The 132715-nt window shown below is 37.9% G+C and overlaps 1 protein-coding gene, 2 long non-coding RNA genes and 1 gene segment (V, D, J or C); 3 read left to right on the top strand and 1 right to left on the bottom strand.

The window, feature by feature from the left end:
• Positions 1–18019: 18019 nt before the first annotated feature.
• Positions 18020–91326, top strand: LOC135767050 (uncharacterized). 2 transcript variants are annotated; one of them, XM_065276638.1, is made up of 13 exons: positions 18020–18132; positions 18418–18508; positions 18842–18949; positions 19502–19609; positions 28575–28706; positions 28899–29072; positions 35310–35483; positions 35698–35871; positions 36975–37148; positions 37529–37702; positions 39910–40083; positions 41515–41688; positions 90372–91326. In XM_065276638.1, exons 2-13 carry the CDS (start codon positions 18501–18503, stop codon positions 90442–90444), a joined length of 1647 nt encoding a protein of 548 aa, XP_065132710.1. In that variant the 5' UTR covers positions 18020–18132; positions 18418–18500; the 3' UTR covers positions 90445–91326. The 2 variants fall into 2 exon arrangements, with proteins under 2 accessions (XP_065132710.1, XP_065132711.1); XM_065276639.1 differs by lacking the exon at positions 41515–41688 and having other exon boundaries at positions 18021–18132; positions 90372–91325.
• LOC135767053 (uncharacterized) lies at positions 55999–57865 on the bottom strand. The gene is made up of 3 exons (XR_010541878.2): positions 56863–57865; positions 56607–56764; positions 55999–56309 (listed from the first exon to the last, which is right to left on the bottom strand). It is a non-coding gene; the product is annotated as an uncharacterized lncRNA (long non-coding RNA).
• Positions 59242–61929, top strand: LOC135767051 (uncharacterized). The gene is made up of 6 exons (XR_010541877.2): positions 59242–59272; positions 59926–60071; positions 60389–60486; positions 60627–60747; positions 60828–60942; positions 61081–61929. It is a non-coding gene; the product is annotated as an uncharacterized lncRNA (long non-coding RNA).
• Positions 91327–131140: 39814 nt separating the features above from the next.
• On the top strand, positions 131141–131628 carry LOC141282361 (T cell receptor alpha variable 18-like). The segment is given in 2 exon segments: positions 131141–131180; positions 131312–131628. Coding segments are annotated over 2 exon segments (357 nt in total).
• The last annotated feature ends 1087 nt before the right edge of the window (positions 131629–132715 follow it).

Genomic DNA, 132715 nt, shown 5'->3' with positions numbered 1-132715 from the left:
AGGTGACTCTTTAGATCTAGTTGTTCAAGTGTTCTTGTTTAGAGCTGGAGCTAAACTCTGCAGGACATGGGCACTCCAGGACCGACGTTTCCTACCCCTGGTGTAGGTGGTGGGAGCATCATATAGAGCATGGGCGACAGCACTTGTGATAATCCTGTAACAAATGATAAAAACAAATTAATAATAGGTCAAAAAATTAACTAATCATCTAAAATGCTTGTTTTTTTTTTAGCAATATTGTACTTTGAGCTCACCAGTTATGATCTAGAGCAGGGATGGGCAACTTCGGTCCTGGAGGGCCGGTGTCCTGCAGAGTTTAGGTCCAACTTGCCTCAGCACGCCTGCCTAAAAGTTTCTAGCAGAGGTGTCAAATCCATGTGCCAGGAGTAAAAGTCCTCCCCAGTATTTTGTTCCAATCACCTGGATTTGCTAATTTGCACAGTTTTTCAGCAGGAGGTGACCTCCTGGCTCGTTGGTGTTTTAAGCCCTCAACCAAGCCTTCAAGGCAGCGCTGTCTGGAAGGCACTCCCCATGCCCCGAGCGTTTCAGCCAATCACAGCACTGGTGCTAGATATTGAGCCTTCCACCAGCTTCTGGCAGTTTGAGCTCACCGTTGGTCAGGTGAGTAGTGCAGATATGGTAAGATAGGAATGTGACTGTATTTGAATTCAGCTCGAAATGTTTCGAGCGTTTAAAGGAAGTGTTAACATGTTTTCACGTGTCTGTGGCGCTTTTTGTTCAAGCCAGTTTCACGTATTGGTTGCACAATTGATTTTCCTAATTTCTTACCATTGTTGCTTGTGATTGGGGTTAGAACAACATTCTGTTACATAAAATGACATCCTCACCTTAACCCGCCGGAACTGTTTAAAATTCAACCAAAGCGGTTTAAAATTCGGACAAATAAACCAATGCTTAAAATGACATCCGCATTTATGCCAAACGCAACTTTATCCTTGCTTGAAAACAGTTTAAAAATCAGACGAGAACCCCAAATCTAAGCATCTAAAAACAATTGAGCAACCAATACGTGAATCTGGCACGTAGAAAAGTTCTGCCACAGACACATGAAAACGCGGTAACACGTCCCTTAAATGCTCGAAACATTTCGAGCTGAATTCAAATACAGTCACATTCCTATCTTACCATATCTGCACTACTCACCTGACCAACGGTGAGCTCAAACTGCCAGAAGCTGGCGGAAGGCTTGATATCTAGCACCAGTGCTGTGATTGGCTGAAACGCTCGGGGCATGGGGAGTGCCTTCCAGACAGCGCTGCCTTGAAGGCTTGGTTGAGGTCTTAAAACACCAACGAACCAGGAGGTCACCTCCTGCTGAAAAACTGTACTAATTAGCAAATCCAGGTGATTGGAACAAAATACTGGAAAGGACTTTTACTCCTGGCACATGGATTTGACACCTCTGGTTTCTAGTATGCCTAGTAAGACCTTAATTGGCTTCAGGTGTGTTTAATTATGGTTGGAGCTAAACTATGCAGGACATCGGCCCTCCAGGACCGAAGTTGCCCATCCCTGATCTAGAGCATGGCAAAGTCTTGAGATCCACCTTGAGAGAACAGAGAAAATATTATGGATAATGTTAATAACATTTCATATTACTGAAAGCTTAAATAACCCAGTAGCAGCGCCGGCCGTGACTTCTTTTTTGAGGGCACATGATGCAAAGCTCGTCACAACATGTATTTAGCCTGTCATCATGTGTGGCTCATGATGTCAAAGTATGTGTTCTGCGTGTCATGTAAACTTATGTGCATCACGTGTTATGTCAAAATACGTGTCTTCTGATGCTTCAAAGGGGATTATGATAAAAGAAGAGCTCACATTTGCAAGATCTCACTAAATCTAATGTGTAATCAGAGTATAGTGTTAAGTTAGTGGGCTTGTTCGACTTCATGCGGCGCCGCAAGAATCGACAGCCAGATGACGTCAAAGATGTGGGCCAGAAAAAGGTTTTGGATCTGAGCCGAATCTGTGCCAAAATTTGGGCAAATTTGGGCAGATTTGGCCAGCTCTGCATTATTTGCTTTGTGCTTGGCTGACATGTGGCATTTCTATGTCTTGCTTGTGGTAAAGATCTGGAAAAAAAGGGTGGACCTCTTATGTGCCATTATTACATGCCAAATGTGTGCCAGATGAAAGTGTCACATGTGAGCCAGATCTGGACAACATCAATTTTGCTATTTGGGATGTGTGACCCTAAAGTACACCTTTTTAGTACAGTTTAGAATTGAGCTACAGTAAAGACAGAGACACATTTAAAGGAGCACTACATTAGCAGGTATATTTGTATGGTTTCAGTTTCTTAACCAAGGTTAAAGGGCTGGTTACTCTGCTCTTTACTACTTATGAATTTGTTAAGAATGTTCATTGTTGACATCATCTAGTATTTGTTTCAGTTACTTAATAAATATTAATGATTAATATTTGAATATATATTTTACAGTGTGTTGGGCTGAATACAATGTTGAACAGCTTAAAAAACAAATTACTGCAAATGAAAGAGATCACTTTGATTTTACCACTGCTACAAATGTATATATATATATCTACGTGCAGAGGCGGACAATCCATGTGCCATGAGTAAAAGTCCTCTCCAGTATTTTGTTCCAATCACCTTTATTTGCTAATTAGCACAGTTTTTCAGCAGGAGGTGAGCTCCTGGCTCGTTGATGCTTTAAAGGGGTCATACGATGAAAAGTTAGCATTGCCACTTTGTAGGTTTGAGCAAAAATGTGTCTTTTTGGGTGTGTTTTTTAAAATGCAAATGAGCGGATGAAGTGCAAACACTGATCACAATGATGGTGGTTTGTTGTAATTGAAACTCTATTGTGCTGTCAAGTCCAAAAATGTGTCGTTTTGGGCGTGTTTTTAAAATGCATATGAGCGGATGAAGTGCAACCACTGATCACAATGATGGTGGTTTGTTGTAATTCAAACTCAATTGTGCTGTCAAGTCCTTCCTTTCTCTCTGCACTAAACGGCAGTGCAGTGGTTGGAGAGTTCAGATTAAGGAGGCGGTATTATTCTAATAAGATATCCTTATGACATCATAATGAAAGCCAAATTTCAATGACCTATTTTTGCTCACACCTACAAAGTGGCAATGCTAACATTTTCATCATATGACCCCTTTAAGCCTTTAACAAAACCTTCAAGGCAGCGCTGCTTGGAAGGCACTCCAAGTGCCCTGAGCGTTTCAGCCAATCACAGCACTGGTGCAAGATATCGAGCCTTCCACCAGCTTCTGGCAGTTCGAGCTCACCATTGGTCAGGTGAGTAGCGCAGATATGGTAAGATAGGAATGTGACTGTTTTTCAGAAGTTTTTCGAGCGTTTAAGTGACGTGTTGTCACGTCTTCACGTGTCTGTGGCACAATTGTCTTTTAGTGCCAGTTTCACGTATTGGTTACGCAATCGTTTTTCATTTTATCAAGCCATTGTCGCTAAGGATTGGGGTTAGATTTGTGGTTTTTCTCTCATTTTTTTTTGGCTGTTTTCACGTGAGGATAAAGTTGGGATTGGCATAAATGTGGATGTCATTTTATGCATTGGTTTATATGTCAGAAGTTTAAACTGTTTTCAGTTGGGTTTAGAATGGGGTAAGGGTGAGGATGTAACGTTCTGTAACAGAAAGTTGTTCTAACCCCAATCCCAAGCGACAAAAAAAAGGAAAATCAGTTGAGTAACCAATACATGAAACTGGCACGAAAAAGAAAATCGTGCCACAGACACGTGGAAGCACGTCACTTAAACACTCGAAACATTTTGAGCTAAATTCAAATTCAGTCACATTCCTATCTTACCATATCTGCGCTACTCACCTGACCAACGGTGAGCTCAAACTGCCAGAAGCTGGTGGAAGGCTCAATATCCAGCACCAGTGCTGTGATTGGCTGAAACGCTCAGGGCACGTGGAGTGCCTTCCAGGCAGCGCTGCCTTGAAGGCTTCGTTGAGGGCTTAAAACACCAACGAGCCAGGAGGTCATCTCCTGCTGAAAAACTGTGCTAATTAGCAAATCCAGGTGATTGGAACAAAATACTGGAGAGGACTTTTACTCATGGCACATGGATTGTCCGCCTCTGTCTACGTGTACAAACTGCTACCAAACACATCACATTCATGTTGAGCAAATATTCATTTGATGGGGGATCAGCTGATAATGGTTTTAAGGAGAGATTGACTCTGTGGACCCCTCAACGAAGCCTTCAAGGCAGCGCTGCCTGGCACTCCCCGTTCCCCGAGCGTTTCAGCCAATCACAGCTCTGGTGCTAGATATCGAGCCTTCCGCCAGCTTCTGGCAGTTTGAGCTCACCGTTGGTCAGGTGAGTAGATAGATGGTAAGATAGGAATGTGACTGCATTTGAGTTCACCTTGAAATGTTTAGAGGGTTTAAGTGACGTGTTTCTGTGTTTTCACATGTCTGTGGCACGACTTTCTTTTTCGTGCCAGTTTCATGTATTGGTTGCTCAACTGGTTTTCCTATTTTCTTAACAACATGATCTCACAAAGTTCCGTGGGATAGTCACGGAATTTTGTGCTGATTTTTCCGTGGCATTCTCACGGCTCTCCGCATTTTTCCGTGGCCCTGCTACGGACTGTCTTTTTCCGTGGCATTCTCACGGATTGGTTACTCAACTGCTTTTTCCTATTTTCAAACCATTTTCGCTTTGGTTTAGGGTTAGATTTGGTGTTTGCTTTAGTATGTCACTTTAACTATTGGTTTATACTATTTTTTCAGATGTATATTTTCTAAACTTTAAACAATTGTCGCCTGGCGTTGGGGTTAGAGTTGGGTTTGGGTAGGGATGTCATTTCATGTAAATCTAACCCTAAACCGAAGCGAAAATGGTAAGAAAATAGGACAAAACAGTTGAGTAACCAATCCGTGAGAATGCCACGGAAAAATACAGTCCGTAGCAGGGCCACGGAAAAATGCGGAGATCCGTGAGAATGCCACGGAAAAATGAGCACAAAATTCCGTGACTATGCCACGGAAATTCGTGAGATCAGGTTGTTTCTTAACGTTGTCGCTTGAGATTGGGGTTAGAACAACTTTCTGTTACATAAAATGACATCCTCACCCTAACCCAACTACCAGCAAAAAGAGTTTAAAATTCTGACAAATAAACATAAGACCATTACTAAAAATGACGCTGCATTTATGCCAAACCCAACTTTATCCTCGCACAAAAACAGTTTAAAAATCAGATGAAAACCACAAATCTAACCTCAATCCCAAGCAAGAATAATTTGAAAAAAGCAAATAACCAATATGTGAAACTGGCATGATTAAGAAAGTCGTGCCACAGATGTGTGAAAACGTCACATTCCTATGTTACCATATCTGCGCTACTCACCTGACCAACGGTGAGCTCAAACTGCCAGAAGCTGGTGGAAGGCTCAATATCAAGCACCAGTGCTGTGATTGGCTGAAACACTCGGGGCACAGGGAGTGCCTTCCAGGCAGCACTGCCTTGAAGGCTTCATTGAGGGCTTAAAACACCAACGAGCCAGGAGGTCACCTCCTGCTGAAAAACTGTGCTAATTAGCAAATACAGGTGATTGAAACAAAATACTGGAGAGGACTTGTACTCATGGCACATGGAGTTTACACCTCTGCTTAACTCTTTCCCCGCCATTGACGCGATATCTCGTCAATTAAGAGAAAACGCTTCCCCGCCAATGAAGAGATGTTCCGTCTTTCCGCAATACCGCTATTATCCACCAGGTGGCGCCCTTCCGCAACTTTTTAAAACTGGAAGTATTGCCCTATGGCAAGCGGCTGCATGTCCGTGTCTGTTTTAAAGATCGCTCTGTTTATTTATTTAAAGAAGAATATTTTCTGGAAGGCATTAAACTTTGGTGAAAATCATTAAAAACACTGGAGCTGGCTGGCAACTTTTTTTTTAAACGCTGGCGGTGAAAGAGTTAATTTACACTATCACCCCCCCACAATTTTTTATATGATTTAATATTCACATATTTCATATTTTTCAAGTATGACAAACATGGGCAAGTCTTTTATCAAATGAAAGCTCTCACTACAACATTATTTTTGTTCTATTGTCATCACATATTCAATAATCGTTGAATGAATAATGAGGTAAAAAATCGTCTTTTGTAAACATATGAGAAACTTGAGTGTAAACTGCCTTAGATAGCACATATAGCCACAAATGATACACCATATTTTCTCTTAGGTCCTACTCTAAAAAATTAGTCCATTCACAGCATTTTATTTGGTTGTGTGCATAATTAATCCCTTGCTATTTATTATATGTGCAAAACAAAAAATTTATATTTATATGAAAAATATATTTTCACACCCTTCAGTAAAATAAGAATAACTTTTGAATGGACATGCTAAAGAGATCATTATTTTTTGGGGTGTTTACTGTCTGCTGCTGGTAACAACCAGAACTGTCTGCAGTCTGCTAGAGCACCCAGAACCAGAGTTATACACTATCAAAGACAGTATTTACAACATAAAAAAAGAAAATTTGGTGTTTTATCATATGAAAAACAACATAAATAACACTATCTGTCACAAACAGCAGCTGGATTGCTGGAATCAAACAAAACTGTCTGCAGGTTTCGTTACCATTCAGGACCAGAGTTATGCACTTTTAAATACAGACTTTAGAAAAAAAATTTCAAAAAGCGCCTTTATTTTTGTGTTTATTAGAGGACTGACAACACATACAACCATGTTTAGCACTTTTAACAGTGTTTTATGTAATTTCAAAGGTTTTCCTGTAAAATTATACCAAACTTTTGTATGTGCACCTCTGCATGTGGGTACCCACCAAACATGAGACGTCCGCACGACGTGCAGATCATGTCTATATTAGGTCGGTTGGTCCAGGCCCTTATCTGTATGTCTATACAACGTGCAGATCTGGTACAGTATCTGGACGTCTGACTATGACCCCTCTTGGACGTCATGTAGACGTCCAAAAGGGGTTCGGGAAATCAAAACAAAAATATTTTATACAAATGTGGTCTATGAGTTCTGAGTCAAAAAAACATAAACATCACGTGTATTTTTGTAGAATATTTTGTTAAGCTGTTAAAATCATGTTATCTTTATATATGAATGTGTGTTCAAAAACATAGCACTGCTCATAGATAAAGTTCCACCTTAAATGCTGTCTCTCTCTCTCTCTCTCTCTCTCTCTCTCTCTCTCTCTCTCTCTCTCTCTCTCTCTCTCTCTCTCTCTCTCTTTAATTAACAGAGATGTATATGCTGACGTTTTATTGAAAATCTTTTGTCACCATAATGACGATCAGTGATTCCTTTAGTTGGGTAGTTTGACTCTTTGACTTTTTATAATAGTGTTTGGTCTTTCTAAGAGTGTTTGCTAAAGCATGTTATTTGCTGCAAAGAAAATTTGTTATAAACAAAACTCACATGTGGATCTTTCAACTTCACTGAACGTTTATCAACAGTAATTCCACATATGTAAAGTCTGTGAATTAATTTTGTAGAGCATGTGGTATTGTCTCAATTTCTCAGTTGATTTGAGGTGTCACATCCAACTTATTATTTAGGTTCATACTACCACTGTGAAGCGCTTATATAAAATTAAAAGTCCAGATATCACTGTCACATAGGCAGACATCAAGAATCACCCCATGAATCACAACAGTGGTGACACTCTCTGGACTCATGAGTTTTAGAATACGCTGGTGCAATGCACTGCAACATTTAGAAAACTCACCATCGTTGTGATACATGGGCTGATTCTTGATGTCTGTATCTGTGTCAAAAAATTCTGGACTTTAGATTTTTGATTACAGCCACAAGGTTTCAATTTCCATTACAGTAGGCAGCAGTATGCACCAAAGTATGTTTATTGTAGCTCCAAACAAAATGTATAATGTTTTATCTGTGTTGTTAGTTCAGTTATATTATACCACCACTTCTGACCATCAATGTAATTAATGGGAAGCCACAAGCATTGGTAACTAACACTTGGTGCAATAATAATGTGGTTTAAAAACACCATCATCAAGCACACACATTATTATATAAAAACAAAGAGTCAAACTACCCAACTAAAGGAAACACTGATCACCATGATGGTGACAAAACATGTTCAATAAAACATTAGAATCTTGTAAATTCTCAAAAATGAGCCGTAGAATTACAAAAAATAAAGTAAATTTTGTTTGTTTAGTATGGTCCTACTTCAAAACAATGCTTTGTTAAAACAACTGTTTGTAATGGTGATGACGTTGTTTTAGAGAATGTACATGTAACAATTATCCAGCGAGAGCAAGCGTGGGAGGAAGAGTGAAGTTCACGTCACTTCACTTCAATTATTGAACGATAGAGAGAGAGAGAGAGTGAGAGAGAGAGAGAGAGAGAGAGAGAGAGAGAGAGAAAGAGAGAGAGAGAGAGAGAGAGAGAGAGAGAGAGAGAGAGCAAGATTGCAGACGCAGATAGTTAAGGTGGAACTTGTATATTTGGGAATTATCTATAAGCAATATTTTTTTTTACATTTATTCATATATAAAGATTATATAAACAAATATAATGTCTAAAATGGCCACATTTTAAATAGTTTTACTTTGTGTCGAGGTCCCCTTGACATCAATATTGGATGTTCAGAACAGGTCAAAAAAAGACGTCATAAAAACTTTCATTCTGGCTCCTCATGGGACGTCGAAATGACGTCTTTTTAAGACGCTTTGCTCAGTGGGTATGGGAAGCTTTTGAAATTGGGTAGGCCAAATCCAGGCGGAAATCCCCAAAATAGCCTCAGACTGGATTCTACATTGAATTCAGTTCCTCTGATAATTCAGGATCTTCATGGGGAAAACAGACAAAGTATATATAGGCGAGCTGATGAGCTTAGCTGACAGGTGAGGAGGAATGCAGACAAGGGACAGGTACCCACTGAGCAATGCGTCTTAAAAAGACGTCATTTCGACGTCCCATGAGGAGCCAGAATGAAAGTTTTTATGACGTCTTTTTATGACCTGTTCTGAACATCCAATATTGATGTCAAGGGGACCTCCACACAAAGTAAAACTATTTAAAATGTGGCCATTTTATACATTATATTTGTATATATAATCTTTATATATGAATAAATGTTAAAAAAATATTATTTATAGATAATTCCCAAATTTACAAGTTCCACCTTAACTATCTGTGTCTGCAATCTTGCTCTCCCTCTGTCTTGCGTTCTCTCTTTCTCTTTCTCTCTCTCTCTCTCTCTCTCTCTCTCTCTCTCTCTCTCTCTCTCTCTATCGTTCAATAATTGAAGTGAAGTGACGTGAACTTCACTCTCCCTCCCTCGCTTGCTCTCGCTGGATAATTGTTACATGTACATTCTCTAAAGCAATGGCATAACCATACTGGATAAACAAACCAAATTCACTTTACAAGATTCTGATGTTTTATTGAACATGTTTTGTCACCATCATGGTGATCAGTGTTTCCTTTAGTTGGGTAGTTTGACTCTTTGTTTTTATATTGTAGTGTGTGTGCATGTTGATGTTGTGTTTATACACATTATTATTGCACCAAGTGTTTGTTAGCAATGCAACTTACTTGTGGCTTCACATTAATTACATTGATGGTCATAAGTGGTGGTATAATATAACTGAAATAACAACAAAATACAAAAAACGATATATTATAAATTTCGTTTAAAAGTAAATTTCTGACTAGGTTTCGTTTGGAGCTGCTATAAATACACTCTCGGCATACTGCTGCCTACTGTAACAAAAAATGTAACCTTGTGACTGTACTAAAAAATCTAAAGTCTAGAATTTTTCAACACAAATGCAGACATCAAGAATCAGCCCATGAATCACAACAATGGTGAGTTTTCTAAGTGTTGCAATACATTGCACCAGCGTATTATAAAAACTCATGAGTCCAGAGAGTGTCACCACTGTTGTGATTCATGGGGTGATTCTTGATGTCTGCATATGTGACAATAACATCTGGACTTTTAATTTTATACAAGCGCTTCCCAGTGGTGGAATGTACCTAAATAATAAGTTTGATGTGACACCTCAAATCAACTGAGAAATTGAGACAATACTACATGGTTTACAAAATTAATTTACAGACTTTACATATGTGGTATTACTGTAGGTAAACTTTCAGTGAAGTTGTAAGATCCATGTGAGTTTTATTTTTAACAAATTTTCTTTGCAACAAATAACATGCTTTTATAAACACTCTTACAAAGACCAAACACTCCTATGAAAAGTCAAAGAGTCAAACTGCCCAACTAAAGGAATCTCTGATCGTCATTAGGGTGACAAAAGATTTTCAATAAAACGTCAGCATTTACATCTCTGTTAATTAAAGAGAGAGAGAGAAAGAGAGAGAGACAGCATTTAAGGTGGAACTTTATCTATGAGCAGTGCTATGTTTTTGAACACTAATCTTTGAATAAAGATTACATTATTTTTGCAGCTTAACAAAATATTCTACAAAAATACACGTGATGTTTATGTTTTTTGACTCAGAACTCATAGACCACATTTGTATAAAATGTTTTTGTATTGATTTCCCGAACCCCTTTTGGACGTCTACCTGACGTCCAATAGGGGTCATAGTCAGACGTCCAGATACTGTACCAGATCTGCACGTTGTATGGACGTACAGATAAGGGCCTGGACCAACCGACCTAATATAGACATGATCTGCACGTCGAGCGGACGTCTCATGTTTGGTGGGTAAGGAAGCATAAAGGATGATGGGAAAGGAAATCCAAATGGATAATAAACAGCAAACATGGAGAAACAGGAAGGCAGACAGACTGGGACTGGGACAATAATACTGAGTGTGTGCAGTATTGCACTTACATACTCAATGTGAAATATATCATGTTCTCTGTATGCTCTGTAACATATTTAGATGGTAAAGCTGTGTTGCACCTCAGCAAAAGTTCATGTAGTATTTCTTGTTTGGATAATTGCACTATACCATGTACTAAGAGCATGTGCAGACAAGTTGGGGTTTTCACAGAAATTTTAACCACACCTGCTTAATTTGTACTGACTTTCTCACATGACACTCTGTTTGCATAACAACTGCACCACTCATAATGTCATTGATTTCACATTACACACTGCTCTCTTTCTCTCTCTCTCTCTCTCTCTCTCTCTCTCTCTCTCTCTCTCTCTCTCTCTCTCTCTCTCTCTCTCTCTCTCTCTCTCTCTCTCTCTCTCTCTCTCTCTCTCTCTCTCTCTCTCTCTCTCTCTCTCTCTCTCTCTCTCGCATTTAGACAACAACAACACTTATGTGAGATTAGTATTTGTGGACTACAGCTTGGTGCTGGGTAAGCTTGATGTGAAGCTTTAGGGCAGGGGTTCCCAAACTTTTTTTCCTGCGCACCCCCTTAAATGTCCCAACCGGGTTGGCGCACCCCCAATCCCCACTTCAAAAAAACAAAACAAAAAACGTTAAAAAGATTTGTTTTTAAAGACTCATGTTTAATCATGCCAAATAACCAGGGGCCGGTTGCAACAGCCGGACGTTAAGAAGTTGGGTGTAAGTCCTACCTCGAGCTTAGCTACGTCTGACATTGTGAAAATATTTACGCGTGTTGCACCATCTGAAACTACGACCAGACGCAGCTACAGTCAGCATAGATTAATGCGTGCACCCGTGTATGCGTTTAACCACTGTGATATTTAGATGCCATTCGAGTTTACTATGGTAAAAAACGTACACTTACTGCCGTCAGCTAATAGATGATATATGAATTTCCTCATGTTTACCAGTGTGCTCTCCTTCTAGATGCGTGCGTAACGTGCAGACCCATCATTCACGAAAGCCTTTACTGTTCGCACAAAAGGTGTATAGTAGTTTGCATATTCATTATACCAGCTTAAGTTTCAAACAAAATTAAATGAAAGCCTTCCCAGCCAGCAGTGCTTGGTGGGGCAAATGTAGGCCCCATATGGGCTTGCAATATGGGCCCCAAGCTGGGCTTGCACCCGGGTTTCATGCTGGCCCCATCTGACTTAGCCCACATGAACCTTCTGTAGAAACTAAAGCCAATGTGGACTAAACCAAAGTCAAGTATGGGTGTGGTTGGGTTGAAGAAGTGATGAAGTTAATTAGATAATGAAGAGATGGATATAGTGTTGATTTTCATGTAAAAAAACTGATATGCTATTTTAGTTTGCTAACCAAAAATATTTTTTCTGTCAGTAATGTGATACTGAAGTATAACATCTGGCACTCTCATATCAGTTTATCATTTTAAAGAAAGTTGAAATACTATATAATTCAAAATTAACTGATGTCCAATTTAGACACCCAAATATAAAGAATCTGAGTATGGATCTCAATAATGGTGACCATAAAATGAAAAGCTTCATGCTGCAATTCTGGGTATCAATAAATCTTATCCAGAACTCCCAGAATGCACTGCGGCATGAAAAAAAATCATGAACATTTTGGCATTTTTCTTTGTCACTATTGTTGAGTTTCATACTGTGAGACTTGATGTTCGCGTGTTTAAGTTACACCATGGTTAATCTAAGTACACATTGTTTCAAAATCTTCAGAATGACAAACCGCTTTGAGAGTGCCAGATATCATACTGTAGCATCACATTACTGAGAGAGACCAATACATCTGCTAAATGAGCAAACACTAAATGAATAAATTCATTTTCTAGATGTTCAACATTACATATCAAACACCATAACAGAATTGCAATATGGTCTCTACTTTACCATAACAAATAGTGATGAGCGAGTCACTCGAAACTCGGATCATTTAACCCGATCCCTAAAATGACTCGAGAACCATGAGTCCTTAGTGACCATTAACCCGAGTCAGTTGAGTCCTCTCAGATTTTGCTTTGAAAATGAGAAATTGTATCAAACACAAAGCTCTTCATATGTTTACAACACAATTGCAACACATAACTCTGCATAAGCTGCCATATGTTCTATAACTTGAAACAATGAGTTAATTTACATCACCAAATGTCGACTGGGGGTACCGAGTGAGCCAAAAGCTCACTCGTAATTTTCTGCAGCTCTGAGTCCGAGTCCAAAAGGATGCGTTCGCGCGACAATGAGTTGGTCGGCGGCTCGAGGATTCACACAGAGAGTGACTCAACTCATAGAGCTTGAATCCTGGACTAGGAGAAACGAGCCTTGCTCGTGTTATTAACCCACTGACTCATGTAGGCTAATCTGTTGCAATATTTGACTGGCACAATGTTTTGGGTAGAAGCTGCAAATGTTTAAAAATTTTAAATACGATGACTGTTGCAGCAGTGCTGCTGTAAAGATCCGCCACCGACGGACGTACACGGCTCCTCTTGTTGACTGAGTGACGTGAGTGGTTCACTCACAGGACCCGTGCAGCGGGCGAGCGTCTTTGTCTGGGACTCACTCACAATATCATGTTCTTGCGCGGATAAGTGACTGTGTAGCTGCATTAACCGAAGCCTATCGGGGATCTTGTAAGTCAATCTGAAACAGGACACGTTCCTCTCACATCTTTTAAACGTGGTGTTGATATATTTGTCGTTATGAAATGAAACTAAACACACACACACCGAACTTTTACAATTATGTTATTGATAATGTTACCACGGACATGCATGTTTTTTTACAAGTTCCTCAGGTCACATGAGCCCTTTTTTGCGAGCAGAGGAGTCGTAGACTCGTAGCTGCATGCGTGATCTGAGTTGCTTGGTTGCATTAGTATTAGCGATTGGAACTGGGAGATTTTGATCAAGTGACTCAAGTGACTCGCACAACCCGGATCATATTAGTGAGTGACTCAGAATAACCCGAATCCTTAAAAAGATCCGGGTTGATCATCACTAATAACAAATATAACACACAAAGTTATAGCAGGCAAAAAAATAAACAAAGAGTCAAGAGTCCAACTAAAACAACCAATGATCACAATAATGGTGACTTTAAATGAAACATCTAAACCTAAGTTAATAAATAACTCTACAAGTAAGATGTAAGATGTAAAATGCTTCAAGTGTTACTTTTTTAACACGCTGTAGTGTGGATCTATATAAACATTAAGCAGTGTTAATGATAATTTAACACTGGGGATTTTGCAGTCTACATTAGCTCCACCAAGAAATGTTTATTTATTTTTTGTAGTTGTTGTGGTTCTGCTGGTATTTTGTCTTTATTCTCTTCTTGTTCATCTTTCTTTAGTGATTCTGTTTATTAACAGCAGGTGTTTATCATTAATGGTCAATCATCACTTCGTTCATCTCTTCATTATCTAATTAACTTCATCACTTCTTCAACCCAACCACACCCATACTTGAATTTGGTTTAGTCCACATTGGCTTTAGTTTCTACAGAAGGTTCATGTGGGCTAAGTCAGATGGGGCCAGCATGAAACCCGGGTGCAAGCCCAGCTTGGGGCCCATATTGCAAGCCCATATGGGGCCTACATTTGCCCCACCAAGCACTGCTGGCTGGGTTTAATTAGTTCCCTACAGTGTCTTTTTAAGCATGTATGTATTTTATTATATAATTCATTGGCGGTCTTTTTACCATGCACGAAAACACAATGCTCGCGTATCCTGTGCATTAGACGTGCCCATGTCTCGTCACATTTCATTGTTTCTATTTGTGCCAAAAGTCTCTCTCTCTTGATCCCTCTCCTCCTTTGTGACTAACAACTTTATCATAAGACGTCCCACACTTGACAGTTTCCCTGATTTCAGCCAGTTGAGCATATTTATAATATATATGGAATGAATTAAACGAGTTGGCACGCATATAGCGGCTGCAGTGCATAACAGAAGAGCAGTGCGTAGAAAAAGACAGCAGCTGTCTTCTACGTTTCTATCAAAAACTAATTAACCCTTGTGTGGTGTTCGGGTCTGTGGGACCCGTTTTGAATGTTTACTGAAAGAAAAATTATGCAATTAATTGTTGTTTCAACCTCAGATTCATTGGCCTTGGCTCATTTTCTATGAAGAACATAAAAATAAACAACTTTATAATTAATGTACACTGTACACCCCCCCTACACATTTATATTACATATGTGGTGTTCGGGTCCACTGGACCCGGGGTTAATAAAAGTGTAAAAATTGAATGTGCTATGTAACTTCACTCTGTTTTTCTCCTACCTGGGCCTCATGTGAGTGCATGAGTGTGTTTGTATATATGTCTGTACATAGATGATGGATGCATGTCAGAGTTTTCTCCTTCTGCTTTTGCTGTAATGCCGCAAGTATACAACATGTTATATGCCGTGCATGAACATTTGTCTGTACCTACTGTCCCAAACACTTTACCTTCTGTCTAACAGGAACCATTCTACATTTTACCATTATAAAAAATCCATAGTTTTATTGTAGTAAAAGAGTAGTAATCATGGTTATTTGGTATATTGATTACCATTTGTAAAACCATGGGTTTACCACAAAACCTATGGTGTGTGTACCTGCTATTTATCACGTTGTGGGGACCAAATGTCCCACAAAGATGTGTGTGTGAGAGAGAGAGAGAGAGAGAGAGAGAGAGAGAGAATCATAGAGAAAGTAAAATATTATCCATGTATTTTCATCATTCTAAGTTGTGGCCAATAGCAACACATTGTACTTCAATGTGTGTGGACCAGATGGACACAGTATATGTGTATAAAATGCAAGAAATGCATACACAACACAGCTACACATAAAAAATTTGCTTCTTATGTGTTGTGTTGGCTGGCATGAACAGGTTATGTGTTTAGTGTGGATGATGTCTTATGATACGGCATCTGTTCAGTTTGGGGCTTGTGCTGTGTAGACTGACACAAATGTGTACAATTTCAAAAAGTTCAAATAATTAAACATCAACAGTGATGAAAAACTTTGTTTCATTTATACTTATTTAAGATAAATACGATTTTTCCCCCAATATCTGGATCAGAATAGAATTTTCTTCTTTTATTCCATATTACCACAAAAACGAATGGCACTTTAGTTTATAAATAGTCCTCTACCAGTGGTAAATGACCAATATTGACCATAAATTCAGTCTATATTACTTGCAATAAGGCTAAAGTAAACATCTGTAAACAATATTACATAAATTTGTATGAATGCATTGGTTTAAGATACTAATAATGCTCTGGGTCCACCAGACCCACAAACATCGTCTAAGTAACAAAAATACGAACACCACACAAGGGTTAAGTATAGTTTTTTATTTAAAATAAAAGCGATTAAAAAGGAAATGTTTACTGTTCATTTTTTTATTTATTTTTTGTATGGAAAAATCCCACTTAAAGAAACAGACCGCCATTACATTTTTCCTCTCGCGCACCCCCTGGTGGCAGCTCGCGTACCCCTGGGGGTGCGCGTACCACACTTTGGGAATCCCTGCTTTAGGGTGTCAGGTGGTCAAAATAGACACAATATCTCGTCTTTACTGACCCCCAAAACTGGAGCTCCTGATGCCTGCGTTCTTAGCTCACTCCTGGATTCCTGTACTTACTCCAGTATTATTGTTAAATGCACTGATTACACAATGGTGCTAGAGCTGAAAACTGACAAGTTGAGGCAGCTTACAAAGAGGGGGTGTGCACTGCGACACACTGGTGTCAGGAGAAACACCCACTCAATATTAGTAAGACAAAGAAGCAGTTGGTGGATTTTAGAAAACAGAAGAGGGACTACACCCACATTAACCCTATCATCACTCACAGTATCGACCCACAGCACCCCTGCAACTGCATTATGTGTACATTTAGTGTGCATATCTTCTGGGCATATTGTGGATTTATTTTGTGTACATTGTGTGTTTATTGTGTATTGTTATTTACATTATTGTATTCTTCACTGAGCACTCAAAACTTTTACTCACCACCGTGCTGTTAGTGATGTGACAATAAAAGTGATTTGATTTGATTATAAATAAAAGATAACATTTATGCCAAAAGATTAAAAAAAACTTGATTTTGTAACCCCTTTAAGAAGCAGCCAATGGGTTTCATATGCATGTGTTATGTTACCTGTAGTTTATTTGACTGTTTTAAACCAATAAAACACATTTGAACTAAATGAAGAGTTTGGTTCCAAAACGCAATAAACACCATTTTTGAAAAAATAAAATGAGTTACTGCCAAAATCAGTATTACATCAGGTCAGTGTTTTAAAGTAAATTCTTAATTTTACGCAAAATCCAATAGCCGTTATTCTGTCATCTTTTGACCTTTTTTCCCAAAACGCAATAAACGCCACTCCTCCTTTTCTACAGAATGCAATAAGTCCGCTCCACAAATCACAGCGCACCATTCCACGCAATGTAAACAAACAATGGTGGCGCGTTAAGTATACAGAGTCCTAGTTTTCCTCATCTACTTTGTACTGTAAGCCATCAACATCTAATAATTTACGTGAGAGGCACTCGGGAGACGATCGCTTGTTCTCCAGACATCAACGAGAATCACAGCTGATCACTGTGAAAAATGTTAAGTGACGACGTCAAGTATAACCGCGCAGCAATGACAGTGTTCCTAATATGACAAAGTAAGTGTTTTGATTAATGCCATTAATGTTTATTTTTTTTAATCAGTGTGTACAACTGTTCAACTAAATGAAAATACAATGGCAAAATGAATGCACATTTATACATTGATTGAACAGATTTATAGAATTTTGAAAAAAAAACTTTACATTTATTGTATTTTAGGGAAAAAATAATTCACTTTTATAATAAATCTTTGAAAATCAAGTTATGGATTTGAATTTTTTTATGTTTTTATAACCTAAAGATGCTATGTGAAAGTTTGTAACAGAAAATAGTGGTTTTCATCTTGTCACTTTCTTGGTATAGAAAACACGTTTTTACAGAAAATTGTCAAAATGGTTTATTGCGTTTTGGAACTAAACTCTTCAAATTTTTCTAAAGGGATAAAGCACACTTCATTGTATTTTTTGACAGGAGTATAAAATGTGTACTGTGACTTTAAATGTTGCTCGTCTCTTTTTGACTCCCACTCAGGTAACAGGTAAAAGTGAAACTGTTAAATCGGGATAATCTTTGCGATTACAGCAAAAAAAGTAGATTACGGAAGCAGAAAAATAAATAATACTATGCGAGGTACATAAAACAGAGAAAGTGAAGATCATCTTAACACAGGTGAGTAATGAACTGTCGTAAAACAATGAGATCAATTTTAACTAAAAAAAAACAAAACTCAAAAGACAAATTAAGACTTCAAATATCAGTTAGTATGAAATAGTTTACACAGATGGATTTAAAAAATAGCATTTCTTTGTGGTGTGTTGATGAGCACATTAACACCAAAACCACAGCAGAACAAATACTGCGACATTTGCTGCTTTTATCTCTCTCTCTGTGTGTGTGTGTGTGTGTGTGTGTGTGCGTGCGTGCGTGCGTGCGTGCGTGTGTGTGTGTGTTCAGTGATTTCTAGGTATAAAATTAACATTTAAGCTGCTGTCACGTCCTTTAAAAAGAGTCTCTCTGGAGAAAGTGAAACAAACACAATGAACAGGTGAGAGAGTTTTAAGAGTTTGTTTAATATTACGCAAAAGTAAATGAACTTCAATGAGTTGTGTAATCTGATGTGCAGTACAGATTTTATTCTTGGTTTATGTTCATTTTTACACATGTCTATACTTTGTATGTTTCAGTTATATTACATTATTCATAACATTTATTTATTTATTTATAAATGACAGTTTTCCAATATTAATAAAGCTTTAAATTGTTCATATAGACCAACGTTTTATTTTATTTGTTTTCCTCAATTGCTGTAAGAAAAGATTTAGCATTGGCGTTGAGAACATCGAGATATATTGTAGTTTTAATTGTTGCTGTGTTTTAGTGTAACCCATGGAAAATTTCCAGAACCCAGCTGTGTGTCTATGAATAGTTATCAGTCATTGGATCCTTCAATTAACTTCAGTCTAGGAGGCTCTGTTGCAGATATGAGGTAAGGATCAGTGATGGTTTAGAGGAGTAAATCCCTTCATCAGTCTTTATTCACCTGCACACTCAGTGTGCTTTACTTTACACTACTGACACATACACACATTTATACATGTTCACTTTTGTTTATTAAATGCTTGAATTTCCATAAACTATATGTAAACAAACAATTAATGTTTTGTTAAAGGACTTTAAAATAACTTTTACATTTTGAGCTAAACAGGTGAGAGAGTTTTAAGAGTTTGTTTAATATTACACAAAAGTAAATGAACTTTAATGAGTTGTGTAATCTGATGTGCAGTACAGATTTTATTCTTTGTTTATGTTCATTTTTACATATGTCTATACTTTTTATGTTTCAGTTATATTAAATTATTCATAACATTTATTTATTTATTTATAAATGACAATTTTCCAAGATTAATAAAGCTTTAAATTGTTCATAGAGACCAATGTTTTGTTTTATTTGTTTTTCTCAATTGCTGTAAGAAAAGATTTAGCATTGGCGTTGAGAACATCAAGATATATTGCAGTTTTAATTGTTGCTGTGTTTTAGTGTAACCCATGGAAAATTTCCTGAACCCAGCTGTGTGTCTATGAATAGTTATCAGTCATTGGATCCTTCAATTAACTTCAGTCTAGGAGGCTCTGTTGCAGATATGAGGTAAGGATCAGTGATGGTTTAGAGGAGGAAATCCCTTCATCAGTCTTTATTCACCTGCACACTCAGTGTGCTTTACACTACTGACACATACACACATTTATACATGTTCACTTTTGTTTATTAAATGCTTGAATTTTCTTAAACTGTATGTAAACAAACAATTAATGTTTTGTTAAAGGACTTTAAAATAACTTTTACATTTTGAGCTAAAACATTACATGTGTACTTTGGGGAACATTATTGTGACATTGCCACTTTAACATTGTTTCAATGGTTGCATGCTATCTGGGAAGGCTCTTTACAACCCATTTTTAGGTTGAAGTTGCAGGTGATGTTTATAGCACATGTTGAACAAGTACATGAACTTAAAGTCCTGATGTAAATGAGGAGCCCTTCAAGATTCATTATGAACTTACACTGTAAAAAATGTCTGTAAATTTATAAATTGATACAGAATTCATATAAATGCTACAGAATCAAACTGTATTTTACAAAACATGTGATAATCGTAGGATTCACTGTGAAATACTGTAATTCGTTTTACCCAGATAGCAAGCACATGTGGCCCACTTCAGGCGAAGATGTGGCACTGCTGGCCTTCTTATGGCCCGAATAAAAGGGATGTGAACCTAAAGTGGCTCACATGTAAAATAGCAAAAATGGGCCAAATATATCAAATCACATGTGGGCCACCTTTGGCAAAAATGCTGCACAACAGAAACGGCCTAACCTTGGAATAAACCAAATGTGGCCCTCACATTTTGCAGCAAATGTGGCCCAGTTCTTTACAAATAGGTCTAAGCAAGTTTTGGCAAAGATATGGCAAAGTAAGCACCGGCTCATGTGGGTGTGTGTCTAAAGTGGCCCACATATGATGTAGCAAATGTGGCCCAGTTCTTTTAAAACATATACGGGCCGGTTTTGGCAAACATGTAGCACAGTAAGCACCGGCTCATGTGGGTGTGAGTCTGAAGTGGCCCACATATGATGTTGCAAATGTGGCCCAGCTGTATAAAGAAGCATCAGGGCCAGTTTTGGCAAAGATATTGCACATTAAGCACTGGCTAATGTGGGTGTGAGTCTGAAGTGATTCATATACCCAGCTAACAGAAAAAAGTTCTAAGAACGTTCCCTGAAAGTTCCCAAAAATGTTTTAAATATCAACTGTTTTTATATTGACTTGTTTGCTTGTTATGTAAATGATAGAGAAACATTGCATTTTATTATTTTATAAAACATTATTTCTGAAAACAGTAAAAATATTGCTGTAGAAAGCAAAATTCACTTATTAGGTTTAGATGTTGATGCTTCGTTTAATTTTAAGTCACCATCATTGTGATTAGTGTTTGTTTTAGTTGGACCCTTGACTTATAAGAAGTTCTGTGGTTGCCTTACTTTGTGTGTATAAAACACATTTGTTATGATAGTGTAAAATTATTTACAATAAAGTTGCAATTCTGTGGTGGTTGGTATATAATGGTAACAATCATAATCTAATTAATTGGTTTACTTTTAAGAGTTTTTATCTGACAATAACATGTATGAAGTCCAGCACTTTCACAGCAGTTTGATATTAAGGAGTTATAGAAACTTTGGCAAAAATTAACCGTTGTATATTTGGGACGTACAAACATCAAGAATCAGACTATGAATCTCAACCATGGTGACAGAAAATTGTAAAAAGTTAATTATTTATCCATGTTGCAATGCATGCTGGGAGTCCCGGATGAGATTTGAAATTTGTTAATACCCAGCATGCATTGCAGCATGAAGATTTTCATTTAATAGTCACCATGGATGAGATTTATACTCTGATTGTGGCATCACACTGGCTTGCTTGTGGTTGAGATGTGTTAAACAGGAGTGGACCACACAAGTGCCATGAATCATGCCAGGTGTGGGCCGAATCTGAGCAAGAATTTATATCAACTACTACCCGGATTTGGGTCAGATCTGCATTATTTGCTTTGTGCTTGGCTGACATGTGGCATTTCTATGGCTTGCTTGTGGCAAAGTTCTGGAAAAAAGAATTGGACCGCTCAAGTGCCATCATTCCATGCCAAAAGTGGCCCAGATGAAAGTGTCAGATGTGAGCCAGAACTGGGCCACAGCAATTTTGCTATCTGGGTACAGACTAAGACCTTAAATTTAACAGTTAAAAACATATAAAAATACAGTTTATTGCAATAAAATTAACAATATACTGTATTACCATAAAAATGAAAAAAAAAAAAATTCTTGAGCAATTTCAGCGTAATAGATATGACATTATGCGTTATTGATGTAACATAAAAACTCTTAGAGAATATATTTGTTACCAATATTCTGAACCATCTGTTTATATTTTACTAAATCCTTGTTGATAGAGTTTAAAATTAGAATAATTTCAGTCTACACTTTAGTGGTCATCATGCAGGCATTTGCCATCAATTTCTTACTTTTATCACCATAAAATTTCTCTTTAGCCTAAAATTACAGTTATTTTCTAAACATGGATGATACGTTTAACTCCTAAACAACTGCTGTCAAGATACAAGTGCTCAACTATTCCAGCATCCACAAGTGATGCACTGCAACGGCACTTAGTAGACAAATCTTCTTTCTGACATGATGTAATCACAAGTCAAATGGATATTTTCCACCAAATTTATCCCATTAAATCTCCGGTTTGTGTTTGTGTAAGATTCATTTGAAGTCACCATTATTGTGATTAGTGTGTTTGTCCTTGTGACCTTCACTGACCTAACGCTCCTCTTTTAGCAATTGCAACAGAGCTGTATTAAGACCACTTGTTCATTTTTTTGAGGGTGGAGGAAAAACTATCACGTAACCTATTGATTGCTTGTATGTTATGTGTATACTTTTACATAAGATTTTATAAACATAAAATGACAAAAGAAAATTAAAGGTATTAAAGGGGTCATATTATGAGAGATTTTTAAGATGTAAAATAAATCTTTGGTGTCCCCAGAGTGTATATGTGAAGTTTTAGCTCACAGATATTCCACAGATAATTTATTATAGCATGTTAAAATCTCAAATTTGTAGGCCTGAGCAAAAGTGTGCCGTTTTTGGGTGTGTCCTTTAAAATGCAAATGAGCCGATGAAATGCAAACACTGATCACAATGATGGTGGTTTGTTGTAATTAAAACTCAATTGTGCTGTCATGTCCTTCATTTCTCCTTTTTTTCTCTGCACTAAACTGCAGTGCTGTGGTTGGATAGTGCAGATTAAGGGGGTGGTATTATTGTAATTCGCCTTGCTACCTACCTCACAAAACAGGCAAAATCTGAACAACCTAATTTTTCACATGCTTACAGAAAATGGCATACTCAAATTAAGGTACTGGGTTGATCTTTATCACATTTTCTAGGTTGATAGAAGCACTGGGGACACAATTATAACACTTAAACATGAAAAAAGCCAAATTTTTACGCTATGACCCCTTTAAGCATAAAAAACTGATGCTTTATGCAAAGACACTGTTTTGTACAAGACTGCTGTTTTTTCAACACTTTGGATACAAATCTCAACAATGGTGACAGTAAATGGTAGGAAAGTTGCACAATTTTGTCATGTCACAATGCATGATGGGAGTTATGAATAAGTTTTATACTATCCTAGTCCCAGCATGCATTGCAGCATGAAGCTTTGTTGTTGATTGTCACCATTGTTGCATTTCATAGGGGGATTAAAGTGTCCGTAAAGACTACGGAGAATGTACTGTAACTCTACAGAATTTTAAAAGAATTAAAGGACATGTTCGTAAACATAACAGAAAAAGTACTGCTAATCAATATTACGGAATCTTTTTACAGAGTAGCGTCTAAATTAGACAGTTCTGAGCTGTAAAATAAATGGTAATGAGCCGTAATTATTACAACATAAAACTTTACACAGTGTAAACTCAGAAATTTGACAGATTTATACTGTGTTTTTAACAACATAAACATGTTAAATAGACAGTAATAAACTGTAAAAAAAATGCAATCCCGTAACACCAATAATGTTGCCACCATATTTTTGACGGTGAGGTTTTGGCAACCACATCTGCCAGGTTTTTACCATAAAATTTTAGTTTTATTTTTTACAGTGTAATAAGATAATGAAGGACAGACATTTTTTTCTCTCTCTGCAGTATTGGAGATAAAGTTTGTGTTGCTTTGGCTTCAGCTCTGAGATCAAACCTATCTAGGGTTGCCAACTGTCCCGGATTACCTGGGACGTCCCGTATTTTAAGCCTAATTTATTTGTCCCGTACGGGACGTCCCGCGTCCCGTTTTTTGACTGCTACGCTTGATCTAACCAGTGACTGATACAACAGGCTTCGACTTCATGTGGCGCCACAACGACAGATACAGTACGGCAGATAACATCAAAATCCCGCAAGAGGGATTCAAGAAATCATACAGAAGCAACTATTGAAATGCTCTAACGGTACTTTGATGTCATCCACTGTCAGTCCTTGCGGTACCACAAGCCGCAGCAGTGCTGATCAAGACACCTTTTATCTGATCACAATCTGTTAGCTTAGTTTGTCACAAGATCACAGGAAAATCCCCAGTGTTAAATTAACACTGCTCGGTGTTTATATAATCCACACCAAGATTGGTGTTAAAAAAACACTAAATCAGTGTTAAAGTTAATAAGATAATGAAGTGATTGAGTCATTAATAGTAAACACCTGCTGGTCATTCCGTGTCAAATCAACTCAATTTTGGAATTGTTCCTGTCTTAAAAATTTTATTTTGTTGACTCTTTTTCTGGAGAAAGTAATACTAAAATGAGGAAGAAAGCCAAATTATTAAATTCAATAGATAAAATCACCACATATAGATAAATGAACACTATCATCATCTCTGTTTGAAACCTAAAATTAAAGTTACATGGATGATAGGTTTAACTTCTAAAGAACTGCTGTAAATCTGGTTAAAGTAAGTCACCATTGCTCCGATTAGTGTTTCCTTTAGTTGGTTACTTGGGTCTTGAAGTTTAGTGTTAGTTTTCTTCTGCTCATTGTGGCAGTGTGTTTATCAAACACATCTGTTACAGCAGAGGAAGATGAGAGAAATGAAGTCTATGACTGTTACTATGTTAATTATTATGAAAGTATAAGTCTTGGGATTCAATGATATCATAAAAAAGTAATCACTGAATATAAGTGTTTAATTTATGTTCTGCCAACCCTGTGAGGCTCCCATGAAATCCAACAGCGCGGTTAAAGTCCACATACCCTGAAGAGTTAAATATTGTTTACCCAAATCTAATCTGTGGTTCCAGTCAGACACACTGAGACGTCAACAATCAGCCTATAAAACACAATCATGGTGACAATCAACAACAAAGCTTGATGCCGCAATGCATGCTGGGTACCAGGATTGTAGAAAACTCAATCATACATCCCATCATGCATTGCAACATGACAAAAAATTAGCAACATTCTTACCATTAACTGTCACCATTGTTGAGATTTGTATCAGAAATCATGAAGTTTCTCTTAAGCAAACAACAACAACAACACACTAAAGCATTACAGCAGTCATACTCAATACAAATTGTTTGCGTAGAGCTTTTTTATATGCCTGTTTCTTCGTAATTCATTTGTGATCAAATGTTTCAATGTTTTGTACAGTAAAATATAATAAAAGTAAACTGAGAAGGTCTGGAAGGTTTTCCCTCTACATATAGCAATGAACAAGTGGTCTTACTAAAACATTGTTGCTATTGCTAAAAGAGGAGAGTTAGATCAGTGAAGGTCAAGGGACAAATGCCTAACTAAATGAAACACGTATCACAGTAATGGTGACTTCAAATGAACTCATAACAAACACAAACTTAAGATTTAATGTGATACATTTTGTGATAAATGTCTATTTGACTTGTGAGACATCACATCAGAAAGAAGATTTGTCTACTAAATCACGCGTGTGGATGCTGGAATAGTTGAGCACTTGTATTTTGTTCTGACAGCTGTTTAAAAGTCAAACTTATCCATTTAGAAAATAACTCTGCAAGTTTTCATTTTATTTTTCAAACAGAGATGCTGATAGAGAGGCAAACGTGAAAGATTGCAGCTTTTGGAGGCATACACCCAACAGTATTCATCTATTGCATTTAATAATTTGTCTTTCTTATTATTTTAGTATTTTCTCCAGAAAACGAGTCATCAAAATAAAAATTTAGAGACAGGAAAATGTCCAAAATGTAATTGATTTGAATGACCAGCAGGTGTTCACCATTAATGTCTTAATCATCACTTCATTATCTCATTAACTTTAACACTGATTCAGAGTTATATTTTTAACACCAGTCTTTTTTAACACCGATCTTGGTGTGGATTATATAAACACCAAATAGTGTTGATTTAACCAGAGGCGGACAATCCATGTGCCATGAGTAAAAGTCCTCTCCAGTATTTTGTTCCAATCACCTGGATTTGCTAATTAGCACAGTTTTTCAGCAGGAGGTGACCTCCTGGCTCGTTGGTAATTTAAGCCCTCAACGAAGCCTTCAAGGCAGCGCTGCCTGGAAGGCACTCCACGTGCCCTGAGCGTTTCAGCCAAGCACAGCACTGGTGCTAGATATTGAGCCTTCCACCAGCTTCTGGCTATATGGGGAGGCTGCAGACCTGGAGCCGGTAGATCTACGCCCCTGGCAGTTTTAAGCCCCTGGCAGTTTTGCGCCCCTGTTGCTTCTCATGCGTTCAGTAGGGGGAGAGTGAAATACAACTAAGATACTAGCCTATTTAAACAACCGTTTATGAGAACTATTGATTAATTTTACACATTTAAACGAAAATTGTATAAACTTACAGTGTACACTGCAGTCTGCACACTACGCAAAAATCCATATAGTCCAGGTCTGGTCATCTTGGTTTTTATTATTGGAGATAAAAATAAGGATCATGGTTTAAATAATTTTGCATCATGATACGAGTGTATATTAGCGTGTTTTCCTGTGGCATTTGAAATCGATTGAACCCGGAAGCGGCGCATGATGACGTCACACTTAACTATTTATATTTATTTATAAACTGTTTTTATATACAAGAGACTGGCTGATATGATGTTGTGATTTTATATTAAGTTACATTTAGATATTAACCATATTTAGGCCATTAGACATAAAGTACTGTAATCATATGGATCCTAAATGCTGTACAATTCACAATAGGTCGTCATACAGCTACAAAACATGTCCTACATAGCATTTTATGAAGACAAACACAATAACTTTTCTAAAATTCCAAGGGTCATTTAAAAGAAAGAGACAATATTGTGGTTCACAAATTTTTTTATTAACACCATGACTTTGTTATTTCTTAATGACTCCTGTAGATGACTCTCCTATGGTTTGCCACTCTTTGAATGTTTTTTTTATCCTGCTATCAAAGTGCTCTCGCTCACTAATAAAAATAAATAAAGCAAAGGTTGATTAGTGTTAGAAACAAGTTACTTATAATTAATGGCAGTATATCGCATCAATCGTTTATAAATAATAAATGTATCATTATAATACAATCAACAACAATAAATTTAGCAGATTATTTAACATACCTCAATTCGTATCGCTTCAAGAAGGTCTGCTGCTATCATACGGTCTGCTGTTTTGATATATGACTAGGCTCATATACTAATATACAGCCTCCCCCTACTGGACGCACGAGGAACAACAGGGGCGTAAAACTGTCAGGGGCGTAAAACTGTCAGGGGCGTAGATCTACCGGCTCCAGGTCTGCAGCCTCCCCCTACTCGCTTCTGGCAGTTTGAGCTCACCGTTGGTCAGGTGAGTAGCGCAGATATGGTAATATAGGAATGTGACTGAATTTGAATTTAGCTCGAAAAGTTTCGATTGTTTAAGTGACGTGCCTTCACGTGTCTGTGGCACGATTTTCTTTTTCGTGCCAGTTTCATGTATTGGTTACTCAACTGATTTTCCTTTTTTTGTCGATTGGGATTGGGGTTAGAACAACTTTCTGTTACAGAACGTTACATCCTCACCCTTACCCCATTCTAAACCCAACTGAAAACAGTTTAAACTTCTGACATATAAACCAATGCATAAAATGACATCCACATTTATGCCAAACCCAACTTTATCCTCACGTGAAAACAGCCAAAAAAAATGAGAGAAAAACCACAAATCTAACCCCAATCCTTAGCGACAATGGCTTGATAAAATGAAAAACGATTGCGTAAACGATACGTGAAACTGGCACAAAAAGACAATTGTGCCACAGACACGTGAAGACGTGACAACACATCACTTAAACGCTCGAAAAACTTCTGAAAAACAGTCACATTCCTATCTTACCATATCTGCGCTACTCACCTGACCAATGGTGAGCTCGAACTGCCAGAAGCTGGTGGAAGGCTCGATATCTTGCACCAGTGCTGTGATTTGCTGAAACGCTCAGGGCACTTGGAGTGCCTTGCAAGCAGCGCTGCCTTGAAGGTTTCGTTAAGGGTTTAAAACACCAACGAGCCAGGAGCTCACCTCCTGCTGAAAAACTGTGCTAATTAGCAAATAAAGGTGATTGGAACAAAATACTGGAGAGGACTTTTACTCATGGCACATGGATTGTCCGCCTCTGGATTTAACACGGGTAGAGTTAATTTAACACTGGGGATTTTCCTGTGAATAAAATTAAGGGAATAAGGGGATTTTACTTAACCCCCAGTGCGGGAGTCACAAGTGTTGTGTTTTAGACAGGTAAAGTTAACTTAATGGTTCAAAAGTAGCCTTACTGTGTTAAAAGTAGGCTACCTGCTGTAAATTAACAAACTGTTAATAAACCTATCATGCACAGCAAAATCCCCGGTGTTAAATTAACACCGGCTCGGTGTTTATATGGGTACCACCAGCAGGGTGGTTAGCTATCATTTTGACAAATGGCTTAAATACACTGTATTCAAAACCATATACGAACTGCTGCGACAGGTCACATTTTGTCCCGTATTTCAGAGTGAGAAAGTTGGCAACCCTAAACCTATCACATCTGAGGAAACTGATAAACTATAAAAACCCAGGAGATTCAGGAGTGACGCTGCTTTCTGATCTACTGAAGGATCCAGACTGTAAACTAGAGACACTAGAGTGAGTCATATCTTCATAATATTGATGGCTACTGAGATGATGTAAATAAATTAATATTAAAGTCTATCTTGTAATAAATATTAACGTTAATACATTTTTTGCAGAATTTTAAAACACACACACACGCACGGGCACACACACACACAAACACACGCACAATTTTATTTTAAAGTAGTTTTTTTCTCTTTTCAGTCTGTCTGACTGCAGCATTGGAGCTGAAAGTTGTGCTGCTTTGGCTTCAGTTCTGAGATCAAACCTATCACATCTGAGAGAATTGAATCTGAACAATAATAATCCAGGAGATTCAGGAGTGAAGCTGCTCTCTGATCTACTGAAGGATCCAGACTGTAAACTAAAGAAACTAGAGTGAGTAATATATTCATTATCAGTGGCGGTTCTAGACTAATTTCACTAGTTGGGCCAATGAGTGGCCAGTGTTTTACCAGAGGGGCACATAAAAAATGTCAAGAAATTATATTTAAAGATTATCAGAGGTGTCAAATCCATGTGCCAGGAGTAAAAGTCCTTCCCAGTATTTTGTTCCAATCACCTGGAATTGCTAATTAGCACAGTTTTTCAGCAGGAGGTGACCTCCTGGCTCGTTGGTGTTTTAAGCCCTCAACCAAGCCTTCAAGGCAGTGCTGTCTGGAAGGCACTCCCCATGCCCCGATCGTTTCAGCCAATCACAGCACTGGTGCTAGATATCGAGCCTTCCGCCAGCTTCTGGCAGTTTGAGCTCACCGTTGGTCAGGTGAGTAGTGCAGATATGGTAAGATAGGAATGTGACTGTATTTGAATTCAGCTCGAAATGTTTCAAGCATTTAAGGGACGTGTTTCCGCGTTTTCATGTGTCTGTGGCACGCATTGGTTGCTCAATTGTTTTTAGATGCTTAGATTTGGGGTTTTTGTCTGATTTTTAAACTGTTTTCAAGCAAGGATAAAGTTGCGTTTGGCATAAATGCGGATGTCTTTTTAACCATTGGTTTATGTGTCAGAATTTTAAATTTTCGCTTGGAGTTGGGTTAACACTCTGGGGTCGACGGTGGCGCGGGCGCCGCAAACTCTTTATTTTTCAATCACTCCGCAAAGAGACTTAAATTACTCTGCTGATTTTTGACATACAGATATGATTTATACATCATTTCAAACGTTAAAGTGTCTAGTTTTTTTTCTGTCCACTCCCAATAAAAACAGAATGTTGTGCTTTTCGCAAAATTAAGAAAATAAACATGATGCACGTTCTGTTCTCTCTCCCTCAGTGAAGTCCTTTCAGAAACGCGTCAGAAAAATAAACTGTAACTTAACGAATACTTGGTGTAGAAACAAAAGATAAATGTCTACATAATGCTTGGAATGTCTCCTTTTAAATGATATAAGTGAAATTGAAAACAGATATTGTCATTCGGTGTAAACTGTATGAGAAGGAGGAGAAGTACCGTATTTCGCCAGTTACCTCATTATCTGTAATGAGATCGGATCGCCACACCCCCGCGCCATTGAAGTGAATGAGCAGAAACATCCATATGCATGACTCGTGCCTCCTGCAGTCAATGGATATGCAATCCACAATCCAGTCTCTCCATTCCTTGTTGTTCCATCCGATTGCACCAAACATGACATAAATCCTTATTTCCTTGCGTATGTGTGTCAGTATCTCCAGACGCGAGTGTTTTCTTTGTTCTTCCGTCAAACAGTTCACGCGATTGGAACACACACACACAAACACGCGAGTCAGGAAACTCGACGCGCTTTTTGGTATTCTTATATAATGTGCGATTCCAAACAGTACAATCCTTATTTAGTTGCGTCTAAGCGCATATCTCCGCACAGCAAGTTTATTAAACACAGGATCACTCGCGTGTGCACACATTCACTGCTTTCATGATCAACACGTGAGGTAATGGCGGCGGTTGTAAACAAACATTGATACGTTTATCACGCGTGTCCCTTGTTGTGTTTCTACTATAATGATTACAAATACACAAATAAGAGTCCAGACAATGATAGGCAGTTGTTCTTTTGAGCTTTTTACTGCACAGAAGTAAACCTCTCGCTGGCCAACCAAACACTAACCCTGGGTTGAAGTGTGTTCATTTTACGATGGCCAAACAGTATCTTTACCATGATTAAGCTACTATGGTTTTTAAAAGGTAACTTATACTTGTGAAATTAATAGAAAATATTTCAATAGAAATATATATAAATATATATAATGTGTGTGTGTGTGTGTGTGTATTTACATAATATTGAAAAGTAAACCTTATCATGGTTTTACTACAGAGAAAGTTATTCCTGTTGAACATCCACACAAGGCTCATTAGTGGCTCATTATTCAACTCTTTTGTCTCTCAGCTGTCAATCACTGATTATTCAGGAGCTTTCCCGCCTCCATGCATACAGCCTTTCCCAAGCAAAAGTGTCTTAGAAATTGTAAATCAATATCTTGCTTTATGTGATTGAGTAGGCCATATGATTTTCACATCATTTTGAAGAAAAAACTCTAGACTACTAGATCCAGTTTGGAAAGTCTTGGGAAAACATGTTTAGAATGAGTTTTGTGGAGTTATATCAGTGACTTAAAAAATTTGCTTTTTCAAAAACCACGCATAAACATTTTTCTCTCAAAAATACAAACATGTACATACATGTTGATTATATGATATTGTAGCCCAGTTTGTGATGAACACAGTGTTATGAGACTTTTGCCATTAATACACAAATGTCAGTGCATGTCAAAACTTCCCAAGGACCCTAAAAACCCCTTAGACCCCAGAGGGTTAAGGTGAGGATGTCATTTTATGTAACAGAAAGTTGTTCTAACCCCAATCACAACCAACAACGGTAAGAAATTAGGAAAATCAATTGAGCAACCAATACGTGCAACTGGCATGAAAAAAATGCACCACAGACACATGAAAACATGGTAACAGATCCCTTAAATGTTCAAAACATTTTGAGCTGAATTCAAATACAGTCACATTCCTATCTTACCATATCTGCACTACTCACCTGACCAACGGTGAGCTCAAACTGCCAGAAGCTGGTGGAAGGCTTGATATCTAGCACCAGTGCTGTGATTGGCTGAAACGCTCGGGGCATGGGGAGTGCCTTCCAGACAGCGCTGCCTTGAAGGCTTGGTTGAGGGCTTAAGACACCAACGAGCCAGGAGGTCACCTCCTGCTGAAAAACTGTGCTAATTACTACGAGCATATATTTTAAAGAAAAGAGTTGTTTTTGTAAATTGTAAATGCGTACATTTATTTTTTTATCACAGTTAAAATATCCGAAGTAAATAAACTGAGGACTGTACGTTATTATATTCATTTACATGCAGATGCAATCCCCTGGACAAAAAGATGACAGCGGCTCAGCTAAAAATGAAATCAAGCATAATACTTTGTAATATAAGGCTACGAACTTTACAAATGTTTGTCATGAATAAAAAAAATTCACCGAGCCGGGATTCAAACTCCGATCACCGACAGTACGTCTGCCCTAACTACTGCATACAGCGCTACCCACTAGACCAGCGATAATGACATGTGGATATGTAAGAAATGTCAAGACAACTGTATAGATGTAAGAGCACCACAAAGACTGATATTAATATAAGGATATTTATATATCTAAAATGACTGCAAAAAAATAATAATTTCGCTCACATAAATGTAAGTGGATATGACAAAAAAACACTCAGGGTCTCAAAATCCTCTCGCGACATAAATCTAACTTTCTACAAATGAATGCAACATCATCCTCTACAGGATTCTCTATAAAAGTACTTGACATTTTAGTCACTAAGACGGTCTATGCACCTAACTAGTATATCATATTAGCTTTACAAGTCATTTCAATTTACTGTTTTAATTTTTTAGTTGAAAGTTTAGTGTAATATATAAAAATATAAAGTAGTAAGTTAAAATGGTTTGCACTGGCAATTTAATTATAACTTAAAGACAGCTAAAAACATTTTACAGTGTACATAATAAAAATGTGCGGAATGAATGAATGTACTAAAGCAACTAACAAGATTAAACACCGCTACTCCTTTAAAAAAGGGGAGGAGACCACAAGAAACTCAGAGTTTACAGGATAAAACCTGCTCCCGACCAGGTTAGGTTCACAGAGTAAGTTACCCCGGAAACAGACTCGGAGTATAAGTTACCTCTCCTTCTGAAACAGGCTTGACTTACCCCGCTGTCTCGGGTTCAACCTACCTCCCTTTTTGAAACAGAAAACTCCAGAGTTTCCTTCATTTCAGGGTTAACAAACTCAGAGTTTTCACTTAACCACCTTTCTGAAACGGGCCCCTGAAGGCTTCGTTGAGGGCTTAAAAACCAACAAGTCAGGAGGTCACCTCCTGTTGAAAAATTTTGCTAATTAGCAGATCCAGGTGATTGGAACACAATACTGGAGAGGACTTTTACTCATGGCACATGGATTTTACACCTCTGGTTGCGAATATGTGCCAGCACCGATCCAGCACCGCCTGACCATCAGTATCAGCTCAGATTCGTATTGCAGATCTGGACCAAATCAGTGTCAGACACAGCTTACGTATTTCGGTTACCTATGGCAGTGGTTTTCAACTCCAGTCCTCGGGCCCCCCTCCCAGAAAATTTTAGATGTCTCCTTATATGAAACACCTGAATCCACTCACCCAGCTAACAGAAAAAAGTTCTAAGAACGTTCCCTGAAAGTTCCCAAAGTTCCCAAAAACTTTCTGCCAACGTAAAAAGTGTCCAGTTTTCTTGACGTTCTAAGAACTATTTATTATATTGACTTGTTTGATGGTTATGTAAATGATAGAGAAACATTGCATTTTATTATTTTAAAACTGTTATAAAACATTTTTTCTGAATTTTCAGTAAATAAATTGCTGTATTTCACTTATTAGGTTTAGATGTTGATGTTTTGTTTCATTTTAAGTCACCATTATTGTGATTAGTGTTTGTTTTAGTTGGACTATTGACTCTTGACTTTTTATTTGGTAGTTTTTTCTCTGATTGTGTTAACACACCACACTTGTTATGAACGTGTAAAGTTAATAGTGTAGTCCAGTGGTGGTTGGTACATATTGGTAAAGAACATCACCTGGTTAATTTACTGATCAAAAGTTTATTTTCTGTCTATAATGTAAATGAGATCCAGCACTTTCACAGCAGTTTGTCATTAAGGAGTTTTAGAAACTTTGGACAAAAAACTCAGCTGAACAATAGGGACGCACAAACATCAAGAATCAGACTATGAATCTCAACCATGGTGACAAAGAAAATAAAATTAAAGAAATCATTCTTTATCCGTGCTGCAGTGCATGCTGGGAGTCCTGAATGGAATTTGTAATTCGTTGATACCCAGCATGCATTGCAGCATGAAGTTTTTCACTTCATTGTCACCATGGTTGAGATTGATACTGTGATTCTTGATGTTTGTGCATCCCAATTATAAAACGGATATTTTTTGTCCAAAGTTTCTAAAACTCCTTAATGACAAACTGCTGTGAAAGTGCTGGATCTCAAACTTTATTGACAGAAAACACACTTTTGATAAGTAAACTAATAATGTGATGATCTTTACTATTATGTATCAAGAACCACAGAATTACACTATTAACTTTACACGCTCATAACAAATATGGTGTATTAACACAGTTAACTCAACCAGGAAAAAAGTAGCAAGCAAAATGTAAAGAGTCAAGAGTCCAACTATAACAAACACTAATCACAATAATGGTGACTTAAAATGAAACAAAACATCAACATCTAAACCTAATAAGTGAATTGTGTTTCTACAGCAATTTATTTACTGAACATTCAGAAATAATGTTTTCTAACAGTTTTAAAATAATAAAATGCAATGTTTCTCTATCATTTACATAACCATCAAACAAGTCAATATAATTAACAGTTGTTGTTTTAAACATTGTGTAAACATTAAAACATGACATTGTCATAACGTTTAAAAATGGAAAAATGTAACATTCCTCTAATGTTGTGACAACACAAAAACGTTCTTAGAACGTCAAGAAAACTGGACACTTTTTAAGTTGGCAGAAAGTTTTTGGGAACTTTGGGAACTTTTTTCTGTTAGCTGGGTGAGTGGATTCAGGTGTTTCATATAAGGAGACATCTAAAATTTTCTGGGAGGGGGGGCCCGAGGACTGGAGTTGAAAACCACTGACCTATGGGAAAAGTGATCTGAGCCAGGTCTGTAAAATGATATAAATACTGAACTGATGGCAGTTAGATGTTTAAGCTGAAACCTCTATCTGGCACGGATCTTGTTCACAATCAGAAAACGTCTCTAAGATTGAAACAGAGGCATTGGGCTTAAAACAGATCCGGGCCAAATGTAATTGCTTTCTGGGTAGCGCCAGTGAAACGCTTGAGAGCGGGGAGTGCCTTCCATGCAGTGCTGCATTGAAGGGCCCCGTTAGGGGCTTAAACACCAGGGATTTTGCTGTGCAGTTTTAATTTAAAATAATTTATTTTATCTGTAAATTTATATTTATTTGTATATGCTGCTTAAAATAGTCACACTCATATAAGTATAATTCATGACTTTATTTGCTGTAAGTCTGAGGAGTTTTTCTTCCCTTTTCAGGCTGTTTAAATGCAGTATTGGAGAGGAAGGTTGTGCTGCTTTGGCTTCAGCTCTGAGATCAAACCCATCACATCTGAGAGAACTGAATTTGAACTATAATAATCCAGGAGACTCAGGAGTGAAGCTGCTCTCTGATTTACTAAAGGATCCACTCTGTGAACTAAAGAAACTACTGTGAGTATTATCTTCATATTATTGATGAATAATGACATTATGTAAATTAATTATTATAAAGTTTAATCTTAAAGTCTATCTTGTAATAAATACCAAGGTGTTACGGTCTCTGCGGAATTTTAAAACACACACACGCACACACACACGCCCACACAATTTTATTTTAAAATAATTTATTTACTGTAAGTGTGATGAATATTTCTTCCCTCTTCAGTCTGTCTAACTGCAGTATTGGAGCTGAAGGTTGTGCTGCTTTGACTTCAGCTCTGAGATCAAACCCATCACATCTGAGAGAACTGAATTTGAACAATAATAAACCAGGAGATTCAGGAGTAAAGCTGCTCTCTGATCTACTGAAGGATCCTTACTGTAAACTAGAGAAACTACTGTGAGTAATATATTCATGGCTAATGAGATTATGTAAATAAATGATAATCTTATAATTTATTTAGTAATAAATATAAGTGTGTTAGAGCAGGGCTGTAGACTAATGAGATTACGTAAATAAATGATTGTATAGTACAATCGTATAGTCAGAGCCGGCGCCAGACCATAACTAACAGGGGGGCACTTAACTTCCAACGGAGGGGGGCACGCAATAGCAGACCACAAACTATGCGCAAAACTATTGAACTTCGACCGCGGCATGAGCTCAAGCTGAGCTCCGCTGCACACCGCGTCCTAGCTTTAAAAAAGCCGCTTTACCATAATCACGTCATAATGCTGTTAACGGTCTATAGCCACACTTCACATTTAAGCTTACGTAATTTAAAACAACGCTAACTTACCTTTAAAATAGCTGAAGACGGCGTGTACGAACATTAAACTTCCTTAAAACAGTGTCCTGTAGATTTGTAAATTCAACCTCGACCTCTAATCTCTGAGTTTGAGCCAGTCTGTGTTTTCATGAAGTCAGATGAAGCAGGCGGTGCTGGTTCATTCTAAATGTTCTAATATCCATATTTTACACGATCCATAAAATGCCGCGATAAAACAAGTTGCTAGTATCAAGTCACAAATATGCTAAAGCCTAATGACGCATAAGAGCTGGCAATACAACCAATCAGAGAAACTGGTCTATTTTAATAAAAGAAAACATATATCAACAATTTTTTCCTCACATTTGATTACATTAAAAAGTCATAAAACATTCAATGTTTAATTTATATAACTTATTCTTGAAATATATTAAATTAATAAAAACTTTGTAGGGGGGCACAACAACCTGTTTGGGGGGCACTGCCCGCGAATGCCCCCCCCCCTTGACGCCGGCCCTGCGTATAGTTTATCTTGTAATAATTATCAATGTGTTACAGTTTATACATTCTGCTAAATGTTTAAACACACACACGCACACACACACACACACACACACACACACACACCCTTGCCACACGCACACAGTTTAATATTAAAATCATTTATTTTTATCTTTATATTTACTTTTAAATGCTGCTAAAAATAGTCACTCAGTTTTTCTTCTCTCTTCAGGCTATATAACTGCAATATTGGAGCTGAAGGTTTTGCTGCTTTGGCTTCAGCTCTGAGATCAAACCCATCACATCTGAGAGAACTGAATCTGAACTATAATAAACCAGGAGATTCAGGAGTGAAGCTGCTGTCTCATCTATTGAAGGATCCACACTGTACACTAGAGACACTAGAGTGAGTAATATCTTCATAAAATTGATTACTAATGAGATTATGTAAATAAATTAAAATTGTATAGTATAATCTTAAAGTCTATCTTGTAATAAATTTAAATGTGTTACAGTTTATACATTTTCTGCAGAATTTTTAAACACACACACACGCATGTACACACACGCACACACACACACACACACACACACACACGCACGCACGCACGCACGCGCACACACACACACACACACACACACACACACAGTTTAATTTTTAAATCGTTTATTTTTATGTGTAAATGAATATTAACTTTTATATGCTGCTAATAATAGTCACACTCTTATAATTATAATTCTTCAGTTTATTTGCTGTAAGTATAAGGAGTTTTCTTCTCTCTTCAGTCTGTCTAACTGCAGTATTGGAGCTAAAGGTTGTACTGCTTTGACTTCAGCTCTGAGATCAAACCCATCACATCTGAGAGAATTGAATCTGAACAATAATAATCCAGGAGATTCAGGAGTGAAGCTGCTCTCTGATCTACTGAAGGATTCACACTGTAAACTACAGAAACTATTGTGAGTAATATCTTCTATATTTTGATGACTAATGAGATTATGTAAATAAATTGTAGTATAATATAATCTTAAAGTCTTGTAATAAATATCAATTTGTTACTTTTTTTGCAGAATTGACGCAAAAAGCGCATGCGCACGCACACACGCACGCACACACACACACACACACACACACACACACACACACACACACACACACACACACACAACGCACGCACGCACGCACTCTCTCACACACACACACACACACACACACACACACACACACACACACACACACACACACACCACAGCAAAATCCCCGGTGTTAAATTAACACCAGCTCGGTGTTTATATGGGTACCACCAGCAGGGTGTTAAAAGTAACACCGAAGCAGTGTTAGAGTTAATTAGATACTTTAGCAATCATTTGAGTGATTATTTGATTATTGAAGACACCTGGTGATAATGAGCCGAACTACAACTTCCAGACACTGCCTTATGCTGCATTTACACCGACCGCGGTAAGGGCGTGAAGCGCGAGTGATTTCAATGTTAAGTCAATGTGAAGACGCGTTGACGCGCGTCAGGAGGTCCCGCGGCGCGGAAGAGGCGTTCGGCGCGGCGCGGAAGACGCGTTTCCGCCTCTTTCGCGCGTGAAGCTCGGGCGAAAGGCGCGAATTGAGCGTTGTGCGCGGTACGCGCGGTAAGCGCGAATGGTGCTTTTTGTGCATCTTGCGGTTCACGCGAATTTGCGGCTGACGCCCGAGTTGAAAAATTTGAACTTTGGCGGAATTTCGCGCCGCGTTAACCAATCAGGAGCCTGCTTGCTGCTGTGGTGGCAGCCCCGCCCGGAGTCACTCACTGAAGCAGTCACTCGAAGCTATATGACACAAGTTGTTATTTCTATAGTGGAGACAGGAATAAAAAGGACCTCGCTTGGAAGAGTGTCAGTAAGGACTTTGGGCAACTTGGTAAGTTGTAATACACGCTTCACTTTTGAGTCACGTGACGTTTATCTACCCGCGCCGTTTATTTTTCCCCATAGTAAGGTTACCCAATACAAAACTGGTAACTCTCTTGATAAATGCACAAGTAACATCAGTCATCTTGCAAACAGACACTCGCACAGCAGTTGCCCCTCCCACAAGAAGCGGATTTTGCTTCGGACGCGCGTCAAATGCTTGCTTTTTCCGCGCGTCTACTCCGCTCTACACGCGCGAATGCATCCAAATTGTTCAAGCGGCAAACCACGCGCGGTAGACGCGATTTTGACGCCCAAACCGCGTTTGGTGTAAACTCAGCATTAGGGGCTGTCCACATGGAGACGCGTATCACTGTATACATATAAATTTGTTATCGTATTGGCGTTTCATCCACACGGATCCGGCATTTTGGGAGACTGAATCCGCTATTTTTTGAAACCGGGTCCTAAAGTGGATAAATCTGAAACCGACACCCTTGCAGTTTCGTCTGTACAGCCAATCCGTATATTTTGTGAAGCGAAAACGTCATCACATCACGTGTCGGAAGCGTCACACGTAACAGCAACAACAATAACGGCGGACTACGTGATTGTGTTTGTGCTACAGAAGCTACTAAAGCCTACTAGCTTTATTACAGCAAAATCTATAGACAAGTTTCCTGGGTGAAATAGGCGGGCCGCCATTAGCCTTTCACTCTGCCAACGACTTCCTGTTGTATCTGCCAAGCACTTCCGGTTAGCGAGTTAGCATCTTTTACTGTCTTTGGTTAGCGTGCAGAAAAAGTAAACCATGAATGGTGTTACACGCCCACATGGCTCCGGGACATATTGTGCTGTTCGTGGTTGCAACAACTCGTGGGGATTGCTGAATGTTTGGTCGAAAGGAGCAACAACAATGTTCACACAATGTTTAAAACAATAACTGTTTATTATATTGACTTGATTGATTGATTGTTATGTAAATGATAAAGAAACATTGCATTTTATTATTTTAAAACTGTTATAAAACATTATCTTAATGTTCAGTAAATATATTGCTGTACACACACACACACACACACACACACACACACACACACACACACACACACACACACACACACACACACACACACACACACACACACACACATTTTATAATTATTTATTTGTATTTGTAAATTAATCTTTATTTGTATATGCTGCTCAAAATATTCATGACTTTATTTGCTGTAAGTGTGAGGAGTTTTTTTTTCTGTCTTCAGTCTGTCTAACTGCAGTATTGGATCTGAAGGTTGTGCTGCTTTGGCTTCATCTCTGATATCAAACCCATCACATCTGAGAGAACTGAATCTGAACAATAATAAACCAGGTGATTCAGGAGTGAAGCTGCTCTCTGATCTACTGAAGGATCCTTACTGTAAACTAGAGAAACTACTGTGAGTAATATCTTCATTAATAGTGATGGCTAATGAGATTATGTAAATAAATGATAATCTTATAATTTATTTAGTAATAAATATAAGTGTGTTAGAGCAGGGCTGTAGTTGAGTCCACTCTTGGCGCTTTTCCATTGCATAGTACCCCACGGTTTAGTTTAGTTTGGGTCGGGTCAGCTTACTTTTGGGAGATTTTCCATTGGGTGCAGTACGTAGTACCCAATACTTTTTTTCGTACCACCTCGGTTGGGGTTCCAAGCGACCCGAGCTGATACCAAACGTGACGCGAAAACACTGTAGATCACTGATTGGTCTGAGATAATCGTCACGTCATCGCTATAATGTAAATATTAGCTTTAGCTTACTGCTAGCTTGCGCCGTCTCAAGCAAACATGTTGTTATCTGTGTTCTGCTATAAGTTTCCAAACACCCTTTTAGCGATGAAAAACATCCGCAGGTCGAGAATCCGGGACACCATAACAGTTTTTTTTCCAGACTTGCAGTTTGTGGCGGCACATTCGCGACGTGCACGTCTGCATTATATATGCTTAAATGCAACTGAATGAGGCTCAGCGGAGCGCCGTCGACTGACGCCACGGGTCGGGTGTTTGAACAGAAACTGTCATGTGAGACAGAGGTAGTTATAAACGCGATGTGCAAACATCTATTTGTGGTGGCCAATTTTAATTTTGTGGCAGACTGAGAAATAAATGAATGTATGGGAATGTATAACAACGCTCTCACGTGTATGATGTCACAGCAGTAGGCAGCGTAAATATAACGACACGCCTATAATCCCTCCCACTCCGAAGTGATACTAAACTCGATGGAAAAGCTAACCACGCCAAAGTGAGGTGAGCTGACCCGACCCAAACTAAACTAAACCGTGGGGTACTATGCAATGGAAAAGCGCCATCTGAGTCCGCGTCAATCACGCTGTGTTTATTGAATTAATTGATTTCACCTGCAGTGTGTTAAAGTAACATTGATGCAGCATTAGAGTAAATTGGATACTTAAATGATCACTTGAGTGATATTTTTTTTTATATCATTGAAGACACCTAATAATGAGCAGAATCAATGAAGGAAAGAGAAACACAAAACTACAATTGACTTCCAGCCACTGCCTTAGATAAAATAAACTCAAAAGACATTAAATCTCTCTTATTAACAAACAGGCTGTTCTAATTTCAGTCAGGTGTCTACATTTGTCAGATTGTTTTAAAGAGGACATATAAGGACATATAAATTATGAGGTCACAATATTTTTTTAAAATGAAAAATAAATCTCTCTCTCACACACACACACAAACACACACACACACACGCACGCATGCACACACGCACGCACGCACGCACGCACACACACACACACACACACACATTTTTTTAATTTGCTGTAAGTGTGAGGAGTTTTTCTTCTCTCTTCAGGCTGTATAACTGCAGTATTGGAGCTGAAGGTTGTGCTGCCTTGGCTTCAGGTCTGAGATCAAACCCATCACATCTGAGAGAACTGGATCTGAACTATAATAATCCAGGAGATTCAGGAGTGAAGCTGCTCTCTGAAATACTGAAGGATACAACCTGTAAACTAGAGAAACTACTGTGAGTAATATTATAATTGTATTATTTATATTTTATTCAAATAAATTATATATACAGTTTAATGAAGTCTCTCAAAATAATTGAATAGATGAAATGATGTTTCTTAGTACTTTATATATATAGACGGTTTCATCCGAACTTTACTTCCGGTTTCGTTTTTTTATTGTCTGACTAGTTGCTAAACTGACCTCTTGAACAAATGCCTCGTCGAAATAACTAATGTTTTGGTTTCCTATGTAATCAATGTGTTGTGGTTTTGCTTGTTATATAAATAAACTACGTTTAAAGTACTTTGTTGTTATTTAGCGGAGTTTACTGGAAGTTACGAGCAAAAAATATATATATGAATAACATATAAATTATAAAATTATATATATATATATACACAGGAAAATCCCCAGTGTTAAATTAACTCTACCAGTGTTAAATCAACACTATTTGGTGTTTATATAATCCACACCAAGATCAGTGTTAAAAAAGACTGGTGTTAAAAATATAACTCTGAATCAGTGTTAAAGTTAATGAGATAATGAAGTGATGATTAAGACATTAATGGTGAACACCTGCTGGTCATTCAGATCAATTACATTTTGGACATTTTCCTGTCTCTAAATTTTTATTTTGATGACTCGTTTTTTGGAGAAAATACTAAAATAATAAAGAAAGACAAATTATTAAATACAATAGATGAATACTGTTGGGTGTATGCCTCCAAAAGCTGCAATCTTTCACGTTTGCCTCTCTATCAGCATCTCTAAGTTTAACTTCTAAACAGCCGTCAGAACAAAATACAAGTGCTCAACTATTCCAGCATCCACATGCGTGATTTAGTAGACAAATCTTCTTTCTGACGTGATGTCTCACAAGTCAAATAGACATTTATCACAAAATGTAGCACATTAAATCTTAAGTTTGTGTTTGTTATGAGTTCATTTGAAGTCACCATTACTGTGATTAGTGTTTCCTTTAGTTAGGCTTTTGTCCCTTGACCTTCACTGATCTAACTCTCCTTTTTTAGCAATAACAACAATGTTGTAGTAAGACCACTTGTTCATTGCTTTATGTAGAGGCAAAACCTTCCAGACATTCTTAATTTATTCTACTCAACAAATCATTGAAACATTTGATCACAAAAATTATGAAGAAACAAGCATATAAAAAGCTCTATGCAAATGACATTGAATGAGACTGCCGTAACGCTTTAGTGTGTTTTTGTTGTTGTTGTTTTTTGCTTAAGAGAGACTTCATGATTTCTGATACAAATCTCAACAATGGTGACAGTTAATGGTAAGAAAGTTGCTAAATTTTTGTCATGTTGCAATGCATGATGGGATTTATGAATGAGTTTTCTACAATCCTGGTACCCAGCATGCATTGCGGCATGAAGCTTTGTTGTTGTTTGTCACCATGATTGTGTTTTATAGGCTGATTGTTGATGCAGAATGCAAATTTGGGTAGAAGTTACTAGTAGGGCTGGGTATCAATTCAGATGTTCCAGATCGATTCAATTTCGATTCAAAAGCTATCAAATCGATTCGATTCAATTTTTGATTCCGGTTTAAGGGGGCATCACGTCGATGAAGCACCTAAAACTGCCATTTTAAGCACTGAATGAAAGAATGACAGGCTCCTTGGTAACATTGTGCAAGGCAAAAAAGAGGGTGACATCTAGTGAAGAAGACTAGTAATTTGATTAACGTTAATCTTACGTTCATTGTTTGCAGGAAAAAATATGGGGAAAAAATCGATTCTGAATCGACCACGTATAATAAAACGATTAATCGAAATCGCCCAGCCCTAGTTACTAGGTTTTAATAGAGGTCTGACCAAAAGTGTGCCGTTTTGGGTGTGTCATTTAAAATGCAAATGAGCGGATGAAGTGCAAACACTGATCACAATGATGGTGGTTTGTTGTAATTGAAACTCAATTGTGCTGTCAAGTCCTTCTTTTCACTCTCTTTCTCTCTGAACTAAATTGCAGTGCTGTGTTTGGATAGTGCACATAAAGGGGGCGGTATTACCATATTCTGACATCACAATAGGAGCCAAATTACAATGACCTATTTTTTCACATGCTTGCAGAGAATGGTTTACCAAAACTAAGTTACTGGGTTGATCTTTTTCACATTTTCTAGGTTGATAGAAGCACTGGGGACACAATTATAGCAGTTAAACATGGAAAAAGTCAGATTTTCATAAAATGTCCCCTTTAAATTCTGGCCCTAGCACTGTTGCCTCCAGAGGTGTAAAATTCATGTGCCAGGAGTAAAAGTCCTCCCCAGTATTTTGTTCCAATCACCTGGATTTGCTAATTAGCACAGTTTTTCAGCAGGAGGTGACCTCCTGACTCGTTGGCGTTTTAAGCCCTCAACAAAGTCTTCAAGGCAGCGCTGCCTGGAAGGCACTCCCCATGCCCCGAGCGTTTAAGCCAATCACAGCACTGGTGCTAGATATTGAGCCTTCCGCCAGCTTCTGGCAGTTTGAGCTCACCGTTGGTCAGGTGAGTAGCGCAGATATGCTAAGATAGGAATGTGACAGTATTTGAATTCAGCTTGAAATGTTTTGAGCATATAAGGGACATGTTACCATGTTTTCACATGTCCGGAGATGGTCCTCACTGCGGAACACAACATCCAGGGGGCGGGGTTGGATATAGATCCAACTCCTCCCACTTTATATACTTTGTTCCGCCAAATGAACCAGTATATTTGCGTTGTTGCAGCCCGCAATTAGTTGCAACTTGTGGTCGCCAACGTTTGCTCTTATCAATTTAAGTGTACGTTTGATTAATAATATAGTTGAGAAAGATTCATAATTTAGAAAGTATCGCAGTTAGGTGTAAGGAGAGGTACGGACATGTTCCCGACAGTTTGATATCACTGAAGAGATTTATTTGTACATTATCCCACTTATAACACAGCTATTCCTACGAGTAAATATAAAAACAAATTTATTTGATATCTTTTATTAGCAAATTTAAAAAAAGTAAACCATCTACGAGGGAAACCTGTTTCCTAATGGCTGTGAGCAAAGACGCGTTAAAACAAGTTCAAAGTCCATATATATTTTAATAATTATGCATATTTATACTGTATCCATTAATAGGTCTTAAACTGCATGTGGTAAGATTACTCATAGTAGGCTTACCCGAAATGTTTTACTCCAAAACATTATAGCAAAAAACTTACATTTCACCCTAAAGGCACTTTGTCAATTTAAGCATTGGTTTATATGTTTATTTGTCAGAGTTTTAAACTGCGTTCACTTGGACTTGGGTTAAGGTGAGGATGTCATTTTATGTAACAGAAAGTTGTTCCAATCCCAAGCAACAATGGAAAAAAAAACAGGAAAAACAATTAAGCAACCAATACATGAAACTGGCACAAAAAATTGTGCCACGGACACGAGAAAACGCAGTAACATGTCCCTTAACCTCTTGAAAAGCACCCCCATTCTGGCCCGAAACCATGAAAATACCTACTTTCACTAAAAGGGCTGTTTTTACTAAACCATTTATAGTATAAGCATAACTGTGGTATCATTAGATAGAAGACACTTTGAGCTTCGTTTTCCATGTTTCAAAATTATTTTAAGATTAAAAAAAAGTTAGAGAGGCTGAAGTACATTGTAATATTTTTTTTTTTGCATAACATCTTTTTTAACACTAAAAATCTTAATGATAAATATATGTGTGAAACCTATAAATGCAATGAGGCCAAAGCCACAAGTCTAAAGAAGTTATATTTCACGTTTGAAGTCAATAGACCCAAAAATGAGGTTCTTGCAAGAGTTTTTGTAAGACTAGTGCCTTTTCTAAGTGCCAGTCAGCCACAAAATAAAAGTCTTTTGTTTACATGCATACACGTTCGTTCTTTTTATTGTTTATCCTTATATAAGCGTATAAAATGCCGTATCCACACCAGGAAATAAAGCTTCACACAAAGATCGTTGAATTCGTGTTCTAATTGGCTACACGTTCTGTCTATCAATATTTTCCATGAAGTCATTGGAGGAACGCGCGAGTCAGATGACGTCACGATATTAGACAGCGCTGTTTGGATATTATGTATTATACTCCCGCCTACTTGTACAATCATGTTTGAGCGCTGGTTTTGAACGCGAGTGTGCTCTCATATACAAGTGTTACGATGTAAATAGTCCTCAGATTGTATATTATAATCTATTACAAGACGTGCATCTGAAATCTGATGTAAACAATGGAAAATATATCCATATTTCACGGATTATACGCATTTATGGACAAAACTGGTCATTGGATGTACTTTGTTGGAGAGTTTTTATGGGTTATTCACACATCTGAAACAGACTGGATTCGATTCGCGTTCCTTATACCAGCACAAAGGTAAGGAGTCAGTTTATATTATGCATGTTGTTATCTGGACTTCTGTAATAAAATACTATATTTATGATACTAGAGCAATTTAATCTCAAAACGGACACCATACACTGACGCTAAACCCTTGGACCTTTTAAACGATGTATAGTAGTGTTATTATTATTGTTGTTGTTGTTTGTACACAGTAGGCTATATATATATTGTTAGCAGCATTAAAAAAACTGACGTCCTTCCGTCCGCGAGCTAGTGCGCATCGAGAGGTTAAAAGCTCGAAACATTTCGAGCTAAATTCAAATACAGTCACATTCCTATCTTACCATATCTGCACTACTCACCTGACCAACGGTGAGCTCAAACTGCCAGAAGCTGGTGGAAGGCTCAATATCTAGCACCAGTGCTGTGATTGGCTAAAACGCTCGGGGCATGGGGAGTGCCTTCCAGACAGCGCTGCCTTGAAGGCTTGGTTGAGGGATTCAAACACCAACGAGCCAGGAGGTCACCTCTTGCTGAAAAACATGTGCTAATTAGCAAATCCAGGTGATTGGAACAAAATACTGGGGAGGACTTTTACTCCTGGCACATGGATTTTACACCTCTTTTAGGGACACAAGTCAGATCTGGGGCATTTTGAGTTATTCATAGATTCTGAAAGTGCTTTCTAACGATGTGTAACACATGGAAATCTGATAAGATTTTGAGAAGTTGTGGCCATTTAAATGTAACACATTCAAGAAAGAGAAAGCTGAGAAATTTGAGAAAGAAAAAAGTTAACACTTTCCCTTTTCCCTGGCTGGAGAGACAATGGGGCTCATTTAAATCTCATTTAGCTAAGCCATACCCCCTGTTAAGCCGTTTTGAGATACAGATGTTCTAGCATCATATGTAGTATTTTATTACAGAAGTCCCAATGAACAACATGCAAAAATAAACAGGACTTTTACCTTTGTGGGGATCACAAGTCGAATCCAGTCTGTTTCAGATGTGTGAATCATCCAATGATTTTTGTCCACAAATGCGTATATTCCGTGAAATATAGATATATAGTCTATTGTTTACATCAGATTTAGCATGAACTTCTGGTAATACAATATAATATACAATCTGAGGACTATTTACATCGTAACATGTAAGGGTATATCAGATTACACTCCGGTATTTACGTTCCGTTAAACACATGAACCCGCCTTCAAATTTTGTATTTAAAATAGGGAGGTAGTATAATAGATAATCCAAAAACAGCACCGTTGAAAACGTGAAGTCCTTAAGGGATGTTACCGATCGCTCGCTCGTTGCTCTATCAGCCAATGACTTCATGGAAAATATTGATAGACAAAACATGTAGCCAATTATATAAAGAATTCTACGAACTCTGTGTAACTTATGAGTTTGACTTCATGCTGCGCTGCAAGACGTCAAAGTACCGCAAGAGCGAGTCGAAATTAAACTACTCCGTAAGATTTCTTGAAGAGCTCTCGCGGTACTTTGACGTCATCCGACTGCGGTGCCCCATAGTCAGTGACGCGGCTGACGTACAATGCGGCTGACTGTTATTTGTTCCGCCCCAGCTTCTTTTATTTTTATTTTGTTTTGTGCGCCCGAGCTGCATTTACAGTCTGGGGAGAGACACGCTATGAGTAAAAAAAAAAAAAAAAAAACTAAGCAAACATGTCTGAGGGACAGGGCAGCCGCGTCACTGCAGTCATGTGACTTCACGCCGGAAGAGAAGATAATGCTGAATAAAGTCGTATTTCTTGCTATTTTTGGACCAAACTGTATTTTCGATGCTCCAACACAATCTTACACCATACACAGAGGCGGACAATCCATGTGCCATGAGTAAAAGTCCTCTCCAGTATTTTGTTCCAATCACCTTTATTTGCTAATTAGCACAGTTTTTCAGCAGGAGGTGAGCTCCTGGCTCGTTGGTGTTTTAAGCCCTTAACGAAACCTTCAAGGCAGCGCTGCTTGGAAGGCACTCCAAGTGCCCTGAGCGTTTCAGCCAATCACAGCACTGGTGCAAGATATCGAGCCTTCCACCAGCTTCTGGCAGTTCGAGCTCACCATTGGTCAGGTGAGTAGCGCAGATATGGTAAGATAGGAATGTGACTGTTTTCAGAAGTTTTTCGAGCGTTTAAGTGACGTGTTGTCACGTCTTCACGTGCCTGTGGCACAATTGTCTTTTTGTGCCAGTTTCACGTATTGCTTTTTCACGCCATCGTTTTTCATTTTATCAAGCCATTGTCGCTAAGGATTGGGGTTAGATTTGTGGTTTTTCTCTCATTTTTTTTTTGGCTGTTTTCACGTGAGGATAAAGTTGGGTTTGGCATAAATGTGGATGTCATTTTATGCATTGGTTTATATGTCAGAAGTTTAAACTGTTTTCAGTTGGGTTTAGAATGGGGTAAGGGTGAGGATGTAACGTTCTGTAACAGAAAGTTGTTCTAACCCCAATCCCAAGCGACAAAAAAAAAGGAAAATCAGTTGAGTAACCAATACATGAAACTGGCACGAAAAAGAAAATCGTGCCACAGACACGTGGAAGCACTAGGGATGGCTCCCGCGAAACTGACGTTTCGACACTGTGTCGAGATCCCGAAGCGTAAATGTTTCGAAACACTGCTCCGAAATGTGATTCGAAACACCCATGTCACGTGATGAAGTGATTCGAAACACCAAGCGGTGCATTTCACAAGTATTTCGAAAGGTGGCGTACCTGTCGAATCTGCTTCGAATCTTAAACTGACAGGGTAGGAAACAAAACTGACAATACCTCATAGATGCGTTTTTGGCAAGATCAAATACTATAAATTACTGAAAAGAAGTGATTTTTCCTCATAGGTTTATAACACTTAGGCTACTTACAAAAAATGCATGCCAGCAACAAGTGTCCCTTGTGTGAGAATGTTTTCAAAGGCTGGAGAAATTATATGTAAAAAAGTAGCTGGTTGAGTTTATCAACACAGAACAATTTATATATTTGAATAAAGATCTTTATATGTAAACAATGTTGCATATTATGGCTTGATATATTTTATGAATCTCTTATTATTTATTTGGTATATCTCTATTCTATTTTTTTTTTCATTAAATAGACCCGAATAGCCTATAGTTATCGACAATTGTGAGCCTAAAAGCTCATGTAGTTGTCAAACAGATGTTAAAACAACAACAAAAACCATTTAATTATGATGCGTAGCACATGCATTTCCCAGGTCCGATCCTAAGATCTACGCATGAGAGTCGAGAGCACTATCCACTCTCCCATTCTATCACTTGTGTGTCAATCAAACAACATGTGGGATACAATTTGTTAGCGCTCGTCTAAAATCTTGTCAAGGCTGCTTCATGTAAAGACATGCAAACGACCGCTAGGTGTCACTGTGGAGGCGGTTTCGGATTGATGTTTCGAAGCCTCAAAAAATACGGCACAATTGATTCAACTGTTTCAGTGTTTCACGAAGCCTCGCTCTGCCCACCACTAGGAAGCACGTCACTTAAACATTCGAAACATTTCGAGCTAAATTCAAATTCAGTCACATTCCTATCTTACCATATCTGCGCTACTCACCTGACCAATGGTGAGCTCAAACTGCCAGAAGCTGGTGGAAGGCTCAATATCTAGCACCAGTGCTGTGATTGGCTGAAACACTCAGGGCACGTGGAGTGCCTTCCAGGCAGCGCTGCCTTGAAGGCTTCGTTGAGGGCTTAAAACACCAACGAGCCAGGAGGTCACCTCCTGCTGAAAAACTGTGCTAATTAGCAAATAAAGGTGATTGGAACAAAATACTGGAGAGGACTTTTACTCATGACACATGGATTGTCCGCCTCTGACCATACATAGATTTTCAATGGAGTAGACAGAAAGCACTCGGACTGAATCTAAAATTAAAACATCTTAAACTGTGTTTCTGAAGATGAACGGAGGTCTTCCGAGTTTAGAACGACATAAGGGTAAGTCATTAATGACATTATTTTCAGTTTTGGGGGAACTATCCTTATTCAGTAGTCACGCTGTTCCCTTTGGGGGCGGAAGCGAAAACACAAGCTTATCCAGTATGTAAATATACACACATGCGGCTTTTACATAGGATGCGGTGTGCGCTGCGCTCGCCGCTGGGTTCGGCGCAGCCAAGCGATTTGTGCTCTGATGGCCAGACCAAAGTAGGCGGGGTGTTCAATAAATTACTACAGTGTTTATATTTGCGTTAAATAGTCGACGAAGAATACAGAGACTGATGTTGCTCGTCTCCATTTCACGTAACTTTAAGCATTCCTACAACAAGCTGCTTGACTTAAAACACACCTGACATGCCAACTTGAATTTCTACGTGTTTCCATGACACGGCTTTCCTTCCGATGTCTCTGTAGGAACATAAACTTGTATTATAAAGCTCTGAGAATCCCGAGTATAAGCTTTCGTCCATTTTGCTAGTTTGGATGCCCCGTTTCTATTGGCCGCGCGGGTAATCGTCACAGAGCGCAGCGCAAAAGTTAAACTATTTTGAACTTTGACCGCGGCGTGAGCGAAAGCTGCGCTCCGCTGCGCTCGCGCTTTGCTTGGCGCAACAAAAACCCGCCCTCGCGCTGCGCAAGCCATTGAAATGAATGGTTTTCATAGCGCAGCGCACACCGCATCCTATGTGAAAGCCGCAACAGACAATGACGCCCCCCGCTGCACGCTAGAATCTCCGGAAAAACAAGCCTATTTCAACTCCAAAAGGTACGCTTTTAAATATACATAAACTGCTATCTCAAACATGGAGAGGCGTCTTTGTGATCTCAACTAACAGATTCTGCAATAAAACAAAAATCGCAAATTTTGAAAAAGAAACCTTTGATTCTCATTTTTTCGAAACTTGTGCTGCCGACTTGTGTCCCTGGTTTCCGTGACGGGTCAAATATTTAAATTTTGTTTAATTTAAAGTCACAATTGTTGTGATCAGTGTTTGTTTTAGTTGAACTTGACTCTTGACTCCTACCTTGTTCAGTTTTTTGATTGCCATAACTTTGTGGGTTAACGACATGTTTCTTATGACAGGGGAAAGGCTATAAAGCAATTCTTTGATGGTGGTTAATACTGTACATAAAGTCTAAACATCATCTATAAAGCTTATGTATTAATTTAATGTTTATACACTTATCAGAAGCATCTTTCTCTGACAATAATGTGATAATCTCATAGCGTTTGTCTTTCCGAAGAACTTTAAAACACTAACACTTAAATTAACCACTGTTTAATGTAGACACACAAATATCAAGAATCCAAGTATGAATCACAACAATGGTGACAATAAAATGAAAAGTGTTAAGCTGCATCTCATCCAGGACTCCCAGAATGCACTGCAGCATAAATAAATAATAGACATTTTTACTATTTTCCTTGTCACAATTGTTGAGATTCATACCCTGAATCTTGATGTTTGTGTGTCTAATTTACACCACAGAGTTTTTTAAGTGCAGTATTTTTTCAAAATCCTTCAGATGGACAAGAGTTCTGGGTCTTCCACTGTAGTATTTCAGCATTAACAGAAAATTACACCTCAGTTGCAATATTATATTTACTCTGTCATAACCAACATGTCTAAATCACACAAAGTCATAGCAATCAAAAAGACTGAACAAGATCAGAGTCAAGTCCCAGATAGCAAGCATATGTGGGTCACATGTGGATTTCAGCTGTCACATTTGGTCGAGATATGGCATGGCTGAATATATATGGGCCAAATGGTAACCATATCTGTTTTGCCATAGCTTCAGAAATGGCGGGAATGTTCTTTTGGTTCACATGTCATTTTGAGGTATGTGGCCCACATAACAAAAAATACATGAGAACCACATTTGTTTTAGATATGGCACGCCGTAGAAAACAACGAGTTCTGGTTGACATTTGGGTTGCACTCAGAGGTGTAAAATCCATGTGCCAGGAGTAAAAGTCCTCCCCAGTATTTTGTTCCAATCACCTGGATTTGCTAATTAGCACAGTTTTTCAGCAGGAGGTGACCTCCTGGCTCGTTGGTGTTTTAAAGGGGTCATATGATGAAAATGTTAGCATTGCCACTTAGTAGGTTTGAGCAAAAATGTGTCGTTTTGGATGTGTTTTTTAAAATGCAAATGAGCTGATGAAGTGCAAACACTGATCACAATGATGGTGGTTTGTTGTAATTGAAACTCTATTGTGCTGTCAAGTCCAAAAATGTGTCGTTTTGGGCGTGTTTTTTAAAATGCAAATGAGCGGATGAAGTGCAACCACTGATCACAATGATGGTGGTTTGTTGTAATTCAAACTCAATTGTGCTGTCAAGTCCTTCCTTTCTCTTTCTTTCTCTCTGCACTAAACGGCAGTGCAGTGGTTGGAGAGTTCAGATTAAGGAGGCGGTATTATTCTAATAAGATATCCTTATGACATCATAATGAAAGCCACATTTCAATGACCTATTTTTGCTCACACCTACAAAGTGGCAATGCTAACATTTTCATCATATGACCCCTTTAAGCCCTCAACCAAGCCTTCAAGGCAGGGCTGCCTGGAAGGCGCTCCCAATCCCCCGAGTGTTTCAGCCAATCACAGCACTGGTGCTAGATATCGATCCTTCCACCAGCTTCTGGCAGTTTGAGCTCACCGTTGGTCAGGTGAGTAGCGCAGATATGGTAAGATAGGAATGTGACTGTGTTTGAATTCAGCTCGAAATGTTTCGAGCATTTAAGGGACGTGTTACTGCATTTTCACGTGTCCTTGGCACATTTTTTTTTGTGGCAGTTTCACGTATTGGTTGCTCAATTCTTTTTCGTATCTTCTTACCATTGTTGCTTGTGACAGGGGTTAGAACAACTTTGTTACATAAAATGACATTCTCACCTTAACCCCAACTTCTGGCTTATTCTGATAAATAAACATATATACCAATGCTTAAAACGACATCGGCATTTATGCCAAATGCAACTTTATCCTCGCACGAAAACATTTTAAAAAACAGACAAAAGCCACAAATCTAAGACCCAAGAAACAATGTTAAGAAAATAGGAAAAACAATTGCGCATCCATTACGTGAAACTGGCACGAAAAAATTTGTGCTACGGACACGTGAAAACACGGTAACACGTCCCTTAAAGGCTCGAAACATTTCGAGCTGAGTTCAAAAACAGTCACATTCCTATCTTACCATATCTGCGCTACTCACCTGACCAACGGTGAGCTCAAACTGCCAGAAGCTGGCGGAAGGCTCAATATCTAGCACCAGTGCTGTGATTGGCTGAAACATTCGGGGGCTGGGGAGTGCCTTCCAGGCAGCGCTGCCTTGAAGGCTTCGTTGAGGGCTTTAAACACCAACGAGTCAGGAGGTCACCTCCCGCTGAAAAACTGTGCTAATTAGCAAATCCAGGTGATTGGAACAAAATACTGGAGAGGACTTTTACTCCTGAAACTTGGATTTTACACCTCTGGTTTAGATTTGGTTCTGATGTGAATAAAAAGAAGTGGGCCAGGGAACACTTTCTTAAGTGGGCCACAAGCCAGCTGTTTATTTGGGCCAGGTCTTTGCCAAAGGAAATTTGCTGACTGGGGTTCAACTAAAACAAACACTGATCACATTAGTGGTGACTTTAAATGAAAAAAAAATAAACCTTGAGTAAGAAAATGACTCTACAAGTAAGATGTAAAATGCAATTTTATGTTTCAGACAGAGATAGTGAGAGAGAAGATAACAGAGCTTTTACTTCTGCTTCAGTGTTACTTTTTAACATTGGGACAATATATACATCCATCAGTGTTTATTTAACTCTGAGGATTTTGCTGTATGAGGACTTCCTTGACTTCCTTCCTATCCGTAGCCTCTGCGTAGCTCTGCGTAGTCTGACGCGCACCTCACAAAAAATTTAACAGCGCGTCAGATCTACGCGGACCGCAAGCGCTGTGATTGGTCCACCAGAACCCCTCCCGGTATTTCCGTTTGTGACGGTGAAAACAAAGATGAGCTAAGTTGAGGACTGATTTAACTCAAACTGCATCAAAAGTCGCTGTTTATTTACTTCCATCAGTGCTGGGGCCCGTTTCAGAAAGGTGGTTAAGTGAAAACTCTGAGTATGTTAACCCTGAAATAAGGGAAACTCTGAGGTTTCCGTTTCAAAATGAGAGGTAGGTTAAACCTGAGACAGCGGGGTAAGTCAAGCCTGTTTCAGAAGGAGAGGTAACTTATACTCAGTCTGTTTCCGGAGTAACATACTCTCTGAACCTAACCTGGTCGGGAACAGGTTTTATCCTGTAAACTCTGAGTTTATGGCAGTCTCCTCCCCATTTTTAATCTTGTTAGTTGCTTTAGTTCATTCAAATAAAATTTAACATATTTTTTTAGTTGTATGTAATTTAGAATCAAATTGCCAGTGCAAATCATTTTACCTTAGTGCTTTTTATATTTTATAAATTACACTTAAATTTCAACAAAAAAATAAACACTATATTGAAATGACTACACAGGAAATCCCCAGTGTTAAATTAACTCTACCAGTGTTAAATCAACACTATTTGGTGTGTATATAATCCACACCAAGATCGGTGTTAAAAAAGACTGGTGTTAAAAATATAACTCTGAATCAGTGTTAAAGTTAATGAGATAATGAAGTGATGATTAAGACATTAATGGTAAACACCTGCTGGTCATTCAAATCAATTACATTTTGGACATTTTCCTGTCTCTACATTTTTATTTTGGTGACTTGACGTTTGCCTCTCTATCAGCATCTCTGTTTGAAAAATAAAATGATAACTTGCAGAGTTATTTTCTAAATAGATAAGTTTAACTTCTAAACAGCTGTCAGAACAAAGTACAAGTGCTCAACTATTCCAGTATCCACATGCGTGATTTAGTAGACAAATCTTCTTTCTAACGTGATGTCTCACAAGTCAAATAGACATTTATCACAAAATGTATCACATTAAATTGTTTTTGTTATGAGTTCATTTGAAGTCACCATTACTGTGATTAGTGTTTCCTTTAGTTAGGCATTTGTCCCTTGACCATCACTGATCTAACTCTCCTCTTTTAGCAATAGCAACAATGTTTTAGTAAGACCACTTGTTCATTGCTTCATGTAGAGGGAAAACCTTCCAGACCTTCTCAGTTTAATTTTATTATATTCTACTCTACAAATTATTGAAACATTTGATCACAAATTAATTATGAAGAAACAGGCATATAAAAAGCTCCATGCAAATGACATTGAATGAGACTGCCGTAATGCTTTAGTGTGTTTTTTGTTGTTGTTGTTGTTTGCTTAAGAGAGACTTCATGATTTCTGATACAAATCTCAACAATGGTGACAGTTAATGGTAAGAAAGTTGCTAAATTTTTGTAATGTTGCAATGCATGATGGGATTTATGAGTGAGTTTTCCAAGTACACCTGACTGCAGTTTGCAGATCGGGGCGTGGATGACTCTAGGGAGGACCTGAACAGGCAGCCCCTCCCATAACGCGTATCATTGGTTAGTAGCACAGTAATGACGTCGACGCCACGGTAAACAGGAAATGCGGTTGAAAACTGTGCGATCTTTAAAATGTGCGCTACATCGCGCTGACGTTATGAAATAATACTTTAATAAAACGATTTATTATTAAAGAAAAGTATAAAGTAATAATGGAGTAGAGCATATAGTTTCAATTATGCCTGATCTAATGTGAACTTTTAAGGAATTTCAGAGTATTGTGTAATATCTGTGAAGATTTTAAAAGTTTTTCAGATTATGTTGCACTTCATTGTGTAATTACAAAATTACCGTAAACATTAATGGCACCTTATATATTTCGTATTTTAATCACTCCTCTAATAGTTCTTGTTTATTTTTGTGCTTATTATAGGCTATTACTAAACATTTATGCCTATAAAGAAGTTAAACTACATACAGTACATTGTCAATCTCTGTATCCCATAGTATGCATGCCACTCAAAAACACCAAACCCATACCAGTGATAACTTTTATTTCAAAACAAAAATAATTGTTTAAAAGACATAATATACACATACAGATAATCACGTACATTAACCGTACACACACAATCTACACAGCCTGAAGTTCCCCTCCATCATTGAAAAAACAATCAAATGAGCAATAGCCCTGAACCTCCTTGTCGGAATAAAACCCATTCAGGACTCCCCTTCTGCCATCACCTACATATTCAGGTGGTCAGTCCTTGTATATTTCAAAGTCAACGAGTAGGGCACCCGGAGCTCTTGCCCATATTGTCTGGAAAATGCACTCCAGTTCACAACACCTAATTTAGATAAAATACAGAACAAACAATATTGAATCATTTTGAAGAAATTGGCAAATTGGTAATAGGCATAAACATAGTAAAGAGTCATGCAAGGAATTTTTTTTTTATGTATATGTTACACATAATACAGGAAAATGTTAGACAAAATATACTTGAGTGTTATTGGCTTTGTCTGTAAAGTACCTAAGAGACTCACTTTTTGTTTATGAACAACATAAACCAGTTAAAAAAGTTTGTTAACACAAGCAATACAAGCTTAAATTTGACTTGAGAATTTAGATTTAAAAAACTTACTGTTTGGACATACAAAGGGGACCTTTTCTCTGAACTTGGGCTTGCTGAAAACGTCTCTGAAAACCTTGCATGTCAGTGAAAGTCACCATAAAGCCATATCGTCCTCTTTGTAACGACTCCCATCAGGATCTGCCAGAGGATGTAAGGTCAGGTGGCATCTGTTTAAAGTAGCAAACAGTCAGTCCAAAATGTAACTTTACATACAACTTATTAAAAGTGTAACTGAAAAATTGACAGGAGTTTATAATGCACTTACCTTGGTCAAATAATCCACAGGCCGGGGGATTTCATCACCTCTAAATTGGAGAGTAAGAACAAGAGTAGCATCATTTTCAAACCCCTGTTATTTAGGTTCAAGATTTGAAATGGGAACCAACACCTGCTTCTTTATGCTCCTCTTTTACTGGAGTTGCTCTTTCAGCATCTCTGACCTTCAAAAGTTTAAAATATAAAGTCTCATAAAAACAGTTTGTTCTTAATGACATCCCTTTTAGGACCATAATTGAAATCCACTTGTTTAGATCGATACATGTAATGAATTTATCTATAGTTAAAAACATTTATTTTAAAATGCTAAATTTAAGCATTTGGTAATTGAAGCTTCAATGAAAAGTATGTATTAAAAAAAAGAAAACAAACAAACAAACATCAAAGGGGGAATTCTCCAAAAGCAGCAGACACTGATGTATGACAGGCTAAGTTAAAAATTAATACTGAGTTAGTTTACTTTTAATTATATGGGGGGTTTCTATTGTATAGGCTATTTCACTAACCTCTGTAAAATCAAAGGTCCCTACTGTCAGAAAGCTCAGTGAATACTGAAATGGTTTCCTGATCAATAAATAAATGTATAGTTATCAATAACATATCAAAATAGTTTACATTTAAAAATGTATTCATAGAAAAAAGTCCTAGAATATAACTTTGTTGTTGTTACTATTAACTCTTAAATCCTATATTTCTTCTTTTGGTTCAGTTTTGCTTTGTTTTAATCATAATCCCACCAAACCGCACGCGCGGTCCTAGTTATTTTAACATCACACTAAACGCCACTTCAAAATTAAAAATTGTAAATAAAATAGAACAAAAACAGGAGCTTGTACTCACCATGCAGCGATAAACATCGGAAATGAAAACTTGCTATAATCGACGTCATGACTTCACGCCACTAACCAATGAGAAGCAGTGTGGGCGGGCCTGCAGGTGCAGCACCGTCCCAGGTGCATACCCGCCCAAATCTGCAGGCTGCAGACAGGGGCTTCTCGAGTTTTCTACAATCCTGGTACCCAGCATGCATTGCGGCATGAAGCTTTGTTGTTGATTGTCACCATGATTGTGTTTTATAGGCTGATTGTTGATGTCTCAGTGTGTCTTTCTTACACCACAGATTAGATTTGGGTAAACAAAATTTAACTCTTCAGGGTATGTGGACTTCTAAAGCACTATTTCATGGAAGCCTCACAGGGTTGGCAGAACATAAAATAAACATTTATATTGAGTGATTACTTTTTTATGATATCATTGATTCCCAACCTGGTAAGTGTCAGTAATGTCTATTTGAACACTATTATGTGACACACTGTCCGAGTTTTTTTTTTGCCATATGCACTCTTGTGCAAGCGATTACAAAACCTAGTGTAAGTTAAACCATACAAACAGCACGTTCACATCTGCACATTTCCATATCATTTCCCCACAACTAAACAAACTGAAAAGCATAATGTAATGACGTCTTGCATTTATACACAAATCCGGACACCTCACTAATGTGTAGAAAATACATTCAAATAAAAACGGGATTGTATTTTATTTAAATCCTTCCTTTATGTTCAGTAATTTCACTTTAATGGCAATTAAAAAAACCCATTCATATAAAAACATGATAACAAACCCAGATAGCATGCAAACCATTGAAACAATGTTAAAACAGTTGATTTGTCAATTTTAACTTCATTGAATCAATATCAGGTTTGCACCCTCCATTAATATTGAAAAAATATTGAGATTTCAACAAATCACCATTATTGTGATCAGTGTTTGCTTTGGTTGGGTCCTTGACTCTTGTTATTCACTAAGTTAAAAATGTTTTAGCATTTGTATGTATTTATGTAGAAACACATGTGCATTGGAAGAGAAAGATGTGTTTCAAAGTTAAGTTGAAACTGGTTGCTTCTTGTGAAGAAGTCAAGATTATATAAAATTAATCTGCTTTACATGATTATGTTGATCCATTTTTGACATTTATAATTGTTTTAGTTTGTAAATACACTGTGACAAGACAAACAGAAAAAAATGCTGACACATTCAGACATTATTACTCATCCTACAAATCTCAACAATGGTGACAATCATCAAACAAATTCATATTAAACGATCAACTGCAATGCATGCTGGGAGTTATAAATTAGTTTAGTACTACACAGCAAAATCACCAGTGTTAAATTTTCAGGGATGGTGTTAAATACACAGTGTTGATGCTGTTTTAACACTATCTGGTAATAAAATAACACTGCCATTGCTAGGCCAGTGTTATATTCACGACAGAGTCAGTGTAAAACAAGGGTGTTATCAGATTTCACTCTGAGCGGTGTAAATCAAGCCACGCCTCCACTTCCTGTCAGGGATTTTACCACCATTTTCTTTCAGAGGAGAACTGAAGAGAGCAGGTAAATCAGTATCATAATATTCACATGGTTTGGCTAAATTAAACTGTTATTTCTCTGTCTGACTCTACGCAGCCATATGCCAAAAAACCTAAATAAGATATTTTTCCCATTTTATTTCCCCTTTATTCGTTATTTGGTTCAGTTTAATCAGAGCTACCTTGTGTTACATTGTTCCCTTGTTAGTTTAGTATAAAGTTAAACTGCTAGCTAAAAGTTTTAACCAATAAGGATAATATTAACAGAAAGAATTGAACCATGATAAAACGCGACATGCACTACAAATTGAAGGTATGAAATTAAGTTAAATGAAAGCTCGTTTATTCACCATATGATGCTCGTTATACCATGAGTTAACGAGGTCGTTTACATGCACGTGAGTGCACGGATATCGGTTAATTATTCAAATTACTGAAAAACACGGAGAAAACCGCAACCGCATCGTCATGTGTTTTTCTAAGATGTATGCAAACAGGGGAAATATCGCCAAACCAACAATTAATTTGACCAAAACCTCACAATATATCAATGCACAGATTGGATGCATTGTGTGTTGTAAGCTATTTGTGGCGCTAGATGTCAGACAGATGCAAATGGCAAATACATACGAAAGTGTAAAACGTGTATTGCAAACTTTTGTTTTTCTGTCATTATAGGTGCTAGTTTGGTGAAAGTACACACTGAGTGCTTCAAATCATTCAGAAGAGATGCTGTTTTTAGGGCAGTTTATTAAAGAAGACCTGACATGGATGACTTCCAATGAGAAACGACTGCTAATACTTATATAAATTCATTACAGAAGGTAAGTTTATATATTTATACATATAAATCATTTTATTTGACATAACTGAACAGTTAACCAATCTTTTTAGTATATGTAGTTTTATACATATTATGATTATTAATCTGGCAAGAAACTCACATGACCTGCTGCCAACTTTAATAAAGATATTATCTTCTCATACATCGTTTTGCTATTGATATCATATTAAATAGCAATCAAATTGATTACTATTTTGAAAATGTATAAATTAAGATTCATATTTTGTCTTGAGTGCGGTTTAATATAAAAAGAATGTTGAGTTTTCAGAATCTTTATTGTCATTTTTTTTGTGATAGGACCCTACCAGACTATATTTGAATACGGCATACCCATGAATTCTGGAACTGTTATTCCTTAACCCAGTTTGGAGGATAAGAGCTTACCAACTAGTTATGTGAGTACACACAGTACATTAGTACTGTACACTGTCTCTAACATGATTTATTATACTGAGATGATTTTGATTCAAATAATGGTTAAAACTGCACCCTTTTTGGTATTTTCTTGACTCTTTTTGTCTTTGAAAATCTGCAGAAATATGCTGAGGTGATGTATTGCAAAATAGCCAACATACAACAATTAAAGGATAATTGCAGACTACATCCTTATGAAGATATGGATGACCCTCTGTCTGGTCAACAGGAGTTTAAATATGGTAAGTGTACATGGGTTTGCTACTTTTACAGTTTTAAAGTTTATCTGTATACTCATGGTGTTTAAATTCTGTTTTGCTAGGATGGGACAGTTATGTGGCAGCTCTTCCCTGGCTCATTCACCTCTTGCCTTCATTTGTGAAAGGAAGAAAGACTGGAGAGGGTCAATGTGCAACTGAAGCTACTGATTGTGCTATGTAAGTTTTTTTAGTATTTTGTTCTAGTTATTTATTCAGCAGTTAGTTTGCTTGCATTGTTCACCCCATGTAAATGCATACAAGTTCATAAATACACATCAAATACATTCATCAAATACACTCTTTTAAAACACTAAGGTGATGAGAATCAATCCATGCTTTGAGGTGGATGAATCAGCACAGCCCTGCCTGCTCTGTGTTGGGAACAGAAGTTGCATCCAGAATTTTTGCATCATTCTGGACCAAAAAGCCATTCCCTGCATGATGAAGACCACTGATGCAGCCTTCCACTACATCATGAGTAAAACAACTACAGAACTAAATACCAGGTTGGAACGTATTTAAGACAAATGAAACGTCTTTTGAATTGAAATGTCTGTTTTGTTATGGAAAAATCTTTAGTATTGTGAAGGATAGGCATTTCTGCCTGCCAGTAAGGTAATTGCAGTGTATTTTAATGTTCAAGTTTTGAGTAGGGTGGCTAATTTTCTCATTTGATTTATTAAAGACCTTATAATAAGTGGTTTTCATGTCACTGCGCTGTGGTATAAGATAACTTTCATTATTCCATACTGAATTCTGCTTCTAATTGTAGCTGAGGTATTTAAATAAGCAGTGTTAAATGCAAAGTGTTGTGTGTATCAATGTAAATATTAAATGTGATGTACTTTAATAAAAAGAGGTTTTGCAATATTTCTTGTCATTTGTCTTTTATAGAAACAACCCATTAGCAACAAAAGTGGCTATTAATCAGTATTTTAACACTTAACATTGTTGAATTCACATTACACTGGTGTTGACTTTAAATTAGGAGTGTTAATTTTTAACACTGTATTTGTGTGCCAACACCAGTGTAGTGTGGAAACAACAATGAATAGTGTTGAACAAAGGGTCAAATGTAACAATATTGAGTGTTAAATTAACATTTAATGGGTGTTGTTAAATTAACACTACACTTTTGACTAAATTAACACAGTGTAGTGTGGACACATATACACACTTTGCCGGTGTTATATTTGACACCGTGGGTGTTATTTTAACACCAGTGATTTTGCTGTGTACGATGATACCCAGCATGCATTGCAGCATGAAGCTTTCTTTTGTTGATCGTCACCATTGATGAGATTCATAGACCGATTCATGATGTCAAAGATAGATTCAGTAATTTGACTTTTTAAATCTGTTTTGTAATCATCAAAATAACAGACCAGACACTGCTTCCAACTAGTACTGTAAAATCAATTTTTGCATAACTTCAACAGTATTTCATTAATATCATTTAGGGATATCTACAAGAATTAAACTACTTCATTACATTATATCTTTGTTTTCTTTGCAAAAGCAGATGTATTTTAAAACACTGCTTCAGCAGCCAAATAAAACTTACCATTAAAACACAAGAGTAAAGGGCCCAACTAAAGCAAACACTGATCACGATAATGGTGATTTGTTGAAAATTCAATATTTTTTCAATATTAATGGAGGGTGCAAACGTGATATTGATTCAATGGTATTAACATTGACAAATCAACGATTTTTAACATTGTTTCAATTGTTGCATGCTATCTGGGAAACAGTTTTATGAAAGTTTTATGAAACAGCCCCCAGTTCAGATAGGAGTTTATGATCTCAGGAGCAGTAAGAAATATGATTGGTTCATGCTTAACACACAAATGCATATCATTTCAAAGCTGCATTACAGAAAATGCATCTTTATATTAAAAAATACAGACAGTTAGCAAATCCAGAGATGTAAACTACTTAACTTTAAAGATAAAATTTTTTAAAAATTAAAAATTTTATTAATTTTTTTTTCAATTGCTAACATCCCTTTGTCCAATGTGTAGTCACATTTTCAAAACTCTAAACACAATTAGCACAACATCCATTTGTTGTTTCCATACCATTACCATCTAAATGCTATTTTTTTTCTCACACAAGCTTACGCCGTACCAAAATCATGGATTATTCTTATCTTTTTTACAAATACTTAAGCACAGAATGACAGAAATGAATAGCTAATCTACCAAACTTTAAAGGGGACATATTATGAAAATCTGACTTTTTCCATGTTTAACTGCTATAATTGTGTCCCCAGTGCTTCTATCAACCTAGAAAATGCGAAAAAGATCAACCCAGTAACTTAGTTTTGGTAAACCATTCTTTCCAAGCATGTGAAAAAATAGGTCATTGTAATTTGGCTCCTATTGTGATGTCAGAATAAGGTAATACCGCCCCCTTTATCTGCACTATCCAACTACAGCACTGCCATTTAGTTCAAAGAGAAAGAGAGAGAAGAGAAGGACTTGACAGCACAATTGAGTTTGAATTACAACAAACCACCATCATTGTGATCAGTGTTTGCACTTTATCCGCTCATTTGCATTTTAAAAAACACACCCAAAACCACACATTTTTGGACTTGACAGCACAATAGAGTTTCAATTACAACAAACCACCATCATTGTGATCAGTGTTTGCACTTCATCCGCTCATTTGCATTTTAAAAAACACACCCAAAACGACACATTTTTGCTCAAACCTACAAAGTGGCAATGCTAACATTTTCATCATATGACCCCTTTAAATGACACACCCAAAACGGCACACTTTTGCTCAGACTATGCTACTATACTATAGTGCTACTATACAGTGCTACTCGCAGCTTGTAGCTGGATCAAAAGGCAGAAATAGTGACTTTAATTTCGTGAGCATTGAACACAGAAACAATTCAATTGTGAAAATGCAAAACCGGTTTATTAACTACAAAACGAAGTACACACAACGACTAACTAAACATACACATATACAATAACATAAAACATAGATGAGAAAGAAAGAACTGAAAAGCTAGAGAGAGAGTAAAAGATTGGCAATAGCACTATTGCTTAACATCTGCACAAACCATCGGAAAATCTCTAAGGATCGCCTTAATTCTCATAAGGGGTAAAGCTTAAACATCAGCGAGTAAACAAGGTTAATACTTGCATTTGGCTCTTTGTGATGCTGTGCGTAGTTTCTGATGCGCGCGGGTGCGAGCAGGGAGAGAGAGAGAATCCAGATGTGTTCGTAAGTCCGTTAGGTTGTTCCGTATGGTGGATTGTTCCGCGGAAATTGTCCGAACTCGAAGTGCAAAGTGCAAGCCAGGAAATTACTGTCCCGAAGAGTAGGACAGGGCTCAGAGAAAAGATGATGAATCCGAGGGACTCTGGGTGAGTCTCAGCGAGTTTCCAAACTGCGCTGACGGGTTACCTGAGTAACCGAGCGACTGGGCGCTCCTGAGTGATTGAGCGATTGAGCTACTGAGCAATGATGGCTTGGACGATAAGCTGTTTTGACCTTTCACGCGCCCAGCCCATTTTAGGTGAATGACCAATGTGCGAAGTGTTCGATCGCGCGGGAAACAAGCCTTTGTTCTTTCAGACATCACATTTGCGTAAATGCCAAATGATAAAAGTTTGTTTCCATAACTCTTCAAATCGATATTAATTGACATTGATGCGGCTTATGGTAATATGATACATAGAAATGATTAGGAAATAAAGAGTGGATTAATTTGATACTAGACAAGACATGGGTTTAAGATCACGTTGAATAATAATTTCATACCTAAGATATGAACCATGCTACAGTAAACAAAATCTAACTAAAGTGTTAACACACAGTTACATCACACATACACGATCATGCAGTAAAGGGATATAAAATATATATACATTTAAACAGCTCATTGTGATCTTTAAATGTGGTTTCATCCGAGACATATAGTCTGTGCCCCCTGCTGTGTCTCTGGCAAGTGTCGTTCGATCGGTTCTCAGGTTTCTCTGGTGGGATTCCTTTGAACCTCCTTTGAAGGCTGCATTTGTTTTAATTGTTGCCCATTTTACACCCCTGATAGGTGGTAGATATCTGGGTGATTGTGTTATCAGGACACAGGGTTATCTAAAATCACAATTTTAGGGCTGTTTACGATCCAGACGCCAAATGGCCTCAATCTGACTCCGAGCCAATTGCTACATATTCCCCCCTTTCACGGCCACCAAGGTGTTGAGCAGAGGTGTCAAATCCATGTGCCAGGAGTAAAAGTCCTCACCAGGATTTTTTTTTTAATCACCTGGATTTGCTAATTAGCACAGTTTTTCAGCAGGAGGTGACCTCCTGGCTCGTTGGTGTTTTAAAGGGGTCATATGATGAAAATGTTAGCATTGCCACTTTGTAGGTTTGAGCAAAAATGTGTTGTTTTGGGTGTGTTTTTTAAAATGCAAATGAGCGGATGAAGTGCAAACACTGATCACAATGATGGTGGTTTGTTGTAATTGAAACTCTATTGTGCTGTCAAGTCCAAAAATGTGTCGTTTTGGGTGTGTTTTTTAAAATGCAAATGAGCGGATAAAGTGCAAACACTGATCACAATGATGGTGGTTTGTTGTAATTCAAACTCAATTGTGCTGTCAAGTCCTTCTTTTCTCTCCCTTTCTCTCTGCACTAAATAGCAGTGCAGTGGTTGGATAGTGCAGATTAAGGGGGCGGTATTATTCTAATAAGATATCCTTATGACATCATAATGAAAGCCAAATTTCAATGACCTATTTTTGCTCACACCTACAAAGTGGCAATGCTAACATTTTCATCATATGACCCCTTTAAGCCCTCAACCAAGCCTTCAAGGCAGCGCTGTCTGGAAGGCACTCCCCACACTGGTGCTAGATATCAAGCCTTCCGCCAGCTTCTGGCAGTTTGAGCTCACCGTTGGTCAGGTGAGTAGTGCAGATATGGTAAGATAGGAATGTGACTGTTTTTTAGTGATGGGATTTATGGCTCTTTCAGGGGATCCGGATCTTGGCGATCCGTTCCTCTCAAAGAGCCGTTCAAAAGAACGGCTCATTTGGCTCTTTTTAAATATATAGTCAGTTTTAAGAAGCCAGCTTGGGGGCATCTCAGTTTATCCTGTAAAACTGTAAATAATCACTGGGAGGAATGATGAGGTTAGATTTGTAGTCAAATCATTAAAACTCAGATATCACACACCAATATCTGAGTTTGAATTATTCTGAAATATTGATCATTACCTCATTTGTCATGTGTAGACTATATTCCATAGGGTTGCACAACATTAGACAGTGACATCACTATTTTGGATTTATCTTTAGTACAAAGTGTGTGTATGTGTATGTGTAAAGCTACGTTGTCTTATGTTATTCATACAATACCTACTCACAAATAAATATCAAAAACAAAGCCTGCTGCAATGAATTTCTGTGCAAAATAGCTTTTACTACAAACACTTCCACAATTTAGAATAAATAAAAAGGAATGTCTACATACAGTCCAATATTACTACTATTACTAATGTAAACTTTGCAAATAGGACATCAGCCCTTTCAAGTCTTAAATGAACAACCCCTCCGCTGGGTGCGCCCCTCCCCCTATAACTGTTCTGTCTCGCGGAGGAGCTAATTTGTGTGCATCTGTGTGAAACACGCATAGGAAAAAAGAACGACAGAAAGAACGGCTCCCCTCCAGCCGCGACTCGGCTCCCATCGTTCATGTTTGTGAGCCGTTCAAAAGAATCGGTTCGTTCGCGAACGTCACAACTCTACTGTTTTTGAATTCAGCTCGAAATGTTTCGAGCATTTAAGGGACGTGTTACCGTGTTTTCATGTGCCTGTGGCACAACTTTTTTTCATGCTAGTTTCACGTATTGGTTGCTCAATTGTTTTTAGATGCGTAGATTTGTTGTCTGATTTTTAAACTGTTTTCAAGCAAGGATAAAGTTGCGTTTGGCATAAATGCGGATGTCATTTTAAGCATTAGTTTATTTGTCAGAATTTTAAACGGTTCCCGCGGGTTAAGGTGAGGATGTCATTTTATGTAACAGAAAGTTGTTCTAACCCCAATCACAAGCAACAATGGTAAGAAATTAGGAAAATCAATTGAGCAACCAATACGTGAAACTAGCATGAAAAAATGTGCCACAGACACGTGAAAACATTGCAACACGTCCCTTAAAAGCTCAAAACATTTCAAGCTGAATTTTAAATACAGTCACATTCCTATCTTACCATATCTACGCTACTCACCTGACCAACGGTGAGCTCAAACTGCCAGAAGCTGGCGGAAGGCTAAATATCTAGCACGAGTGCTGTGATTGGCTGAAACGCTCGGGGCATGGGGAGTGCCTTCCAGACAGCGCTGCCTTGAAGGCTTGGTTGAGGGCTTAAAACACCAACGAGCCAGGAGGTCACCTCCTGCTGAAAAACTGTGCTAATTAGCAAATCCAGGTGATTAGATCAAAATCCTGGGGAGGACTTTTACTCCTGGCACATGACACCTCTGGTGTTGAGAGACTTTGGTGGGCGATGGTTCAATAGGCGATGGTTGGACAGGTCATTTTGTCTGGATGGCAGGTGTATCTTAATTTTCTGCAGCGCTGCGGCGTGCCTGCAGAGGGGTGATTTCAATGAGGTTGGGCTCTTGCTCGGCTTGTGTGTCTTGCTTCCCACGGTTCCGCTTGAAGGCTCGAGGGAGGGCAGCTGTGCACTTGTTCACTGTCTCCTGCATCCCGCTGACTCTTCGGTACAGGATGAAAGGGAGGCCAAGGGTAAGGGCGTATCCTACTCCTGTGGAGAGGCACAGTACCGTGTCAACGGCGGTCCAGGCTCGGTCAACAGGGAGGCTGTGCATAGCTGGCATCCGAGCAAGTGCCTGGAGGGCAGTGTCGATGGGCGTGACATCAATTAGTTGGGTCCCCCCTTCTGCAATCTTCATCTCCAGTTCAGGGTCTAAAGTGAAGTTGTGGTCCCTGAAAAAGGTTGAAATTTCCAGTTCGGTGTGGTACTCCTCACTGGGAATATGATAGAGTGCGAGTTCATCGATGTGAAGAATCGCATCTTTTGGAACTTGAATCCACATCATCTCGTTTGGTAGACTGATGCGGGTGGCTGTGTCATGTTGGTCGTAGGTCAAAGTGGCCGTGCTGCCTGGGGTGTTGACCAGCCATCGGTCACCTACGATTTCTGCTTGGGTGTTAGTGACCTCGGCTCATGGTTTAGCTGAGGCAGGACAACGAGAGTCAATCTTCATGGGTCGCAGCCCACAGATGCCGTCAGTGTTGTCCCGAAGGAAAGGTTTGCTGGGGCAGAGATAATGAATGTCTTTAGTGAGGCTGCACATGCGCAGGTTTGGTGCAAGGTACAGCTGTTCATTGCTGTCATGGTAAGCCACAACGTCGGGGGGGGGGAATTCTGATGTGGGTGTTTCCCTGCCAGAAGCCAACATTGACAATGTCTTTGAGTCTGTAGATGTTGTGTGACTCGATGATTGGCAGGTTTATCAGAAAAGCAAGTTCGCCTTGTTCAGGGGCTATGCTTAAGGGAATTGCGCTACCTAGGGAGTAGGCCAGATGCGCCTGCAGAGTGTTTGTTGGCCCTGCAGTGGCAGAGGATAAAATGGTCTGTACCAGGCTTAGGGGTACCAGGAAGGGTGGAATTCTACCCATGGCTAGACTGTCCACAGAGGAGCTCACCTCGCGCAGCATGTCTGACATCAGAGCTGTGACCAGTTGAGAATAGGCATGATCCACCTGCAGTACTGAGAAAATCTGTTTCAAAGAGTTCACTGTTTGTTTCAGTGCGACACTGAGTGTGTTGAGAATTACGACAGTATCTTTTAAGGATTTTCCCATGGTTTGCAGTGATTTGCTCTGAGCTGTCAGTTGTTCTCTCAGTTGAGGTATTTCCTCCTGGATCTCATTCACATGTCGTCTCACCGTGGCTATGCTGACTGCATTGACACTGGTGACTCCAATGTTGAACAAAGTTCCGACTGCTGCGGCGGCTCCGAGTAGGGCCCCCAGGAACCGCTTGGGGCGCTTAGTTTGTCCGCTGAGATCTGCTTGTGTGACAGTCATCTTCTGAAGTTGGTACAGCATGTGTTTGATGTTGGCCTCTGTGTGAAACATAGCGTTCTGCGCCCATCGTTCTCCTGCCCAACTGGTTTCTGGTGCTGATGCTGTGTAGTGTGCTCTGTAGACATCACGGGGGTTGAGTCGGACATAGACTTTTTGGCTATGTGTTCTGCAGTTCGTGATCAGGAGTCCAGGCTGCTCTTTTAGGACAATGCCTGAGGCTGGACCCAGCGACACGATTTCAGGTTGCGACCACCCCCCCTGTAGGCTGATGTACAGGACAGTGATCCACAGCAGCATCCTAGTGACAGAGAGAGAGAGAAAGAACAATAGGTGAGCGCTACAGGTCCTTGTTTGGTCCGGACAGCTCTCTTTCTTTTCATTAGCGGCTGTTCCCTAGGTGGCAGAGTTCTAGTGATGAGGCAGTGTGGAGGGAGTTTGGCCTGGTTAGTGCTAGTCCCCCCTCTACTGTCATGCCACAATGTTGAGTGTCTCTTGACTTGGTTCCGGTGGACCCCTCTGAAAATTGGTTCCTTCTGACTCCTGCCCATCTTGATCCGGTATGCAACGGGAGAGAGTTTGTCCACAATCTCATGAGGTCCTGTCCAGTGTGGCAGAAATTTCTTTGACAGCTGCTGGTGAGCTGTCTGAATTGGCGGGGCGAAACTGTAGTACCAGATCTTGGTCGTTTGAAAAGCGAAGGTCGTTCCCAGATGAAGTTCATCCAGATACTGGTGAGTGGTGTATGCTGTGGTCTGGGTGGTGTCATTGGGTGCTGGAAAGCATTCTACCAACTTTGTGAATTGGCAGATGACCGTGAGAAAGTGTTCGTTGCCCCTCGTTGACCTGGGTAATGGTCCAACCCAGTCTATCTGGAGGTCTGACAATGGGAAGTTGACACCTCTTTTTTGCAGTGGTGCTCCATGGTTTGGGTTAGCTGGTTGGAACTGGCAGCAAACCAGACATCCCTTGATGTATTGTGCTACATCCTGCTGCATTTCAGGCCAGTATGCCACCTGTTTCAGTGTTTCATACGTGGCTTTTGTGCGATGGTGTCCAGCACATGCTGTGTCATGCGCATACATCAGTAGGACCCCCCTATGGCCCTGAGGTACCACAAGCGTAGGTGTAGTGCGGTCATCAGGGACATACCAGAGGATGTCGTGTTGTATACGCAGCAGGTGCTTGATATCGTTGAGACGTTTGAGGGATGGAGCAGCAGACAGGTCAGAGTTTGTGATAGGGTAGGTGGAGGGGTCTGAGAGGTGGTTTAACATAGCTTGGATAGCAATGTTAGAGGCTTGTAGTTTCTGACGATCTACATCATCCTGCATGGCATCTGCATCTTTTAAATTTTGTTGAACCTGTGCCTCAAATCCTGGGTATGGCTCTGAGTCTTTGGTTGGATGCAAAGTGCAGAGCAGTGAACTTTTGGAGTTTTGGTCTGAGACGAAGTTCCCGTGGCTGGCTGGGGGGTCGTCCATGACCTGTGTGACCTGGCAGTTTATCTCAGATGATCTGGATGATTGAAAGGGTAAAGGTTCTCGCACTTGAGCCCAAATTTTTAACTGTTTAAAGTCCATTAAGGGTTCAAAGCGGTCTAGCAGGTCTTTGCCAATGAGGAGTGGGTATGAGTCCATTGGTGAGATGTACACAGGGTGTATGATGCTCATAGGACCGATTGTCAGGTGGATGGGAATCACCTGTTGCAGTTGAACTTCAGTCTGGCTGTAAGACTGCACATTCAGCATACACCTTTGAGGTTTAAGGGTCAGATTTTGGGCCTTAGCTCTGTTCTGGAGTCTGGTGAAAAGCTGGGATGACATCAGCGTTAGGTCAGCTCCGGTGTCGACAAGGGCTTCTAGTTCGACCTCATTTTCCAAGGTGATGGATAGATATAGCTTTTTGGCTTCTCCTCTTTCGATCAGGTTTCCCAGGAGGCTTGGTACTGGGGCTGTTGTATTAACGGGAAGGCAGTTAAGGCTGGTTTCCTGTGACTCTGTAGGAAAGGAGACAGTTAACACAGCACTCTCTGGTACTTGCAGGCTTTGGTTGGTTGGTGTCTGAGATATTGTTTGCAGAGGCAGACAATCCATGTGCCATGAGAAAAAGTCCTCTCCAGTATTTTGTTCCAATCACCTTTATTTGCTAATTAGCACAGTTTTTCAGCAGGAGGTGAGCTCCTGGCTCGTTGGTGTTTTAAGCCCTTAACGAAACCTTCAAGGCAGCGCTGCTTGGAAGGCACTCCAAGTGCCCTGAGCGTTTCAGCCAATCACAGCACTGGTGCAAGATATCGAGCCTTCCACCAGCTTCTGGCAGTTCGAGCTCACCATTGGTCAGGTGAGTAGCGCAGATATGGTTTTTCGTGCCAGTTTCATGTATTATTTATTCAATTGTTTTTCCTATTTTCTTACCATTGTCGCTTGGGATTGGGGTTAGAACAACTTTCTGTTACATAAAATGACATCCTCACCCTAACCCAACTCTAACCCCAACCCCAAGCAAGAACAATTTGAATTTTACACAAATAAATGTATAAACAATGCCATTCTAAACCAAACTCAACTTTATCCTCGCGCGAAAACAGTTTGAAAATGTGACAAAACACACAAATCTAACCCCAATCCCAATCGACAATGGTTTGAAAAAAGGAAAAAAAATTGAATAACCAATACATGAAACTGGCACGAAAAAGAAAGTCGTGCTACGGACACGTGAAAACGTGTCACTTAAATGCTCGAAACGTTTCGAGCTGAATTCAAAAACAGTCTCATTCCTATCTTACCATATCTGCGCTACTCATCTGACCAACGGTGAGCTCGAACTGCTTCACTGCAGAAGCTGCCTTGAAGGCTCCGCTGAGGGCTTAAACCAGTAACGAGCATTTTGATTGGTCGTTTTTGTGAACATATTCTTGCTGCCCTCAGAACATGTTTGAGTAAGGAAAACTCCTATCTACTATTTCTAGCCAGCTTGTCGAGGTCTTTGGGTGCCACGCCGGGCATGTCTGCAGGTGACCTCGGGAAATTTGTTTGTTCCCACCCCTCTGTGGTAGTGAGAGGTTCTGGGATGCTGGCTGATGTCTTTAACAATGGGCTCCCGCCCCCCTTTTCAACAGAAAAGCTTTGGTGGGAGGGTGCAGGCTCACTGGTTGAATGAAAGGGAAAGGTTGCTATTTCCCTTACTTGTTCAGCTTGCAGTTTATACGCATAAATGAGTTCTCTTTGGGCAGAGTCAAGGTCGTCCCTCGCCTGGTCTCGTTGCTGAGCCAGAGCTCGACCTTCATCTCGAGCCGCTCGCAGGTGATTCTCACAGGCCTTCAGCTTGGCATCACGTTCCTTCAGTTCTACCTTTGCTCTGACCAGAAGATGTTCAGCCTGCTGGAGCTTTCCAGACAGCTCTTCTCTGGCTGTCTTTTCCTGTTGCTCCTTGTGCTCTGTGTCTGTGCGGAGTTTTGACAAGGCCTCTTGGAGTTGTCCAATCTCGTCCTTTAGCCTCCAGTGTTCCTCCTCCGTCGATGGGTGTTGATCCTCTAATCCCTGTTTCAGCTGATCTAGACGATTCTGCGCGTCCTCCTGATTCCTCTGTGCCTCTGCCGCTTGGAGGTGTAGAGCTGCTGCATCCTGTTCCAATTGGGCGATGTTCCTTTCGCCCAGTTTACGCTGGATGATGAGGTTGTGAGCGATGGCACCTGTGATCTTGGCTATATCCTTGTGACTGTAGCTCCTCGTTGGGTCGAGGGCTATGAACTTGTTCAGGATGCCGTCGAGTTGCTCTCTTTCCAAGTGTTGCAGTTCATTGGCGAGGTTGGGAAGGAGTTCAGATGTCACAGCGCTGAGCCAGGCCTCTAGCTGGTCCCAGTGGTTGACAGGGCTTGGTGATCTGGACATGTTGACACACTGATAGAAGAGAAAACACAAAGAGCCAATGCGAGTCCGCACAGTTCAACAAGCTACGGCAATAAAAAAAAAAAAAAAAAAATATATATATATATATATATATATATATATATATATATATATATATATATGTGTGTGGGCTATGAGCTTATTATCAGGGCCTTTCTCCAGCGGCACAGATAATCAGTGTGGGGGGGGGGAAAGGGAAAGAGTTTAGTAATTTGTCGCTTTGTTAAAACCTATAGGTCGCCTTGGACATTTGGTAAATCGAGCGTATAACTAATGAATTCTCCTAATGGTTTGTGCAGTTTTGCTCTTTCAGCCCAAAATAAAGTGAATCAAAATAATTAAAATTAATTAATTATAATGATTAAAATAAAATAAAATAAAACAAAATAAAATAAAGAATGAGGAGGATAGGTTGCTGGAAATGAAATAGGAACGGAAAAGAGAGGAAAGATAAACAAATAAATAAAAAAACAAACAAATAAAATGAAAATAATACTAATAAAATAAAATGAAAATGGGAATTGAGACAGCCAACAGACGAAGTCCTAAGGCTGGGAAAATGAAGAGGATAGGAGGTGGAAAAGGGGTTTCCTGTTTCAGCTTAGCAGGTTCTCTACCCTAGATTTGATGACAGGGCCTTACAGGGAGAGGGCACTATGGAGTCATGCGAGCTAGGGGAGTGGCTTAGCTAGAGTGGCTGGGCTAGACCCAACGTGAGAGGGATCTGGTGCCTCTAGTGGCTACAGAGGGGAGAAAACCCAGATAGCAAAATTGCTGTGGCCCAGATCTGGTTCACATCTGACACCTTCATCTGGCCCACCTTTGGCATGGAATGATGGCACTTGAGCGGTCCACCTCTTTTTTCCTGATCTTTACCACAAGCAAACCATAGAAACACCACATGTCAGCCAAACACAAAGCAAATAAAGCAGATCTGGCCCAAATCTGGGTAATAGTTAATTTAAATTTTGTCCCAGATTCGGCCCAGATCCAACACCATTCTTTGTGGCCTTCACTGGCCCACACCTGGCATGGATGTATGGCACTTGTGTGGTCCACTCCTGTTTGACACGTCTCGCCCACGAGCAAGCCAGAGTGATGCCACAAACAGAGTATGAATCTCAACCATGGTGACAATTAAAATAAAAACTTCATGCTGCAATGCATGCTGGGTATTAACAAATTACAAATCTCATTCAGGACTCCCAGCATGCACTGCGACATGGATAAATAATTCACTTTTTACAATTTTCTTTGTCACCATGGTTGAGATTCATAGTCTGATTCTTGATGTTTGTACGTCCCAAATATACAACAGTTATTTTTTGCCAAAATTTCTAAAACTCCTTAATGACAAACTGCTGTGAAAGTGCTGGATCTCATATACAACATTGCAGAAAATAAACTTTTGTAAATCCTTTACTTAGATTATGATTTTTACCATTATATACCAACACCACAGAATTGCACTTTTGACTTTGCACTACCATAACAAATGTGTTTTTTACACACAAAGTAAGGTAACCAGGAAAAAATGGAGAAGTCAATGGTCCAACTAAAACAAACACCAATCACAATAATGGTGACTTAAAATTAAACAAAGCATCAACATCTAAACCTAATAAGTGAATTGTGTTTTCTACAGCAATATTTTTACTGAACATTCAGAAATAATGTTTTATAACAGTATTAAAATAATAAAATGCAATTTTTCTCTATCATTCACATAACAAGCAAAAAAGCCAATATAAAAAAACAGTTGTTGTTTTAAACATTGTGTTAACATTTAAATAGGACATTCATAATGTTTGACAATGGTAAAATTTAACTTTCCTCTAACGTTCAGACAACACAGAAATGTTCTTAGAATGTCAAGAAAACTGGACACTTTTTATGTTGGCAGAAAGTTTTTGGGAATGTTGGGAACTTTCAGGGAACGTTCTTAGAACTTTTCTCTGTTAGCTGGGTATTTGGATCACTTCAGACTCACACACATATGAGCCGGTGCTTACTGTGCAATATCTTTGCCAAAACTGGCCCTGATGCGTCTTTATACAGCTGGGCCACATTTGCTACATCATATATGGGCCACTTAAGATTCACACCAATATGAGCCGGTGCTTACTGTGCCATATCTTTGCCAAAACTGGCCCTGATGCATCTTTATACAGCTGGGCCACATTTACAGCATCATATATGGGCCACTTCCGACTCACACCCACATGAGTTGGTGCTTACTGTGCCACATGTTTGCCAAAACCGGGCCGGATATGTTTTAAAAGAACTGGGCCACATTTACTGCAACATATGTGGGCCACTTTAGACACAAACCCACATGACCAGTGCTTACCGTGCCATATCTATGCCAAAACTGGCCCAGACATGTTTGTAAAGAGCTGGGCCACATTTGCTGCAACATGTGAGAGCCACATTTGTTTTTTTCCAAGATTAGCCCGTGACTGCTGTGCAGCATTTTTGCCAAAGGTGGTCCATATTTGTTGTTTGATATTTGGGCCATATTCACTATTTGTCGGATGGGCCACTTTTGGTTCATATTCAGATGACATGTTGCCGTGGGCACCACATCTTTGCCTTAAAAGGCCCACATATAATATGATATATTTGGCCCATTTTTGCTATTTTACATGTGAGCCACTTTAGGTTCACATCCCTTTTATTCGGGCCATAAGAAGGCCAGCAGTGTCGCATCTTTGCCTGAAGTGGCCCACATGTGCTTGCTATCTGGGAATTGCATCTCTTTCGCACCAACACTCGTTGACTATTTAAGACAACCCAGGGTGGAACACAGAGACAAGGCGCTTCCCTGAGCACGCAGCCAAGAGTGCCGGGCCTTCTGCCCTCCCCACCTCGACCGCTCAACAGTCACGCCCTTCACACCGCCGGGCCGCACTCAAAGGTGTCACCCGCCAACTGGCACTGCCGCTAGGGCTTTTGTGTGTCAGCTGGCAAGGTTAGTGATTGGAGTGCCCGGTGGCAGAGGTTGCACTGTGTCTTGCTGCCTAAGGTGCTAAAAGGAGGGAGCTACCGCAGCACCCCGACTGTACACACTCGAGTCAGTTCAGCGGGACCGGTCTCTTGTAGAATTCACCGCTGGCGAAGTCCTGATTCATCTATCAAGTGTTAGCTTTAAAGAGATGCACAGGGGCTTATCCTATTGCACCAGTTAAAAACATAAATGAATTCACTGAGAATGGGACTTATGGGGCTGAATTCTATTCACAGTAAAGAATTGATTCAATTAAAATTTAAAATAAATCAAACTGCATTAAATTTAAATTTAAACTTAATTAAAATACAATCTCTACAATAGAAAAGAGAACAGGAAAGTAAGGGGCGAGAGAGAACAGCAAAAAAAAAAAAAAAAAAAAAAAATGAAATGAAATAAGATAAAAATAAAATAAATAAAAAATAAAAAATTAAATAAAGAAATAATAAATTAATAAAGCCACAGCAATATTAATTATTATTTATAATTTAAGACCTTAACCTTCAATATGTAGGAAATAAAACTACAAAGTAGTAGAATAACCTAGTTATTGAAGTAAGGTCAAAATTCCAAGTTTGACTCCTGTCATACACTTCCCAAAAGAGTTTATGAGAGGGCCAAACGAACTTTCCCCACCAGATGGCGATAATTCGCCCAACAAACAAAGAAAGCGGAAGTCAGGCGTAAAGTAAAGATGAAGGAGAAGTGTTAGACACTCAAGACTGACATCTAGTGTTAGAACTAGGTAGTACGCTTTAAACTGACAAAGATTTGCTTCTATTCAACAATTACATCGGCGGCCGCTGCGTTGCTAAGACGACGGATGTAATTTGCTCGTGTTTGCGCTGCCTATTTTAATTTTGGCTTAGTTACCGGGAAACGCAATAAACAAAGAGTCCAACGTGCTTTATCGTACGTTGTGACTATAAATACTTGATCAAGTTTTCATCTCTTTAAAAAAAATTGAAGTCTTACCCTCGGTGCTTACAATTTAAAAAAAATCCACGTACGTGAATAAAATGGAAAAATACAATAGACAGCTTCTCTAATTGTAAATCATTTCCTGGAGATTAAACAAAAAGGCCTTATCAGATGGGAGTACTCACTCGACCACCCCCACTGAGCAATGCGTCTTAAAAAGACGTCATTTCGACGTCCCATGAGGAGCCAGAATGAAAGTTTTTATGACGTCTTTTTATGACCTGTTCTGAACATCCAATATTGATGTCAAGGGGACCTCCACGCAAAGTAAAACTATTTAAAATGTGGCCATTTTAGACATTATATTTGTATATATAATCTTTATATATGAATAAATGTTAAAAAATATTGCTTATAGATAATTCCCAAATATACAGTTCCACCTTAACTGTCTGGGTCTGCAATCTTGCTGTCTCTCTTTCTCTCTCTCTCTCACTCTCTCTCTCTCTCTCTCTCTCTATCGTTCAATAATTGAAGTGAAGTGACGTGAACTTCACTCTCCCTCCCTCGCCTGCTCTCGCTGGATAATTGTTACATGTACATTCTCTAAAGCAATGGCATAACCATTACAATCAGTTGTTTTAACAAAGCATTGTTTTGAAGTAGGACCATACTGACTAAACAAACCAAATTCACTTTATTTTTTGTCATTTCTACGGCTCGTTTTTGAGAATTTACAAGATTCTGATGTTTTATTGAACATGTTTTGTCACCATCATGGTGATCAGTGTTTCCTTTAGTTGGGTAGTTTGACTCTTTATTTTTATATTGTAGTGTGTGTGCTTGATGATGGCATTCTTTAAAACACATTATTATCGCACCAAGTGTTTGTTACCAATGCAACTTCCTTGTGGCTTCACAGTCATTACATTGATGGTCAGAAGTGGTGGTATAATATAACTGAAATAACAACAAAAACAATACATTATACATTTCGTTTAAAAGTAAACTTCTGACTAAGTTTTGTTTGGAGCTGCAATAAATACACTTTGGGCATACTGCTGCCTACTGTAACGGAAAATGAAACCTTGTGACTGTACTAAAAAATCTAAAGTCTATAATTTTTTGACACAAATACACACTTTAAGAATCAGCCCATGAATCACAACGATGGTGAGTTTTCTAAGTGTTGCAATGCATTGCACCAGCGTATTATAAAACTCATGAGTCCAGAGATTGTCACCACTGTTGTGATTCATGGGGTGATTCTTGATGTCTGCATATGTAACAATAACATCTGGACTTTTAATTTTATACAAGCGCTTCCCAGTGGTGGAATGTACCTAAATAATAAGTTGGATGTGACACCTCAAATCAATAGAGAAATTGAGACAATGCTACATGGTTTACAAAATGAATTTACAGACTTTACATATCTGGTTTTACTGAAGGTAAACTTTCACTGAAGTTATAAGATCCATGTGAGTTTTATTTTTAACAAATTTTTTTTACAACAAATAACATGCTTTAGCAAACAATCTTACAAAGACCAAACACTACTATAAAAAGTCAAAGAGTCAAACTACCCAACTAAAGGAATCACTGATCGTCATTAGGGTGACAAAAGATTTTCAATAAAACGTCAGCATATACATCTCTGTTAATTAAAGAGAGAGAGAGAGAGAGAGAGACAGAGAGAGAGAGACAGAGAGAGAGAGACAGAGAGAGAGAGCATTTAAGGTGGAACTTTATCTATGAGCAGTGCTATGTTTTTGAACACTCATTCATATATAAAGATTACATTATTTTATCAGCTTAACAAATTTTTTCTACAAAAATACTTGTGATGTTTATGTTTTTGTGACTCAGAACTCATAGACCACATTTGTATAAAATGTTTTTGTATTGATTTCCCGAACCCCTTTTGGACGTTTACCTGACATCCAATAGGGGTCATAGTCAGACGTCCAGATACTGTACCAGATCTGCACGTTGTATAGACGTACAGATAAGAGCCTGGACCAACCGACCTAATATAGACATGATCTGCACGTCCAGCGGACGTCTCATGTTTGGTGGGCCGCTTCGCTCTAAATAAAGGAATTCTACTCTTTATTAGGCGGATCAGACGGTAATGCAGCGTATCAAAGTGTTTTTAATACGGTTACCTTAAAGACTGCAGTTAGCTATACATAACAGGGGCGCGAGTCTGTTACGTCCTGAAAATGATACAGGAAATTACCAGAGGCGGACAATCCATGTGCCATGAGTAAAAGTCCTCTCCAGTATTTTGTTCCAATCACCTGGATTTGCTAATTAGCACAGTTTTTCAGCAGGAGGTGACCTCCTGGCTCGTTGGTGTTTTAAGCCCTCAACGAAGCCTTCAAGGCAGCGCTGCTTGGAAGGCACTCCAAGTGCCCTGAGCGTTTCAGCCAATCACAGCACTGGTGCAAGATATTGAGCCTTCCACCAGCTTCTGGCAGTTTGAGCTCACCGTTGGTCAGGTGAGTAGCGCAGATATGGTAAGATAGGAATGTGACTGAATTTGAATTTAGCTCGAAATGTTTCGAGTGTTTAAGTGACGAGCTTCCACGTGTCTGTGGCACGATTTTCTTTTTCGTGCCAGTTTCATGTATTGGTTACTCAACTGATTTTCCTTTTTTTTTGTCGCTTGGGATTGGGGTTAGAACAACTTTCTGTTACAGAACGTTACATCCTCACCCTTACCCCATTCTAAACCCAACTGAAAACAGTTTAAACTTCTGACATATAAACCAATGCATTAAATGACATCCACATTTATGCCAAACCCAACTTTATCCTCACGTGAAAACAGCCAAAAAAAAAAATGAGAGAAAAACCACAAATCTAACCTCAATCCTTAGCGACAATGGCTTGATAAAATGAAAAACGATTGCGTAACCAATACGTGAAACTGGCACAAAAAGACAATTGTGCCACAGACACGTGAAGACGTGACAACACGTCACTTAAACGCTCGAAAAACTTCTGAAAAACAGTCACATTCCTATCTTACCATATCTGCGCTACTCACCTGACCAATGGTGAGCTCGAACTGCCAGAAGCTGGTGGAAGGCTCGATATCTTGCACCAGTGCTGTGATTGGCTGAAACGCTCAGGGCACTTGGATTGCCTTCCAAGCAGCGCTGCCTTGAAGGTTTCGTTAAGGGCTTAAAACACCAACGAGCCAGGAGCTCACCTCCTGCTGAAAAACTGTGCTAATTAGCAAATAAAGGTGATTGGAACAAAATACTGGAGAGGACTTTTACTCATGGCACATGGATTGTCCGCCTCTGGAAATTACATTTTCATTCATACAAATAAAGAACAAAATCAGTTATAGCTGATAGTTCTTTTTCATTCACACAATTCAAAAACACATTTGATTTGTAACTGGTTTGCTCAGAAAATAATGTTTAAATCTGCCCGCGCGTTCTCCACCATTAATATGTAGCGATTCAGCGGGAGGAGGGGAATAAAGTTATTTGAAACACTATAAACCTCCGACTGAAATACTACGGGGATTCCCAAGGGAATCTTAGATTTTAGCTCAAAAGGGAATATTATGTATAATTAACTGTAATTAACTATACAAGTTTATCAGGTTTTACCTGGCGTAGCAGAATTAATAATAACAATTAATTAATATGTTCGTCCACCGAAGACATATATCCATAATTGTATATTAACGTCTAAGAAATGTTAATTTCATGGCCTTTAAAATTAACCTTCTCACTGATATACAGTGCTACTCGCAGCTTGTAGCTGGATCAAAAGGCAGAAATAGTGACTTTAATTTCGTGAGCATTGAACACAGAAACAATTCAATTGTGAAAATGCAAAACCGGTTTATTAACTACAAAACGAAGTACACACAACGACTAACTAAACATACACATATACAATAACATAAAACATACACTGTAAAAAATTGCTGTTAAAAAACAGCCAAATTTAACAGTATGATTCTGTTTTTTAACAAAAACAGAAGTATACTGTTAAATTCTGCATTCTGTAAAAAAACAGTTCTCAGAATAATGTGAATTTACAGCCCTGAGAGTCCACCGTTTAAGACTGTGTCCCAAATCACACCATACACCCTTATTCACTATTCCCTACATAAGTTTCCTAATGATCCACCTAAAATCAAGTCAATGAGTTCAAGTACTGAAGCATTAATGATTGACACCTGCTGCTAATAAATAGAATCACTGAAGAAAAGAGAAATAAAAAAAGAGAAGAGATGAGCAGAAACACTTACAGACACAAAGACTTTGATGAACATCAACTGAAAATAACAGAACACTATAAATCTCTCCATATATCACCAGATGAGAATTAAACATTTCCACAAACACCATTACCATCTTCACTTATAAACCACTTTGACTTGATTTCTGTTATACATTTACAAAGTTCTTACTGAGAACAAACAGGTGTTCACTAGACTTTACAAGCAATTTCTTTAAAGTCACCATTATTGTGATCACTGTTCTCATTAGTTGGGCTCTTGACTTGGTTTACAGTTAGGTTGCTATAACTGTCTTTATGATGCATGTTTGTTATGGCAAAGAAACCCAAGAGATGATAGAGTCTTGTGAGGTTGGATGAGTGATTGTAGATCAGTAGTTTATTTTACCAGATTTATGGAGCTGAATCATAACAATTAATAATACTTAGGAATGTTTATGACTAAGTATTTACATATTTGAATCAGAATCATAACAAGAATTATTATTAGTCCACTAATCTGATAGCTTGACAGAGTTGTCTACAAATGGATTTTTGCAAACTTGAAACCAGTTCTCAGATAACACTCACAAACATCAAGAATCAGCCTACGATTCTCAACTAGGGTGACAAAAGAAAATGGAAAAACAGTTCATCGGCCTAATGAGTTTTGTACTATGCAGATACCTAGCATGCATTGCAGCATGAAGCTTTTCATTTGATAGTCACCATTGTTGAGATTCATAGCCTGATTCTTGATGTCTGTGTATGAATTTTGCTTGCATTTTTATTTCATTTAATCCCAATGTTTTTAAGATTCCTCTGGCTACATCAACACTCGGTTTCTGTCACATTATAAGACTACTATATGGGCTTGACACCCATCTAATCACTTATGAGCTTCTGTATAAATCATTAAATAACTTTTAACTCATGAGACAAACACCCTAACTGTCATTAGTCAGTGACAGTAATTTATTTATACTTTTTTGCCATATTCAATGTCTTTCAAATCACATTGATAAGCATGAATAAATATAACACCAAATAGCAAACCCAAGGATCAAGAGTCCTACTAAAGTAACCGCTGATCACAAGAATGGTAACTATTATTTAGTGATTAGACTAGAGCTGTCCAAACTCAAAACAACTTGCACTGACATATCTTAAAATACATCAGTGCCCTTTGTTTCGCCTGAAAATGCACAAGTAATGTTTTTAGTTAGGCATGTTTGTTAAAACTTGTTATATTTCCTAATGAAACTATTCCTGGTTTAAGATAATACCTGTTCAGGAAACCACACATTATGATTTACTTCTCAGTAAGAGCTAATGTACATATAAAATAAAATCTAACTGGTTTGTAATAAGTGAAGATGGTAATGCTGTTTGTGGAGTTGTTTGATGATCTTCTTGTGAGATCTTAGGAAATCTGAGTAAGTTTGAGTCTCATCTAAGTCTGTAAGTTGAGTTTCTGCTTGTTTTCTCTTTAATTCGGTTCTTGTTCATCTTTCATTCAGTGATTGTGTTTGTTAACAGCAGCTTTTCATCATTAATCACTCAATCATCACTTCATTATCTCATTCACTTCAACATTGGCTCTGTGTCTTTTACTCTTTGTAGTGTGGACACATTAAGCAGTGTTCTTTTGACACCAAGGATTTTGCGATGGGGTTTAAAGGGTTAAATATGTAAGATATAAAAACACAGAATGCTAATGTTTTTTAACAGTCCGAAGGAGACCGTAAAAAAACATTATCTTGCTGGCAACCAAGCTGCCAGTTGATTACTGTTATTTAACAGAATGTGCTGTTAAAAAACAGAAAACCTAACAGTCAAATTTGCATACAGAAATATGTTAATTTTACACAGACATTAGAGAAAAGTCCTTGTATTTTGTTTTTTAAATCATGTGAAATTAAAAACTGATCAGGGGATTTACACAAGATGATAATGTGAGAGATCGGTTAGTGTTTAATGTTTTGTTTTGTCAGGATTTGGCTCAGTTTTTGGGTTACCATTGTGCTGAAGAGTAGTGTGGTTGTTTAGGTCAAGGATGGGCAGTAGATCATTGATGTTATGCTGCCTGTTGTTTTATTTTAAAGCAGTAACTTTGTAGTTTGCTTATGGTGAACTACATGAGATTTGTGTGAAAGTTTAAATGTTTGCAGTTCAATTTTAGAAGTAATATTTGTGTTCAATGGACTCAAATGTATTAAGTTCATAATACTAACACCACCATATAAATATATATATATATTTATAAACTTGAATGGATCCTGCAATTGGTTTCCTAAATGAAATGAGTTGCTTTCAGGGCATTATAACATTAACATACTGTTAAAATAGGGGAGCTGTAAATTAACGAAGTAGAACTGTATTTTAACAGAGGCAGAACCGTAAAATAACATTATCTTGCTGGCAACCAAGCTGCCAGTTGATTACTGTTTTTTAACGGCACAATTTTTTACAGTGAAAGAAAAGACTGAAAAGCTACACTGTAAAAAAAATCCGTAGTTTTTACGGTGAAATACCGGCAGCTGTGGTTACCAGAACAATTCTGTAAAAAATACAACTTAAAACCGTAAAAACAACAACACCACAGTTGTATGCATAACAGCGAACTTTTGTAAATTTTACAAATCTTACCTGTATACAGAATTTCTTTGATTTATTAACTGTTTAGAAACTCTTCTTTATTAATGGTAAAATGCAGATGTGATTGCCAGAAAACCACCTTAAAAATATATGAACATGTAAACAACTTTTTGTATTTCATTAATTAATATATTTTTATTCATATTTTAATATATGCAGAAAACCACTATAATCCAGGTGATGGAAAAGACAGCTGCACAAAGAAACAAAGTTTGTTGTGAAATTATTACAAATTGTTTTCTAATTATTTGCCAACAACTTGAAAAGAGACAGTGCACATACACAAAGATTGTATCATACAAACAAATACAAAACAACATCAGGGTAAGTTTTCAATGGCTCAGTGTCTACATGAGTCCATTTTACAGAGTTAAAAAGTGACACTTAAATAATGACATGATGAATGAACATTAATGATGAAATAGAAAGCAGTCAAAACACAAGTACAACTGAACTACAGGCAAAATGAGACAAGATCTCCCCATAGGAGAATTAAACACAAATACAATTAACATCTACACTTATTACAAACCAGTTTGACTTGTTTCTGTCATACAATTACATAATCTCTTATTGAGAATTAACAGAGGGTTAGATGATGATTTATCAAAAATGTTGTGTTTTAAGTCACCATTACGGTGATCAGTGGTTGTTTTAGTTGGGGTCTTGAGCCTCAATGGTTACTTACTTCCTTCTTCTTTTTGTCAATTGTGTTAGTGGGATACACAGAGCACTTATTGATGATGAAAGGGGGTTGTAAAAACAAGTCTCGAACATTTCTTTATTGTTAAGTGGTTTGATTTATCCACATGAAAGTTGTGATTGACTGGTAGTTATAGTAAGAGAGAAATTGGTTTAATGTCTGGTGTTTGTAGGTTCTGCAAATATATCTGTTGGGCTAGAAAAAGTTTTGTAAAGTAATGGTTTTGGGACTGGTTAAAAAGGTTTTTTGACACTTCATATTCATATCAAGATTCAACCTACAAAGCTCAATAGTGGTGACCATCAAAAAACTAATTCAGATTAAGTGCAATGCATGCCAGATAAGTTTGTACTATGGTAATACCCAGCATGCATTGCGGCATGCAGCTTTCATGTTTTGGGTCACCGTTGTTGTGATTTGTATGCTGATTCTTGATGTCTAGACTAACTTTGTTTAGTCACAGAATTGTCTGACATTATTTTTACTGTTTATAAGTCTAATTATTTAAATCCATTGCCACTCTGTAACATCATCCCACAAGAAAACATTTGTATGGGGAAGAGAAAAAACTTAATGTTCACATTTAGAGTTTTTTTTAGAACACCTGCTTGGTAAACTTTAAGATGACTAGACCATCATTAAAATTCTACCAACATCACTTGATTTCATTTATTTCAGCTTCTTAGATCATAGCTTATGTGTATTGACACATTATTTTAACAGTCAGAGAAAGCTTAACCGAAACACCTACGAGCCAACTGCCCCATTTAAGGAAACAATGATCTCCATAATGGTGACTTCAAACAAACCAAATAAAGTCAAACTGGTTTGTATTAAGTGTGGATGTTAATGGTGTTTGTGTTTAATTCTCATCTGGTGAGATCTTGAGCGATTGAATGTGTTTATATGTTATATTTATACAGTTAATGTTCATCTAAGATTTTGTCTGTAGTTCAGTTGTACTTGTGTTTTGACTGCTCTCTATTTCATCATGTCATTATTTAAGTGTCACTTTTTAACTTTGTAAAATGGACTCATGTAGACACTGAGCCATTGAAAACTTACCCTGATGTTGTTTTGTATTTGTTTGTATGATACAATCTTTGTGTATGTTCACTGTCTATTTTCAAGTTGTTGGCAGATAATTAGAAAACAATTTGTAATAATTTCACAACAAACTTTGTTTCTTTGTGCAGCTGTCTTTTCCATCACCTAGATTAAAATGAATAAAATTATATTAGGTAATGAAATACAAAAAGTTGTTTACATGTTCATAATTTTTAAGGTGGTTGTCTGGCAATCTCATCTGCATTTTACCATTAAAAAATAAGAGTTTCTAAACAGTTAATAAAGAAATTCTGTATACAGGTAAGATTTGTAAAATTTACAAAAGTTCGCTGTAATGCATCCAATTGTGGTGGTGTTGTTTTTACGGTTTTACGTTGTATTTTTTACAGAAATGTTCTGGTAACCACAGCTGCCAGTATTTCACCGTAAAAACTACGGATTTTTTTTTACAGTGTAGAGAGAGAGTCAAAGATTGCACAGCAAAATCCCCAGTGTTAAATTAACACTGCTTGGTGTTTATATAATCCACACCAAGATTGGTGTTAAAAAAACACTAAATCAGTGTTAAAGTTAATAAGATAATGAAGTGATTGAGTCATGAATAGTGAACACCTGCTGGTCATTCCGTATCAAATCAACAAAATTTTGGAATTGTTCCTCTCTTAAAATGTTTATTTTGTTGACTCTTTTTCTGGAGAAAGTAATACTAAAATGAGGAAGAAAGCCAAATTATTAAATGCAATAGATGAAATCACCATAGTTAAATGAACACTATCATCATCTCTGTTTGAAAACTAAAATTCCAACTTGCTTGCAGAGTTACATGGATGATAGGTTTAACTTCTAAAGAACTGCTGTAAATCTGGTTAATAAAGTAAGTCACCATTGCTCCGATTAGTGTTTCCTTTAGTTGAGTACTTTGGTCTTGAAGCTTAGTATTAGTTTTTCTGCTCATTGTGATAGTATGTTTATAAAACACATCTGTTCAAGCAGAGGAAGATGAGAGAAATGAAGTCTATAACTGTTACTACATTAATTATTATGAAAGTATAAGTCTTGGGATTCAATGATTCATAAAAAAGTAATCACTGAAGTGTTTAATTTATGTTCTGCCAACCCTGTGAGGCGCCCATGAAATCCAACAGTGGTTTAAAAGTCCACATACCCTGAAGAGTTAAATATTGTTTACCCAAATCTAATCTGTGTTGTTAGTCAGACACACTGAGACATCAACAATAAGTCTATAAAACACAATCATGGTGACAAACAACAACAAAGCTTCATGCCGCAATGCATGCTGGGTACCAGGATTGTAGAAAACTCATTCATAAATCCCATCATGCATTGCAACATGTCAAAAATCTAGCAACTTTCTTACCATTAACTGTCACCGTTGTTGAGATTTGTATCAGAAATCATGAAGTCTCTCTTAAGCAAAAATAACAACAACAAAACACTGAAGCATGACGGCAGTCCTCTTCAATACAATGTCATTTGCATAGAGCTTTTTATATGCCTGTTTCTTCGTAATTAATTTGTGACCAAATGTTTCAATGATTTGTAGCGTAGAATATAATAAAAATAAACTGAGAAGGTCTGGAAGGTTTTCCCACTACATGAAGCAATGAACAAGTGGTCTTACTAAAACATTGTTGCTATTAGTGATGGGAGAAACAAAGCTTTTCGAAGCTTCGAATCAATTGAACCAATTGCTTCGAAAATTGATTCAGTTTATGAAGCAGTTCGAAACCCACACACGCTGGCGACCCCTGCTGGTCAAAACAGTGTAAAAGCAGATTTGTCCACACATTTTACACTTTTTTTTACAAAATAATAGCAAGATTTTTATTAAAATATGTTAAAAAAATTATTTAACTTAATTAAGACATAGTTAAAAGTGTATAATGTGTTTTAGTTTTATTTAGGGCAAACAAATGAATAAAACTAACTACCCTTTTAATTATGCACATTTTTGTCATTAAATCTGTCTATAAACAAAAAGTAGACAACATGGCAGTGTTATTAGTCAGAAGGATAAATGTTTTATGAACTTTCATAATAAAACTGACCCGAGTTCACCTAGACTCTGGTCATGTGATCAACTCCCCCTAGTGGTGAACCATCGGATTTTCGAAACAGTTATGACGTAATGAAGCCTCGTTTGCTAAAATCACGTGACTTTGGCCAGTTCGAAACAAAAGATTCGTAAATGTTTCGAAGCCTCATGAAGCAGTGCTTCGAAAACGACCATCACTAGTTGCTATTGCTAAAAGAGGAGAGTTAGATCAGTGAAGGTCAAGGGACAAATGCCTAACTAAAGGAAACACTAATCACAGTAATGGTGACTTCAAATGAACTCATAACAAACACAAACTAAAGATTTAGGGGCGGTTTCCCGGACCAGATTAGCTTAATCCAGGACTAGGCCTTAGTTTAATTAGGAAATATAACTAGTTTTAACAAACATGCCTTACTAAAAACATTACCTGTGTGCATTTTGAGGTAAAACAAAGGGCACTGATGTATTTTAAGATATGTCAGTGCAAGTTATTTTCAGTTTGGAGAGCTCTTAAAAGTGTTTAAGTCTAGGACTAGTCTAATCCCTGTCCGGGAAACCGCCCCTTAATGTGCTACATTTTGTGATAAATGTCTATTTGACTTGTGAGACATCACGTCAGAGAGAAGATTTGTCTACTAAATCACGCGTGTGGATGCTGGAATAGTTGAGCACTTGTATTTTGTTCTGACAGCTGTTTAGAAGTTAAACTTATCCATTTAGAAAATAGCTCTGCAAGTTATCATTTTATTTTTCAAACAGAGATGCTGATAGAGAGGCAAACGTGAAAGATTGCAGTTTTTGGAGGCATACACCCAACAGTATTCATCTATTACATTTAATAATTTGTCTTTCTTTATTATTTTAGTATTTTCTCCAGAAAACGAGTCATCAAAATAAAAATGTAGAGACAGGAAAATGTCCAAAATGTAATTGATTTGAATGACCAGCAGGTGTTCACCATTAATCATCACTTCATTATCTCATTAACTTTAACACTGATTCAGAGTTATATTTTTAACATCAGTCTTTTTAACACCGATCTTGGTGTGGATTATATAAACACCAAATAGTGTTGATTTAACACTGGTAGAGTTAATTTAACACTGGGGATTTTCCTGTGTGGCAATAGCACTATTGCTTAACATCTGCACAAACCATCGGAAAATCTCTAAGGATCGCCTTAATTCTCATAAGGGGTAAAGCTTAAACATCAGCGATTAAACAAGGTTAATACTTGCATTTGGCTCTTTGTGATGCTGTGCGTAGTTTCTGATGCGCGCGGGTGCGAGCAGGGAGAGAGAGAGAATCCAGATGTGTTCGTAAGTCCGTTAGGTTGTTCCGTATGGCGGATTGTTCCGCGGAAAATGTCCGAACTCGAAGTGCAAAGTGCAAGCCAGGAAATTACTGTCCCGAAGAGTAGGACAGGGCTCAGAGAAAAGATGATGAATCTGAGGAACTCTGGGTGAGTCTCAGCGAGTTTCCAAACTGCGCTGACGGGTTACTCGAGTAACGGAGCGACTGGGCGCTCCTGAGTGATTGAGCTACTGAGCTACTGAGCAATGATGGCTTGGACGATAGGCCGTTTTGACCTTTCACGAGCCCAGCCCATTTTAGGTGAATGACCAATGTGCGAAGTGTTCGATCGCGCGGGAAACAAGCCTTTGTTCTTTCAGACATCACATTTGCGTAAATGCCAAATGATAAAAGTTTGTTTCCATAACTCTTCAAATCGATATTAAATGACATTGATGCGGCTTATGGTAATATGATACATAGAAATGATTAGCAAATAAAGAGTGGATTAATTTGATACTAGACAAGACATGGGTTTAAGATCACGTTGAATAATAATTTCATACCTAAGATATGAACCATGCTACAGTGAACAAAATCTAACTAAAGTGTTAACACACAGTTACATCATACACGATCATGCAGTAAAGGGATATAAAATATATATACATTTAAACAGCTCATTGTGATCTTTAAATGTGGTTTCATCACAGACATATAGTCTGTGCCCCCTGCTGTGTCTCTGGCGGTCGTCGTTCGATCGGTTCTCAGGTTTCTCTGGTGGGATTCCTTTGAACCTCCTTTGAAGGCTGCATTTGTTTTAATTGTTGCCCATTTTACACCCTTGATAGGTGGTAGATATCTGGGTGATTGTGTTATCAGGACACAGGGTTATCTAAAGTCAAAATTTTAGGGCTGTTTACGATCCAGACGCCAAATGGCCTCAATCTGACTCCGAGCCATTTGCTACATAATTTATTATAGCATGTTAAAATTGCCACTTAGGCCTGAGCAAAAGTGTGCCGTTTTTGGATGTGTCCAAATGAGCGGATGAAATGCAAACACTGATCAAAATGATGGTGGTTTGTTGAAACTGAAAATCAATTGTGCTGTGAATTATGTTTTCTCTCTCTCTCATTCTCTCTGCACTAAATGGCAGTGCTGGTGTTGGATAGGGCAGACTAAGGGAGTGGGTTTATGTAATTCGCCTTTATACCTACCACACACAACAGACGAAATCTGAACAACCGAATTTTTCACATGCTTGCAGAAAATGGCTTACCCTAACAAAGTTACTGGCTTTTTCACATTTATCTAGGTTGATAGAAGCACTGGGGACCCAATTATAACACTTAAACATGTAAAAAGTCTGATATTCGCTATGACCCCTTTAAAAGTCGTGTAGCTTGGAGAGAGTTTTGCAGGTGATGTGAACTGTTTTGCACATGTGACTCCAGTTGTGCCCATTGTCGTTTAGCAATCAAAAAAAAAAAAAAAAAAAATAAAAATACCTGTATGTGAGTTAATAAGGTTTGTTTTCTGATATAATGATGTTTATAAATTCATTATCATTATTAATTACAGATGACTCATGTATTTTTGCTTTTGTTTTATTTTGATATTTGGTACTGATTTTTGTCTTTTATGTTTAACAGTATTGAGCCTAAACGGGAACAAACACCTATAAAAGCTGCAAATTACAATCCAAACAACTGCCTTCTGTCATGAAGTAAAAGAGCTGCTTAGTGCCCACTACAGGACAAAAGAGCAGAAATGACCCAGCAGAGCTCAACATGAGGGACACAACAACACAAATGCGTATAAATATCTGCAATTGTGTGTGTTTTTCAAAATTCTAAATTTTTTCTCAATTGCTTGGATACAATACATAAAAAACTTAGATAAGTTGTTAATTAAAAAAATCACCTGTTCAATATGACACAACTTAACATCAAAGTACTACTATTTCAAAAGGCAATTCACACATTACATTTCAAATGAATGTCTATTAATTTCCTTACAAAGATCTAACTATCAATTGATACAACTGCTCAAAATTATAAGTAACTGTTGCATTACTCTTAATGCATAGTTGTATGGAAACAGACAAACAATCTTCCATGTTGACTAAAAATCATGAAAGTTTTAAGATAACGAGATTCATTGTCACCAATAAGCGTGGAGCATGAACAAATGAGACTATAATATCCAACGATAATAATGTCCAATGAAATTTGGGCAATATGCCCCCCCCACTTTTCAAAATCACAATTTTGTCCCCCCACTTTCAAAGTCGTTTGTTTAGATTTTTTTTAACTGCACGTTGTCATCTTCATGGATAAACTAGACAAGGAGAGTGGTGATGGGGTGCCGTAAGGGGGGATGCTTAAGATGATTCTAATGGCCCATAGACTTTGGAAGTTCCCACCCATGGCCTGTGCCGCATGCGTATAGCCCCCTTAGCTGGGCCCTCTCTCACTCGCTCTGCCCGTCTTTACTGCGAGTGTTTAGCGTGGTCTCACCAAGCGGAGTGAACTTTTGAAGAGAAAAGTTTGTGTATATTTACTTCTGTTTGCTATGACATCTAAACATGTGCAGTTTTTACTATTAATGCCGTTTACATAACGTTAATGTGACGCTGGAGCAATACAATACAGATTTACATTCCCTGTTTTGTGCAGAGGTGTAAAATCCATGTGCCAGGAGTAAAATTCCTCCCCAGTATTTTGTTCCAATAACCTGGATTTGCTAATTATCACAGTTTTTGAAAGGGGTATAAACGGAGGTCGAAGCCAGCTGCAAATGGGTGGGTTAGCAGCAAGTGGGTGGAGCTTTAGCCGCAAGTGGGCTGTACAAACTTCCAGAGGATTCACCACCGTCCCATTTGAAGCGTAAACTCCTCCTACTTGTACATTTCTGAAATCCCTCCTACTTGCGGCATAAGCTCCTCCCACTTGCGGCAAAAGGTCCTCCTACCTGCAGTCTCCAGGCTGCAGCGATATATACTTGGAGTTTTCAGCAGGAAGTGACCTCCTGATTCGTTGGCGTTTTAAGCCCTCAACGAAGCCTTCAAGGCAGCGCTGCCTGGAAGGCACTCCCCGTGCCCCAAGCGTTTCAGCCAATCACAGCACTGGTGCTAGATATTGAGCTTTCCGCCAGCATCTGGCAGTTTGAGCTCACCGTTGGTCAGGTGAGTAGCGCAGATATGGTAAGAGAGGAATGTGAATGTGTTTGATTTTAGCTTGAAATGTTTTGAGCATTTAAGGGGTGTGTTACCGCTTTCTCACGTGTCTGTGGTACTTTTTTCATGCCAGTTTCACGTAGTGGTTGTTCAGTTGTTTTTCCTATTTTTTTACCATTGTTGATTGGACCTTAGATTTGTGGTTTTCTCCTGATTTTTAAAGGGGTCATATGATGAAAATGTTAGCATTGCCACTTTGTAGGTTTGAGCAAAAATGTGTCGTTTTGGGTGTGTTTTTTAAAATGCAAATGAGCGGATGAAGTGCAAACACTGATCACAATGATGGTGGTTTGTTGTAATTGAAACTCTATTGTGCTGTCAAGTCCAAAAATGTGTCGTTTTGGGTGTGTTTTTTAAAATGCAAATGAGCGGATAAAGTGAAAACACTGATCACAATGATGGTGGTTTGTTGTAATTCAAACTCAATTGTGCTGTCAAGTCCTTCTTTTCTCTCTCTTTCTCTCTGCACTAAACGGCAGTGCAGTGGTTGGAGAGTTCAGATTAAGGAGGCGGTATTATTCTAATAAGATATCCTTATGACATCATAATGAAAGCCAAATTTCAATGACCTATTTTTGCTCACACCTACAAAGTGGCAATGCTAACATTTTCATCATATGACCCCTTTAAACTTTTCGCACGAGGATGAAGTTGCGTTTGGCATAAATGGCGATGTCATTTTAAGCATTGGTTTATATGTTTATTTGTCAGATTTTTAAACTGCTTTCACTTGGACTTGGGTTAAGGTGAGGATGACATTTTATGTAACAGATAGTTGTTCCAATCTCAAGCAACAATGGTAAGAAAATAGTAAAAACAATTGAGCAACCAATACATGAAACTGGCACAAAAAAGGCTCGATATCTAGCACCAGTGCTGTGATTGGCTGAAACGCTCAGGGCAGGGGGAGTGCCTTCCAGGCAGTGCTGCCTTGAAGGCTTCGTTGAGGGATTCAAACACCAACAAGCCAGTAGGTCACCTCCTGCTGAAAAACTGTGCTAATTAGAAAATCCAGGTGATTGGAACAAAATACTGGGGAGACTTTTATTCCTGGCACATGGATTTTACACCTCTGGTTTTGTGTTATGGTTCTGACGCGATGTCAGCCCTTATGAGCTGTTTGAATTAACATAGCCCATATAAGCTAATTAACATGAACTAAAAATTATATGAGTTACACACCCCAATGTTTTGTAACACAATATGCCAAGAAAGTATTTGTATGTATCCGAGAATCAAAATGATTCTGATGAGACAGAAACGCAATGGAAGCTAAACTAGTGCAGTTATGTATAAGCTTTACCTTGCAACAGCTTTAATAAATCAATGGAAATTTATGCTATAATCTGCTATAGGTGTCCTCTTCATTTTAAAATCTCGTTGATTAAAACAAATAATATATGAAAAATCATTTAGTTTAGCTGTTTTCTCAAGTTCACTGTTTTAATGATCTGTTGTTATTGTTGCTTTACTGAAGCTAGTGTATGAAACCTGTTATTCAACTTATGAATAATGATAATTATACATGTACAAGCTATACAACCTTTGGTCAAACATTTCTTAATACAATCTTATTTATGGCAGAAGGTAAATTTCTAGAAAAGTTTTTGCCATTTTTAAATGTTACAATTTTATTGGTGTGTAACAGCTCAAGTATACAGTATGTCACTGAGACTCTGTCTGTGAAAACTAAAGTCTCAATCTTATTGTGAGATAAGAAGCATCACAGTTTGATTTCAAGCATTAATTCACTCTGATGTCAATCCCTGACATGACATTACTCAGTCAATATTAAACATATCAAGTTTATATTTTCATGGAATGTTCTTAACATTATTTTGTATTTTTGGGATTTTGTGTACACTGAAAAAAATTATCCTTTGACCAACTTAAAATAATGCCTGTAATTTGTTACAGCTAAATGTATTAATTTTTCCCAAACTATATTTTTGATTTGGTTAAAACAAATAATATCAAGTAACTCTGCAAGCAAGTTGTAATTATAGTTTTCAAACAGAGATGCTGATAGAGAGGCAAAAGTGAAAGATTGCAGCTTTTAACTCTTTTTAAAACTGTAAGATGGAGTCATGTATACACATGGCAGCAGAGGCGTAAAATCCATGTGCCAGGAATAAAAGTCCTCCCCAGTATTTTGTTCCAATCACCTGGATTTGCTAATTAGCACAGTTTTTCAGCAGGAGGTGACCTCCTGACTCGTTGGCGTTTTAAGCCCTCAACAAAGCCCTCAAGGCAGCGCTGCCTGGAAGGCACTGCTGCCTGGAAGGTACTCCCCGTGCCCCGAGCGTTTCAGCCAATCACAGCACTGGTGCTAGATATTGAGCCTTCCGCCAGCTTCTGGCAGTTTGAGCTCACCGTTTGTCAGGTGAGGAGCGCAGATATGCTAAGATAGGAATGTGACCGTATTTGAATTCAGCTCGAAATGTTTTGAGCATTGAAGGAACGTGTTACCGTGTTTTCATGTGTCTGTGGCACAACTTTTTTTCGTGCCAGTTTCACGTATTGGTTGCTCAATTGTTTTTCTTATTTTCTTACCATTGTCGATTGGGGCGTAGATTCGTGGTTTTCGCCTAATTTTTAAACTGTTTTCGTGTGAAGATAAAGTTGCGTTTGGCATAAATGAGGATGTCAATTTAAGCATTGGTCTTTTGGAATTTTAAACCGCTTTCACTTGGACTTGGGTTAAGGTGAGGATGTCATTTTATGTAACAGAAAGTTGTTCCAATCCCAAGCAACAATAGAAAGTAAACAGGAAAAACAATTGAGCAACCAATACTTGAAACTGGCACAAAAAAGTTGTGCCGCAGACGCGTGAAAACACGTCCCTTAAAGGCTCGAAACATTTCGAGCTGAATTCAAATACAGTCACATTCCTATCTTACCATATCTGCACTACTCACCTGACCAACGGTGAGCTCAAACTGCCAGAAGCTGGTGGAAGGCTCGATATCTAGCACGAGTGCTGTGACTGGCTGAAACGCTCGGGGCACGGGGAGTGCCTTCCAGACAGTGCTGCCTTGAAGGCTTCGTTGAGGGCTTAAAACACCAACGAGCCAGGAGGTCACCTCCTGCTGAAAAACTGTGCTAATTAACAAATCCAGGTGATTGGAACAAAATACTGGGGAGGACTTTTACTCCTGGCACATGGATTTTACACCTCTGCATGGCAGTGTTCATTTATCTATTGCATTTAATATTGTGACTTTCTTCATCATTTTATTATTACTTTTTCCAGATAAAGAGCCATTCTATAAGAAATTAGAGAGAGGAATTTTTTACCAAAGTAAAAATAATTTTTTGGTCTCCGTGAAAAACAATATTTTAACTTCGTTTCAATGTAATTTTGTATCTTGGGCTGAAGAACTATTTTGATTGATATTAAATAAAAAAATAAGTTTCAACCAAATCAAAAAAGTAGTTTGGGAAAAGCTGATCGAATTATATTTTTTTCAGTGTAGAAAGCAGTAAACCATTAAGTTATCAGCATGGACTAAACATGCTATTCTCAATTGTCAAATGACTGCATACCAATGTGTATCACAGAATAGGTGATGTGACCAAGTGTCTTCCTAGATAGCATGCAACCATTGAAACACTGTTACAAACAGTTGATTTGTCAATGTCAATTTGTCTTTGGTTTTCTTTTTAGTATTTGTATGTGTAAAGTGGCGGTAGGTGGCCGTGGACTTCCATGGTAGGAAAAAAAAATATGATGGAACTTCTTACCATCATTTAACAAAATATTTTCTTAGTCATTTATCCAAATACTTACTAAATATTTTCTCTTCACTGCTATAGAGGTCTATGGTCGCTTGCTGCTGTGTGTTTGCCGTCATTTCTCGGGGTGTCTTCTTTTGTGTTCGTCGGGGGAGGGGGATGCGTGCAGGGTTGGAGCAGTGTGGGGATGGGTGGGTGGTGGCGGAGTTTTTCATTTTGAAGTGAACCATCTTTAACTTAAGTCACTTTTACTCCTGTTTTATTCTTTTTAACGTTTTAAACTGTTTTTATTAAAATCACATTTATTTTCTTTAATTGTTATTTTAAATTCTCATGTATCTTTGTTTTTATTGTGATTTTATCGTCTATCTCTTATTTTTACATTTTCTTTTTTATATATTGTTTTCTCATTTCTGTGTAAAGCACTGTGAATGACCTTTGTGTATGAAATGTGCTTTACAAATAAACTTGCCTTGCCTAAAGTAGAAACACATGTGCATTGGAAACAAAAGACATGTTTTTGTAAACAAGTTGTGTTGAGATTGGTTGTTTCTTATGAAGATGTCTAGATGAAATAAAATTAAGCTGTTTTATGTGATGATGTGGATCCATTTTTGACCATTATAATTGTTCTGGTAATCCAATGTGATAAAATAAACAGAAAAACACTGACACATTCAGACATCATTACTCATCCTAATCTTAAAGGGGTCATACTATGAGATATTTTTAATATGTAAAATATATCTTTGGTGTCCCCAGAGTGTGTATGTGAAGTTTTAGCTCAACATACTCCACAGATAATTAATTACAGCATGTTAAAATCGCAAATTTATAGACAAGTTTCCTGGGTGAAATAGGCGGGCCGCCATTAGCCTTTCACTCTGCCAACGACTTCCTGTTGTATCTGCCAAGCACTTCCGGTTAGCGAGTTAGCATCTTTTACTGTCTTTGGTTAGCGTGCAGAAAAAGTAAACCATGGATGGTGTTACACGCCGACACGGCTCCGGGACATATTGTGCTGTTCGCGGTTGCAACAACTCGTGGCGATTGCTGAATGTTTGGTCGAAAGGAGCAACAACAATGTTCACACAATGTTTAAAACAATAACTGTTTATTATATTGACTTGATTGATTGATTTTTATGTAAATGATAAAGAAACATTGCATTTTATTATTTTAAAAGTGTTATAAAACATTGTCTTAATGTAAATGTAAATATATTGCTGTAGAAAACACAATTCACTTATTAGGTTTAGATGTTGATGTTTTGTTTTATTTTAGGTCACCATTATTGTGATTAGTGCTTGTTTTAGTTGGACTCTTGACCCTTGATTTTATGTTTGCTGTTTAGGTTACACTTTATTTTGATAGTCCACTTTAGACATTCAACTAACTAAAAATAACTTAGCAACTACATGTCAACTAACTTTCAATAATTTGCAACTATACGTCAACTAACTGTCATTAGAGTATTAGTAGACTGTAAGGGTTGGGGTTAGGGAAGAGGTTTGGGTTAGTGGAATAAGTTGATATGCACCTGCAGAGATTCTTAAAGACAGTTGAATGTCTGTCGAGATATCATCACAATAAAGTGTTAGTAGATATTAAGCAGACAGTCTACTAATTCTCTAAAGATTGGTAGTTAATAAGTAGTTGCAAAGTAACTTATAATTAGTAAAATGTCTAAAGTGGACTATCGAAATAAAGTGTTACCGCTGTTTATTCCCAGCTTGCGTTAACTTTGTGTTAATGCACCACATTTGTTGTGATCATGTAAAGTTAATAGTGTAATCCTGTGGTGGTTGGTTTAATTGTAAAGATCATCACCTCATTAATGTACTAATCAAACATTAATTTTCTGTCAATAATGTGTATGAGATCCAGCACTTTCACACCAGTTTGTCATTAAAGAGTTTAAGAAACTTTGCACAAAATAATGTCTGCTGTATATTTGAGACGCACAAACATCAAGAATCAGAGTATGAATCTCAACCATGGTGACAATTAAATGAAAAACTTCATGCTGCAATGCATGCTGGGTATCAACAAATTACAAATCTCATTCAGGACTCCCAGCATGCACTGCAGGATGGATAAATAATGATTTTGTTTACAATTTTCTTTGTCACCATGGTTGAGATCCATAGTCTGATTCTTGATGTTTGTCGGTCCCAATTAGTGATGGTCAACCCGGATCTTTTTAAGGATTCGGGTTTTTCTGAGTCACTCACTAATATGATCCGGGTTGTGCGAGTCACTCGAGTCACTTGGTCAAAATCTCCCAATTCCAATCGCTAAGTCATACTAATGCCAACCAAGCAACTCGGATCACGCGTGCAGCTACGAGTTTATGACTCCTCTGCTCACAAAAAAGGGCTTATGTGACCTGAGTAACTCGTAAAAAACATGCATGCCCGTGGTAACATTATCAATAACATAATTGTAAAAGTTTGGTGTGTTTAGTTTCATTTCATAACGACAAATATATCAACACCACATTTAGAAGATGTCAGGCTGGGTTCACTCGGTACCCCCAGTTGACATTTGGTGATGTAAATTAACTCGTTGTTGCAAGTTATAGAACCTATGGCAGCTTATGTAGAGTTATTTTTTTTGTAATTCTGTTGTAAACATTTGAAGAGCTTTGTGTTTGATACAATTTCTCATTTTTAATGCAAAATCTGAGAGGACTCAACTGACTCGGGTTAATGGTCACTAAGGACTCATGGTTCTCGAGTCATTTTAGGGATCGGGTTAAATGATCCAAGTTTTGGGTGACTCGCTCATCACTAGTCCCAATATACAGCGTATATTTTTTGTCCAAAGTTTCTAAAACTCCTTAATGACAAACTGCTCTGAAAGTGCTGGATCTCATTTACATTATTGACAGAAAATAAACTTTTGATTAGTAAATTATTTAGGTGATGATCTTTACCATTATGTACCAACCACCACAGAATTATACTATTAACTTTACATGCTCGTAACAAATGTGGTGCATTAACACAAAGTTCACATGACCAGGGATGAGTCTAGTAAGCAAAAGTCAAGGGTCAAGAGTCCAACGAAAACAAGCACTAATCACAATAATGGTGACTGAAACTTAATCAAAACATCAACATCTAAACCTAATTAATTGTGTTTTCTACAGCAATTTATTTACTGAACATTCAGAAAGAATAAAATATATAACAAATATATTAAAATAAAATAATATAAATATAAAAAGTAAATATAATAAAATGCAACATTTACATAAGAATCAAACAAGTCAATATAATAAACAGTTGTTGTTTTAAACATTGTGTGAACATTAAAACATGACATTGTCATAACGTTTAAAAATGGTAAAATGTAACATTCCCCTAACGTTCAGACAACCCAGAAAAGTTCTTAGAATGTCAAGAAAACTGGACACTTTTTACGTTGGCAGAATGTTTTGGGAACGTTGGGAACTTTCTTAAAACTTTTTTCTTTTAGCTGGGGAATTAATTAAAGCACTGTCAAGCACCCCCACATTCTGCGCTCACTGTAAACACCTTGCTGTTGTCTTAAAAGTAACTCTAAAAGTAAAAGTAACTCGCAATGTATGGAAAGTGTCTCTCTTCCTATCAGCGCCGATCAACGAGCATTTAAAATGCTAGACAGGAAGGCTAGAGGGGATTACTTTTAATTTTTATTTTTATTACTCTTTATTTTCTGTTATAGATTAACAAACGGATACATACAAACATCTTAATACAAGCAAAAGATAGGCTAAATTAAACTGCCCATATTGTGTAAAAGTACACAGCCCACTTTGTCGGAATGGAGGGACTGAAACACATCTGAGCTTTTCAGGTTATTAATTGCATTCCCATCCACCGCCATGGAATCAATAAAATAAGAAAAGATCTTGGATGTTGTCTGCCCATGATGTTACCTTACTTGGATGTGGAATGGTCAAAACATCATTTATAACAAGATTTTCGGTCAAATGTTGCCATTCCAAAGCCATTTTTACGCGTGATGTTTTTCCCCAAACCAGTTCAGATAGGAGTTTTACTTAAACATGAGCTCAGGGGCAGAAAGAAATTTGATTGGTTCACAAAATTGACCAATGAAAGTCCTCAACCGGAGCCTTCAAGGCAGCTTCTGCAGTGAAGCAGTTCGAGCTCATCGTTGGTCAGGTGAGTAGCGCAGATGGTTAGATAGGAATGTGACTGTTTTGAATTCAGCTCGAAATGTTTCGAGCGGTTAAGTTACATGTTACCACGTTTTCACGTGTCCGTGGCACGACTTTCTTTTTCGTGCCAGTTTCACGTAATGTTTACTCAATTGTTTTTCATATTTTCTTACCATTGTCGTTTGGGATTGGGGTTAGAACAACTTTCTGTTATGTAAAATGACATCCTAACCCAAACCCAACTCTAACCCCAACATCAAGTGAAAGCAGTTTAAATTTCTGACAAATAAATGTATAATCCACTGCCATTCTAACCCAAACCCCACTTCATTCTCACGCGAAAACAGTTTAACAATAAAAAACCCACAAATCTAACCCCAATCGACAATGGTTTGAAAAAAGGAAAAAAATTGAGTAACCAACACTGAATCTGGCATGAAAATGAAAGTCGTGCCACGGACACGCGAAATCGTGGAAACACGTAACCTAAACGCTCGAAACATTTCGAGCTGATTTCAAAACCAGTCACATTCCTATCTAACCATCTGCGCTACTCACCTGACCAATGGTGAGCTCGAACTGCTTCACTGCAGAAGCTTCCTTGAAGGCTCCGGTTGAGGACTTTCATTGGTCATTTTTGTGAACCAATCAAATTTCTTTCTGCCCCTGAGCTCATGTTTAAGTAAAACTCCTATCTGAACTGGTTTGGGAAAAAAAATCAAGCGGGCAGACACTATAGACAAGTTTCCCGGGCACTTCCGGTTTACTTCCTGTGTCTGCCAAGAACTTCCTGTGCAGGAGTAGTGGTGTAAAAATGGCTTTGGAATGGCAACATTTGACCGAAAATCTTGTTATAAATGATGTTTTGACCATTCCACATCCAAGTAAGGTAACATCATGGGCAGACAACATCCAAGATCTTTTCTTATTTTATTGATTCCATGGCGGTGGATGGGAATGCAATTAATAACCTGAAAAGCTCAGAGGTGTTTCAGCACCTCCATTCCGACAAAGTGGGCTGTGTACTTTTACACAATATGGGCAGTTCAATTTAGCCAATCTTTTGCTTGTATTAAGATGTTTGTATGTATCCGTTTGTTAATCTATAACAGAAAATGAAGAGTAATAAAAATAAAAATAAAAAGTAATCCCCTCTAGCCTTCCTGTCTAGCATTTTAAATGCTCATTGATCGGCGCTGATAGGAAGAGAGACACTTTGCATACATTGCGAGTTACTTGTACTTTTAGAGTAACTTTTAAGGCAACAGCAAGGTGTTTACAGTGAGCGCAGAATGTGGGGGTGCTTGACAGTGCTTTAATTAATTCCCCAGTAAACAGAAAAAAGTTTTAAGAACGTTCCCTGAAAGTTCCCAACGTTCCCAAAACATTCTGCCAACGTAAAAAGTGTCCAGTTTTCTTGACATTCTAAGAACTTTTCTGGGTTGTCTGAACATTAGAGGAATGTTACATTTTAACATTTTTAAACGTTATGACAATGTCATGTTTTAATGTTCACACAATGTTTTAAACAACAACTGTTTATTATATTGACTTGTTTGATTGTTATGTAAATGTTGCATTTTATTATATTTATTTTTTATATTTATATTATTTTATTTTATTATATTTGTTATATATTTTATTCTTTCTGAATGTTTAGTAAATAAATTGCTGTAGAAAACACAATTAATTAGGTTTAGATGTTGATGTTTTGTTTAATTTTCAGTCACCATTATTGTGATTAGTGCTTGTTTTCGTTGGACTCTTGACCCTTGACTTTTGCTTACTAGGTTTATCCCTGGTCATGTGAACTTTGTGTTAATGCACCAGGTTTGTTACGAGCATGTAAAGTTAATAGTGTAACTCTGTGGTGGTTGGTACATAATGGTAAAGATCGTCACCTAAATAATTTACTAATCAAAAGTTTATTTTCTGTCAATAATGTAAATGAGATCCAGCACTTTCAGAGCAGTTTGTCATTAAGGAGTTTTAGAAACTTTGGACAAAAAATATCTGCTGCATAATTGGAACACACAAACATCAAGAATCAGAGTATGAATCTCAACCATGGTGACAAAGAAAATTGTAAAAAAAAAAAATAATTATTTATCCATGCTGCAGTGCATGCTGGGAGTCCTGACTGAGATTTGTAATTTGTTGATACCCAGCATGCATTGCAGCATGAAGTTTTTCATTTAATTGTCACCATGGTTGAGATTCATACTCTGATTCTAGATGTTTGTGCATCTCAAATATACAGCAGACATTATTTTGTGCAAAGTTTCTTAAACTCTTTAATGACAAACTGGTGTGAAAGTGCTGGATCTCATACACATTATTGACAGACAATTAACTTCTGATTAGTACATTAATGGGGCGATGATCTTTACAATTAAACCAACCACCACAGGATTACACTATTAACTTTACATGATCATAACAAATGTGGTGCATTAACACAAAGTTAACGCAAGCTGGGAATAAACAGCAAACATAAAATCAAGGGTCAAGAGTCCAACTAAAACAAGCACTAATCACAATAATGGTGACCTAAAATAAAACAAAACATCAACATCTAAACCTAATAAGTGAATTGTGTTTTCTACAGCAATATATTTACATTTACATTAAGACTGATGCTGCGTCCGAAACCGCCTACTACATACTATATAGTACGCGAAAAGCAGTAGGCGAGGCGAGTAGTATGTCCGAATACATAGTATTCGAAAAACAGTATGCGAAAAGTACCCGGATGACCTACTACTTCCGGTTAGATTTTGCAGTGTGCATACGATGGACGCTTCACTATCCCATGATGCCCCGGACGAGGAGTTATCCAACGAAGAAGAAGAGGCACGCGGCTGTTTTCGCGCTGAAATGACATGACGTGATGACGACGTATGTCACGTGATGTAGCAACATGGCGGATGTAGTACGTCCGAATCTCATTCATACTACCCGGATTCATACTATACAGTACCTACTGTTTTAACGCCAAGTAAGTAGGCACTTCATCTAATTCAGTACCTACTATACAGTATGCGGTTTCGGACGCAGCCAATGTTTTATAACACTTTTTAAATAATAAAATGCAATGTTTCTTTATCATTTACATAACAATCAATCAATCAAGTCAATATAATAAACAGTTATTGTTTTAAACATTGTGTGAACATTGTTGTTCCTCCTTTCGACCAAACATTCAGCAATCGCCACGAGTTGTTGCAACCGCGAACAGCACAATATGTCCCAGAGCCATGTCGGCGTGTAACACCATCCATGGTTTACTTTTTCTGCACGCTAACCAAAGACAGTAAAAGATGCTAACTCGCTAACCGGAAGTGCTTGGCAGATACAACAGGAAGTCGTTGGCAGAGTGAAAGGCTAATGGCGGCCCGCCTATTTCACCCAGGAAACTTGTCTATAGGGAAAGTTAGACAACGACTGGGTTTTTGGGGTTTAAGGACATTGACATTGGAGGGTAAGATTTTAATTTACAAAGCTGTGATTTTACCTCTGCTTTCATTACTGTGTTCTGTTTTTAGTCCCCCAAGGTTTTTTCTTTTAGGTTTGGAACGGGCGGTGTTTTACTTCTTATGGGGGTCCAAATGGGAGAGAATTCAAAGGGAGGTTGTGAAGAAAAGGAAGGAGAATGGAGGAAAAGGGCTCCCAGACCCCCATTTGTTTTTAGGAAGCAGATTTGCTGCTTTACATATAAAGTACGCTGTGACTCCACCCAAAGATAACAAAACGGCTGCCTTGGCAAGGTTCTGGATGGGGTCATATTTACGCACTTTAAAGATTTTACCAGTTGACCTAACAACTCCAGTGTCTTTTAATCTGCCTAAAGAGTATGATTTTATTAAAAAGTTTTTGAAAAAACACACATTGGAACAGCAAGATGTCACACTTTTAAGTGACCACAAAAAAAATATTTCTCTTGTGCAGGACCGGGAGAAGGTGAGCCCAGTGGCAGGCCTCACGATACATGAGGCGCAAGAGGTTTGGAAAAATGCTGCACACCCTGCTCTCCAGAACAGACACCGAGACCTGGGGCCTCATTTATAAAATGCTGCGTAAAAACCATCCTAAATTTGATCTTACGATCATTTAACAAAAATGCGTACGTGTGATTCATAAACCGAACGTACGCGCAGAAAACGCGCGTACCCCTTTCAAATCTATAAATCAGAAATTAACTTGAACTTGTGCACGCAGCCGAGCAGTTTCAGATCTCCACCTTTAAACGATGCGTAATTAACGTCAGACATATAAAAAACGCTTGTCAATGTTTAAACCCAATTTCAAACAGCAAGAATTGCTTATATTTCCAAAAACCTGCAGCAATCAGACAAGCAAAAGTGCGTACGTCTGCTCAGACCCTGACGTGGCGCTAAGCACTTTTCCACGTCAAAGACGGTTTTTATAAATATGGAATTTGCCGTGGATTTTCGCCTACGCACACTTTACGATCAAATCTGTGCGTACGCAGGCTTTATAAATGAGGCCCCTGACATGGATGGCGGCCCATAAGATCCTTCCGACCAGGGCGGTTATGCACTCCCGGGGAATGGCCACCAACCCCAAATGTCCGCAGCCGGGATGCGGCGCTTCAGAGTCCGTGCGACACACACTATGGGAGTGCGGCGCTGCACGAGACCTGTGGACCACGACCGGCCCCCTGTTTTTCTTGTGCCTGCCAGCAGGTGGGGTCCAGATGGACTATAAGCTTGCCATCTTAGGGGTGGGCCGATGTTTGAAAGATCTAACAATGCAGCAGTTTACCTTGCTCTGGCTCACCCTGAACTCCATCAAAGAAGTCGTCTGGACTACCAGAAACCTGCTGGTGGGGAAAGGTGTGATGGTGCCCCTCCACGCACGCAAGCTAATGGTGAAGAACACGCTGCAGGGGGCACCACGCACTAGCATTCGGACGGGGGGGCTGGGGTCACACAGAGAAGGTCCCAGCCGCCACCGACCCTGGTTGCCCGTAGATGCACCCTCACCAACATTTGGCTAAGGGAACAGCGGGCCAGAGGGTAAGGATCTCCGCTGGGCTCCGGAAGTGGATGGCTTAGTGACTGGTGCTGGAGAGCAAGATGATTGCCCATTGATAAAGGTCTCACCCCCCCGGTTCTGAACAAATAAAAAAATGTTTTTAACAATTTTTAAAGGTTATATATGGAAAATTTTATTAACATTCAACACTGGCCTTTTAAAACACAATGGAGTAATTAAGGATTTTAACATACAGATATTTAAAGAGTGCTAAATACTTTTTAACTCTCTTCTATCAATTAAAATCTCTATAGATTTCTTTTTAATAGCATGTTATATTCAATGTGGTTTTAACAGTGTGTCAATGTCAAGAGATTTGTAACAATTAAACTTTTCGAAAGAAAAAAAAACAGTGCTGTGATTGGCTGAAATGCTCGGGGCACGGGGAGTGCCTTCCAGGCAGCGCTGCCTTGAAGGCTTTGTTGAGGGCTTAAAACACCAGCGAGTCAGGAGGTCACCTCCTGCTGAAAAACTGTGCTAATTAGCAAATCCAGGCGATTGAAACAATATACTGGAGAGGACTTTTACTCATGGCGCATGGATTTTACAGCTCTGCACTTTACTAACCACACCCACTCATATATTAATATTTAACACTGTTTTACCTAACTATAATAACATTTCATTGATTTTCAACACCACAGTTTAATTGTACACCTCACTCACAATATACAGTACAGTAAAGTTGTATCCAGTACTCTACTGTATGACCGTTATCATGGAGACACAGATGAGACTACTCGTGATTTTCATTGCAGTTTTAGGTAAATATAAAATAACCAGACTGAACAAATAGTTACCACAGTTTGTTGTGAAAGCAAATATAATTTGTTAAGATGCTACAGTATATTTAAAGAACTGAGTTGTAAGGTTTTAATAATTCTGATGATAAATTTCATATTAAAATGTAATCAATTTCATTGCAGGTGCATTTTCTGATCGAATTGGACCAAGAGAAGAAGAAACAAATATGATCAAATGTGAAGGAGAATCTGTGACAATGAGCTGCACATATGAGACAACCAGCAGTTATATTTGGCTTTACTGGTACAGACAGCATCCTAACAGTGAACCTCAGTATTTACGACATGAAGGTTCTGGATCATCACAATCCACTCAACACAAATTTAAGAGTGTAACTCTTAAGATTCAGCTTTATACTGTGCAATGAGAGCTGCAGCCCAGTGATACAGAATACCTGAGAGTCTTTACAAAAACTTAATGTGTCTTTAATCAAACAACATTAAACCACTATTAGTTTTTGTAAAATACAGCTCTAGAAATAAGGGTTTGTGGCCACCTGTGAATGTGGGAGATTGTAATATTATATATGTGCTGTTAAAGTACACAGCAAAATCCCCAGTGTTAAATTAACACTGCTCGGTGTTTATATAATCCACACCAAGATTGGTGTTAAAAAAACACTAAATCAGTGTTAAAGTTAATAAGATAATGAAGTGATTGAGTCATTAATAGTGAACACCTGCTGGTCATTCCGTGTCAAATCAACTAAATTTTGGAATTGTTCCTGTCTTAAAATTTTTATTTTGTTGACTCTTTTTCTGGAGAAAGTAATACTAAAATGAGGAAGAAAGCCAAATTATTAAATGCAATAGATGAAATCACCATAGTTAAATGAACACTATCATCATCTCTGTTTGAAAACTAAAATTACTAATTGCTTGCAGAGTTACATGGATGATGGGTTTAACTTCTAAAGAACTGCTGTAAATCTGGTTAATAAAGTAAGTCACCATTGTTCCGATTAGTGTTTCCTTTAGTTGGGTACTTGGGCCTTGAAGCTTCGCGTTAGCTTTCTTCTGTTCATTGTGGCAGTGTGTTTATAAAACACATCTGTTAAAGGTAGGGTAACACATTTTGAAAAATGCTAACGGTAGCCACCTAGCAATGAAATCCCGAACCCACCCTCAAGTCAAATCGCCTTCCAAAGTCACGCCTCTTTCCAAACACATGAACACGTACAGATCAGACGGTCACGTCTCATGTCTCATTCACCAGTGAAAAAACTTTGCAGTACAAAGTGAATAACACTTCCAAAATAACCAACATAAACAACTGGTTTACATCAGAATTAGTTTAAGCACACGTTCGATTGTGTAGACGTAGTAACTATATATTTATGCTAATCCGGAAAAGAACACAAATTTCATAAGCAACACAACGTTTCATCAAAGTAGAATATCTGAATCCATCTCAATACAAACATATCGTGTACCTACCTTACCAAAATAAACAGTGCAACGACTCTTTCAGACCCTTTGCCTCCTGTAGCTGTTTGCATCTCGCGGTAAAGCAGTAAAGTTACCGATGTTCATTTGGGTTTTTGCTCTTGCTGATCCAGGCAGTTTTTGCTGTTGTTGTTATAAAAGATGTCTTTAGTTTTGTTGCTCCTGTGTAGGTTGTCAATTCACCAGAAAAGTTTGCTGTTCTCGCTGTTTACAGACAGAGCGCACGTGAACGCGCCGATGACGTATGGTATCTGCGTGGACTCGCTGCGCGGTGGGAATTCAAATTACGCTTACGTATGAGGGACATAAAAGGAAACGTCCGTTCGGACCGAAATCTATGATTACCTACGCCTTTCACAGATGACATAAATTTTTACAAATACATTTAAAAAACTTAACACAGTGATTGCTATCAGAATGTGAGGAGACTTTTAACCAGCATAACTAAAAATGTTTCAGGATCAAATCTGTTACTCTACCTTTAAAGCAGAGGAAGATGAGAGAAATGAAGTCTATAACTGTTACTATGTTTACTATTATGAAAGTATAAGTCTTGGGATTCAATGATATCATAAAAAAGTAATCACTGAATATAAGTGTTTAATTTATGTTCTGCCAACCCTGTGAGGCTCTTGAAACCCAACAGTGCTGTAAAAGTCCACATTCCCTGAAGAGTTAAATATTGTTTACCCAAATCTAATCTGTGGTGTCAGTGAGACACACTGAGACATCAACAATCAGCCTATAAAACACAACCATGGTGACAAACAACAACAAAGCTTCATGCCGCAATGCATGCTGGCTACCAGGATTGTAGAAAACTCATTCATAAATCCCATCATGCATTGCAACATGACAAAAATGAAGCAACTTTCTTACCATTAACTGTCACCATTGTTGAGATTTGTATCAGAATTCATGAAGTCTCTCTTAAGCAAAAACAACAACTAAAACACCCTAAAACATTACGGCAGTCTCATTCAATGTCATTTGCATAGAGCTTTTTATATGCCTGTTTCCTCATAATTAATTTGTGATCAAATGTTTCAATGATTTGCTCAGTAGAATATAACAAAAATAAACTGAGAAGGTCTGGAAGGTTTTCCCTCTAGATGACGCAATGAACAAGTGGTCTTACTTAAACATTGTTGAAACTGCTAAAAGAGGAGAGTTAGATCAGTGAAGGTCAAGGGACAAATGCCTAACTAAAGGATGCCTAACTAAAGGAAACACTAATCACAGTAATGGTGACTTCAAATGAACTAAACACAAACTTAGATTTAATGTGCTACATTTTATGATAAATGTCTATTTGACTTGTGAGACATTACGTCAGAAAGAAGATTTGTCTACTAAATCACACGTGTGGATACTGGCAGGGGCGAAAATCTCATCTAAATGTTGGGGGGGACAATAAACATAAAATTTTTCAAGAACAATTTTTGAAGGGGACACCAATAATACAGGCAAAATTGTACTTGCAAGGAAATGGGTACAGATAGAAAACGTTTCTCTTTCTCTATGAACGGACGCAAATTTAATTTTAATACATATGAATGCAGAGGTGAAAAGAGTAATACAATTTTCTACTTAAGTAATAGTAAAGTTACTTTAATAATATTTTACTTAAGTAAAAGTAAAGTTACTGGTCTAAAAATCTACTCAAGTAAAAAGTCATTTTAATTTTAAGAGTTACTTTTTTACAGCGGGGAGAGGTTTCTAGTATAGTTCACAAAGGAAGGATATATACATCTCAAACTATGTTTTTAATTGTAAACATCTCTACAATTAAAGTGCAATAACAAATGTTAATAAAATAAAAAGCTTTTTATAACTAAGAAACATTTATGGAATTATTTAATGATTTTTACAGGTGAGTTATGCACTTTTGAAGCAAAAATAATATGAGGTCAGCAGCTAGTAAATACAATCATTATATGAAGGTTGTAATTGATGTATTGCTGGTAACATACATTGTTATTAAACTATATACATAAATGAACATATAATGAGATGAGTGCCATGGCTATACACTATACATCCTTTACACGTTTATTAGCTCCCAGACCTGTGTACCTGATGTCTTTCAATCTATCTCTCTCGCGCTCTCTCTCTCTCTGCAATGTCTAATGATCTGCGCATTCTCGAGGACGTTCTCAAGTTGTTTGACTTGACGCGAAGCTGCTAGACCTCGGAAGATAATGCGCATGTATTAAAAATGCATCGTGCAAATTAGCGGTTAAACACGGTCGGCAATTCTCAAACTCCGTACTCAAGAGCATGAACCCTACCTGAATGAAACAATCGCTTTGCGTCAATGGCCAGGGGTTTCTTTCGTAAGAATTGAATTGAGGGTCTGCATTAGCCTGCGCCTGTCTCGTCCCTCTCCATGGTTCTTTTTGCGCGTTCCCCCGCCCATCAATCAATCATCCGACCGTGGCGCGTCTTTATCACCTTACTTTTTTATTTATTTTTACTCAGTAACGGATATGATTTAACATGTAGCGAAGTAACCAACAATACTTTAAACATACTTAAGTAAAAGTAAAGTACAGATTTTAAAAACTACTCAAAGTAAAAGTACACAAAAAACTCAGTTACAGCAAGGTGAGTAAATGTAATTTGTTACTTTCAGCTCTGCCTCACCTCTGCATGAATGCATAAAAATGTTTTCTTGATCGTTTATCTGCTTCTGTTCTCAGAAAACGAAATATGTTCATGTTTATATGTCAAAATAGTCCAGTTTTAAAACATATGAGGATAAACTGATAAGTGATGGGAAACGTTGTATTGTATATAGCTTATTAACGCGTCGGCTCCGTACACTTCTCTACCACCGGAATGTGTGGTGGTGAGGTAAAAGGGGCGTGGGCAGTGGACCAAACCACTGTGAGGCAAGGGAGGGGGAATCCAAATATTTAAAACGTTTTTTTGTTGTTGCTCCGTTTGCATTTGTATTGTTTCACTTCTTACACAACTAGTTTAAGTATTATAAATCATTAAATTATTTTCAATACACATATTCTAATGATAATTTAGGGGGGACAACCCTCAGATAGGGGGGGTCCTGTCCCCCCCGACCCCCCCGGGATTTCCGCCCATGGATACTGGAATAGTTGAGCACTTGTATTTTATTCTAAAAGCTGTTTAGAAGTCAAACTTATCCATTTAGAAAATAACTCTGCAAGTTATCATTTTATTTTTCAAACAGAGAAGCTGATGCAGAGAGGCAAACGTGAAAGATTGCAGCTTTTGGAGGCATACGCCCAACAGTATTCATCTATTGCATTTAATAATTTGTCTTTCTTTATTATTTTAGTATTTTCTCCAGAAAACGAGTCATCAAAATAAAAATTAAGAGACAGAAAAATGTCCAAAATGTAATTGATTTGAATGACCAGCAGGTGTTCGCCATTAATGTCTTAATCATCACTTCATTATCTCATTAACTTTAACACTGATTCAGAGTTATATTTTTAACACCAGTCTTTTTTAACACCGATCTTGGTGTGGATTATATAAACACCAAATAGTGTTGATTTAACACTGGTAGAGTTAATTTAACACTGGGGATTTTCCTGTGTGGAAATTGGTCTTTGGCCTCACCATACAATTAACATATAATTCACAAACACATCAGAATAATGGTACATAAAATACAATAAACAATTCACAAATAATTAAATAATGATTTCACATTTTATATCCCTTGTTCAAAAAACTTATTGCAGTTGGTACAAAAGTTTGTTTGTATATTGCTCTAGTTGATTTGGTATTCTATAATGACAACGAGATGGAATTCAAATAGGGCTTTCCTCTACACAGCAATTTCATACAGTTTATCCACTGACTTTTTTTTAAAATCTATAATTTCCTGGCCATTCTTGTGATTCTATTTAGTTTTACTTTGTTCACAGATGTTACTCATCCAAACCGTATCGTTATTCTGTTGAACACAAATGAAAGTCAATGGGAACTGTCAACTAATACAAATGCACAAACATGCATACAACACAAACACACCACTGCTTGAGCAGTTCTTGACAAATGTTTAAGTTTCTAAGTACAGTGTGAAAATATAATATAAAATGATAGGATTTGTGCTCATCAAAAATATTTTGTGCTATTATTCATTAGTTAAACATAACTATTTGGGCCAACTTGTGATTTTAACCTAATCTTTGTGGTGGGTGGACTTTAGTTATTGCTTTAGTTGTTGCTTGTAATAGGTTGCCTTTTTTAAAGTTGACTCTTTTCACAGTGTGTTAGCTGAATGTTTTATTACTTTTTGTTAATGTAACTTACTGTGATGCAAATAGTATTTCACATAAGTTCATGCAGTAACTAATATTAACACATTCAATATATGAAATCTGACTTTAAAAAAATGTATTTTGCCTCTTTAGGATTAGATATAAACATGAGAATTGTATAACTTCACAGAGACTTTACTATAAAATCCTGAAGAGGGCGCTGCACAAACACTGCTGACACAAAACTTCCCTCCCTGCTACTTTCCATCCCATTTGTCATTGAAAACTCACTGATTGATTTATCTGACATCAAAATGAAGACACATTGGTTGTTGAATCTGGTGATCTTAGCATCAATTTGTCATGGTAACTAGAGCAACTTTATATTTTCTATTTTTAATTCCCAGTACTTCAGGGTGTTTTTATCATCATTATACTGTAAGTCATTTTAAATGTATTTCTATCTTTCTTCAGATTGTCATGGAGAAGAGAAAGTAGATCAGCCAGAAAAACAAATTACTGAGTCTGAAGGAGGTTCAGTAACTTTACATTGTAAATTTAAATCAGCTTCAGTAACACCGGATCTCTTCTGGTAAATCCAGAGACTAAATGACTTTCCTAAATACATCCTTAGGAGAAATAAATATGGAGGAGATAATGGCACTGAGTTTCAGAAGAGATTTCACTCTGAAGTGAAGTCAGATTCAGTTCCTCTGATAATTCAGGATCTTCATGTGTCTGACTCTGCTGTGTATTACTGTGCTCTGAGGCCCACTGTGACTAAAACACATTCAACACTCATACAATAACAGAGGAAGCACTCAGTCTTACTGTTGTGATCATTTACATTCACTACCAGCAAAACATTATTGATGTGGTGACAGATGCAGACATTTCTGAATGTGTATTATGGACAAAAGCTTATTGTTTAGGCAGATTGCTGTCTGGATGTTTCTGTATCACCCATCACTGCATGATGGGTTTTTGTGCTGGTAGTGTTTTTGCTGATCTACAATCAGCTAATAGCACAAACAATTCATCACTTCAGAGTCATTACTGGGAGTGCGAATACAACCTTAAAAAAATTATACATTTTGTTATTGTTTTAAGGTAATCTCTCCAGTACTTGATCTTATGTAAATTATTACCTCAACTAGTGGTGTGAAAGCATCTCATGACTCCCAGCTTGCACTGCTGATTATGTAGATGAACTCTCTTACTATTTGTTTTTGTTGCGACTTTTTAGCTAGTTTTGTTCATAGTTGATCTGTATATCTTAATGGTTTGCTGACTGTCACCATTATTAAGGTTTGTATGCTAAGTGTCTCAAATAAAAGATTATGTTTCATTTCATTTTCATTTATTTATTTATTTCAAGCAAATAGTATAACAATGGAAGAATACTCAATAATAATAATAATAACTAGCACTTATGCTTGAAATGGAGTGGGGAGAAGAAAAACTTATTGAACCCCACCCCAGTCTATTAAAGAATTTAAACCAACCGAACAAAATGCTTCCGTCTTCAATTATATCAATGGAAAAAAGAAAGAGAAGAAAAAAAAACATAAAATAAATAATAGTAATAATAATACCTCGTTAAGAACGTATGTTCACATGGTACTAAGGCATTACAATATTTTTTTCTCTGCAGGTCATTGATTAATGTCTTGGTTGTTTTTTCAGCAACCTGCATGTCATAAAATCAGACAATTTATTAAAAATATAGGTTGATGTCTTGTTATATTACTGTAGTTCAGGAGTGGGGAACCCTCCCAGATAGCAAGCACATGTGGGCCACTTCAGGCAAAGATGCGGCACTGCTGGCCTTCTTATGGCCCGAATAAAAGGGATGTGAACCTAAAGTGGCTCACATGTAAAATAGCAAAAATGGGCCAAATATATCAAATCACATGTGGGCCACCTTTGGCAAAAATGCTGCACAACAGAAACGGCCTAACCTTGGAATAAACCAAATGTGGCCCTCACATTTTGCAGCAAATGTGGCCCAGTTATTTACAAATAGGTCTGGGCCAGTTTTGGCAAAGATATGACAAAGTAAGCACCGGCTCATGTGGGTGTGTGTCTAAAGTGGGCCACATATGATGTAGCAAATGTGGCCCAGTTCTTTTAAAACTTATCCGGGCCGGTTTTGGCAAACATGTAGCACAGTAAGCACTGGCTCATGTGGGTGTGAGTCTGAAGTGGCCCACATATGATGTTGCAAATGTGGCCCAGCTGTATAAAGAAGCATCAGGGCCAGTTTTGGCAAAGATATTTATATTAAGCACTGGCTCATGTGGGTGTGAGTCTGAAGTGATTCATATACCCAGCTAACAGAAAAAAGTTCTAAGAACGTTCCCTGAAAGTTCCCAAAAATGTTTTAAATATCAACTGTTTTTATATTGACTTGTTTGCTTGTTATGTAAATGATAGAGAAACATTGAATTTTATTATTTTATAAAACATTATTTCTGAAAACAGTAAAAATATTGCTGTAGAAAGCAAAATTCACTTATTAGGTTTAGATGTTGATGCTTTGTTTAATTTTAAGTCACCATTATTGTGATTAGTGTTTGTTTTAGTTGGACCCTTGACTTAGTGGTTTTTATGTTTTTATGGTAGTGTAAAATTATTTACAATAAAGTTGCAATTCTGTGGTGGTTGGTATTTAATGGTAACAATCATAATCTAATTAATTGGTTTACTTTTAAGAGTTTTTATCTGTCAAAATATGTATGAAGTCCAGCACTTTCACAGCAGTTTGATATTAAGGAGTTGTAGAAACTTTGGCAAAAATTAAGCGCTGTATATTTGGGATGTACAAACATCAAGAATCAGACTATGAATCTCAACCATGGTGACAAAGAAAATTGTAAAAAGTTAATTATTTATCGATGTTGCAATGCAGGGAGTCCCGGATGAGATTTGTAATTTGTTAATACCCAGCATGCATTGCAGCATGAAGTTTTTCATTTAATAGTCACCATGGTTAAGATTTATACTCTGATTGTGGCATCACACTGGCTTGCTCGTGGTTGAGATGTGTTAAACAGGAGTGGACCACATAAGTGCCATGAATCATGCCAGGTGTGGGCCGAATCTGGGCAAGAATTTATATCAACTACTACCCGGGTTTGGGTCAGATCTGCATTATTTGCTTTGTGCTTGGCTGACATGTGGCATTTCTATGGCTTGCTTGTGGCAAAGTTCTGGAAAAAAGAAGTGGACCGCTCAAGTGCCATCATTTCATGCCAAAGGTGGGCCAGATGAAAGTGTCAGATGTGAGCCAGAACTGGGCCACAGCAATTTTGCTATCTGGGCTGGGTCCTGGAGGGCTACTGTCCTGCAGAGTTTAGTTCCAACCCTAATCAAACACACCTGAATTTCATTTTCAAGCAATCCTGAAGACTTTAATTAGATTTTTCAGGTGTGTTTAATTAGGGTTGGAACTGAACTTTGAAGGACAGTGGCCCTCCAGGACCAGGGTTCTCCACCCCTGCTGTAGTTGTTAATTATAGTAAAGCAAACTGTTTTTTAGTTTTAGTAATCTTTTTAAACCAATATTATTGGGCATTATATATATATATATATATATATATATATTTTTTTTTATAATTTTTTGCATTTGTTATTTATAACCTGTATGGGACAGTTTAAAGGGGTCATAGCGTGAAAATCAGACTTTTCCATGTTTAAGTGCTATAATTGGGTCTCCAGTGCCTCTATCAACCTAGAAAACGTGAACATGATCAACCCAGTAACTTAGTTTGGGTAAGCCATTTTCTGCAAGCATGTGAAAAATTAGGTTGTTCAGATTTCGCCTGTTTTGTGAGGAAGGTAGCAAGGCGAATTACAATAATACCGCCCCCTTTATCTGCACTATCCAACCACAGCACTGCCATTTAGTGCAGAGAGAAAGACAGAAAGAAAAATGCTTGACAGCACAATAGAGTTTCAATTACAACAAACCACCATCATTGTGATCAATGTTTGCATTTCATCCACTCTTTCCATTTTAAATGGCAATCACACTCAAAAACAGCACACTTTTTGCTCAGGCCTACAAAGTGGCAATTCTAACATGCTATAATAAATTATATGTAGGGTATTTTGAGTTAAAACTTCACTTATGCACTCTGGGGACACCAAATATTTATTTTACACCTTAAAAAATATCATAATATTACCCCTTTAAAGTTTTTTTTTCATGTGTAAGTGCTATAATTGGGTCCCCAGTGCTTCTGTCAACCTAGAAAATGTGAAAAAGATCAACCCAGTAACTTAATTTGGGTAAGCCATTTTCTGCAAGCATGTGAAAAATTAGGTCGTTCAGGTTTTGCCTGTTTTGAGGTAGGTATCAGGAAAAATTTCAATAATACCGCCCCTTTATCTGCACTATCCAACCACGGGACTGCAATTTAGTGCAGAGCGAAAGAGGGAGAAAAGAAGGACTTGACGGCACAATTGAGTTTCAATTACAACAAACCACCATCATTGTGATCAGTGTTTGCATTTCATCAGCTCATTTGCATTTAAACGACACACCCAAAACAGCACACTTTTGCTCAGGCCTACAATTTTGCGATTTTAACATACTGTAATAAATTGTCTATATGGTATTTTGAGCTAAAACTTCACATACACACTCTGGGGACACCAAAGATTTATTTTACATCTTAAAAATATCTCATAATATGACTCCTTTAAGCGTTCGTCAAATTGTACTTTTTTATCTCAGCACTGGGTGGCGCCATCCCTTAAGTCTTATTTAAGAGCGTGAAATGATAATAAAACATCCTTAAAGGGGCTGAATGTAAGTTATTACTTAAAAAAATCTTTAAGATAGAGTTTTCATTCGTATATTTATGAGGCAACCATAATGTAATAGAAAGAATGACACCTTGAGTGTCCTCCACGGTTGTCTCTATCAGCCTGTAGGCTCTTTTCTGTGTGGAGAAGTCGGGTCCGAATTGGCGCGAAATTCAAAATGTGACGTCATGCGCGTGCTCGTCTACCTGGGCGTTCCATATAGACGCGTACGGCGTCATTAGTAAACAGCGGCAATCGCTAGCATGTTTCAAATGGACTCTGTAGACGGAAAGAAGCGACCAACTTCCAGCACAATCCAGACACTCACGGAAACTCCTCGTAAGTTTTAAAAAAATCCTTATCTAGTGCGGCCAAAGTAGTGCGTGACCGGTGTCGGGGAAAAGACAAGAGTAAACATCGGATTGGCATTTGATTCTTGGAGGGAGCTCCGGTCAGCGCTGGGTATGAAAACAGACCTTGAGCAGGTTTCCTTTTTACTGCAAAGGTAAGACATAGTTACAGGGCATCTGTAATATATTATGTTATTGTTTTTGTGGTGTAATGCTAACGATAGCATTTATTTTGTGGTGTAATGCTGACGATAGCATGTAGCACAGGACCATTTCAAAAGTTACTTTCTTATATGAATTATCTTTATTCAGAGCACGAGTGCATTAAGATTGTGAGTGTCGGGAGTGTGTTTTACAGTGTCGTGTTACAAAACTTTTAGAAGTAGACTTCTGTTGAAAATATAAAGTAGCACTGCAACATTTTGCTAAAATATGGTCTGTCTAACAATAACCTTACAGTACTGTAACTTTTCTTACATTTGTAAACATGCTGGTGAATCTCAATCAGCTGTCTGTGGTTGCTACGGCAACTCTGGTTGTTGTGGTCGTGCTCGTACGAGTGTGCCCACCGAGAACGAGCATGAGACTGGCTGCAGTTTCTATAACGGCCACTGGTGTCAGTAACGGTTAGAAATTTCTCAACTTACGGAGAGCACCTTTAAGTACTGCAGAAATAAACAGAGACCAGATGAGTCACATCAGTTTAACTTTAACCTCTTTTAAGTGAACAATGGTGAATTATGTGATAATTGCTCTGTGTCTCCTAGCATTTGATTTGGGTAAGACGTGCATGCAATTCATATTTTAATATTTATTTAAGATGCATAGAAATAGACAATTTCATAAAAAATAGAGATCTAAAGCTCAGATCATAGCGAACATTAACACACAACTGATCTGACACAGAAAATAAGAACATTCACCTGCTTCTGATTTCAAATTTATGTAATTTAAGTGCTAAAATAATTAACAACAAATAATTAATAGAAGAATATCTTGCTGAAACATGGTTTTTATTTTCTGCAGGTGTGATGGCTGTGGATCAGATTGGGCCAAATAAAGGTGCAGATATTAATGTTGGAGAAGGAGAGACTGTGACTCTGAGCTGCTCTTATGATACCAGCAGCAGTGGTGTTAGACTTTACTGGTTCAGACAGCATCCTAACAAAGAGCTTCAGTATTTAATATGGAAAGACGCTCGCTCATGGAGTGGTACTGGTACTTCCACTGATCCTCGAGTTAAATCAACAACATCTCAATCATCCACTGTACTCACTATTACTGGTGTAACACTGTCAGATTCAGCTCTATATTACTGTGCTATGAGGGTTGGAGCCCAGTGATACAAAGTCTATGTGAAGCTGTACAAAAACTAAAATATATTTTTCTCTTTGAACCTAAACCACATCAAAACCACAATCTGTCATACACAGAAAGTAATAAGTGGAAACACCTGTGTGTGATTTTACTAAGACATAATAATAAATAGGGATAAAAGTAAAAGTGCAACAAAGAGTTTTTTTTTTGCTGGATTTACTGTATAAGCAATTTTATTATTAAAATTTTAAGTGAAATAATTTTATTGGTGAATTTCAGTAAAGAGTTAACAGTGATTATATAATGTTCAATGTTCCCTTACAAGAGAACCTGCAACTCGCACTGCGTCAACGTAGTGACACTTCATCTCAGGTGTGAGTGCATCTCAAATTCAACCAATGGTGGGGTGGAACGGAGCCAGGAAGCATAAGGTGAACTGAAAATGCCCTTGTTAACTTTGTTGCCTCAGGGGCTATCTCTGTGTGTATGTTAGAAAGTGTGACTAAATAGCTTAACTGAGTGTTTAAATATGAAAGCAACAGAAAAGTCACTCAAATTTAGAGGTAGGTAGCAAGGCGAATTACAATAATACTGCCCCCTTAATCTGCACTATCCAACCACAGCACTGCCATTTAGTGTAGAGAGAAAGAGAAGCCCTTTTCACACAGACATTCCGTAAAATACACGGGACACGCATCCTGGAATTTTCCGGGACCATTTGATTTTTTATTCATTCACACTGATATGATTACCCGGCATCTGATGGTCCCGGGAAGACACGTGACCTTCTACGCAGCGTCTGAAGTTTGCATATTATTTATTATTTCCCTCTCCAGAAACCACTCGCGTGCATTTTTTGTTTATGATAAGACTATGAAGGAGCTCGTGAACGCACAGTTCTATGCTGGTGAATGATCTCAGCTTCTGAGTGTATATTTGACAAGCTCCCTGATCTCTGCTTTAATACATTAATTAATGCGCTCGTTTGAATTTTTAAAGGACACACCCCAAACGACACATTTTTGCTCACACCTACAAAGTGGCAATGCTAACATTAGGTGTGTTCGACATCGGCTGCGGCTGGATGTAACCGATCGGCGAGATTAGCCGCGTGCAGGCGGGGAGGAGCTGAAAACGGAGACGTGAAGTTGGACGCACTGTGCTTCCCGTAGTTTGGGGCATTTACGTCAGGCATGGCTGATCATGTGCCGTTTGCTTGCTTTATCGCAATAAACATGATTTGTAAGATGTAAACTACATAAAAATTTAATTATACTGTTTTGAATGTCCGTCTATGAGCATGAGTGGAACTGAAGGGGCTTACATCATCTGTTTTTACAAGAATAAAGTTCAAAATAAGCATAATTTATTTAAATACCAATGAAGTGAGGTCTACGTTTTTTCATTTCTATTTCCATTTTATTTTGATGAAGATGACACAATATAACATCATGACTACATGAAAAGAGCTTTAACTATTATAAAAATACAGATTTTTGAGCATTTGTGGAACTGAGGGCGTGAAAATACACACGAAACACACGTTATTGTTGTCATGTGGTGAATCCGACCAATGGTGAAACAGCTGTGTCGTCATTACAGCTCGTGCAGCTCCTCTTCGCGAACTGCGCTGGCTAATTCAGGCGGCTGATCTCGAATCGCTCTCGTGGTACTTAAAAACCACATGAGACAGTCACGTGCCTGCAGCGCCAGCTTAAGTCGGACAAAAGTACTAACCGGAATGCACTGCTTCAAGTCAGCCGCCGATCGGTCTGCGCAGCGCCGCATGAAGTCGAACACACCTATTTTCATGCCATCCCTGATAGCAAAATTGCTGTGGCCCAGATCTGGTTCACATCTGACACCTTCATCTGGCCCAACTTTTCCATGGAATGATGGCACTTGAGCGGTCCACCTCTTTTTTCCAGATCTTTACCAAAAGCAAACCATAGAAACGCCAAATGTCAGCCAAACACAAAGCAAATAATGCAGATCTGGCCCAAATCTGGGTAATAGTTAATTTGAATTTTGGTCCAGATTCAGCCCAGACCCAACACCATTATCTGGTCCACACCTGGCATGGATTGATGGCACTTGTGTGGTCCACTCCTGTTTGACACGTCTCGCCCACAAGGAAGCCAGAGTGATGGCACAAACAGAGTATGAATCTCAACCATGGTGACAGTTAAATGGAAAACTTCATGCTGCAATGCATGCTGGGTATTAACAAATTACAAATCTCATCCAGGACTACCAGCATGCACTGCGACATGGCTAAATAATGAACTTTTTACAATTTTCTTTGTCACCATGGTTGAGATTCATAGTCTGATTCTTGATGTTTGTATGTCCCAAATGTATAACAGTTATTTTTTGCCAAAATTTCTAAAACTCCTTAATGACAGACTGCTGTGAAAGTGCTTGATCTCATATACAACATTGACAAAAAATAAACTTTTGATGAGTACTTCTTTTAATTAGATGATGATTTTTTTACCATTACATACTAACCACCACAGAATTGCACTATTAATTTAACATTGCCATAACAAATGTGTTTTGTACACACAAAGTAAGGCAACCAAGACATATAGGTAAATAAGTCAAGGGTCCAACTAAAACAAACACTAATCACAATAATGGTGACTATAAATGAAACAAAACATCAACATCTAAACCTAATAAGTAAATTGTGTTTTCTACAGCAATATTTTTACTGAACATTCAGAAATGTTTTCTAAAATAATAAAATGCAATGTTTCTCTATCATTTACATAACAATCAAACAAGTCAATATAATAAAAAGTTGTTGTTTTAAACATTGTCTGAACATTAAAACAGGACATTGTCATAAAGTTTAAAAATGGCAAAATGTAACATTCCTCTAACGTTCAGACAACACAGAAATGTTCTTAGAACGTCAAGAAAACTGGACACTTTTTATGTTGGCAGAAAGTTTTTGGGAATGTTGGGAACTTTCAGGGAACGTTCTTAGAACTTTTCTCTGTTAGATGGGTAAATGGATCACATCAGACTCACACACACATGAGCCGGTGCTTACCGTGCCATATCTTTGCCAAAACTGGCCCTGATGCATCTTTATACTGCTGGGCCACATTTACAGCATCATATATGGGCCACTTCAGACTCACACCCACATGAGCCGGTGCCTACTGTGCCACATGTTTGCCAAAACCGGCCCGGATATGTTTTAAAAGAACTGGGCCACATTTGCTGCAACATATGTGGGCCACTTTAGACACAAACCCACATGAGCCGGTTCTTACCGTGCCATATCTTTGCCAAAACTGGCCCAGACACGTTTGTAAAGAGCTGGGCCACATTTGCTGCAACATGTGAGGGCCACATTTGGTTTATTCCAAGATTAGGCCGTATCTGTTGTGCAGCATTTTTGCCAAAGGTGGCCCATATTTGTTGTTTGATATTTGGGCCATATTAACTATTTGTCAGATGGGCCACTTTTGGTTCATATTCAGATGACATGTTGCCGTGGGCACCGCATCTTTGCCTTAAAAGGCCCACATGTGATTTGATATATGTGGCCCATTTTTGCTATTTTACATGTGAGCCACTTTAGGTTCACATCCCTTTTATTCGGGCCATAAGAAGACCAGTAGTGCCGCATCTTTGCCTGAAGTGGCCCACATGTGCTTGCTATCTGGGATGGGTACTTTAATAATAATTTATTTATACATTTGAAAGAATCAGTTTTAAAAGTAATTTTTGGCTATAAAAGATTTTCATATCTGTGGTTGATGATTTGCTAAATTTAATGGATGATGATAAAGTTGCACACAGACATCTTATTTCAATTTGGATAAATAGAGGATGTCTGAATGTCAGAAGCCACACCCACATTTACACACATTATAACTTTACAATCTGCCCACCTTATTCATAAACTTCAGTGACCTTTCTGCATTTATAAAGTCAGTTTTGATTTTGGTTTATTTTATCAGCAATGTTTCTCACTATAGAGAGATGCATGCTGCTGATTCTTATAACAGTATCAGGTAAAGTGAACTTACAGTATCTGGTTTAACACGAATATATTATGTTAGTGTAAATGGTTTAACTAGTTTGCGAACATTACATATATTATCTAATTTTATTTATTGTTAATTTTTATGCATCACATGTTTTAGTGTACCAATGTGTGGAGAGATACCCATTTGAACTTTTATTAAAAATTATTTGTCCTACAATCAACATGCCCAAATAACTGCTTGCTTATCCTGCAGGTCTGTTTGCTGACAGCATTGAACCAAAAGACAAGAATACAAATATAATCAAGACTGAAGGAGAGTCTATGACACTGAGCTGCACATATAAAGCAAGCAGCACAAATGTTAGACTTTACTGGTACAGACAGCATCCTAACAGAGAACCTCAGTATTTACTGTATAAAGGTGCTCGATCAAGTAGTTATGAGGATATAGCAGACCGTCGGTTTAAGTCAACTACATCAGATTCATCCACTGAACTCATTATTGACAGTGTAACTCTGTCAGATTCAGCTTTATATTACTGTGCTCTGAGAGCTGCAGCCCAGTGATACAAAAAGCCTGAGAAGCTTTACAAAAACATGAACTAAAATATTGCTTTGAACAGTTTTTAATCAAGTAAATATCTAACCACAGTTGTTCTTTATGTGAACCACAAAGTTTCAGTATATGACAGGATACAGTAACACCTGCTTTACCCACATTTATAAAATGAAAGAATAAAATGTTTAAGTACTGAACTGTTCAGTGTTAATGTGTGTGATTCATAAATCATAATACATTTATGAGTGGTCATTCATAACATTTCCTATCTTAAGTGATTTTAAAAGTTATTTTTTGTAAAGGTCAGGGTTATGTTTAGTTTTTATTGTCTTTAAAAAAAATTATAATTTATTTCATGATTACCCATGACAGTTTCCATAGTCCATAGTTAACTGCTTAAAAGAAGTAAAATATGTAACTAAATAATAAGCAAATACATAAAATGCCTAACTGCAAACATTTATCCGACCATGGGCAGTTCTTTGTTAAAGGCGGAGTCCACGATGTTTGAAAAATGGTTTGGAAAAGGAGACGGGCCGACTACCAAAACACACTTATAGCCAATCAAATCAAATCAAATGCCGGGTTGCGTATGTGTGGGGCGGGTCTATCAACAGAAGGTCCAGATTCTATTGGGGTAGGGGCGTGTTTGTTTAGGCGATTTCAAATATCAACACTGGCTTTCAAACATCATGGACTCCGCCTTTAAGGATGATTACAGCTAATGGAACACAGGAAAATCCCCAGTGTTAAATTAACTCTACCAGTGTTAAATCAACACTATTTGGTGTTTATATAATCCACACCAAGACCGGTGTTAAAAAAGACTGGTGTTAAAAATATAACTCTGAATCAGTGTTAAAGTTAATGAGATAATGAAGTGATGATTAAGACATTAATAGTGAACACCTGCTGGTCATTCAAATCAATTACATTTTGGACATTTTCCTGTCTCTAAATTTTTATTTTGATGACTCGTTTTCTGGAGAAAATACTAAAATAATAAAGAAAGTCAAATTATTAAATGCAATAGATGAATACTGTTGGGTGTATGCCTCCAAAAGCTGCAATCTTTCACGTTTGCCTCTCTATCAGCATCTCTGTTTGAAAAATAAAATGATAACTTGCAGAGTTATTTTCCAAATGGATAAGTTTAACTTCTAAACAGCTGTCAGAACAAAATACAAGTGCTCAACTATTCCAGCATCCACACGCGTGATTTAGTAGACAAATATTCTCTCTGATGTGATGTCTCACAAGTCAAATAGACATTTATCACAAAATGTAGCACATTAAATCTTAAGTTTGTGGGTTATGAGTTCATTTGAAGTCACCATTACTGTGATTAGTGTTTCTTTTAGTTAGGCATTTGTCCCTTGACCTTCACTGATCTAACTCTCCTCTTTTAGAAATAGCAACAATGTTTTAGTAAAACCGCTTGTTCATTGCTTCATGTAGAGGGAAGCTCTTCCAGACCTTCTCAGGTTGTTTATTTTTTATATATTCTACTCTACAAATCATTGAAATATTTGATCACAAATTAATTATGAAGAAACAAGCATATAAAAAACTCTACGCAAATGACATTGCATTGAATAAGACTGCCGTCATGCTTCAGTGTTTTTTGTTGTTGTTGTTTGCTTAAGAGAGACTTCATGATTTCTGATACAAATCTCAACAATGGTGACAGTTAATGGTAAGAAAGTTGCAAAATTTTTGTCATGTTGCAATGCATGATGGAATTTATGAATGAGTTTTCTACAATCCTGGTACCCAGCATGCACTGCGGCATGAAGCTTTGTTGTTGTTTGTCACCATGATTGTGTTTTATAGGCAAGATTGTTGATGTCTCAGTGTGTCTGACTGAAACCATAGATTAGATTTGGGTAAACAATATTTAACTCTTCAGGGTATGTTGACTTTTACAGCACTGTTGGATTTCAAGGGAGCCCTAGGGTTGGCAGAACATAAATTAAACACTTATGCTCAGTGTTTACTTTTTTATGATATCATTGAATCCCAAGACTTATACTTTCATACTTATTAAAATAGTAACACTTATAGACTTAATTTCTCTCATCTTCCTCAGCTTTAATAGATGTGTTTTATAAACACACTGCCACAATGAGCAGGAGAAAACTAACACTAAGCTTCAAGACCCAAGTACCCAACTAAAGGAAACACTAATCGGAGCAATGGTGACTTACTTTATTAACCAGATTTACAGCAGTTCTTTAGAAGTTAAACCTATCATCCATGTAACTCTGCAAGCAAGTTGTAATTTTAGTTTTCAAACAGAGATGATGACAGTGTTCATTAAACTCTAGGCATTTTATCTATTGCATTTTATATTTTGGCTTTCTTCCTCATTTTAGTATTACTTTCTCCAGAAAAAGAGTCAACAAAATAAAAATTTTAAGACAGGAACAATTCCAAAATTTAGTTGATTTGACACGGAATGACCAGCAGGTGTTCACTATTAATGACTCAATCACGTCATTATCTTATTAACTTTAACACTGATTTAGTGTTTTTTTAACACCAATCTTGGTGTGGATTATATAAACACCGAGCAGTGTTAATTTAACACTGGGGATTTTGCTGTGAATGAATGATCGCTTGCAGCCATTCTTTCTTGCCATTGGGACTACAAGCCTCCGTCCTATGGCAACAGCTGGAAAGCAGAGGGGATGAGTGGAATCTTTATAAACCTGCAATGCCTTTTTAAATAAAATCTGTGAATACAGATGTGAGAGTTGATGTTGTTTAAGTGCTTTTTCCATGTTTAAGTGCTATAATTGGATCCCCAGTGCTTCTATCAATCTAGAACAGGAGTGGGGAACCCTGGGTCCTGGAGGGCCACTGTGCTGCGAGCACCACCTGATTTTGCAGAGTTCGACGTGTTCCTGGGTCAACAAGGGAGGGGCTTTGAAAAAAAACTTTCAACCAATCAGCGCAGTCATGCGACAGTTTTCCTTACCCAAACATGTTCTGAGGGCAGAAAGAAATATGATTGGTTCAAAAAAATGACCAATCAAAGTGCTCGTTACTGGTTTGAGCCCTCAACGGAGCCTTCAAGGCAGCTTCTGCCAAGTATTTATCGCTGCAGCCCGGAGACTGCAGGTGGGAGGACCTTATGCCGCAAGTGGGAGGAGCTTATGCCGCAAGTAGGAGGGATTTCAGAAATGTGCAAGTAGGAGGAGTTTACGCTTCAAATGGGATGGTGGTGAATCCTCTGGAAGTTTGTACAGCCCACTTGCGGCTAGAGATCCACCCACTTGCTGCTAACCCACCCATTTGCAGCTGGCTCCGACCTCCGTTTATACCCCTTTCGCTTCTGCAGTGAAGCAGTTTGAGCTCACCGTTGGTCAGGTGAGTAGCGCAGATATGGAACGATAGGAATGAGAGTGTTTTTGTACATTTGTAAACAATGCTTAAATGACATTCTAACAGGGGTGTAGGTTTGATTCTGGCATTGGTGGGGACATAAACAATATGGTCGCATTGCAAAAACTGTTTAGCACTGTTTACTTGACATAAACAACAGACAACTCAGTATGCACTTTACTCAGTGACATCTGACTCGCCACCCCGGTGCCATCCCAAATTTAATGTACTATAATAAACAATTTGTTATGTCCTAAAGCCTAATAAACAGTAACTGTTTAAGTCTTTGTCAAAAAAAGAAAGTCACATTGTAACATATAATCCATATTTACTTTATAACATTGAAGAATATGCAATTAATATTTAATTCTTAATTTAATTTTGCCAAAAAAATCCCAGTGTTGAAGTAGGTGTATGTATATCATGCTGTTTCTTGAACAACGTTTATTAACGTTTCTGTAGTTCACATTAAATCTTCTTTTCACTAACAGATAGTTAATCAGTGTGAAAAAATAGTTTAAGTTTAAAATGCAACCTTACATTATGTCTACATCTGTGCAAGTAATGACCACAGTGCAGTAATGTAAAGTATTCAGCAATCATGAAATGAATTCATGTTTTTACCATGTTGGGGTTATTTTCTTTCATGGATTAGGGACCCCCTAAATAACCTTGCCACCCCATTTATAAAAGGTTGACACAAGTTTGCAACTCCTCAGGTTAACATGGGATTGTCGTGTATTGGTGAAAACACTGTCCTTGAATCATTATGTGACACAACTTGTTCCGTATTTTGTGCATGAAACAGTTACAGTGGGTATAGTAATACTTTCTTCTTCACTTACCGAATAATCACGCGCTTCTTGTTGAGTGAACTTTGGCGCGTTGTACAAAGTGAAACCATCCTATCACACGTAGCGAGTAAAGACAAGCCCATCAGAAAAGTGATGTGAGTTAGAGAGGCGGGACTAAAGAAATGCAAAGCCAATCATATTAGCAATGTGAGTTAGAGAGGCGGGACTAAAGAAATGCAAAGCCAATCATATTAGCGATGTGAGTTACGGAGGCGGGCATTGCAGAGAACGAAAGCTGTTAACCGTTTGTGTACCACATAGAGCATTATTTTTACAGAACGGGATTGCAAAAGATTTCTAATCTCATTTAAATGATTCCTGAAAAAATATAATAAGTAAAAAATAGAAAACACAAGAATAAGACGGACATCAGTGGTTATATATAAATACAGATTAATTGTTTGGTCGAAATTATTGCTAGGGACAATTCAGTCTTTCCTGAATATTGGTAAGGACATGTCCCTAGCGTCCCACCCTAAATCTACGCCCATGCATTCTAACCCAAATCCAACCTTATCCTCGTGTGAAACAGTTTAAAAATCTGATGAAAACTACAAATCTAACCCCAATCACAAGCGACAATGGTAAAAAAAAATAGGAAAAACAATTGAGTAACCAACACGTGAAACAGGCACAAAAAAGAAAGTCGGACATATGAAAACGCGGAAACACATCGCCTAAACACGCAAAACATTTTGCGTTCAAAAACAGTCACATTCCTTTCTAACAATATCTGCGCTACTCACCTGACAAACGGTGAGCTCAAACTGCTTCACTGCAGAAGCTGCCTTGAAGGCTACGTTGAGGGCTTAAACCAATAACGAGCACTTTGATTGGTCATTTTTGTGAACCAATCATATTTCTTTCTGCCCTTTTCTTGTTGTAAGTTTTTATTATTTTCTCATGAATTTCATTGATTGTGTGACTTTGCTCTTTATTATTACAGGATCATTTGGCAAAGATGCTGTCAATCAACCAAAGGAGGACGAACTGCCATTGAAGGAGAGAAGATTACTCTGAACTGTGAATATGAAACAGCTCAAACTACTCCATATCTTTACTGGTACCACTGCATGAAAAGAGCTGTATACGGACAAATACGGGATGGGAAATCCTGCTAAACTTTAGGTTTGCCAGATTTTTCAGGCAGAGTGCTTGGAAACGTAAAACACAGAAGTAAATTTGTGAAACATCCAGAAACCTTACGTATGTGGAGGTATATAGGAACTGGTGGAAGTTTCCAGGAATCATTACAGCTGGTTGTGAGGAGGAGGTGGGTGTTAGGTGTGAAGGGCTTTTTATATGTTAATGACCCACAGGTAGAGGTGTCTTTGTTTTCAGAGCTGATGGGGGGTTGAATTAACTTTCTCTTCAAGGTAGCACATAATGTTGTAGTCTACATAAAAACTGTGTTTGCTAAATACGTTTATTAATATTAATCTGTTTAAGAAACTTAGCACCATTCAAAATAACAAAAAATTAAATGGAAACAATTACCATTTTAATGTGTGAAAATTATGTCTCTGACTTTTCATGTTTAATGCAGTCTGGAGGAATGCAACAAATGTTATTTCAGAATATATATTTCCAACACTTTGAAAACATGTCTCCAACTGCCCTATGTCAGGATGTTGTGCAAGTATCCCTCAATGCATACATCGTATAAAAAAGCAGTTCAAAGGAGACAGTTTGTTTCAAAAACATCATGTAACACGTTTTTGCTAGCTAGGATGATGATAAATTCAGTACCATATTCATAAGTCAGTGATATGTAAAGCTGCTTATTTGCCCTGATGTCTTTTCAGTTTATTGTATCTAAGGCAGTGGCTGGAAGTTGTAGTTGTAGTTCTGCTCATTATCACCAGGTGTCTTCAATAATCAAATTATCACTCAAATGATTGCTAAAGTATCTAATTAACTCTGACACTGCTTCGGTGTTACTTTTAACACCCTGCTGGTGGTACCCACATAAAAACCGAGCCGGTGTTAATTTAACACCAGTGATTTTGCTGTGTGTATTTCTAGTCCAGAGGTGTTGAAACTAGGGCACATAGGCCAAAGTTGGCCCACAATAGACCTTTAATTTGGCCCGTCATGCCACGTGAGATAAGGAAAAAGGATAAAAGTCATTGACGCAGATGTTCATATTTCTAATTAAACATTTTCAAAAATGTATTTTTTTAACTGTACATTACAAAAATGTAAATTTAAATCAAATGCAGGGGATTAAAGTGATTTTTTAACGTACATGCATACTTGAAGGTGTATTACATGCATCACGAAACTTAATAAACTCGAGTACTATAGCCATGGTACTATATGACATGTTTTTCATTGTTAGTTAATGCACTAATTTACAAAAAATAATTTGAGTTCATGTTGTAGTTAATGATGACTATTCATAAGTTTATGTTCAGTAAGTTATGTCTTAACTCAGCATTAGTTTATATTTAAGTAAGAATTAATTTAGGTATAAGTTCATCATGATTAATGGACTATTATTATTAATGAGTTATAAAGTGTTACCGAGATAATAGATATATCCCAGATAGCAATTTTGTTCCGGCCCAGCTCCGGCCCACACAACCAGTTTTCCTTGGCCACATACAACGAAGAACGACGGCCCTACAGTGGCCCAGTTCTGGATTACAGACAATAGCCCATAACTGGCCCAGACTTGGGCCAGAACAGGGCCTGATTGCAGCCCTCACCTAGCCCCCAGGAAGCCCTCATGCAGCACAACCCCAGAGTAAAATGAACACTGCTGAATGTAAATATTGTCCCAATCTTAAAGATTGTTAAAAAGTAACACTGAAGCAGAATTAAAAGCTCTGTTATCCTCTCTCTCGTCATTTTCTTAACTTAGTTTTAACTGTTTCATTTGAAGTCACCATTGTTGTGATTAGTTTTTGTTTTAGTTGGACTCTCGACCCTTTACTTTCTGAGTGCTAGCATTTCCTTGGGTGTGTTACCTTTGTGTTTATACTGTAAAACACATTTGTTGTGGTACTGTAATAGTGCCATTCTGTGGTGGTTGCTACATAATGGTGAAGATCATCATCTTATTAATTTGCTAATCACAAGTTTCTTATCTGCCAATCATGTATATGAGATCCAGCACTTCCACAGCAGTTTATCATTAATGAAACTCAGAAGCATATATACACTGCTTTAAATTGGTAAGTAGAAACATCAAGAATCAGGGTATGAATCTCAACCTTGGTGACAAAGAAAATAGTAGAAAGTTCATTATTCATCCATGCTGCAGTGCATGATGGGAGTCCCGGATGAGCTTTGTAATTTGTTGATACCCAGCATGCATTGCAGCATGAAGTTTTTCATTTTATTGTCACCATCATTGTGATTCATACTCTGATTCTTGATGTTTGTGTGTTTACAGTACACACTAGCTAATTTTAAGTGTCAGTGTTTCACAATTCTTCAGAATAACAAACTGCTATGAGAGGGCTGGATCTCATACTGTAGTATCACATTATTGTCAGTGAAAGATGCTTCTGATAAGTGTGCAAACACTAAATTAATACTTATGTTTTCTAGTTGATGATGTTTAGACTTTATTAGCAGTGCTAACCACCCTCAAATTCATGTCTTAAAAACAAAAAGTTAAAGCAGTCAAAAAACTAAATAAAGTAAGAATCAAGAGTCAAGTTCAACTAAAACAAACATTGATCACAATAAGGGTGACTTTAAATGAAACAAAATCTAAAACTAAAGTAAGAAAATGACTCTACAAGTAAGATGTAAAATGTAATTTTAGGTTTCAGACAGAGATGGTGAGAGAGAGGATAACAGAGCTTTTAATTCTGCTTCAGTGTTACTTTTTAACACTCTGTAAGATTGGGACAATATTTACATTCAGCAGTGTTCATTTAACTCTGGGGGTTGTGCTGCATAAGGGCTTCCTGGGGGCTAAGTGAGGGCTGCTGTTTGTAGGGCCTGTTCTGGCCCAGTTATGGGCTATTGTCTGTAATCCAGAACTGGGCCACTGTAGGGCCGTTATTCTTGGTTGTATCTGGGCCGAGGAAAACTGGTTGTGTGGGCCAGAACTGGGCCGGAACAAAATTGCTATGTGGGTGTATACGCTTCAAATGGGTTTATGATAAAAGAGACACTAACTTTTGCCAACACATATTTTGAATTCGCATTCTCTTGGAAGAGAAGTCACTGCCTGAATTGGAGTCAGATTAAAATACAACTAGAACATTTTTTTAAGTGCCAAGAAAAGTGAAAAGTTGAGATCCAACCACTCCATTTGGATTCCTTCGTTGGACCAAGTGGGCGGCTCTTTACAGCAGCATCTGAAATAATGCAGGAAGTTTCATGTGGTTTTATGTGTAAAGTACAGAGACTGACAGTAAAACAAAACTAAAACTCTGATCACATCAACGCAAAACTGATCCGACTTATAAACATGAACACACACCTGCTTCTCATCTTTGTTATGACTCCAGGTAATAAATGTAATATGACTCCTGTTTTTGTTTTAGTCTAATAGTTTGCAAAACATTCAAGCTAATTATAGAACGATTTTATGTTTAGTTTTTTAAGTTTACTCACTGATGTTCTTGTTTGTTTTTTTTAGGTGTGATGACTGCAGATCAGATCGGTCCAAATAAAGATGCAATAATCATAAAGAATGAACAGGAGACTGTAACATTGAGCTGCTCATATGACACCAGTAGCAGATATGTTAGACTTTACTGGTACAGACAGCATCCAAACAGAGATCTTCAGTATTTACTGTATAAATCTGCTCGATCATCAGGTGGCAGTGGAAACCCTTCTGATCCGCGGTTTAAGTCGACTACATCTGATTCGTCCACTGTACTCACTATTACTGGTGTAACACTGTCAGATTCAGCTCTATATTACTGTGCTATGAGGGTTGGAGCCCAGTGATACAAAGTCTATGTGAAGCTGTACAAAAACTAAAATACTTTATTCACTTTGATCTCAAACCACATCCAACCCACCTTCTATAACAAAACTAACAATGATAACACAACACCTGTGTGTGGTTGAGTATAAAATTTACCGAAAATATCAAATTATTATATCACACAAGTTATTAAAGGTGTGTTTTTAGGAATTATAATGTAGATCAACTCTTCTTAGGTACAGGTGTAGTGTCCGAAAATTGGAAGATTATTTTGTAATTTTAAATAAAATAAAGAAATACTGTAAATGACTTTTTTTCTGATTGTATTATGTAGTCTAAAGGGCCGTTCACACTAGGCTTTTTTCCAGCTAGCAGAAAAAAGTTCTAAGAACGTTCCCTAAAAGTTCCCAAGGTTCCCAAAAACATTCTGCCAACCTTAAAAATGTCCAGTTTTCTTTAAGTTCTAAGACCGTTTCTGGGTTGTCTGAACGTTAGAGGAATGTTACATTTTACCATTTTTAAACGTTATGACAATTTCATGTTTTACTTCTTACACCCTGAAGCAATTTTTTGGCCTACCCAATTTTAAAAGCTTCCCATACCCACATGCAGAGGTTTACATACAAAAAGTTTGGTATCATTTTACAGGAAACCCTTTGAAATTACATAAAACACTGTTGAAAGTGCTAAACATGGTTGTATGTGATGTCAGTCCTCTAATAAACACAAAAATAAATAGGCGCTTTTTGATGTTTGTATTTGAAAGTGTATAACTCTGGCCCTGGGTGCCTCAGCTACCTGCAAACAGTTCTGTTTGATTCCAGCAATTGTCAGCTTACAGAGGAAAAAGGAATTTTTTCTCTATCATAATGTATGCAAAAGTTATTTTACTCCAACTGAAGGGAGGATTAATACCCTTTTTTGTATACAATTTCTGCCTAAAAACATTTGAAGTGCTCCCATAACCACATACAGTGGAATAAATGCAATTTCTTTATATCATTTTACAGAAAACCCTTTGAAGTTACATAAAAAGCTGCTGTTTGTGACAAATATTGTTATTTATGTTGTTTTTCATATGATGAAACACCAAATTTTCTTTTTTAT

The sequence above is a fragment of the Paramisgurnus dabryanus genome, chromosome 6 (assembly GCF_030506205.2).
Source record: "Paramisgurnus dabryanus chromosome 6, PD_genome_1.1, whole genome shotgun sequence".
Taxonomy (NCBI): domain Eukaryota; kingdom Metazoa; phylum Chordata; class Actinopteri; order Cypriniformes; family Cobitidae; genus Paramisgurnus; species Paramisgurnus dabryanus.
This window is presented reverse-complemented; position numbering and strand designations above follow the sequence as displayed.

Bases quoted from the DNA above. Each gene is read 5' to 3' on its own strand.
- LOC135767050 (XM_065276638.1), top strand. The intron at 29,073-35,309 runs GTGAGTAATATA...TTCCCTTTTCAG, and splicing joins TGTAAACTAAAGAAACTAGA to GCTGTTTAAATGCAGTATTG. The intron at 40,084-41,514 runs GTGAGTAATATC...TTCTCTCTTCAG, and splicing joins TGTAAACTAGAGAAACTACT to GCTGTATAACTGCAGTATTG.